The sequence below is a fragment of the Terrapene carolina genome, unplaced genomic scaffold, assembly GCF_002925995.2.
Source record: "Terrapene carolina triunguis isolate 2854851 unplaced genomic scaffold, T_m_triunguis-2.0 Scaffold231, whole genome shotgun sequence".
Taxonomy (NCBI): domain Eukaryota; kingdom Metazoa; phylum Chordata; order Testudines; family Emydidae; genus Terrapene; species Terrapene triunguis.
In genome coordinates, this window is record NW_020664582.1 from 8,089,958 (window position 1) to 8,217,310 (window position 127,353).

A 127,353-nucleotide genomic window follows, 5' to 3' on the forward strand; every position below is an offset into this window, starting at 1 on the left:
GACTGCTTTATGAAAGCTCTTCCTCTTTTTCCCCCCTCCAAAGCAGTTTTCCTGAAAGCTCTAGAATTTTTTTTTAATTACATTATTTAAACACATGTTTTTAGTAAGGCATTTGCAACGTGTGTAGTTGTATAAAGTTGACAAAATTGTTGACAGTCAATTACTGCCATTAATGATCATTGGTTGTCATTTTCTTTAAATGGTAATATTAAATTTATGCTCTTTAATTGGGAGCATGCACTTTACGTTCTGATTGTATGTAACCTTATGGCTACTTCTAAATTGATTTGATTGAAGCTCCTTACAGAAGTATAAAATTTAATTTATTTTTACCCAATGTCAGTTTTCTGCTGATCTTTTCACCTTAATAGTTTTTATTTAACTTGGTCTGTTAAACAAATATAATGCAGTAGTTTCTGTCATTGCTCTGACTGATTACATTCAAATTGCTTTGCTGATAACAGAATCATGTTATGAGCCCATTCCCGCAAGTCTTCTATGCGTGAAGCTCCCATTTATGTCTGAGTTCTCATCTTGGAGGACTTGCAGAATCAGAGTTTTTATTTGAATTACTGAAACATAAAACTTGCTTCATTCCACACAATTTTTACACTTTTGAAAAGAGTAAATGAAACTTTCACATTATTTCCATGGAAGAGGTTTTTGATTACCTTGAGGTATGTTTTAAATCTTTGGCTGATAACAGCTGCTGCGATGCCCTGGCAGCACTCAGGCTTGAGTCCAGTGTGGACCTTCATCCTGTGTGTTGGTTCCCGATCCCCTGTTTGTTGCCTTACGTACAGTAGAACCTCAGAGTTACAAACACCTCGGGAATGGAGGTTGGTCGTAGCTCTGAAATGTCTAACTCTGAACAAAACGTTATGGTTGTTTCAAAAGTTTACAACTGAACATTGACTTAATACAGTTTTGAAACTTTACTCTGACATGCCAAACCCATGAATAAAATGCAGAAATTGGGTTTGTTTTTGGATTAATTGGCTTGTTGCTTGTTGGCTAGTTTTTGGCTTGTTGGCTAGTTTTTGGCTTGTTGCTTGTTGGCTAGTTTTTGGCTTGTAGCTTATTGTTGCGGTTTTTTTTTTTTTATTATTTGCTCTTGGCAAGCAGGGGCAAAGGGCAAGCAGGGGCAAGGGTGGGAGAGAGTCAGGGGTGCACAGCGGGCCCACCACAGTCCCAGACTGCGCACTGGGGGGGGATCTAGTCACATAGTGTGTTGGGGTTCTTAGGGATTGGCTTGATTTGGCCTTGTTTTGAAATGGGATTAGCTTGATTTTTGGCTTATTGTGAAAGTCGGGATGCCTGTTTACCGCATGAAAGTTGGCAACTGTGTTTACTATGCAGAAGAAAAATGCTGCTTTTAACCATCTTAATTTAAATTTAACAAGCACAGAAGCAGTTTCCTTACCATGTCAAATCTTTTTTTAAACTTTCCGTTTATTTTTTTTTTAGTAGTTTACATTTAACACAGTATCGTAATTGCATTTTGTTTTGTTTTTTTTTTGATCTCTGCTGCTGCCTGATTGCGTACTTCCAGTTCCAAATGAGGTCTGTGGTTGACCAGTCAGTTCGTAACTCTGGTGTTTGTAACTCTGAGGTTCTACTGTACCTCAGACCCACTTAACCTCATCTTTTCTGTTTCCAGGGAAACAGCCCCTGTACCCTAAAATCACCAGCCAGATACAAACTGTAGTTGCATTTTAACAAGCCTATTATTAGGCTTAAAGAATATAATGGACTCAATTGTACTGTGTTGTACAGGTGTATCTCCACTGACTTCAGTGGTATTGCACCAATGTATCTGAGAGCAGAATTTATTTCATTTTCCTTTCAATGTATATGCAGTGCAGTGCTCCAGAGATACATGGAAAGACTTCACTCCTATCTGTACTGGGTAAGATGTCTGAGTGAGTGAGTCATATACTGTATCCCATATGGTCATAAATATTATCTATGCAGCACTCTTCTCCCTCCGTCCCCTGCATTGAGAAATGGAGGAAGATTTTTAAAAAAACTCTGTAGGATTCCATGCTTATATCAGTGGCACCATATTGAACTTTTTAACTTTGCAAGTGTAAGAAAATTCTTTCCTGTCAGCCCTCTAAACTCAACATGGAATCTGAAAGTTGCATCTTTACGAGTAATAAAAATGCTGCCTCTGATTTATATCTGTGCAAATCCACTGGAGGCAATGGGGTTTCACAGATATGATAGAAGGCAGAATGTATTTATATATGGAAATGAGATGTGACATTTATCATGTACCTGTGTATCTCATTCCTGTGACCACCTCATGTGCTATTTATCCATCAAGCCAAAATTATTCTAAGATTTCAAATTTTTCAGCAGCTTCCAACAGTCAACTTACATTTCTATTCAGATTTAATTTAAAATATATCCTGCTTTCTCCAAATGTGAAATTGTATCTATTGATTTATTATTTGTTTTTATCTAGACAGTTCTTGCCTCAAGGAGCTCTGTTGCTCTTTTTTTCCTTTTTTGTGAAGTACTAAGCGCACAGTTAAACTTCAGCGAATAATAATGAAATACATATTTTTAACATTTTTCCTTTCAGTTTGCAGACACTTGCATAAGTGACATCTTTGCTTGACCATACCTGTTAGTAATAGATATCCAGTGGTTCAATTTATTCCGAATATTTTCTTGATAATGTAGCTGACTATTTCTTACTAAATGGTAATAATACAGTCATCTGGCTGGCTGTAGACAACAAAGGAATTGAACCAGTCCTCATGGAGTACATCCACTGGAGGAGATGATGGGGACTCACTGATATAGTGGAAGTACATGGTATAACATGGAATACATATTCTGTTTCAAGAATTTGTATATATGTACTACGTTCAGTGGTATTAACATCACACCAGGGAATTTGTAATTTATCTCCAACTGAAATATCTGGCATGGTGATATATGTTAATCTGTAATAGTTCTTAGTGCAGTTGTAATTTTTTCTTTTATTCCCACCAGATCTTGATCATCTTGGACTATAATCTCCATGGCGTGAAAATCTGAAGATATTCCGGAGTAAAAGATTGGTTTATTTAAAGTGACTATTGTATCAAAATGGTTGGAAAACTCAAACAAAACTTGTTATTGGCATGTCTGGTGATCAGCTCAGTGACAGTGTTTTATTTGGGGCAACATGCTATGGAATGTCACCACAGAATAGAAGAACGCAGCCAGCCAGTGAGGATGGAAAGTGGGAGAACCACAATAAGAACTGTCTTTAACTTAAAAGCAAATAAAACCTTTGCTTACAATAAAGACATGCCTTTAATATTTATTGGAGGGGTGCCTCGAAGTGGCACTACACTAATGCGTGCCATGCTAGATGCTCACCCCGATATCCGTTGTGGAGAAGAGACTAGGGTAATCCCTCGAATTCTGGCAGTTAAGCAGATGTGGGCCAGATCAAGTAAAGAGAAAATCAGACTGGATGAAGCTGGGGTGACAGATGAAGTTCTGGACTCAGCCATGCAAGCCTTTTTATTGGAAATCATTGTTAAACACGGGGAACCTGCTCCCTATTTGTGTAATAAAGATCCTTTTGCTCTGAAGTCCTTAACTTATCTTGCCAGAATTTTCCCCAATGCCAAATTTCTTTTAATGGTACGGGATGGTCGTGCATCGGTGCATTCCATGATATCTAGAAAAGTCACCATAGCTGGGTTTGACCTTAACAGCTACAGGGACTGTTTGACCAAATGGAATCGTGCTATAGAGACTATGTATAACCAGTGTATGGAGGTTGGTTTTGAAAGATGCATGCTGGTACACTATGAACAACTTGTATTGCATCCTGAAAGGTGGATGAGAAATCTATTAAAGTTTCTCCACATTCCATGGAACCAAGCAGTGCTACACCATGAGGAAATGATTGGGAAAGCAGGTGGTGTCTCTCTTTCAAAGTGAGTACAAGTGTTTCTTGGTGTCTTGTATCGATCTAAACTTCACTGTTTAGACATGGTTTGCATTTTGATGCCAAGTATAATTACAGGCTATTGTAGAAATACAAGTGTTGACAAGTCTCAGCAGTAGTGTATTTTCTTTAATCACTTTTCACTATGGCCATTTTAATGTTCCTGTAGATAAAGACCAGAATACTCTGCAGCAAGTCGGATTTAAATTCTGCAACAAAGCTCTGTGTCACCAGAGTGGCTGACGTGAAATTTTGCAGCAGCTTCATTTGAATTGAAGGGTTTTATTGGATTATATAGGAAATGAAATAACCAGTACAATAGCCCTTCTAGTCTTCTAATTTTGACATTAAATTCAATTTTTTTCATTCTCCTCACACTTTGTGTGCTGCAGCAGATTTTTATATTGAAAATGCATACTTATCTTGTAGAAGATATCAAGGAAAGTTGTAGGTTTTTGCATCTGGGTAAGGGGCAGTTTGAGCTTTTAACCCCCAATAAGGTGTTGGAAGTAGTTTGGGATTGTGAGATAAGCATGCTGGATGTTTCTTCTAAATATGGTGACCAGATGTCCTGATTTTATAGGGACAGTCCTGATATTTGGGGCTTTTTCTTATATAGGTGCCAGTCACCCCCCACCCCGTCCCGATTTTTCACACTTGCTATCTGGTCACCCTACTTCTAAAGGTCCCATCACCACTACCAGTACAATCATGGTTTTTGTAACCAGTTGGTGACTTGACATGTTAAAACAAACACAGAATAGTTTGCACAGCAGTATCATTGTGTCATAGCTGTAGCTAACTGTATATTTGCACCTGCCATATTGCCTAACCGTGTTTGTATTAATGCATTCTGGGAAAATGTAGGGAGCTACCCTGTTATCCTATACCTCAGTAAGGAATATAGGGTATCTGAACAACAGCACTGAGTGGAACCAGTGCACGTAGGTCAATACACTCTGGAATATCTTCCTTTCAGCTCCCTGTGCACTAAGTAGGACTGGACACTGGATTACTTAAGCACAGTTACGGGGTTCCCATCTCCACTATAAAATGTGCTGAACTGTTCACAAGAAGCAATTGTGACTGTCTAGGCCTCTGGCAGTGGCAAAACACACTACAAGATGCCACATTTGCTAATAGAGTATTTATCATAGTTAATGTGAACACAAACCATGTATAGAGCAAAGAAGGCATTAACTGGTTACAAACTCAGTTAAGAATTAAGTGGACAGGCTAAACTGATCAGCAAGTGGGTCTTAACAGTGGGTTACAGCTAAATTATTTAGATTTCAGAATTCATCTCCTCGGATGACTGAAGCAGTTCACATCTCAGAACTATTGTTAAGGCTATCTTCAGTTTGGGAAGATCATGTATCAGTTTAGATTTCATTTTCATAATTTTAAATATTTGGATAAAACCTGATGATGAGCTATGATTACCTAGGTGTAAAATCCATTTTTGCATAGGATTAAAGATAATGCCTATCTTATTGACAGTATATACATTTTTTAAGAGATTAGTTGTATCTAGGGTTCAATCTTAAATGGTTTAGTAATTCCTCAGGAAGCTGAGTCCTAATGTAGAGTGTCTCAAAGGGTTTGTGTACACTAGAGGTTTTTTTACCTCAGGTTCATGGATTGTAAATCAGCTTGAGTTATAATCTTTCAGGAAATTTGAGGAACTGCTGTTCCAGTGAAGTAGGACCCAGAATTGGCATACTTTTTCTTTTGGCACAGCCTTCTGAGAGGGTTAGTATTTTGAATATAAGAAACCCGTTGTAGACCAATCTTTTACTAATTGTCTTTCATGCACACTGTGCATTTGACTTCCTGAGTAGAGCTGGGTGAAGTATCCGGGTTTTGATATTCTTGAGGGAGCTTAAACGATTTAGTCTTTCCTATGATGTCTAACTTACTCTTCACTGACCAGCTCTTTTGGTGTGTCTACCCATATGTGTAGCTGGAGTTTGAGAGAAGTGGAAACTCATTATTCGTAATACAGAAAAGTCTTTTTCTCTCCTCTCCCTCCTCTTCCTAAGCACAGTTCTTTCAATATGTGAATCATGTCTTTCTTGCTTTCCTGATATTGCAAAGCTTTTACTGTATTATGTCATCTCTATTAGACTGCCAGAGGGACAATAGTTACTTTTTATATTAAAAAGTGATGTCCTAGCTGTGGGATGTGCTCAGTTAAATTTCTTGGCCACAATGTGTGACTGTCTGTCTGTGCTCAAGTACTCTTACAGTAGAAGAAAGAAAGACGAAAGCTCCTCTCACAGTGAGTAGGAACACTACTTTTTTCAGCTGATTCAAATAAACTAGTAAGATTAACTGAACAGTGGAGAGGATAAATGCTAAACCTAAACAATTGGGTAAGCCAACAGGCAAAATCCTCCCATTTACACTGATTAATTCTTCAAAAACCTAAAGCCAAGTGATTTTATATTAAAAATTGGAAACCAGCTATGAATGGCTACTTGTTAGATCCCTAAGGCAGTATTTAGTTCAGAGTGGGTTTTAAAGACTTCATATTGATTTCTGGCATCCCCGGTATATCAGGGTACTGATGCTGCTGTAGTGGAAATGGTTGCCTTTGTGGCAAGTGAAGATTTAATGCAAAGAAACTCACTCTTCTGTGCCACTGTCCATATGTTTGATTGTCCTCATTAATGAACATTTTATATTGTGGTAGTGTCTCAGGTCCAATTTGCTTGTGGTCTTTATTGTGCTAAGTGCTGTACAGACATAATCAATGACAGCCTGTGGCCCAGATTGCTTACAGTCTAAAAGGTTGGATAATACTTTTTTTTTAAATATAAGAGCAGAGATATTTTGACATGAACCCTTTTATTTATTAAAAAGGGTTATCATGTTGATTGGAAAGATGGCTATACAAGTATGCAAAAGCCCTGTTGGTCTGAGGAATAAGCTAGATATGGGAAGTGGCAATGGGATGCTTTGGGGAACAGGCCATAAAAAAATGCAATGGTAAACTTACACTACCATTGAACTAATGGTTTGAGTCACTGGATGATGGAAACCAGTGGTCCAAAAAATGGACGATAATGAACTGGGAAGTCCTCCTCACATAATACACTGGTTCAGAAACAGGGATTGGGAAAGATGAGATTGGTACCTAAGTGCCTCATAAGTATTTAGAAATAGAAAACAGACAGCTTTCTAATGAGTCCCTGCTTATGTTGGAACCGTGGGAAGTAATTGGATTTTTCAGGTCTGCCTCTGTTTATTCTGATACGCTATAATGCCTTTGAGTCAACAGTAAGTTGCCTGAGTCACAAAAACTAACAAACCATCAGAACACTGGCGTCTTCAAGGCTGTTAGTCTCCACAGTGTTAATTTTACTATAAGGTAGTCATTATATTTTCTGATGGAATAATATTTTTTAAATTGGACACTCCTAAAAAACGTGGGAGGATCCAAATCAGTTTTATATGCAATATCACTTCAGTGTGCTGTGCAGGGATTGATTACTACTTATTAATGTAAGAGTTCTGACTTCTCTATCTCCCTTGCACTGATTTATTTAAAAAACAAAAAGGGCTCCGGTGTGGCTTTTATTGCTAGTTTTGTTTTTGGGAGTAGTACTATGCCTCTTCACCCTGTTTCTTATGAAGTATTTATACTTTATCACTTGATGATTACCTGTTCTGTTCATTCCCTCTGGGGTACCTGGCATTGGCCACTGTCGGAAGACAGCATACTGGGCTAGATGGACCTTTGGTCTGACCCAGTTTGGCTGTTCTTGTGTACCAACATTTATTGAGCGTTTGCTCAGAGGGGTGTAGTTAATGCAAACATTTAATGTGTAACTTCAAACATTTGCATGGGTGTTCTCCCTTCTCACACCTCTCCACAAGGGATTGTGAATTATGTACATATTTGTAATAGGTTGAGCTGGTGCAGATGTCAAAATGCTGCCAGAACACACAAGTAGACTGCCACCTGTGACTTTGCCTGAAGTAATAAACCGCACCTAGCCTTTCGGGCAATGGCAGGGTGGGACCAGCTCCCTGTAGCTAATCACTAATTCTTCAGATAACTTCCCTCTCTACTAGATCACTAGTTCAAAATAAAATTATTAAATTATTTTAATGTATAAAATACAATTTAAAAACCCTGGATCCCCAACCAAGCAGTCTACAATATTAAACTCCAAACAGTTTATTGGTCAATGTTTTTCCCCAAAACTAAATTATCAATCTTATCTGATGCGATATTTGATCCCGTTTACTCATGTCATTGGTTGTGCCATTTGAAGGTAGTTGAAACAATAAACACATCATAAAAAGTAAGTTAATCTGAGTCTTGTTCACTTAAATAAAGTAAAACAAGTCAATACAGTTCTGTTGGCCATTTGCAATTGTATTTAGTTTTATGGGCTTTTTTCCTGTACACTGAAATACTGAGTACAATAAATTGTGATCTTTCCCTTGGCATATCTTCCATTATAATTGTTGTAGTATAACTGCTTTCTCAAGTGTTTGATTTCATTCAGTATTAACATTACCTACTATCTCTCATTTTAAAATTTTTTGGTCAGTGCAGTGATGTAAATATCGGGCACGTGTTCTCTGTAGCAGGCTTTTCTGATGTTGGTACCTAGGTAGCGTAACTGAGATTACCCTTCTATTCTGTATAAGGAGGAGTTTCTGATCCTTCACAGAATGAGGCTGTATGCACAAATGGAACCCCACTATTACTTCAGTTCTGCCATATATTTCAAACCGTTGTCTGGTAATGCTCTAGAATATAGTAGTTTCCTTGATTGATTCTGTTGTATCTGTAAATACGTTTGTGCTTTTTCTCCTTTGTCTTATCTTCTAGCTATTATTCAGCAGCCCCGTTATCTTATTCATAAAGCATCACATCCAGTAATGACTAACCATCTGTTCCTAAAAAAATGACCAATGGATTATGTTAGTAGTGAACAAACCGATCAAACTTCAATATCTTTGTGCATTGAGTGGTCTTTTACTGGAATATTTTCTTGGCCAGAACAACACAGATGGAACTGGTAACATGTGGTCTTGATTATTACAAAGGCTTTCGTATGGCCTCTTTAACAGTTGTTTTCCTCATAAGTCAAAGTTAGTATGTCATGGTTTGATATACTTTTTTTATTACAACATTGTGTTATGTACTGTTAAACCTTTTTTGCTTATCAGGATATTTCACAGTATGTACCGCTGCACTAAAATTGAGTGCATGGTGGGGTTGTAAATTGGCAGTAATTAACTTTTGTTCCACTTAAGAACTGGCTCAAAACCAAATTGTTAGTATTAGATAATTGTTCTGGAATTATAACTGAATTGCAAAATCTTGCACACTCTATCTCCTTATCCTAAACCTTCTGATTGAGTTGGAGTAAATCAGTGTATCATAGCTGCCTGTATATCAGCAAATTATGTTTACTGTCGTGGCCTTCGGATTTTAGGTTTCCATTTCATTCTGTTACTTCACTAACATTGCTTCTTAATTGTGGGATCCAAAAAGTCCCATATTTCTGCTGATAAAAAGGAAGCTAACACGAGCTTTAAGTTGGGAGGGAGGCTCCCAATCTGCAGGCAGGAGCATGAGGCGGTACAGAGCACTCATGCACTCTCGATGCCATTATTCAAGACTCCAATTGCACATGCATGAGGCACATGCATATCTGCAGTGCAATGTACACCAACATCGTGTTAAAGAACCAGTTACTGAAGGATAAGTAACAGTTATGTATTGAAGGAGACTATGGCGTTGTCTACATGGTGCGGGAGTGTGCACCAGTGAGGCTCTTCTTGCTAGAGCAGGCTTTCTTCGGGTGCACGGAGAGACTGCTCAGAAGCTGACGTAGCCTCTTCATTGATGTTGTGACTTCCTCTTTCTCAGGTGATCAGTCTTGGAGTTCTGGAGCTTCAGTATTCCCTTAGGGGGGTTTTCAACCCGAAAGCCAAACCTTCTCGCCCATATCCTTGATTCCTATAGCTTGTGAACTTCGCTTACTGAGCCTTGTAGCATCTCTCTCCAAGATCTTTGGAAAAGTCAGGTGCAATGCCTACCACGGAGCCATGTAACCATGTCCAATCAGGTTAGAATTAAGTCCTTTTTAGCTAGTTGTCAATTCCAGAAAAATCCCATTTAAACAAAGTGTTTGGGGTTTTACGTACCACAGAGACTGAAAGTCCAGGATATCCCCATTCTGTGCCTCGTCACCCCCCCAAAAATCAGAAATTGGACACAAAGCCACTTTGAGGAAGAGGGTGCACTTTTGTTTGGGTGAAAAATCTGATGACAGATCATCACTTTACAGAAAGTTCAATTAGCAATTATTCACCCAGCAAAAAAAAATAGGAAATAAATTGGACCTTACGACAAATGTACATTAATCTTCCTGTTTATAGAACTAGGCTACAGTGACATAGGTTATGTCCTGAAACTTCACCATGCTAGAAGGAGCTTACTTTAAAATGTCTGAAGATGAAACTCATGTAAGATTTTCAGTTTTATATAGAGCCTGTATTCTCATGAAGGCTGTTTCTCTCGCACAGATATATTGGTCACTTTCAGATAAGTGCTTTGCAGAATCCTGGGGCAAGGACGTTTTGCCTTCACCTTCTTTTCCCCTCCTAGTTTTTTAGCCGAGTTCAATGCTCCACTCTACTAGTAGTAACTCGGGATAGGAGACACATCTGATTAATATTCTGACTTTTGGTTTTGATTCCACTGTCGCCTTGAGTGGGCAGTGATTATGGGTGTCTTAGTCTTTGTCTGCATTTGCTTAATACTCTTCATTTTCACTCTTCAGTTTCTTATGCTGATACTGCTGGAGCCTCATTATTATTAAGAGAACAGGAATAGCAATTTTATTTCAGTTTGGCTTCTATCTAACTAGTGATAATGTTAAAAGGCCTTTAAAGATGTATATTGCAGGATTTGTAGTAGCACAAAACCTTCTGCGGTTTGAAGTAATAGCCAGCATGGCTGTTTAAGGAATGTATTGTAGTATGTAGTAGTCTAGCCATAAGGAGTATTGTTAATATATCCCTGGCATTTGCCACCTAACTGAAAACAGCTGTGGTGACCACAAATGCAAAGAAATGCCATTCCTTTTTCAATGAGGATTTGGCAAGGTTGTTTTTTTTTTTTTTTTTTTACAAATATTTTTTAGGGTTATTGTGAAAATAGCTAAGTAGGCAGAAATAGTACTGCAATATTCTTTTTTTGCAGATCAATTTTTTTCTTTGTTATTGCCATGCAGAGACAGAAGTGCTTGTGGTTAGCGCTGGATTACATGTCAGCTGTTTCACTGCATTTTTAAAGTAGGACCTGGAACTGCCATCGTGTGTGTGTGTGATCTCCCTCTCTCATTTTCATGACTTCCTGCTCAGATGCTCTAGACTACGGTTCTTTTCCTGGTCTTGTCCTTTTTTTCCTGTGTTAAATATTTTTCTGTGGAGACAGTTTACTTAAGTAAAAACAAATTTGGTACAGTATTTTCTGGGAATTAATGACTGTCTGGGAGGAGCTAGTGTGCTTCTAGCATTAACCCCAGGGTGTTGTTAACTGCCAGGAAATGTTCTATGCTGATGTTGTTGCTGTAAATGATGAAAAAGGCAAGGGGCAGGACATGGATTTTTTTTCTTTTAAGTTTGAAGTGCTGTTTGTTATGTGCAGGGCATTCATTAAGTGCCCTGTATGTTACTTATATTACAATAGCCCTCCGGGGCCTGATCTCTGATTGGGGATCCATCATGGTGTTGAACAAACAATTATTAGCCAATCCGATTTACATAGATCTTATTGCAACGCTTCTTGTTGTTTAGAATCAGAGTTCAAAGACAAATCAATCTTTGCTAATTTTGAGAAGCGCATTTCAGATTTGATCTGTTTTTTTTCCTCAGTCTTTTAAATGTCTGAGAACCTTCAAAAGTGTAATGCTAGTAAAGAGTCAACTTCAGTGGTTGTGCTCATCTTTTGGGTACTGTCCCATCTTTGCAGACTTCTTTTGATGTCATGACGCTTTGTGCTGTATTTGCTTTGCCATCTCAGTCCTCCTAAAATCAATTCTAATGATTCTCTAAGTGGGGAAACTAGTGTACGCTACTCCATTTAAAACTGCAGCAAGGTAGAGGAGGACCAAAACCAACCTGTTTCTCATTGGTATCCCTTTGTGATGGCTTACTTCAAAACTAGAAGGGATTCTCATAGCTTCCACTGAAATCAATAGATACTCATTAGTTTTCACTGTAATCTGTGGGGGTGCTGGGTGTTCAGCATCACTGAAAATCAAACTACTTATTTGGGTGCTTAAGTATGAATTTAGTTTTCTCATTTTTAGGCATGTGCTTTTGAAAACTTTGACCTTGGTCTCCAGAAAATTGGGAATTTTAATAGAATACTTCTCCACACCAGATATCTTCAAAGTCAACTAGCTGCTTATGAATCAGTAATTATAATCATTACCTATGAGGCAAAAACTGTTCGGTCTCTTCTCACAATTATCAGGTTAATTAGATAAGCTCATCATTGTTGTAAAGTGACTGAAGTCAATGAAGTTATGGCACTTTGACCCCCTAGCTTGAAACTACAGGGACTATTCCACCAAATTTCCCTTTATTTTTCTCAGGGGATATCTGCTGTCTTAATTCTGAGTCAGTTACTAATTGCTGAGTCTTACCTGGAATCTCCATGCTTCATTAACTTGCATTGTTTCCTGTTTGTTCTGGTAGAGAGGGGTCTTTTTAATAGAGCAAGAGTTTGGCTACTGTTCTTATGTTTTGGTATTTAAATGTAGACTAGAACTTGGTTTTATGGCTTATGCAGTGATCATGGGCAAATCACTTTGCCGCCTTGTGCCTCAGTTTCCCTGCCTGTAAAGTGGGGAGGATGATAATGATTACTGTCTTTGTAAAGTGCTTTGAGATCTACCGAAAAAAACTTCTGTAACAAGAGCTAGGTATCAGAGCCTAGGTAGAGCCTTTTGTGCTTAAAATGCTTTAAATCAGTAAGTTAGGTACAGGTAGTGCAATGACTGTAGGCAGACATGACAGCTATGTATTTAGCAATAGTTCCCATACATGTTTAGCTATTCAGTTGGAATTGCAGATGTATGATGACATACCATGTGGTATTACTTATGGTACAGGAGTTAAATATCCCCCCAGGGACTTTTTGTGCCAAGGTTTTGATTTTAACCTGTTTTCACAGAAAAAAGATGAATACTAACATCTAAGGAGCTTCAGAGTAGCAGCTGTGTTAGTCTGTATCCGCAAAAAGAACAGGAGTACTTGTGGCACCTTAGAGACCAACAAATTTATTTGAGCATAAGCTTTTGTGTTCCATTCTATGGATCCGATGTAGTGGGCTGTAGCCCACGGAAGCTTATGCTCAAATAAATTTGTTAGTCTCTAAGGTGCCACAAGTACTCCTGTTCTTTTTATCTAAGGAGCTGTGTACTTTTCTAATTGGGGAGAAAGTTTGGAAAATGAATCAAAGTATTTTACTTCATGGTAGAATCTAGAACTATTCAGTCTGTGCTGCAGACCGTATATTAAATAGCTGGGAGTCAGCATTTTATTAGCACATAGTGTGTCAGTTTTCCTAAACCCATAATAAAAAGCTGAGTTGTACATGTTCTTATCCAAGGAAGAAGTGACCATAGAAAAGAGCGGGTAACACCAGATTTAAAAAAAAAAAAAAAAAAATCCTTAGGAGTCCTACTTACAGTCCAGGAGAAAAAATAAACAACAAACCCCGATTTTCCCCGTTTTCTCGCTGTCCTTGTGTATGTATGGAGCAATGCCTTATCTCCTAACAGCTTTATGTAAACATGCAATTATAAAAAGACCTAAAGATCTTAATGCCAGTTACACAGTAAAAACTGGTTGGGTGAAAAACTTTAACTACTCCTTTTTCTTTTTGCAGAGTTGAAAGATCTACAGATCAAGTAATCAAACCAGTCAATGTGGAAGCTTTGTCCAAATGGGTTGGGAAAATACCTTCAGATGTTCTACAAGACATGCCAGTGATTGCACCAATGTTAGCAAAACTTGGCTACGATCCATATGCCAATCCACCAAATTATGGAAAGCCAGATCAAAAAGTTCTTGAAAACACACGACGGGTAAGGTATTTTTGTATATGAAATCTAGTTGGCTAAAAGTGCATCATTCATTATGAAAGAAATGTTGAGGAGATTTTGTTTTAATGTGGACTATAAAACAGTAATTTACTGTTTTCCTATCTGCAACCTTTAAAAGAGCTTTTGGAGGAGATTTTCATAGGCACTATGAATAGTTAGGCCTCCAACTCCCGTTGTCTTTTAATGTGACTTGGGTGCCTAACAGCCCATTATGCCTTTGAAAATGACCCCCTTCATTGCTACCTCCAACATACTGGCATGCAAGGAATTGTTAAAGAGCTTCAGTGCTGAGTATTATAGGAAAGTGTATAAGATTTACCATTGCAGATCAGACCATTGCTTCTGCCTCCCAATGGTTTTAGAGAAGGTGAATCACTCTCCCGCATCCCATGATGCACCTAGCTAACTGAGTATACTTAAGGGAAGGAGGAACATCCTTCCTGAACTCCTTAGGGACTCATCTGCAAAGCAGGAGAATGAAATACTCTTGCTTTAGGTTGCTCAGACACAAATATTCATGGATATAAATATTTCTAGCTCCTCTTTACAGCTCAAACTACAGAGATTTTTTTTTAAACTCTTGTTCTTCGTTAACCATTTGTTTCTGTATCATGGGAATCTATTGCTCTGTCAAGCTTGGAGTTGCTTTGTATCTTGTTTTCTTTTGCATTTTCCATGTCTCAGAGGCAGGAAAAAAGTTTCTTTTCTCCTTTCTCCTATTGGCACTTTATTGTTTTGTGGGATGAAGTGCAAAATGAAGATGCTCCTGAAACTCTCCAAGCTCAGTGGCAGAGATTTCCTTAGGTTGTCTGTCTCTCTCTCTCTCTCTCTCTGAGGGCTGTTTTTCCACAGAACTATTAGCCAACTTTTCCCTTTCGCTCCAGTTTGATCTGACTGGCAAGGAGTGGGGCTTTGGGGAAACACTTAAAGAAACATTAGGGAAGTCCAAAGCCTAACAGTAGATTCCCAGCTAATTCAATGGTTGAGCAGGGTCCTGTTTACAACATTAAGGGACTTGTAGAATCATAGAAATGTATAAGGGACTTATAGAATCAAGAGGTCATCAAGTCCAGGTCAGGGCACTGAAGCAGGACCAAGTAAACCTAGACCATTCCTGACGGGTGTTCATCCAACCTGTTCTTAAAAACCTCCAATGATGGGATTCCACAACCTCCCTTGAAAGCCTCTTCCAGAGTTTAATTACACTTAAGATAGAAAGGTTTTTCCTAGTAGCTATCCTAAATCTCTCTTGCTGCAGATTAAGCCCATTACTTCTTGTCTTATCTTCAGTGCATGTGGAGAACAATTGATTTCAGTCCTCTTTATATCTTCGATTCCTGTGTTTGGTTTCACTTTTTCCTCATGTAATTTCAACTCATCTTCTACATCATCATTTGGGAGTCTTCTCTTCAGCAAAAACGAGTCCTTTTGTGGCACCTTAGAGACTAACAAATTTATTTGGGCATAAGCCTTTGTGGGCTAGAACCCACTTCATCAGATGCATGGAGTGGAAAATACAGGAGCAGGTATAAATACATGAAAAGATGTGAGTTGCCTTACCAAGTGTGAGGTCAGTCTAACGAGACAATCCAATTAACAGCAGGATACCAAGGGAGAAAAAATAACCTCTGAAATGGTAATGAGTAGCCCATTTCAGACAGTTGACAGGAAGTTGTGAGTAACAATAGGGGGAAATTAGTATTGGGGAAACTTAGGTTTAGGTTTTGTAATGACCCAACCACTCCCAGTCTTTATTCAGGCCTAATCTGATGGTGTCCAGTTTGCAAATTAATTCCAGTTCTGCAGTTTCATGTTGGAGTCTGTTTTTGAAGTTTTTGTTGTTGAAGAATTGCCACTTTTAGGTCTGTTAGTGAGTGACCAGGGAGATTGAAGTGTTCTCCTATTGGTTTTTGAATGTTATGATTCCTGATGCCAGATTTGTGTCCATTTATTCTTGTGCGTAGAGACTGTTCAGATTTGGAGACAATTTATACCTTCAAGTCAGCGGGACTGCTATAGATACCCGCATGGCCCCACAGTATGCCACCATTTTTATGGCTGACTTAGAACAATGCTTCCTCAGCTCTCATCCCCGTATGCCCCTACTGTACTTGTGCTACGTTGATGACATCTTCATCATCTGCATCCCTGGGACCCATTTTCAAGAAAGCCAAACCAGCAATCCAGTCTCTCATCTGCCAACCTCCATCACAAAACAGGTGTATCCATCATATGATCCTTCTTGGGAACAGTGGTCCTATGGAAATCAAGAGGTAGAAATAAAACTAAGATGGATTCAATCAAGATGATTAATCTTTTCCCTTATAGTGCCTCTCATGATGTCACCAGATCTCTTTTCTGTAACACTCAGGTCTTTACGTGATGCCTGGGTCTGAGGTTTTGATTCAGACCCTACTTCCAGAGAACTTGGTTCTGGAACCCTTTAGACTGAAACTTTTTTGGCAAGTCCCTAGCAAAGGCCCTAAAGGACTCCTCAAACCTGAACAGAATTTCCAGTTTTGCCAATCCTTTTGATCCACCTGAGCCAGGAAATTCCTCACCAAAACTAACCGGAGAGACTCTTTCAATGAAGAATTTTTATTTATTTATTTATTTATTTATTTATTTTTGCAAGATAATGAAGCTCTTGTAGCTCAGGTGTACTATTTCCCCTTGCAGGTAGGCTCAAGAATTTTTGTCTTAAGTCTGAGTCAGTACCACTGTGAATGAACCTGCTCTCAAGCTTTTTAAAGAAGGAATTTCAAGAGCTATCCCTGCTGTCTCTATCTGTTAAAAAAATGAAGCTTTGTAGACTGTAGCAAAGTCATCTTTCTCTTGGAGCAATATTCCCAATGTCATCAAAAGAAACAGACACTGATTTCTGTTCTAGATTCTTCATGGCAATGAAAAGAACCTAAGGTTTTATCCATTCCATCCTCCATCTCTCAATATGCAAAACATACTTCAGAATGGAGATGTTGGCACTTTTGAACCAAGAAACAGACTCTCCTCCTACTCTCTGTCACTCAAGCTGTCTTATGCTTCACAAATCTCAAGAAGGCTTATCTTCCTGTTCCAGGATTTCCATGCCACCAACATTTACTACACTTCGCAATTGGGAATCACTTCTCAGTCCCACACAATGCCCTTTGACTTATCTCGTGGTCCTCCATTGATCATAAAAGTTGCTGGTCATCCCAGTACAAGCCTGAGATGTGGACTTCCAGGTCTACCACTAGCTGTATGACCTACTGATGAAGATACAATCCTATGTGGTGACAATTTGCCATGCCCTCTGACCCTACCTGTTCCTGGGACATCATGGATTCATAATGAACTATAGAATAGCTGAAGCTGTTGTTTAGGCTTGGAAGGATTAACTTTTTATCAGTAAATGACTGTAAACTTTGATTTCACCATACATATACAAACCAATGAAAAAATTTTCCACTGATGATTATCTAAATTTACAGATATGTGAAGTAAAAATAATGCTGCTTGAGACCTTATTAGAGTTTGATGTAAGGATATTTACTTGTGATGTTGACAATTTGTGTTTTAATGGTTATAAAGCTTTAACTTGTAGAATCCGTGTTTACTGTCATTAAATAATTGTCTGACCCCTCCATAGTTTCCCGCAACTGTGAAAATGTAAATAGGTAATAACAGAACAAACACGTAAAATTAGGGCTGTCAAGCAATTAAAAAGCTTAATCGCGCAATTTATTTAAATATTTTTGGATTTTTTCTACATTTTCAAATATATTGATTTCAGTTACAACACAGAATAAAAAGTGTACAGTGCTCACTTTATATTTATTTTTATTACAAGTATTTGCTCTATACAAAAAAAAGACATAGTATTTTTCAGTTCACCCAGTACAAAACGTGTAGTGCGGTCTCTTTAGCATTAAAGTTGAACTTACAAATGTAGAATTATGTACAAAAAATACATTTAAAAATAAAACAATGTGAAATTTTAGAGCCTGCAAGTCCACGCAGTCCTACTTCTTGTTCAGCCAGTCGCTCAGACATACAATTTGTTTACATTTGCAGGAGATAATGCTGCCCTCTTCTTGTTTACAGTGTCACCTGAAAGTGAGAACAGGTGTTCGCATGGCACTTTTGTAGCCAGCATCACAAGATATTTACCTGCCAGATGCGCTAAAGATTCATACGTCCCTTCATGCTTCAATCACCATTCCAGGGGACATGCATCCGTGCTGATGACAGGTTCTGCTTGATAATGATTCAAAGCAGTGCAGACCGATGCATGTTCTTTTTCATTATCTGAGTCAGATGCCACCAGCAGAAAGTTGATTTTCTTTTTTGGTGGTTTCCGCATCGGAGTGTTGCTCTTTTAAGACTTCTGAAAGCATGCTCCACACCTCAGCCCTCTCAGATTTTTGGAAGGGACTTCAGATGCTTAAACCTTGGGTTGAGTGCGGTAGCTATCTTTGGAAATCTCACATTGGTACCTTCTTTGCGTTTTGTGAAATCTGCGGTGAAAGTGTTCTTAAAATGAACAATATGTACAGGGGCATCATCCGAGACTGCTATAACATGAAATATATGTCAAAATGTGGGTAAAACAGAGCAGGGGACATACAGTTCTCCCCCAAGGAGTTAATTAAATTTTTGACTGATCACATTATTTTTTTAACAAGCGTCATCAGCATGGAAGCATGTCCTCTGAAGCACGAAGGGGCATATGAATATTTAGCATATCTGGTACGTAAATACCTTGCAATACTGATTACAAAAGTGCCATGCAAATGCCTGTTCTCACTTTCTGCTGACATTGTGAATAAGAAGAGGGCAGCATTATTTCCTGCAAATGTAAACAAACTTGTTTGTCTTAGCGATTGGCTGAAAAAGAAGTAGGACTGTAGGCTCTAAAATGTTACATTGTTTTGGTTTTTGAATACAGTTATGTAACAAAAAAAATCTACATTGGTAAATTGCACTTTCACGATAGAGATTGCACTACAGTACTTGTATGAGGTGAATTGAAAAATACTATTTCTTTTATCACTTTTACAGTGCAAATATTTGTCATCAAAAATAATATACACTTTGATTTTAATTATAATACAATATATATGAAAATGTAGAAAAACATCCAACATATTTAATAAATTTCAATTGGTATTCTATTGTTTAGTAGTGCAATTAAAACTGTGATTAATTGCAATTAATTTTTTTAATCATGATTACTTTTTTTGAGTTAATTGCATGAGTTAACAGCTTTTTACCTGCTGCTTCTATAGACTTCCCATTTTTTGAAAGATGCACCACTTCCAAGAAACTCCTTCACACTCTCTCGTTGCCTAAAGAAACAATGTAGTATTTCAAGCTTACACTAAAATTGTATTTTCTGACTCTGAAGTTTGCCCATTTTTATCCATCATGTTGACTGAGAGGATTAATAACCTTTGTGGCCATTTCCATAAAGCAATATTAAATTTGAACTTTCCCAGTTATAGCAGTTCTGAGGTGTGCGATGGACTCTGCTAACACAGCATTTCTCTTGGGTGAAAATAACTTGTCCTCTTTTTTTTGTCTAGATCCCCCTTTCATTTTGAAAAAAATTATGTACTCTTGATCTGGTAAGGACAGTACACATTCTACTTGCATAGAACTAAACTGGAAGAAATCTGCATAGAACTAAACATGGAAGAAATCTGATGCTGTGTTGGTACTACACAGGGAACCTAGAGGATTTTGATGCTTGAGCACTGTTTTCTGCCTTCAGGCTTAAAAGTAGGGCCCTACCAAATTCACGGCCATGAAAAATGCATCACGAACTGTGAAATCTGGTCTCCTCCCATGAAATCTAGTCTTTTGTGTGTTTTTACCCTGTACTGTACAGATTTCACACAGAGACCAGTGTTTCTCAAATAGGGGGTCCTGACCCAAAAGGGAGTTGCAGGGGGTTGCAAGATTATTGTAGGGGAGGGTCACGGTATTGCCACCCTTACTTCTACGCTACCTTCAGAGCTGGGTGGCCAGAGAGCAGTGGCTGTTGGCCGGGTGCCCAACTCTGAAGGTGGCGCCCTTCCAGTAGCAGTGCAGAAGTAAGGGTGGCAATGCCATACCATACCATGCCATCCTTCCTTCTGCACTGCTGCCTTCAGAGCTGGATGGCTGGAGAGTGTTAGCTGCTGACTGAGGGGCCCAGTGCAGAAGTAAGGGTGGCAATACCATACCATGCCATCCTTATTGCTGTGCTGCTGCTGGCGGTGGCTCTGCCTTCAGAGCTGGGCTCCCGGCCAGCAGCAGCCACTCTTCAGCTGCCCAGCGATTTTTCCCCTCCCCCCCCCCCCAATAACCTTGCAACCCCTCCAGAGCTCCTTTTTGGGTCAAGACCCCTGCAATTACTACACTGTGAAATTTCAGATTTAAATAGCTGAAATCATGACATTTATGATTTTTAAAATCCAATGACCATGAAATTGACCAAAATGGACCGTGAATTTGGCAGTGTCCTACTTATAAGGCAACAAATCACAAACTTCCCATAAATATAGTTGTTCACTCCACCAGGAGCACAGCTACCAGTGCTGAGTAGTAGTTGTGGTTTTATTTGCATATTAAATTTAAATGTGTATTGTAAGGAATAATCCCCCCTAAACTGAAGCCTAATAAGGCAGTAAGTAAATTCAATTCCAAGAGCAGAGCTAGAATGGACTGTTCATATTACTAGAACACTGAAATTAAATGACCACCTCTTTAATTTATGTGCATTTTAGCAGAATATTAAATTAGTATAATTAAAAAGACTAATCCCTCATGCTCTGTCATATATATTTGCTATCTCACATTTCCTTCTTTGCCTTTCTGGCCTGCCTCATGGTTTCCCTAAGGCTTGTCACTTTTTATTTTTAAGCAATTTAACTGCAAAGTGTAACTTGTATATATAACTTGTAACTTATCTGTTAGTCTTTAAGGTGCCACCAGACTCCTTGTTGTTTTTGTAGATACAGACTAACACGGCTACCTCCTGATACTTGTATATTAGAATACTGATATACATTCCATATATACAATGTATGTAAGCATGTCTGTCTGTCTAAAAAATGTAAAAATGGCATAAAAGTAAGCCAGTTACAGATTTGCAGATCAGAAGACTATATTCCTCAAATTCGGAGCTTAGTGGAAAGCAGGAAGATGTTTGACTACTGTGAAAATTTGTGAAACAATGTATTTTGTTAAAGATGAAAAGGCATTTACATGTAAATATTTAGGTAATCAGTGTGGATTGTTTGTACAGTCTCCAAATTGATAGGAAGAACCTTTTTCCTTTATAAAATAAGTGACACATAGTCTATAAACCTGGCCATTTACATATCTGAATAAGTGGTATTTTTGAATTTATACATAGATTAGATGGCAATGGTTTCAGTAATATCATATTGAAGGAAAATTTCTCCAGAAGTTTTTTCTGGCTTTCTCAAGAGTAAATCATAAATAACAATAAAATTGTGTAATATTTGGTGATCTAGAAAATATTCCATAAACACACTCTAAATATCTTAATATACACAACTTATTCTGTTGTTTAGTATGAAATTAACATGAAATACTGTTTGCTGTTAGAAATAGTATGCAGTGTGGCCTGTGGGAATTACTTTTAAGACTTGGCTACATTAGCCAAGAAATTCATGATAGTAGCTGTGTAATGAATTATGGTTCTTGCTAGAATGGTGTTAACCCAACTCTATGTCTTATTTAAACAAGGGCTTAGTGATTTAGGTGTGAAAGGCATCCCCGTTCAGTAAAAAGCAATTATTTGGAAGGCTGGTACCCCGTTTTAAGTAAATAGACTTTCTTTATCTTTATCACTTAAGAAAAGTCTATCAAGTACTGATAGGTTGTGACATTATTATAGTTTGTAAATCAATTTTGTTCACAATTGCTTCAAGATTAGATTTTTTTTTTTTTAAAGCCTTTACTGTACTTTGGCAGCTCATTTTTTCTATTCTGTCATGCATAGGGTTTAACTTTCAGGCTTTAGCTCATTTCCTTTGTGTAAGTAACCAGACTTAAACCTAGTTTCCCTAACTTTAAGGACTGTAATCTTTAAAGCTGGCTGGCCTGGTTGCCAAATTTGAGTTTTGAGCTCAGTCTTTTGCCCCTGGTTTGGCAGGAGTAGAGTGCTGCAGATATCCTATGCAAAATACTTGGGGTGGATTTAAAAAGCAAGCTCTGGAAAAAGTCCCGGGATGACTGACATGTCAGGTTATCATATGCTTTGCTGTCTTTTGAAGAATAAACAAAAGATGCAACAGAATCTGATGCTGATTAACCCAAACACTGGGATTTTAAGTTTGCTTTATGATTTTGATTCTGTTGGAATGCAAGTAGTTAAATTAAGTAGTACTGCTTATCCCTGGAGGTACCTGCTGAAAAATAATTACAGCTGCTTGTAATAAGAATAATTACCTCTCTACTTCATGCTTGTGATAACTTATGTTGTTAGAAGAGGGGGGCTTTGCTGCTCCAGTGACTTCTTCTGTTTGATTGGGGTTTTGCATTGGTGACTGAGGGCTTTTGTCTTCATGAATAGTAATACCCACTCACCTTTTAATATCTAAAACCCATTTGTCCATATTGCTAAATGGAACAGATTATAACTTGTGAAAAGTTATTTATTCAGAAGCTAAAGTTAAGAGAAAGCTGAGAGAGGCTTCATTTCAATAGCAAGAACTTTATGTCCTACAGTATCTGGCAGCTTAACATCAATGGCAATCTATTCCAGTTGTTGGGAAAGCATTCAAAGAGTGACATAGGAAATGGATGTTAACATTCCCAGCAAGTGAATAGGATATGGTGAAAACGGAGGATTCAGTTGTAGGTATTGCTGAGCTGGATGTGAATGGTTCATATTTGTATAAGGAGTTTGGAAATGAAGATAAAAAAATTGAGGATGATTATCAGCTCTTCAATAATTTGGGATGCCTTTCTCTCAGATCTACGTCAGTTGAAAGAAATAGATTTTTATTAGCACATGCTAAGGAAAAAAAATTCTGTGAAGGAGCAGTTACTAGGACGGATAAGGCTACAAACACATTACATCTACAGGGAAGAAATAAGAGTAACTTTTACAAATCTTAAAAGCAAGGTAGTTTTTTTTTTTTTTTTTTTTAAAGTTGCCTTTTGAGAAGCAAAAACCTTGCATAGCAGTTTTTCAGTGGTTTATAATTTTGCCATTCCTGGCAACGTACCACTCATTTGAATAGCATTTCACAAGTTATAATCTGTCCCTTAAAATAGCTTTATCTGAAGATACCGTATTTCTGCTAATAATAAACTATTGATCTTGCAAGCAACTGTTTTTCATTATGGACTAATTGCTTCATTAATTTCATTTTGGGCCTTGCATGCTTGTCCTTTACTGTGTGGATGCATATAGACATCCATTCTTATGCAGGGCATTGGGTACGGAGGTGGAAGATGTGTGCCTATAGAATCTGAATAGTGTTGGATATAGATCAGTGCATACGGAGGGACAAATAAATAAAAATACGTCTGTCCCTTGATGCATACATGGCGCCTATTGACTTCATCGCAGCTTTCTGTGCATTTACGCAGAATTTTGTGCTTTATTAGTTTTTTATAATATAAGCAAATCTTTTGGTATTCTTGTTGTGCTCATCCACTTTACTTTAAGGATCACTTAGCAGTGACTCAAGTTTGATATGTTTATAGTTAAAAATACAGTGGCTTTTTCTAGAAATGTAAGAGGTAAACAGATTCCATATCCTCTCACACAAAGGAATCTTTTGTAATTGAGTTCATATGTACACATAAAATATTAATAATTGGTGTTTTCTGAAATGCTACAAACTAGTAGCCCATTTACCAAGTGACGAATATAAGGTATTAGAATCACTTCATTATATTTTAAGAATATCGGATGTGCCTGTAGCTCAGTCAGAATAATGAATTTGCACAGAGGCATCTGTTAAGAGTTGAATAGAGTATAGCAAAAACTGGAGGATTCCTTGTGACTATTAGATTTTGACTTATGCCCAATTGAAATTGGCTTATCCTTGTATTATGACTGGCTGTGCAGTTTCCTCTCACATCTGTAACATATTACTCCAGTTTTTCTTTGGCACACACTCCACATTGACTGAATTTGTGGACACAATATTACATATTCCAGTCATTTCTTTTCACGATTCCTAAAGGTTCCGATGTTCACCATAAAGAGATTGTGAGACGAAAACTTACCTGTGCTTAGTGGAAAAAGCGTGGGGGTTCTGCCTGGCTACTTATTGGTTGGCCTTCTTATAATAACTTCTGCAAGCTATATTTTTCTCTGTCATGTCACAGAAAATTCTGTTGACTAGTCATAATAGCTGGAGAAAGAAATTGAGTCTTATCAACCCTTCAGTTTCAAAGACACCGCTTATCCCCAGCTTGGATCTTGAAGACATTTCCTCAATGTTATGCTAGTGTTATCAACTGAGAGAGACTATATTAGAGATCATGTGTTTGTCCTTATTTTTTTTTTTTAAAGGCAATGTTCTGCAATAACGATCCCAAAGCATTATAAATACTGTAGTGCATCTGACACCAGTGTGGTTGCGCAGCTCTGTCTTGTAAAAGATGTAGTGTATGTTTGTGTGAGGTATGCAGCAATGAGATGTAGCTGTGGAACAGACCAGAATCAAGGCCATGATTGTGTTATAGCTAAGCTGCGAATGGATGGTGTTGGTGACCACAGAAGCATTTCGCTGTGTGTATTTTGGCTTGTGTTCTTTGCTCTAACTTTTAAACTGAAAACAAAAACAAAATTCCATTTTGGTTCTTGTATTCTAAGTCAGTGGTTTTCAAACTTTTTTTCTGGGGACCCAGTTGAACAAAATTGTTGATGTCCGCGACCCAATGGAGCTGGGGATGAGAGGTTTGGGGTGTGGGAGGGGCAGAGGGTTGGGGTGTGGGAGTGAGGGCTGCGGGTGGGGCCGGGAATGAGGGGTTCAGGGTGTGGGAGGGGGCTCTAGGCTGGGGCAGGGGGTTGGAGTGCGGGAGGGGGGCAGGGCTCTGGGCTGGGGGTGCAGGTTCTGTGGTGGGGCTGGGGATGAGGAGTTTGGGGTGCAGGGAGGGGTTCCAGAATTGGGGGGGTCAGGGCTGGGCCAGGAGGTTGGGGTGCAGACTTACCTCTGGCAGCTCCCAGTCAGCGGTGCAACTGGGGTGCAGAGGCAGGCTTCCTGCCTGTCCTGGTACCACAGACCACGCCGCATCCTGGAAGCGGCCAGCAACAGGTCCGGTGTGGAGCCGGTGCTCGGGGTGGGGACAGCGCGTGGAGCCCCGCGGCCCCCTGCCGGACCTGCTGCTGGCCACTTTCAGGGTGCAGCCCGGTGTCAGAAAAGGTAGGCACTAGCCTGCCTTAGTTGGGCAGCACTGCTGACAGGAAAGCGGTGCTGACCAGAGCAAGGTGACCCAGTGCCTTACATGCTGCGACCCAGTATTGGGTCACAACCCACAGTTTGAAAATCACTGTTCTAAGTGGTCACCCATGAGAGAGGGGTTTCCTTGAAGAGAACCAGCAAATCTCCTGTGTGACTCCTTTGGTACAGTCTTTATAGTCCTTTTTTTTTTTGTTAATTTTCTTCTTTGAGCTTTTTAGATGTAGATACTCCACTGCCTCCATTCTCTCCACAGGAATGTCTGTATGGTTTGGAAAAGAGAAATTAACCCTGATTTATAATAGGATATTGAGCTATTCACCACTGAAGTATAAGTTTAATTACTATAAGTCGCCATCTGGTGACTGTTCAGTGACCTATATTAAATGAGTTTGCTCTCTCTTTAGTTCCTACTTGCAGTCTGCAGTGTGGTTTTTTTTGTTTGTTTTTGTTTTTGGTTTTTTTTTGCTTATTTAAAATAGTTTCTTTAAATGTTTGTAAACACCTGATTTTAAAAAAGGTTAAAAGGCTTTGTTATAGGTATGCTTTACGAGACAAATTCTACAATGGAATTTGCAGTAGTTTATAAAATAAAATGAAACAATCGATTTTCTTGTACATGTAAATTGCTGCCATGCTATTTTGTATTGGAACAATTGTTTTCTGAAATTGCTGCAGGTAAAGCCCCAGTTTGTGGATTTTATTATGGAGATTTTTATCCAGAAAACAATCCATCTCAAAGAGGAAGATTCAGTATATTTCTGAAACTTTTATTTCTGAAACTATCAGGTGCCAATTCTCTTTTTAATTTCTTTAATATTCTGCTGAATATTAGTTGCTTGGAAATCTTAACAGTGACTGATCACACAGTTAAAATATTGCAAAGTAACAGATTTAATTTAAGAAAATGAAATGATTCCATTTAAAGTAAAACATGACTCCCTTCTCTGTCTTCTCCTTCTCTAATGACCCAACATGACTGAAGAAGTGGTTTTGATTTGGCATTTGAAGGAGCAGTTCCCAAATCTCCTTGCTTAGTAGATTGCCATTATACAGGGTCTTGATCAAGACACAAGGGGGAATGAACCACAGACACACTGGATGGATTTAGGAGGCAAGCTACAACTTTTACTACTGGGGAAGGGCACTACGTGCCCATATCCTGCTCTCTCACACCAGGCATTTAACTGGTTCCATTGTGGAATTACAGGGCTCCCACCATAACACCAATAGCTGGGGGTAGACCTGCCTAGACCAGTTAGGTTGCTTCTGAATCCTGTCTGCCTCCCCTTGTGTAAAGGGAGGTGCATGGGTAGAGGTTGCCAAGGAGTGAAGGCAGCTCAATCTGCAAAGACTACAGGTTTCCCCCTCTTCTAAGTCTTGTCTTAGCTAAATCCCAGGTCTCATTTACCTTGGGAGCTGACCCTTTTAGGCTTATCTGCACTGGACACTACCACAAATTGTGACAAACTAAGCAGTCTTACCTTTCCTAATATTAAACTTTAAAGTCTTAATGCCTACAACCCAGCTTGTGCCTTCATGAAGCTGAAGGGAAGGAGGAAAAAACCCACCAGAGCTGTCAGATTTGTCCAACAGGAAAAATTCCTTTCTGATCCTAAAACAGGTGATAAATCAGACCTGCAGCGTCCTAAAAACACAGCTCCAATAGTACAACTAAGATGAGAGAGGGTGGAGCAGCTACCAGAAGGAAGAGGCTTTTGAAAAGTCTGAGAGTTTGGCTCCCCCCTTGTTCCCTACACATTTAATTGGCTGTCCCAATCACCCACCCCAGCCAATAGGAAGGTGGCGGAGGGGAGGAGGGAGGTGTTATGAGGTGAACTGAGTTATGATGGCGTTACAATTCTATTGTACACACTAGTGTTAAGTACATCATTTTGGTCATCTCCTGAAAATCCATAAGCTGCAGAAGAGGACTGAAATCTAATGTAATTTAGACTGCTGACAGCATAAAGTAAATGATCTGCTTCTCATCACAACTGTAGAACATAATTCCCACAGTTTTACATTGACAAAGTAAGTGGTGTGTTTTACTTCAGAACATACTTGCTTCCCATAATAAGCAGAGTAGTGGATCCTATGACGAGAACGGGTGAAATTAGTTTTTTGCCTATAATTATAACTTTCTGAAAATGGGATCCACTACTCACGATAGATTTTTCACTTTTCAGGTTTATATTTATAGCTGTCTCAAATTAAATGGAGAGGAGAGATGTTTTTCTATGTCTAATGTAGCTGATGGATAAAAATAAGACCATATTACTCTCTAGTCTTGTTTATTTTCTATCGCTCTCAGATTGTCTACTGCAAACCTGTTGGTAGAGCTGTTGATGTTCCAGCAGGGGAAGTTGACAGTGGCTGGAGAGTTGGCGAAAGGAAATCTTAGGACCTGTCCCTAAGATAATGGAACGGGCAAATACCCAAAAGTAATAGCTAGAGCACTAGTATTAGGTTATAAATAAGTAAGAGTACTAAGTTTGACTGCTTTAATGCCTTCATTTATTGCTACTTGCCCTAAGACCTACTGCAACATACAGACATTTGGCCACATCTTTGTTTTAAGTCCCTATTAGTGGCATAATATTTATTAAATCTGCCACGTGGTCTCGCACATTCTGTGCTTTCTTGTGTAGTGTGCGTTTGTGTGCACACATTCATCCACCCAGTCCACCCCATAAGCTGAATGACCTTTTCCTATAGCATCACAGTAGGGTCAGAGTGAAACTTATGAAGAGTGGGCAGTTTTCTTCTATTTCACATTTTTGTTAATGAACCTTGGAAAATATTACTGTGGACCACATACCTGCTTGTGCTGGGTGCTTCTCTGTGGTTGCAGAGGATAAGAAAAGAGGGATACTGAAAAGAAAGAGAGATTCAAATACAGTGACAGTCTTATAATTCCCAAACCTATGCTCCCATGGCAGGTGCAAAATAGCCTTACTCTTCATACCATTTCTTACCACTATTTCAAGTCTTCATGCTTACAACCCAACTATGTCTCCATGAAGCTGAAAGGAAGGCAGAATACCCCCTCCCCCACCCACCAGCATCTGCCAAGTTGTTCCACCAAGGAAAAATTCCTTCCTAGCTCATTATTTATTGCTCATTAATCAATGGGAACTTTTGCTTTCTCTAAGTCTAGGAGAGAAAGGGTAGCTACCAAACATGGTTTCTGATCTACTTGTGAAAAGGGTTTCCAGTGAATTGTTGCTCCATGTGGCATGTATACAACTCAGAGTAAATGAACTCACTTCAAAAATGGTCCCTACGCTGCTGTCTCTTGTTCTACTTAACAATAAGAGAGTGAGCTCTGATTTCCGTGCATAATAAGTAAGGCTACGATTTAGTCATGGGTATTTTTAGTAAAAGTCATGGGCAGGTCACAGGCAATAAAAATTCATGGCCCGTGACCTGTCCATGATTTATACTATAAATACCTCAGACTAAATCTTGGGCTGTGGGATCACTGCTGGGGAGGCGCCCCAGGAGGGTTGCTGCTGGAGGGGTACTGGTGGCGGGGGGGGCATGTGGCATAAAGTGCCGGGGGCTTCTGACAACAGCTGCTCTGGCTGCCCCAGGGGCCGCCGACAGTGGCTGTTACGGCCGCCCCTGGGATAATTGCTCAGGCAGTCCCCAGGGCCAGCTGCACTGGCTGCTGCTCAGGTGGTCCCTGGGGCCAGCTGCCCGGGGCCACCCTAGCAGCGGCTGGTGCGGTTGGCCCTGGAGCTGCTCCAGCAGTAGCAGCCAGTGTGGCTGGCTGCAGGGCCGCCTGAGCGGTTGGCTGCAGAGCTGCTCCAGCAGCGGCCAGTGTTGCTGGTCCAGAGCGAGCTGCTTGGGCAGCCTGGGGTCAGCCACACTGGTCTCTGCAGAAGTCACAGAGGTTGTGGAAAGTCATGGAATCCATGACTTCCGCGACCTCCGTAACAAACTCAGAGCCCTACTAATAAGTATTATAAATCGGAGTACTGTTTGTTGAAGCAGGTGATCTTCTCAACAGTCATTCATGTCTGTGCAGGAGTAGCTGTTCCGAATTCTCTTTTACCTTGTGCCAGAATACCTTTTGCTTTTGTGTGCTGTTGATAGAGTATATCCAGCTGTTTATAGTATGGGTTAGATTTCTTTTTCACTGCCAAAGAAGCGCACACCCAAATTTGTTGATTTTTTTTTTAATTGACTTAATTAATTGCATAAAAGGTTTTTCTTCCCCACTCCATTTCAAAAAACAAAGACGTCAGTCTTGCCTTGATTCATGTGTTTCAGTCAAAGCTTCAGCCCTTTGCTTACTTTACATATGCTTAACATGTTTTTTCCCATCTGCCTAACTTATGAATAGATATGGCTGAAGAATAGGGGAAATAATGTTTTTATACAAATTATTAAATACATTATTTCGCTACAACTACAGCTCGTTTAATTATAAGTCTGGCTTTCTTAAAAACTGATGGTGCCGTATGCTGACATATAAGAAGCAGAGAAATTATAAAGAAGAAAGATGCTATATGTTGCACATTCTGGCCAAGACTCTTGTAGAACTGTCTGGAGGTGCAGTACACAAGGTGCAGCTGAGGATGAGAGGCAAAGATTGTTTATAGCCCTGATTTTTCTGGGCTTCTCTGGGAGCCAAAATGGCACCTGGTGTAACTTAGCGTCTTGGCAGCCATTCTAAGTTATGGCATCTTCCTCAGGTCTGCATCTGGTTTGCAGCACAAACCAGAATGGCCCTATATTGGGACTTACAGGGGTCAGAGCAGGGCTAACTATGTTTGCACAATCCTGTACCTGTGCTGGGTGAATGTCATCTGGCCCTGTTAGCATCTACTAGGATGGAATGGAGGGAGGAGGGATAGCTCAGTGGTTTGAGCATTGGCCTGCTAAACCCAGGGTTGTGAGTTCAATCCTTGAGAGGGCCATTTAGGGATATGGGGCAAAAATCTGTTGGATGATTTAATTGGGGATTGGTCCTGCTTTGAGCAGGGGGTTGGACTAGATGATCTCCTGAGGTCCCTTCCAACCCTAATATTCTATGATCTCAACCATTTTGATATCTAAGAAAAATTGGTGCATAAATTTGATGCTTCTAGAAAAGCTTAGCCTCACCGCTCCTCACCATGATGAGTAGTTAACTCACAGATCAGCTACCTCAGAAAGCAATATCTCATTTTTCCTTTCAAGTTTTTTTTCAATAAATTTTTTTAAAGAACTTTACAAGGAAACCGTTAATGTTAGAGCTCCATCCTGCTTCCAAATATGTAGTTTACTTCTGGCTATTTTAAAAAAAAATGGCCAAGTTGTATGTGAAATTCAGATATACTGTTGTAAAACCCCACCCAGTAGCCAGTGTGTACTTCTATATTTTGCACACTGTTTAAGTAGAATACTATTCGGGCAACTCTCCAGTTCCATGAGGATTGCATGTTTTCTGCCATCTCCTTGGGAGAGGTTAGAGGAGGTGAGGGGTGATTTGTATGAGAAAATCCAAGAAGTTTATAATAGATGTCCATAGTTTTAAGATCTTTAACAAACCTCTAGGGGGAGAGAAAATGATATCTAGATAGGCTTCCTGACTTAAGAAGGTAACTTTGTTCAGGGCAACAGGTTCTGCATAAACTAACTTTTTTTTTTATTAATACTTACAAGTACTGTTTAGATCTTGAACTGGTAGTGCCTAAAAGGAACTAGAGCTGCAAATGTTGAAATACAGGGTACATCCTGTTTTACTGGCTGCCTCGCTTGTAGAGGGCATGTATTAATATGTAAAAACCCTCCCAAATTCCTAATCTTTCAAAACTCCTAATCAAATCTCCTCTTGCATTATATTTTGGACAATGATGCAGTATTGGTGCTTTTTGTGTAACATCACATGGGCATTTTGGTTTAGATTATCTGTTTTGTGGGTAAGAATTCACATGATAGGAAACTGACTATTCATGACAGATGGGAGCAAATAATCTCCTAGGTTCTGAATATTTAAAATGTCTGTCTGAACCAAAAGTCGTTTTTCTTCAGTATCTACATTACAAAAATGAAGCATGTAGCAAATTACAGTATCTCTTTTATCTGCAGTAATCTGATCTGCTGTGCCCAATTATGCTTATGGAAAATTGATAATGCTGTGTGACTAGAGGCTTTGTTGCATCTTTGACTCTGCCATAATATTAAAATACTATCGGAGAAGGATTTGTCTTTGCTAGTATGTGAATAACTGCACAGCTGTCTTCCAGGTGCCTGTTACTGTATCTCTGTTGCATGAGAATTTTATTTTGTCAAATTTTTAACATCGTACACTGAACTGACCAAATAAAACATTGCAAAATATAACAGGGAGAGAATTATGTCTGCATTAAAATCCTGACCCAACATTATTATTAATCCTGTTTAGATGGGCCCCTTTTCGTTAAACAAATATTGAGTAACATAGAAGTGCTTGGACTATATCGACTTTTTAACCTGCAGGTTGGAATATTTACTACCTTACACAAACTTGGTACACTGAGTTAATAAGTGTTTGAGCATTTTGGAAATAACTGAGCTGATCATTTTGACTTTCGTGGCTATTAGTCTTTTCCTCTTTTTGCTAATTTTGACTGATGTAACAAATCTCTATATTGTTTTCATGAGCTATGTTTTATTCTACTAAAAAATCACGTTAATATGGAACTCCATAGCCTAATGCTTCTGAGGCAATTCAATTTCTTTCATGGATATGAAATTAGCCAAAATGGTTTCATGTTGTGGATAGGTGAATAAATTGTTCATAGTATTAATATGACAACATTGTTGATGCATCACTTTCTTAGCTGCTGTCTAGAGAGATGAGATTCATTTTAACGGCTTAACTAAAAGATCAAAATCTTAAGTAGTCTGCTGAACTCAGATGTTTACAATACATTTGGGATCTCATTGACCGCACACTGAATTTTTGACCAATGAAGCTTTCATTAACATTATTGTGGGAAGCTATGGTTATTGTGGGAATGGCTTCAAGAATGTGAATGAGAGCTGTGCCTATCATTGTGGATTACCATTGTTGTTCTATCTTTGTCCACTCCTTTTGAGATAACAACTTTTAAGGTTTTGCAACTTACATAGATGGTTCCTTGCTCCCTGGTTATATTTGTAGTAAAGTCTGGGTCCTTGCATGTGTTTAACCAGTCTAGTTATAGAAAGAGTAGCGAAAGCTCCCAGCTTGCTTAGTCTATTCAAAATGAATCGTATTGTTTAATGTTGCAATCATATTTGGGGTGAATTATTTTGCAGACAGGAAACTCTGAGCTGACTCAGCTTCAGAGACGAGGCCACTGCAGTGTACTGACATAGTAATTATTTCAGAGACCGTTCTGCTCCTAATCTGAGCTCAAAATCAGTGTAAGATATTGCAGACTTTATCTAGTTTAGACTCCCATTCAGACCAGATAGAGAAACTGTCAATTCTGTAGATGCAAGATCTTTCTATTCAATATTAGCCATGTCAGGATAACCTACTGCAAATTGTACTTAATTCCTCTTATTTTTTAACTCTGTAATTAGTAATTGGTTTTAATTTTGGAGAGATTTTTGCATGACACCACATAGTAAGGAAAGACAGGCTTAAAAAAGACCATTTTATATTAGTATATAGTTAAGTTAATATATGGTGAGTAAGGTATATCGGACTTACATCAAGCATAATTTGTACCCTGAGAAAACTTCAAATGTAGTATAAATTATAAGATTTTGCCATGTATTAACCTAGTGCATGTTTCTTAAATAAAAGTTGTATTAAATGCCATTTACATCTCACTCAAACAGAACAGTCAGTCAATACGTGACGTTATTGTTTGTATTACCATAGTGCCTCTGGGCTCTAGTCATGGACTAGGCTTCCATTGTGCTAGGCACGCTACAAACCGAACACAAAGATGGCCCATGTCCCAAAAAGCTTCCAGGCCAAGTGTAAAGAGAGAAATAACTGATGGGTACAGACAGATTGGGGAGCATAAGAAAATGCTACACTATTGGTCAGCATGATAGGCTGTGGTCTCAGCGCATCAGCAGCTTAACTGTTCTCAGGCTTTTTGTAGGCACCATGGAGTTATAAGCTGGAGAATGTGTGTAAAGGTGTAGAACTGGATCAGACTAACACCTTCTCATTCATGAATTAAAATTAGAATTTCTAAAATAAGTGCCACAACCTGATGGATAAAAATCAATGATTTAAAAGATAAAATACAATCTTTTTTTTTATTTTAAAAATCTGATTTAAAGTTTAAATCATTTTATTTTTTGAAATAAACATATTTAAAATTAAATTTGAACTTGACAATCTATGTTAAGGCTTAAATTTACTATAATCTATTAAAATTATTTAAATATCAAATATAATATTAACAAGTACATGTTTGAACTTCGTGACTAAGCATCTGGAATCAGAGCTTACTGAAGTACTAAGCCAATTATTCAGGAGTAGCCTCTTCTGGAGGTGCAGAGAGAATATTTTCTTCATTTCAGTTTATTCAACTAGTTTGGTTCAATGACTACTACATTCAAAGTTAACAAATCATTTGGGAGTTGAAAAAGCAGGAAAGCTTGTTTTCCTTTTCCAATCTATGAATAAAAACTAATTGTGAGAATGAGATCTACTAGTTCTTAAAAGAAGCCTAAGTTTAGTGTAAAGTCTCTATTTAGTTGCAAATCAACATGTTTTAGTGGTTACCAACCCATGGGACTCAGCTTTTTTTTTTAGGAAAATAGCTAAAAAGTACAAATGCAAAACATGATTACAGTAAATTATTTAAATCAAGGTTTCCTGTTTGCTCATTTAAATCTTGATTAAAATTGTTGATTTAAATCAATCCTCCGTGCTCCAGGCATATCTGATTAGCATGACTAGTTCCAGATGACTCAGACTAACCTATCTTTTATTGAATAGAATTCCTGTTAGCGGTTTGAACATATTATGATAGCATCTGTTTAAAGTTTTACTATTTTTTTTCCCCAGGTCTATAAAGGTGAATTTCAGCTTCCTGATTTTCTTAAAGAAATGCCACAGGTACAGTATTGGATTGTTTTCCTTCTCTGTGGTAAAGTGATATGGAGAAAGTGTGTGAATGTGAGAGAGAGAGGAGACGTGATAGACAACTTTATTAACAATCACTTTATAGAGAACTAATTCTTGCGTTTCAGTGTGATTATATATTGTTGAGTCATAGGTAATATGTCCTCCTATGAATAGGTAGGCCTTCCATGACAGAAGTTGATAGTAAGAATGGTTAGATTTGTGAAGCCACATAGTGCTTCATTTCCCTCTGAAGGAATGCTTAAATATCTGAGTTTACAGGGCATTACATTTTGCTTCTCTTTAGAGAACTTCCTCATCTGGATTAATGAAGTATGTGCCATAAACTGGGCATTGTATATAGTTTGCCCCCCTGTCTAAAGTAATTTGATTTTTCCCCCCCTCTACATGCTGGGGCCTTCTTGTATCCTATTTTTAATATTAATTCCATGCCTACTTTTTCTACTTGATGTCTTGTTTGCTAGTGGGTGATAGAAAACTGTGTGCCTACCAGCTTTCCCACAGAGCTTGAGATCTTCATTGCTCTTCTCCTGCACAGTCCTAGAGAGTCCTAGCGTCCCCACACTATTCCTGAGCCTGTTTGCATCTCTGGTATGGAATGTAGCACGCTACGTCCACACTAGAGAAGAGTCCAAGACAAAGTGCCAGATCCAAACATTCCTGGAACCTTGGGAAACTTCAGATCTGAACTTTGCCATTCAGGCCAAGTTTTATTCTAAATACCTCTAAATGGAATGTTGTGTATTACTGTTGGTAGTAAAGAAACTTAATTTGCTATCTGTTGCCTTGTTCTGAAAAGTTCTAAATCAAGTACAGAGCAGATAGCGAGGCTATCTCCAGAGTGTTTTGCCACACTTCAGTAAAGCTGTTCAGTCCTGGGCAGTAAAGATAAGTTCTCATCAATTACTAAGAACATTGAACTAGTTAATATACTTCACAACTTTAATTATAATTCAAAATTGGGTACGTTAAGATATAATATTCTCATCAGCTAACTAGTTCAGGGAGTTTTGCTGACCTTGTAATGCATTTGCATTTACATTTATTTATTTATAGATAGGGAGGATTATCCTCTTCCCAAAGTAGTCAAGTGTATTCTATAATAATATAATTATGTATTAAGCACTACTAATAATGTGATGCTTATACATGGTACAGTCCTTTCCCAGAGGGTACTGAAGAAATTAGAATAGGGGCTATGTGAGCAGTAATAACTAGAGAAGGTATTTCCTTGTAGTTTCGATAACAGACTTGAGGTCCTTCAGACATAAATTGCCAAGAGAGTGCCTGATCTAGGACTGGTAGCAATATAAACCCAACAAAGGTTTTCCATTTCTATGTACGGCATCTCAAATTCTGGGTTCTGTTGCTGGTATCATTACTGATCTTCTGCTAACAATTTAATGACCTTTACTTTAATCAAAGAGAAAGTAGGACTTAATTCTCAGAATTCCATTAGATTAATATGTAGATGTCTTGTGACTACAAACAAGTTTTAAAGAATTAAGAAATATATAAATAGACTCTCAAACAGATATATTTTTCAACTGATTAATCTACATTGAGGAATTGTTGTACAATAAATGTACATGTTATAAAATTATCAACCACATTTTTTTCATTGCTTTTAATATGGTGAATCTAATGACAAAAAAGAAAAGACTGCATCTAAATGTGCCTTGTTCTATTCTGTTAATCTGGCATTGAAAAAGCATCACGCAGATTGTCGCACCCAGGAGAAAACATGCTCACTCACCTTTACCATGAAGATAGTAAACATATTCATGATATTTTACTTGCCTGTTTTACAAAACTAAACTAAAACCAAAGCAAACCCAAAAGAAAACAAAACACTGTCCCTGATGAGTGAGAATTTTACAAGGTTGGATTGAAAACAAAAATTGATCATGTTGTTGTTTGTAGGAATGCATACAAATTATGGGCTCAGTCCTGACCTAGGGAAAATTCCCAATTACAGTTACATGAGGAAAGGCTATAGCAGGGGTGGCCAACCTGTGGCTCCGGAGCCACATGCAGCTCTTCAGAAGTTAATATGTGGTTCCTTGTATAGGCACTGACTCTGGGGCCAACTTTCCAATGTGCCGGGGGTGCTCACTGCTCAACCCCAGGCTCTGTCACAGGCCCTTCCCCCACTCCACCCCTTCCCGCCCCATCCCCTGAGCCTTCAGTGTCCTCGCTTCTCCCCCCTCCCCTCCCAGAGCCTCCTGCACACCACGAAACAGCTGATCGGGAGGGAGGGGGAGGCGCTGATCAGTGAGGCTGCCGGTGGGTGGGAGGCGCTGGGAGCAGGGTGGAGGGCTGCTGACATATTACGGTGGCTCTTTGGCAATGTACATTGTTAAATTCTGGCTCCTTCTCAGGCTCAGGTTGGCCACCCCTGGGCTATAGGGTAGGATCCCTGTAATTGGTAGCACTTCTGGTGATGTATCTATGTACAAAGTGCTCGAGATACCAAAGGCTGGAAGTGCTTATCATTATTGGTATCTTAGGGCTTGTTCATGCAAAATTAATTAGAATAATACAAAAGTTAAATTGAAAAAGATCTAATGTTAATGTGATTCTGCCCTATAGAAACAGGGAGAGGAATAGCCGTGGAGGAGTGGGAGATGAATTGATGGGGGTTGTGGGGCTGAACTGAGCGGGGTAGAGGCTGATGGAATGGGTGTCTGAACTGAATGAACGGGGCAGAACTGATAGGGTGGGTGCTGGGGGGGGGGCAAACTTGTGGTAGGGCTGGGGGACAGGATTAATTGCTGGGGTGGGGGCAGGCATGTTTGAGGCCGAGAGCTCTTGCAGCAGGGGCAAATACATTTGGCAGAATGAGCGACATTAATTGTCACGCCCCCACGCATTGGGGATGGGTAAGTGGAGTTCAAAAATCAAGACGGACTGAAAAAACACACTATAATTTTTTCTATAAAAATCTCTTGATTTTTAGGAGTGAGAGTCATGATTTTTGATTTCTTGAGGTTAGCATTACTACAAAAATGGTGGTTCTAAGAACCTGGGAGCCATAGAGAATTGCGTATTTGGAGAGGACCAGGTAATTAGGTAACTCACTAAAACACTTCATCTTTTCCCCCTTCCTCACACTGATGCCGTAAAATAATATGTATTAATGTCTGTCAGATACGTGGCAATTTTAAAAAGTTTGAGTGCACACAGGACAATGGTTCAGCCCAATGTGCTTATGAAATTTCATTTTACTTGAACAGTATTTCCCAAGTGGTGAGTTGCAACCCACCATTGGGCCATGCGCAGGTTCTAGATGGGTCGCAGGTCTGGTGCTAGGAGGAGGGGGTTGGAGAGTGAGCTTGCCATGCACTCACCCTGTAGCAGTGGCTCCTGTCTCACATGGCTGGGCCCTGCTCTGGGCGTTGCAATCTGGCGCACAGGGTCACAGCGCCACACGGGGTTGGCCCGACCATGACAGAAGGGCTCATGGGATTGCAGCACCATGGCTATTTGGCCCAGTCATGGTGGAGGGGTGGCTGAGTCAAATCTGAGTGGTGCTGCGACCCTGCGTGCCTGGTCGCAATGCCCAGAACGAGGAGCTGGGCCCAGCCTCGTGTGACAGGAGCTGCCACTGTGGGGTGAGTGTGGAGCAGGCTTGCTCTCCCACCCCCTCCACCCCGGCCTCCCTTCTGCCCTGGGCCAGGATTAAGGTTGTGGTGCCAGGTTGTAGGGAGCTGCTGCAGGCTGTCAGTGTCCCCTTTGCAGTGCGAGGAGGAGGATGCTGGTCTGTGATTTTGGGGATTCCCCCATTTGTACCCTGGGAGGGTCAGAAAAATAGACAAAATGGAATTGGTGGGTGACCTTAGTAAAAAGCTTGGGAGCCAGTGCTCTAGAGGGAGTATTGTCACCCTGTACAGTACCGGGGCGCTGTTTCCCACTCTGCGGCTCCAGTGCACCTGTGTGGTGGCACCCGCCCTCCCGGATGGGCTGGGGCCGCAGCGCCCGCCTTCCCAGCACTCCAGGGCTGCGGCTGCAGCACTGGCACTCCGGGGCTGGAGGTGCTAGCCTGGGGCGGGGGCCGGCGGCTGCAGGGGGGACGGACCCTAGGCTCTTGCAGGGGGGCGCAGAAGCGGCAAGGCCTCGGGCAGAAGGAGCAGGCTAGGGGCTAGTCTCCCCCAGCTGAGGGTTCATGCGCTGGCAATGGCCGGCAGGCTCCTACCTGGCTCTGCGTGGCTCCTCGAAGCAGCGACATGTCCTTGCTGCCTCCTAGGCAGAGGCGTGGCTAGGCGGCTCTGTGCGTTGCCCCTGCCCCGAGCGCTGGCTCTGCAACTCCCATTGGTCAGGAACCATGGGAGCTGCGGGGGTGGCACCTGCGGGCGGAGGCAGCATGCAGAGCTGCCTAGCTGCGCCTCCGCCTAGGAGCTGCAGGGACACGTCAGCGCTTCTAGGGAGCCGCCCGAGGTGAGTGCCGCCCGGATCCAGCATCCCGTACCCTTTCCTGTGCCCCAACCCCAGCTCCTTACCTCTTACGGTCATTGGGAAGGTTAGTGTGATGTTTGTAACCAGTTTTTCAGAAACTTTGCTCATGTTTTCAGTGTCATACTCTCAGGATAAAAGGATAGGCACATTTTGTATTTCAATATCCAAAAATATAGGAACAAACTATTTTTCTTAAGGATAACTTTTAATTATTCTTGATATGTTAAAACTAGAGATTCAGGAAAATACACAGAAGAATTTATCACATGTGAAATTAAACCTTTTGACTTGCCCCATCAGTTCAAATTAAAAATATTTTTTTATTTAAAAACCAAAATTGGTTTCTTTTGTTCCAGCCAAAGAAGACAGTAGAAAGGAAGTCCCGTGGCAAGATAAAATGAACATGGACCAGTAAAGTAGAGTAGCTGTGGTGTCTGTTTCATGTTTTCAGAGCATAAAACTCTTAGCTGTGGGCACCTTGAATCTTTCTGATAAACTTTCTTTATGTGCGATTTCTAACCTGGGCTTTGCTCTGTTACTGGGTGTTTGCCTGTTCTTACATTTTGAACAGTTAGTGTTCATGCTTTGCAAGCTGTGCTTAGCTAATATAAAGCCATTAAGAACCTGACACCACTCAGCTAAATGTGCTGTTGCTCACAGTATTCACAGTATTGCTCAGTTCTCAACTGCTGGCCAAAATGTCTATGCAGCTTAAAGGTGAAAAATTATTTAAATGTCTGATTTTTAGCAGTAGTAGTTCAGCAAACTGATTTGAAGACGTATGCAGTGGTTATTTCATAGAACTAAATGATGACAAAGGCTTGTTAAGCTACAATATTACATGTGTAGTTGCAGTATATATAGTACATGTGCACAGTTGAGTCGAAAGAAAGAAAAAGTTAGTAGTACATACCTGTGTGGTGTTGAATTTCTGAATAGTGTAAGTTAAGCTATTTTTAAAATACTTCATAGAGCACAGTAAATAGACATGGTGCTTTATAAACCCTAAATTGTCATGTTTCCTGAAGCCTACAATATTAGTTATTTAAAATATAAATAATTCCTATTTTTAAAAAATTGACCTGGTGTTAAGTCAGCAGAATTTGGTCCTTAGCTTGCAGCAAATGTCTGTTGTGTTCCAAGTGAGATGGTTAAAATGGAACTCTTCTAATTCTTAGTAGTAGAACTGATAGTTAATTTAAATCTGCTTAATTAAAAAAAAGTAATAGTTTTAGGTTTCTCCAAAAAGAGAGAGACATGTAAACTGAAGTCATAAAAAAAAATCTTTAGAGAGACAAAGTGGATGAGGTAATATCTTAGATTCATAGACTTTAAGGCCAGAAGGGACCATCATGATCATCTAATCTGACCTCCTGCACATTGCAGGCCCCAGAACCTGAGTCACGTATTCCTGCAACAGGCCCATAACCTGTCTGAGTTACTGAAGTCCTCAAATCTTGATTTAAAGATTTCAAGTTTGGAGAATCTACCATTTACTCTAGTTCAAACCAGCCAGTGACCCATTCCCCAAGCTGCAGAAGAAGGCCAAAAAAAAACCAAAAAACCCAGGGTCTCTACCACATGCTTCACCATTACATTAATTACTTCAGGAAAAAAATCAGCTGTGACATCCTTAACAAACATCATGTCCACCACAATCTCTCCACTGTGGAGAGGATAGCTGTACAGTCCCTAAAAGCCAACCACTAAATAGTGATCAAACCAGCAGACAAAGGGGATGTCACTGTAGTTCGCAATTGTGATGACTACATCAGGTAGGCCAACTGATAACTCTCCTACACCACCTACCATAAAGAATTCAAAGAAGACCCCCATATCACAATTCACACAGGAATTTAAGGATATCATCAAATCCTTCCCCAGACCACTCCAAGACAATCTCTAGCACTTAATCTCCCACAAACCTACACCAGGGACCTTCTACATGCTTCCCAAGATACACAAACAAGGGAACCCAGGCACACCCATCATATCTGGCCATAGCACTCTTACTGAAGGAATATCAGGACTCATATAAACTATGCTGAGACCACTCTTTACTCAAAGGACTGACTTCCTCCAGAAACTCCACACCACCACCAACCTCCCTCAGAACACCGTACTTGCCACTATGAATGTTGCTTCCCTATACACCAATATCCCTCACCATGGCTGCTTCACATATCTATAAGACAATGGACAACATTGAGATATCTACCTTAAACACATTGCTAAACTCATCCTTTTCATCTTCATCCTTAACAACTTTACATTCAACAACAAACTCAGAAAAAATAAGACAAAAATACCCTATCATCCGTGGGTTAACACTTTTCACAAAATGATCATTCCAAATCTGACTTCTCAGTCCTCATCCTTAAAGGAAACCTGCATAATACCTTCAAAAGACAGGCCTGGGAGCTTAAATTCATAACTCAGCTAGACACCAAAAATCATGGTCTCAATAGAGACACTGGTTTTATGTCTCAATACAACAGTCTGCAGCCCGGTAACTCTCCTTTGTCCTATGACTGCAGAGGTGTTAATTGCCACTTCAGTTTGAATAGTTTCTTGCAATGTGTGATCTCCTTATGTTTAACAATCTGTTCCACCTTGTGTTTAGCTGTGACACTCTGAGTAAGTTTCCCAGATCTGAAAAAGAGCTCTGTACAGCTCAAAAGCTTCTCTTTCACCAACAAAAATTGATTCAATAAAAGATACTACCTCACCCACCTTGTGTCTCTCATATACAGAGACCAACACAGCTACAACAACACTGCATAAAAAAAAATCTTTGTGATATAGCAGTAGAGTTAGTATGCTTCATGGGCAGTTTTATGCTAAAAGAATTATATATGATTGCTTCCCTTTTGGAAAATCTGAAGCTGGAGTTGAAATTGCTTCTATTAAATTAGTCTTACTACTGTTGATTGAGTCTTGAGTATAATAAAAAGAACCAAACAACTAAATGGCACTATTAGTGATATTTTTATTTTGTAATGGAAAATAACTAATTTTGTTTTAATGGGTAGTAGCAGTTTATATTAATATATGTATATATTTGCTTTAACAGACCGAACCAGTGGAGTAGAATACCTTATGTGCAAGGTAAGTCCATCAGATAATAAAATGGAGTATCACAAGGTTATTTATCTGCTCCAATTGTTTCAGTTAAACTGGTTAATTGTGATTTTTTTTTAAAATCTCAGATCATTAATGGAAGCTTCAGAGTGGAAAATTGCATTCTGCATTAATATATTTGGGGCTTAAGGTGGGAAATAGATGAAGGTATTTAGTCCAGATTCAAAAGTAATATATACAATTTGGTATAATTCAATATGCTGAGGAGCTGAAAAAGTGTAAATTACATCATTTCAGGATTGCTAGACAACCATACATGATATCACCTCTGAATTTAAACTATTTTCTCTATTCTCGGATTTCTCTGCACTGTGGTACGGCTGGAAGTACAAAGGAAAATATAAAATGAACAAACTATTTAGCACTTTTTAGTAGATCTTCATATTTTTAATTTGTTAAAATTAATGTACAGGTGACATTTGTACATCAAATTGAAATGCATTTTTAACAAGACAAAGATTTTTAGAATAAACTTTTTATATTTTTAAAGACAGTTCTTTGGCTAAAGAGCGGGATAAGAAATGACCAAAAAAAAAATGAGCTAACCGTAGTTTTTTGCCTATAGTGTCCCATATATCCTGAAACAGCCACAGGAAAATTGTATTTCTTTGATGAAAAATGGCCAGGGTAAGGAATGCATATTTTAGTGCACTTTGTACTGGGACACTGGTGAATGGTGAAGGCATTACTGCTAATTCTATAATCAATAATGATTTTATTTTTAGAGCACTCCTTGCTTAAAATATTCTGGGTGCTCAACAAAATGCAACATCCATCTTAAATTAAACCAAGGCAACATAGTGTTTATAAATAAACAAATAGCACATGTACACAAAAGGATTATGTTGCATTATAAAGAAAAATTCTGTTTGGAAACATTCTTAATTTAGGTTTCAGAGTAGCAGCCGTGTTAGTCTGTATCCGCAAAAAGAACAGGAGTACTTGTGGCACCTTAGAGACTAACAAATTTATTAGAGCATAAGCTTTCGTGGGCTACAACCCACTTGCTCTAATAAATTTGTTAGTCTCTAAGGTGCCACAAGTACTCCTGTTCTTTATTCTTAATTTAGAAATCTATGTGAAAAGCATTCATTTAGTATTACATAAGAAAAACATTTAAAACTTTTATGTCTCAGATAATTTTACTTTAATAAATAATTGGCATTGGAGTTTGATTTAGTGCTGTTTTTTACGTTCCAAAGCAGCAAAATCTCCTTGAAAGCATCCTCAGAAGCAATTTCACTGTCAATTTGTGATGAAGAGAAAGTTGTTAATAAAAAAATAATTTGCACTATGTAGCTAAAGGGTTTATTGAAAGTATACAGAGATAAAAAGCTTTTCACTGTCTTTGCCTTACAAATGACTTACTTCCGACAAGGTTCCATGCTTTAAAAATATCCATATGGGGTTGAAGGAAAGGTTTATGAGTGGCTGGGCCTAGCTTGGATGGTAATTTTGGACCTGTTGAAATTGTTGCCATTCCAACTGTGAATTATTCTTTGTATTTATGAAAATGTATGGGGCTGCAAAATGAATTTTCACAAATAAAATGAGTGCACAAATTCTAACTTGTTTAATTATTATTTTCTCTTTGACATGACATTATAAGGACTGTCCTACCAAGATCAGTGAGGTGTACCGCTCATGGCCTGCTTTTTTCGAATCTTCTCCCATTTGCCTTCAGACTGTGTTTTTTGTTTTGTTTGGGGCGTTTTGTTTGGTGGTTTGTTTTTGGTTTTTTGTGAGCACACTTAAACCTGTAACAATAAAAGCACTTTTCTGATATGGTGAACACTTTCACTGATGATGATGATGTACTGTGTTACATTTATACAACTGTTTCTACAGTTTGAAAATGAAATTAAAGCAAAATCTGGCCTATGTTGAAACTGCTATTCTGTCTATATCTCTGTTTAATTCCAGAGCTTAATTTTAAAGGGTTTGTAAAAATGGTTTGTGAAACATTTGGAATTTAAATGTATGAAATTTTGTAAAAGTGGCTTGTGCTTGTCCTAATTTGTGTTTGGTTTTTTTTTTTGGTAGAACAGTTGTGCCTGTTTCAATTTTATTGACGTGGAAATTGTCAAATATCTTTCTTTTAATTATTTAAAAAATCACTTCTGAGATGTTGATAAATTACATGTACATTTACAATGCAGTGATCTTTTGTATTTTATTTTTCAAAATAAATGCTTTAAATGTGATTTTTTTGTTTTGAGTTATTAATGCAGCTTTTAACTTGAAGATCGTCATGCAGAAGCAAGGTGTTACTGTACCATTCAGGTGAATAGCTGTAATAATGAAAGATACAAACTGAGGCCCTGAAATGACAGACATTTATGTATGTGCTTAACTCTAATGTGTGACCAGTAGGAGTACTCATGTTCTTAAAGTTAAGCACATGGAGATTTGCAAGATTGGGGCCTAATATATTGGAATTTTGTTTCCGCATATGTAAATCCTGTTTTTCTATGTGTATTTCCTGCATGATCTAGCTTGTTTGTTGATTTAGCGCAGGGATGCTAAGCTAATAAGACACTAGTAGATAATTTATAAAGTAGGTTAAATAAGTATTTTCTTTACCAAGATTCCTCTAATAAACAGCATAAAACCTGTCTTCTATAAAACTATTGTTCTCCACTGATAATAATTCAGAAACCTCTGAAATGTCATTTATACTTTTTTTTCCCCGTACCCAGAGGAAGTCGTCTTGGTGGTTGTGTGACAGCTGAGTGGGAGGATCTTTGTACTACAGTTACAGCTGCTTATTAAAAATTATAAATGTCTCACCAGAATATTTAAAGAACTCTGTCAAGGCATTAGTCATCATTTTAAAAATATTTTCTTTCTTTTATTTAAAGTAACCCACTATTTCCTTGCTAGAAAATGTTTTCCCTGCATTTCACATGCATTTACACCCTGGGTTGTCAATAGAAGGTTGCTGGGGAACACTTAGCTAGGTTTTCCTGTCCCTTTAACATTAGCAGTTTGTCTTGGGGGGGAGATCCAAAAACACGTCGGCTCTTGAACATTTTGAACTTTTTGTTCATAAAGTATTGAAATGTAAATTCTACTGCTAAAAATAGAGAAATGATTTGTCATCAAATCTTGTCTGGCAAAGTATTTTAAGAATGATTATTCAAAGGAATTTTGTCTGTGCACTGGTCAATTGACTGAAGTTTTAAAGTTTGTGGATGTCTTCACTCTTCCCTCAAATATTGTGGGCTCTCATCAGAATTTTTCTCTGTTTAGCCTAACTCTGTCCCTGTATTGTGGATGAGAAGGACAGATGAATAATTTTTTTATTTTTATTGGCAGCTTAGGGAGTTTCCTTTCCTTTTACTGCAAGGCAAGTAATTCAGTTTGAATTGGTTAAAATGGGATCTAGTCTTACTTTTTAAAAATCTATATTAAAAGACATTTTTCTAGATGCAAACAAGGAGTGAGACATGTTTTTCACAATTGTTGAGTTAATTTGCTATGCTAAATGTGCAAGTAAAATTCTTCTGTTCCTGATAGCTTAGTACAGTAGAGCCAAAGAGAAAACAGAGCATCCCCTAGTGACAGAATAGAGAAGTGCTGTTTTTTAATTTCTGGGTCTCAACAATCTGTTAGCAAAGTAGATGATAAAACCAGTTTTGTCTTGAAAATGGTCTTTATTATTTTCAGATTGCTATCAAACTGTTAGTCTTTTCTGGAACAAAAATCCTCTGATGTTAGTCGCAACCTTCTTTTCTTTTCTTTCATGAGCAACAACAGACTTTTTTTTCTTTTTTGCAATGTTCTGGTATTATAATTGCTGCATTACACCCAAATTCATGTACTTTAGAGCAGCGATCCATTACATATGTTTGTTGTCTGTTTAAATAAATGAAATGGTTTAGGATCTTTTAGAATGAAAAGCTATGTAAACATAAGCATTAACAGCTAAAAATGTACAACTATAAACATTGTTATTGTTCCTAAAAGCTTCTTCATTACATGGTGTCCATCAGACAGGTAATGAATACTATTCTATATTATCAGATGTTTGACTTGTATGTTTTTCTTCAATTCCTTTCTCCTTTTAATAGCTTATTCATAGAAATGTAGGGCTGGAACTTTGGAAGGGACCTTGAGAGGTCATCTAGTTCTTGTCCATTACCTTGTGCTGAGGCAAGCCCAAGTATATCTTACACCAGGCCTGACAGGTGGTTGAGTATAGCCTGTTCTTTAAAAATACTCTCCAGTGACCGGGATTCCACAGCCTCCCTTGGAAACCTATTCCAGTGCTTAACTATCCTTGTAATTAGAAAGCTTTTCCTAATATCTAACCTCAATCTCCCTTGCTGCAGATTAAGCTGATTACTACTTGTCATGCTTTCAGTGGACACGGAAAACAATTGATCACCTGCCTCCTTATAACAGCTCTTAATATATTTGAAGACTGTTAGCAGGTCCCACCTCAGTCCTCTTTTCTTAAGACTAAACATGCTCAGGTTTTTTTTACCCTTTCCTCATAGGTCAGTTTTTTTAAACCTTTCATCATTTTGTTGCTATACTCTGGACTCTGTCCAATTTGTCCACATCTTCCTTAAAGTGTAGTGCCCAAAATTGGCCACAGTACTTGAGCTGAGGCCTCACCAGGGCCAAGTAGAGCTGAACAATTACCTCCTGTGTCTTATGTATGACACTCCTGTTCAGGTATCCCAGAATATGTGCCTTTTTCACAACTGCATCACATTGCTGATTCATATTCAATTTGTGATTCACTATAACCACCAGATCCTTTCCAGCAGTACACTGCCTAGCCGGTTATTCCTCATTTTGTATTTGTCCAATCTAAATATTTTGTGGCCTGAAGTATGAATGAAAGAGCTGTCATTAACCATGCAGTGAGTGATGTAGAATATTCATGACTCTACCTGATGTCTATTTGAAAAGGCTCTTACACAAAAGATGTTGTCCCAATTTGACTTGTAAATATTGTACTTATTGCAAGTGATCATTTACATGCCTGCATATAACTGTCATATGTAAAGGTCTTTCACCTTCTCTTACTGGAGATGGGACTGTTAAGTATTGGGGTTGAGACTGGATGGCCATTGTTCCCATCTGCTGCCTTTTTGGTGGCCTGTTTGAAGTGAGTTGGTGGTTTCAGCCTATGCAGGTTCCAAGTGGACAGGTGGTCACAGCACAAAATGCATCACCACCGTTAGTGCTAATGAGCATAAGAACGGCCATACTGGGTCAGACCAAAGGTACATCTAGCCTAGTATCCCGTCTTCTGACAGTGGCCAATGCCAGGTGCCCCAGAGGGAATGAACAGTAATCAAGTTATCCATCCCCTGTCGCCCATTCCCAGCTTCTGGCAAACACCATCCCTGCCCATCCTGGCTAATAGCCATTGATGGACCTATCCTCCATGAACTTATCTAGTTCTTTTTTGAACCCTGTTATCGTCTTGGCCTTCACAACATCCTCTGGCAAGAAGTTCCACAGGTTGACTGTGTGTTGTGTGGAAAAAATACTTCCGTTCATTTGTTTTAAACCAGCTGCATATTAATTTCATTTGGTGACCCCTAGTTCTTGTATTATGAGGAGTAAATAATACTTTCTCCACATCAGTCATGATTGTATAGACCTCTATCATCTCCCCTGTTAGTCATCTCTTTTCCAAGCTGAAAAGTCCCAGTTTTATTAATCTCCTCCTATGGCAGCCGTTCCATACCCCTAATCATTTTTGTGGCCTTTTTCTGAACCTTTTCCAATTCTAATATATCTTTTTTGAGATGGGGTGACCACATCTGCATGCAGTATTCGAGATGTGGGCATACCATGGATTTATATCAAGATAGGAGCGTACCATGGATTTATGGCAGTCTATTAGCAATACCAACTCAGTCTACCCTCTCTCAACCCTACTTTTTAAGGCACATTGGCAGAGAACTACTGAAGAGAAACTGTCACCTATGATTTGTCTGGACTTCAGATTACATTCTTTAAAAAGAAGGGGTAGTTGCAGCCTTTAGCCCAGTGCGCATCATCCGTCAGTGTCAAATTAAAATGTTCAAAGCTGTAAATAAGGATCTTCCGTTTGTTGTCTTAGTTGTGCTGCCATTACTTCATGTTACTTTCAGATGCCTCTTCAAATAGGGTGACTTTTTGAAAAGGACTATATGAAATCATATTTTCACGTCCAGTTTATCATGCAAATGTAATCATGGCTAAGAAAATGTAAGTAGACACTGTGTGTGTGTGTGTTAAACGCTTTATCTAGGCACTAACCACTAGCAAATATGGAAAATAGGGAAGGTGGGTAACAGGTGTAAATAGCCACTGGTCAACACCCTGGCAGGTAAGGCAAAGTAAAGTGCAGGTGCTGCTTTTTAAGATGTATTCTGCAGGTACCTGCCCGGCGGGGGTGCTCCCAGAGCTCTGTTTCTGCAGCACCGTTTTAGGGCTCGCTCCCTCGCTGTGCCCGGGTTTTCTGTTGCTTTATTTCCCTCCTTGGTGCCTGGGGGCGACACCTCCCATCACCGCGCTCTGCAGCACCACCCGTCCCGCCCACACGTGTAAAAAGGCAAGTGAGCGATGGGGCGTGAGCCCCTTCCCGCCACCAGCCCCGCCCATCAGGGGACAGGCCACGCCCCCTCCTCCAGTCCTGCCCTCGCTCGGCCGGTCGGAGGAGCGCGTGACGCGGCACGTAGCGCGAGGGGCAAGAGGCGGGGCCTGTGGCTCATCCAGGGCGGGGCTGCGCATCCCTTCGACGGCCTCCGCAGCTGGGGAGCCGCTACCGCAGGTGAGGGGGAGGGCACGCGGCGGCCCCGTCCGTTGGGGGGCGAGGGCCCCCCCCGGCTCTCGCTGGGCTCTGCCCAGGAGGGGAGAAGAGGCCACAGCCCGGGCCCGTGTGCCCACCCCCCGGCCTCCCCCACAAGGGGCTGTGGCAGACTCAGACGTGAGGGGCTGGGCGGGCGGTTAGCCCGGGACGAGTGGACAGCAAATGCCCAGCACTGGTTATTGCTCCAGCCCTAGGGGGGTGTTTCTAGCTGGGCTCCTGAAATGTGGGAGATCTGTGCGGAGTCTCCCCATCCCATCCCCAAAGCCTGGATAGCTGCAGCCCCACTGCGTAAGGGTCACTATTCACCTGCCTATACTTGGGGGCGGGGGGAGTCCTGTGCTGCAGTGAGTGACTTTCTCCACCTGGATGTAATCCGAGTCATTTACCGGGGATGTTTTCTACCTCGTGATAGTGTGATACCTGCAGCCAGATGGGTAGATCCAGTAGTGCTTTTCTAATTGCTGAAAAAGAAAAAGAAAAGAAAAAGGCAGCCCCTTGGTAGACACCTATGTGTCTACCAGCGTGGTGATGGATGTAGTTTTGGCAGGTAGCTGTTTATTTTGCTTCGTAAAAAGCTGTCACCCCCAAGCATCTCAGTGAGGAAAGTTGCAATAGGGTCTGACCAAATCAAAATTGAAACTCTATTTGAAAGGTCTAATTGAAACACAGACCAAAATTCTTCAGCTGAGACCATTACTCCCAAAACTGCCTTAAAATTGCTGCCTGGCAAGTGGGAAACACTCCCTGGAAAGGCCTGTTAGAGCTGTAACAGGTGTCTTACAAACAAACAAAAAATAGGTTACTTTGGACTATTGCCACCAGGTGGCATAAGCATGGCTGTCACAGTACACTCGCCCATTCCTGACTCTTACGAACAGTGCTGCTCCTAAAGATTGTAAGTGTCAATCTGTAAGGTGAGAAAAATAGTTTTGTAGAGAGAGCTGTGAAAGGGGACAATGTTCAGGCTTCTGGTGTTAGTTATTGTTTCTGTAAGCAAATACAGAATGGGAAATACACACAGGCAGACTTCATCTGTTCTCTGGCATCCTCTGGTTAGTTTGGATAATCTCTACTTCTCAATGCAATTTCCCACTTAGGGAGGTTACTGCTGGTGATGCTGCTTCCAGTCATATCCACTTACACAGTATATCTTTGTTTTAAACTGTTCCGCCTGGTCCAACCAGACAGAATTAATTCATGGTATGTGTGCAGGATACCCTTTTGTCTTTCGCTAAGCATGTCTCATGTACCCCGGCCTTTACATTTACAATCAGTTATATTACTGACATGTTAAACTGATTTGTAGCATTCTCCTTACCACATCTCAGGGATTCCTTGGCTGTTTGAGAATATTCTCACTTATTTGGGGGTAGCTTTGCTTTCTCAGACTATGATAACTCTTCTTCCCCAATTTCTTTTCTCTGCTCAGTACACACAAACCCTTGACTATATGGGACTCATTTCAAAAGTTACTCCTGATCTTCCAGTAGGCTGCTGTTCAGCCATGCACAGAGTTCTGTCCCTGCAAAAACCAAGGTTCCCTTGAAATCTACTAAATCCTCTTAAAATTCAGTGCAGAATACTTTTTTACATTTGAATAGCAGTGCTCTGGCAATAGGGTTGTAAAATGAACAGGCTAACTGCTCCCTTGGGTTAACTTCACAAATGACACTGGATTCTACCCTGTTTGTTATATCATTTTTCATGTACATAACTTCACTGACACCACACCTCAGGAGTGCTCTAACTCAGAAGCAGTTATTTAAACCAATCTGAAAAGAGCTGAGAAAACAGCAGTTGTGATAGCGGTTGCATGAAACACTACACATACTTCTCCTTTAATCTGGGTAATAATAGAAGGTGAGACAGTACTAGGAATGTTGTCTTCCCTAGAGAATGAAACAAAACTAGCAAGACAGGCTCATTCAATAACTCGGAGATTAGAAAAATCACATATCTAGGAGGAAAATGTCAGCTAACAAGTTATGGGGAAGTAATCTTGTCCACTAAGTGGAACAGCAGTTTGTAAATTGGGAGGATGTTCTTTATAATTGGATTAATTAGAAGAGACTAAGGTATCTGATGCCTAATTTAGAACAATGATACATCTTATTAACCAAGTGTCTCCATTAATTTTCTTTACTAGATTTGGCCTTAGTATAATGTACTTGAAAAATTAAAAGGGCACCAGCTACTTAATTTGGGTCCAAAATCTGTTGTTGTTTTTTTATGTTAAAAAAAATGTGATTTACAAACCTAATGTGAACATACTTTTTTGAAATAATGAAAATATTTTTCAGTTAAACAATTTAAAGCAGGATTTTATGAAGGGAGGAGGAGTTTGGGAGCGAATTACGTATTCCCCTGCACGGCTATGAACTCAAACGCGAGAGCATTGGCTTAGTGCCTGAGAATCAGAAAGTGTAACCACCAATTCAGAAAGATTTGCTTATCTTTTTTCTTTTAGGCAGACTTCTTGTTCCAGTGCTGGTCAACAGTGATAGTGATGTCACTAGTCCATTGCATGCAGGGATGTCTGAGGGTGAGCAGGAAATGAAGCAGCTTTAGACAATAACTTCAGCTGCCTATAAATGAACATCAAAACGCAGGTTAAACAAAATAAGAACATAATTTTAATTTTTTTCTTCTGATCATTTATTTGAGTATTCATCTTCTTTCACTAATGACTGAAACATCTTACTAACAAAATCAATCTGTTCACCTATTTAAAAAGACAAAATAAATGTTATTACAAATCCTTGTTCTTGGGCTCTGATGATGTATACTGAGCTTCACTATAGAGGCAATTGTATTGCTGGAAAGTTCGAATGGAAATGCTAGTTTTGTAGCCAAGGTTTTCAAACTTGGGTGCCTAAATGAGAACACCAAATTCCACAACTGAGCAGTCAAACAGGATGCTGTGGAGGCATATTAAATACTCATTTCAGAGACAGAATGGAAATAAACATAGAACTAGACTCCCAAACATAGGTGGCCAAGTTTCAAAATTGGGTTCAAAGTTTGAATGTTATCGCTGTGAGTAATCCTATAAGTGACAAGGACTAAGGTAATATATAGTATTTACCAGATTAGAATCAACTGGGATAGGTTCTGCCAAGTTTTCCTTTGACTGACAACTAGTGAAAATTGATCCTTAAATAATAGATCGATGGACTGTCACTGTTGGATTGCTATTCTATGTCTGGATAGAAGCATACTTTTATCTTTTTCTTTCTAACATTTTTTCTTCTAAAGTTTGAATGATAAAAGTTGATTAAAGGCCTTTGGAGATGCAGTAGGGAAGTAGCAGAGAAACACTTGCAATAATTTTTCCTTCTCAAAGCCTTACTTTATTGGAAAGAGGGGTATTTTTAATGAGCTTTTGTCGCTATTGGTACTTCACAAATTATGATATTCCATGATTATCCAAAATCCATTTTGTCTCCCTGAATCTGACATTCATATAGAATCTGAATTTTGTTAATTCAAAACAGACTCCAGTGATCTGAAAGTTTTGGGGGTCCCCTGAGAAATGTGGATAATTAGCGGTTATCAGTAATAACTGTACCTTATTATCTCAGCTTCTGTGAGATAAGAACTGGGAATATTGCAGCCAAAGCACTGGCTTTCAAATGGCAATGTTATAAATAATACATTACATGTAAATAAGATTGAAAATCCTTGTGTGGCACTGTGCAAAATGTAACCGTGTAGCTGAAGGCTCTTGCAAGCTACTGTGCAGTGTTAGGCATGTGAAGAAATTAACATTGAAGAAGTCGCTACCAAAATTCTTTTTAGCTTGAATACTCTTGTGCATTTGGGGTGTGTGTAGTGCACATAACTTTTGAGTATCGGTTGTATTAGATTAAAAATAGGTCTTTATTTCATAACAAGATTTAAAATAATTGCCAAAGGCAAGTCATTCTACCTTCATATATTTGGCTGTGCATTTTATAGTGTGATGAAAAGAGGGTTATGTAATGAAAACCCATCATCTTTGTAGTTCTAGGATGTTTTCCTAATTACAGTCAGCGCCCATTTCTACCATTTGCAGCGCAGATGTTTCTTATTGTGCATATGAGTAATATGCGGCATGGTCTCTAGGCCGGTCCTGTTTATCAGACCAAGAAAGACGCTAGAATCTGATAAAGTAACAAACCCATTTTCTATTCTCAGAGGCCATATGCTCTGTGTAACTGAGGTTGGATCGTCTTAGTAAAAAAGGTTTAAAAAAAATTGTGTAGTCTGATCAGCTAAACACCACTGCCAAGGAAATGGAGTCTAATTTGTCTTTGCAGGGTCTGTCTGTATAACTCTGCCAGCGATGGAAATAGTCTATTTTAGAGTTTTATTCTGCTGCCCATCTCCTGAGTATCTGAGCACCTTCCATGTAAGATCAATAGCAATAATAATACCACTAGCTCTTATTTATCATTTTTCATCTATACATCTTGGAGCACTGTACAAAACAGGTCAATATCATTATCCTCATTTTGCAGATGGAGCAAACAGAGACAAAACAGAGGCATAGAGCGGTATGATGATGTGCTCAAGGTCACTTAGCTGGCCAATGGCAGAGCCAGGAATAGAACCAGGTCTCCTGACTCCCAGGCTAGTGCTCCATCCATTAGGCAACAGTGCCTTGTAGTGCTCAACAGTGAAGTCCCAAGTGGACTTCATGGATTCATTTCTCCCTTTCAAGGGTCAAAATTCTCTTAGGAGTAAGGGGCTTTTTTGTGGGGGTGGAGGGTTCATCAGAATTTGGGAATCAATGTGGTGTCTGAATTGTGAGTTTCACTTGTGGGGCAAAATCATTTAATAAAAAAAAAAAAAAAGAACATTTTGTAATGTTTCCTCAAGATGGTCAGACTCTGGATTCACTTGATCTCCTCTGGAAGATTGTTGCATAGTTGTATCCCCTCAGTAGAGAATGGCTTGTCCCCAGCTCTCACATTGCAGACCATGAAGTCCAGAACACAATGTTCCAGAGGAGCGCAGTTGTTGCAGTGGTTCCAGGGCCATCCTTACCCATACGCAAAGTATGCAGCTGCGTCCGCCTCTTCTCCAGGGCCTCCGCCCCAGCTTCGCCCCAGCCCCACCTCTTCCCGCCCCCACTCCACCCCTTCCCCAAAGCCCCCGCCCCTGTTCCTCCCCACCCCGCCCCTTCCCACCCCCAACTCCCCTGAGGACTGAAGCAGGGCCAGGCCTGCACTCACCGGTGGCGGGAAGTGCAGCGACCCGGCCCTGGCTGCGCCGCCGGTGAATGCTGGGGGGTGGTTCCCCCCTGTCCTCCAAGCCAGCCACCCGCCCCCTGCGGAGGCCTGGGGCCAGCCCTTCCCCCACACAGAGGCCTGCCCCGCCCCCCCCACAGTGGGGGCTGTGTAGGGCCCCAAAATAGCTAGGACAGCCCAGAATGGTTAATAGATTGAAATTCTGTTTTTGCAGTAACTTGGGCTTAATCTGTTAATTGCTTTGAAAATTATGAGCAAGGCCTTAAACTGGCATTGGAAGCTTTCTGGGAGCCAGAGGAGGAACTTGAGCAAAGGCCTGATGTACTCAGCGTGGCCTGGGCTTTAGGCATTCTGCAGGCTTGTCTACACTACAAAGTTAAGTTGACATACAGCCCCCGCAGTAATTAAAGCGGTGGCTCACGTCCACACTTGGTCCTTCTGTCAGTGGTGTGTGTTCTCATCAAGAGCTCTGCCACCCACTGAAGTGGGGCATTGTGGGACACCGACAGCTGGAGCCCAGCAGCCTTGGGGGGTGGGAGAGGCAACTGTGAGTCTGCGCCCGGCTGGCAGCTTGGGCTGTCGGTGCCGGGGCAGGGGGGGAGAGCTCCAGCTGTCAGCCCCACTTGGGGCCGACAGCCAATGGGCAGTGTAAGTAACACAGCGTCTATACAAACACTGTGTCACCTTCACTACATTGACAAAAGCATTAGGCCTCTTGTGGAGGTGGAGTTACTATGTCAGTGTAATGAGGGACTTACTTTGGCGGAAGCAGCATTCTAGTGTAGACACTGTCATGATTAGGTCATGATTAGTAAGCCACCTTGTATTGACCTAATTCTGTAGTGTAGACCAGGCCTGACAACACTACATAACTAGGCTTGTGAGGTCTTATACTCCACTCCTCAGCATTTCTGTTTTATCTGATCACTTCCAAAATTGAAGGGAATGTTCTAGGCATTGATGGATATAATCCTTTGATTTTGGGTAAATTCAGAAAACTGGAAGGAGAAAATGGGGGACACACGGCGCCTCCGGCATCTGGTTAGTCCATGTATCAGGTTCAACCAGTTCTGTAATTGTCTATAAACAACTGGCTGATGTCAGCCATTACACCTTCAGGCAAAACTATACCCCATCTCAAGTCTGTCCATCCTCCCAATAGAATTTGAAAGTTTGACACCTGGAGAAAAGAGAGGAAGGCGGTAGGGTGAAAATGGGGGAACACATAAGCCCCTGGGATGGGGGAAAAATGAAAGGGGGGGGCTGTACAACTGCTGGCATGGGGAAAATGGGGGATAGTGGTATGGGGGCAGGAGACATGGGGAACAGAACCCTGGCATGGAGGTGGAATGGGGGGCATGTAGCCCCTGCTGTGATGGGGAGAATAGGGGATGGGGGGGGACACAGAGCTCCTGGCAGGGTGTCCCTAAACTAGAGGGAGGTGGTAAGGTGGGGCACAGAGAGCTTGTGGGGGAGAATTGAGGGATGCAGGTGTCCTCTGGCACGTGCCGTGAGCTTAGTTCATAGAACCAACAGAATGTGAGACCCTAGTGTGTTAAGCAGATTTAGTAAAGTTTTCTATATGCATGTATGTCTAATGTAATCTATAAACGCTGTTTTAAATATCACCTCTTCAGCTGCTGTTTTATGACCTTTCTGCTTGTTGCCTTTGATATGAAGCAGCCCTTCAGAGGCATCTGTTTAATCAAGAAATATTGTTGAAGCATCAGATTTGCTTGTGCAAAAGTTCCCTCTGTAATGGTGGTTTTATAGCAGCTTGAAAGACGGAACTTGAAGTGATGCAGAGCTGTATAAAATCTAAAGGAGTACATTTTGTTTGTTGGGATGATATTGTGTAGTCAGACACACCCACAGCCCTGCAAACATAGAGACCTCTCTTTACATCAAAGTGCAGTAGTAAGGGAATAGCAGCATTTCTAGCAGAAATATAGGATCCTTTGCTCGCCATCTCTCACATTCTGCTGATTCCTCTAGTTTGCAGTTTCCCGGCTTGTTATTAACCTATTCTATACCACGATTGATGCTTCCCCTTTGTCCACCTTCACAGCCCAGGCCAACACGTCTTTTTTCCAAGCTCCAGGAGAGGTAACAGGATATTAGATGACTAACTGCCTCTGTTTCTACTAGCCTATGTCCAATTGTCCAGATCACTCTTGGTCCTTGAGTGACTTCATAATACTTTGCCTCTGTGCTGCAGAGCCAATTTGTCCTGTGTTTACTGAGGCAAAATATTTTGAATCCAAGTGAAGATATTGTTAAACTTCAACAAGTAAAATCACAGGTTGTTATGATGCTTTGCTCCATGTGTTGACCGAGTGGAGCAGCCTAGAGGGTCACATGGCACCTCAGTGCTGGAAGCTGAATGTAGTTCTTTAGTCTGGTCACTAGTGCCTCAGAGTAATGTGTTTCTCTCAGGTGGTGTCAAGAATTATCTCTAGCCACTAGATAATAGTGACCGCAATATAGTTCATCATCCTTGGACAAGAAATCATAAAACAGTGACACTAAACTTGAGAAAATATTTTGTTTTAAAGTGGAAACTATTGAAAAAGGCCCTAGCATGGAGGCTACGATATCTTTGCAGAGTTCCAAAAGGAATGCCTAGCCCTAAACAAAAAAGGAAGCTGGAAGGCAAAGATGCCACTTAGCCATTCTAGCTATAAGGTTCAAGAGGTTACTCAAGCCCAACAGTTACCCTTCAGATAATGGAAAGCCAATAGGAAGGAGCATAGACTATCGCAGGTAAAATGTAAAATGGAAATTGGAAGGGATAAGAGAGACTTTGAAGACCAATTTGCCAAAGACATGAAAACCAATAAGAATAAATTGGCTCTGGATAAAAGACTAGAGGCTGAGGATAGTGCCCAATTACAAGTCCTCTGAGGGAGCTGTTCTCCAAGGAAAGGGTTTCTCTTATTACTTTGCCATCTTTTGTTGCAGGACTCTCAGTAGGCACAGGATATAAATCACAGTAATTCCAGCTCCTGAATGTTACAAATCCCAAATCTCCCAATGGAGCCTCTACCATGATTTCTTCTTTTACATTTGCAGTGTTTGAGCTGCAGAGAGCAAACACAATGTTTTAGGGTCCCAAATCTGATCTATGTTTAAAACTGATACGCTCCATTAGGCAAAATCATCTGAATGTTCAATATTGATGTAGGGTATAGGGCTGCTTTTAGCAATCTTCATTACAAAAAGGGCATCTGCTCCATTGCTTTAGCTTTCACAGAACTTTCATTGAGGATGCTACATTTGGTTTGTTCTGAGATCTTCTACTAAATCATCTTGCCCATTTCGTGGCTCCAACGGATGAAACTTTCCCTGGCACTCGTGTGGAGTTAACTCTGTTCCTGTTGTCCCTTTTGATGTAAAACAAATTCCACTAACATAAGACACTTGTTATAAACCTTTCTGCTATACATTTTAAAATAAGTTGTGTATCTTTTTTGTAATATGCAGAGTGATTGTAATCTATCTTCAGTACTGTATATTTCCTGCTTATGGAAAAGAAATACTGACAGTTTTTCCTATAAACATGTTAAAATATGTGTAGTCTTTAGGCAAGTAATGACCTTGTTAATTTCAACATCAGATAAAATACTGGTGGTAAGTATCAAGCAGTGCTTAGGGAAATCTGATGAGGGAAAATATTCTATTTTCAAGAGAAGAGGCTACAAACAGTGGAATATAAAAATATAGTAGCTAAGTGACTTTTTAAGGTATTTTACCCCTCCTTTCATGCTAAAAGTGAATTGGGAGAGTGGTTAATATCCCCAGTGGTGTGCACATGCAAAGTATTCTGTGCCTGTTGCTTTTGGAGTAGTAGAGAAGGGAATTCTTCGTAGTTAATATAGCTGGAGCATTCAAGTAAACAAATCTTTAGCACCAAGTGCTATTCCAAAGCTAAAAGTTGAGAGGTTTATTAATGGAAAATACAGTCTTCCGGTAGGTCTGATTTCCCATCATGAATAATTAAGTATTTTTATTTTGGGGCTGGTTGGGGGGGTCCATTCTGCTTTCAGTACATCAACTCGCAGAAAAATTAAATTGTTTCCTTTTCAGAAGAAAAGTTGCTTGCTTCATGAAACACTTATTTTGATTGTTTGCATCTATTGCAGTTTCTGTCGGAAAGACACTGAGGTGGCTGTTGCTATTATAAGCCATGCTTTCATTTTTGTTCAGTCTTTTTAAAAATACCTTTTTTAGGGGATTGGGGATTAATGGAAGCTGGTGCGAGTGAAAGGTGTTGGACTGACAGCCCATGGAGACTGCGGTTCTCCAGCTGCAGGACAGATACAGCATGGGAGGCAGCAAGGGGAGTTTTTCTACCCTCAGCACCCCTCAAACCTGAGCTGGATGTATAGACTCACCTCTGGAAGGTAGTTCAGTATCTATGTCCATTAAATAATTAGTCGTCAATGTTAACTGCCCACTGTACCTTGAATAGTCTCTTGCAACATGTTAACGCATTATTTGTTCCACCCTTGTATTTAGCTGGGACGCTCTGAATACCTTTCCCAGACCTGAAGAAGAGCTTTGCGTAAGCTCAAAAGCTTGTTTCATTCACTGGCACTAGTTGGCCCAGTAAAAGATATTCCCTCACCCACCTTGTCTCTCTAATATCTTCGGACCAGCACAACTACAACAAGGCTGAGACTGCCAACAAGGTTGCTAGTTTTGGTGAATTTTTTTTTTTAATGTTTAAATTCTATTCTCTGTGGGTTCTTATGCCGTGTCCATCACTATAGTGTCTGATGGGATCCCACTGGGATCAGGAGTCAGACCACCAAACTCACTTCACATAGCCTACTAAGTAACCATTAGATGGTGGTTAAAACGCTCATACAGAAATAATGTTTCAACGGTTAGGATGCTGTGACGATGTGGGAATGTTCTTAATGTTTTCTCTGAATACTTTGTGAGTGCCTCAGTTTCCCCTATGCATGTCTTAAGTATCAAGTATGTAGGTGGTGGGATAAGGGTGTGTGATTGTTGCAGAGCCTTAGAGGGCCAGTGTGATGCTGTCTGCACAGAGAATGGCTGGCACCCAGTCTCCTGGCAACTGATGGCCTGGGCCCCTCCCCTGCAAAGGTGCCAACTGAAGGTGTTGGAGAACAAAGAGATCAGGTGGCCTCCTGGCCTGGGAAAGAGACAAAGGCCAGAGGAGGGGCTGAAGGGGGTTTCAGTTTGGAGCTGGCTGGGGAAAGAGAGGGAAGCCCAGACCCGGGGCCTGGCCTCCCTGCCCCCAAGATGGACCTGACTTAGGGGTCCTGTTTCCTGTACCTACAAGCTCTGTTTTGGACTGTGTTCCTGTCGTCTAATAAACCTTCTGTTTTACTGGCTGGCTGAGAGTCATGTCTGACTGCAGAGTTGGGGTAGAGGGCCCACTGGCTTCCCCAGGACCCCTGCCTGTGCAGACTCGCTGTGGGAAGCGCACGGTGTTGAGAAGGGGATGCTGAATGCTCCGAGGTCAGACCCAGGAAGGTCGAAGCTGTGTAAGCTTCTTGCCCTGGAGACAGTATGCTCACAGAGAGGAGGCTCCCCCAGAGTCCTGACTGGCTTCATATGGAGCAGTTCCAGAGCATTGCCCGTGACAGATGCTAACTTGGGAAACCTAGCTTCAATTATCTGTTCTGCCACAGACTCCCTCTGTGATGTTGGGCAAGTCACTTAGCCTCTCTGAGCCTCAGTTCCCTCTCTGTACAATCGGGACAATAGCACTGCCCTACCTCACAGGGGTGTCATGAGGATACACACAGTAAAGATTGTGAAGTGCTCAGATTCTTTGATAATGGGGGCCATATAGGTACTGTAGTACATAGCTAAGTTGAGAGCGCTGACGTATCTGACGCTGGCGGTGCTAATGATGGCAGTTTTTTTGTTTTTTTGTTTTTTTAAAGGCTACTGTAGACATATGTGGAGACCATCAGAGATAGCTGGTCCAAAATTAGGGTTGTTTTTGGTCAGGCGGGAGAGGGTAAAGTCCATTCTCTCACTCCCCTTCAGATAAATGATTTGGTCATATTTATTATTACTATTTATTTTTTAAAATAACTCCGTGCTGGTATCTGTTACCTGTGAGCAGGCTGGCTTTGATAAATAAGTGACATTGGATAAGGAAGCAGATTACTGTTAATGTAGAAGCTTAAAAACAAGAGACACTTGAAGTGCTAGGTGCTGAAGGACTATTGCAAACGGGATCCGAGAATGGAGAAAAGACTCCAGGAACTCATACTCCCCCAACCAGAAAGGGTAGGAATGTGGGGTGGAAGCAGATGGTAGCTTATTCCGAAGAGCTGAATTGTTGTGGGAGGGGCTACTGGTAGCCTGTCTTCCTCTGAAATGGAAATAAAAACTGTTTAATAATACAGTTCACAGGTTGGTTATACTAAAACCTGCTGCGTTTCTGTACTTTAATTTCTCACAGACTGAGGAGCAGTGGTGGTGGGCTTTGAAGGGAATTCAGTCCCCAGGCTGGAGGGATGACGACACCCTGTGGATGTGTTGGAAATGAGGCTAGAATGCCAACGTGAGAGAAAGATAAGACCTGTAAACAAAGGTCCTAATCTTGGAGTGAAGCTTGCTTCTTTGAGCAGTCCCATTCATGACAAAATACCAGTATCCAGCCCGAGTAATAACAATGTAAAACCAGCTACAAACTTAAGTGAGACCATCACAAATATTAGGATAACGCAGGCGTATGTTTAATGCACTGCTAGAAATCTAAAAGAAGTTGTTTGAGCTGTGGTGTTTTTCCACTTGCAGTATGTACACAAGTCTTTTTATAGGAGCAAAAGACTCAGTGAGAAAACAAAGTGTAGAGAATGGTGGCAGAAGAGGAGGATTCAATGGTGCCTTCTGACTTCCCTGCTCCCTCCCTTACTAATTCCCCCCACGCTGCACAGAAGAGAGCACAGTATTTCCACCGTGTCAGCCTCGCTTTTCTGTTACATAAGATAGGTCTTTATTATTCACATCATGCTGCATTGGTCTAAATCCACAACGGTGTGAGACTCAATTCACAGAAAAACTTAATCAACGTGTTTTTAGCTCGTTTTTGGGGGTTAACATTTTATGTGACTTGGTAGAACTGCACCAGAAGACTTCAGGTGAGGCACAATGTGCAGAAAGCCCTGCTGTAAGCATCTGAAGCTACTGCACTAACACACAGCAGAGCCAAAACTGCTTTGAAAGATGTCAAGTCATTTAATCATCTTGCAACATTATTGTAAACAATAACAGGATTACTACAGCGCAGTCCAACCAATAAGAGAACAGCTTTCAGAACACAACTCTGCAAACAGCCAATTGCAATTTAGCGGCAGGTGAACCAATAGCTAATTGGAATTCAGTTGGGAAATGACAGCTCTGCTGCTGAAACGAACTAAGCCAATCAGACACTGAATTGGGCAGCGAATGAAAATCAGCATTTTATTCAGCCAGTGGTCTGACGAGATTTCCTGGCACTGCTGGACAGACTGCATTCCTCCAGATATATGTGCATCTGTGAGCTTGACTCACAGCACAATAATAATCATCCTTATAATGATTCACTTCCCAATAATAACAGTGTCATAAATTATTTGTACAAAGCAGGACAATTATGTCTCTCTGTCAGCCCTGTGATTGTCTGCAGCTGGTAGGGAAAGTATCCAGATAATTTGGGTCTTGTCTCATTTAGCATTGCCACGGCTGTCTGCCCAGCAGACCTGGTTACAAGAGCCAGAGGGATGGTGGTAGTCACAGGGCAGAACAAAGCCAGTGGAAATCTGGACGATGCCATGTCGAGTTCAGATGCAGAGGATGATTTCCAAGACCCTGCCACTCCTACTGCAACTCAGGCAGGGCACTCGCTGCCTCTGCTGCCTCAGCAGGTAAGGGTGGTGTAAGACTGTTCTCATCTGAGCTGATGAGGTGCTTACATTTGAGCCTGCGTTGTACAGTATCAGGGAATCCATTATTCCTCATGCTGAAGTCTTAAGAGTTTCTAGTTTAGTTTCTGTTGCCAACTAGCTTGGTGAATGAAACTGAACTCCTTTTTTGCATGATAGCCAGGCGTATTACCCTCAAAACCCATCCCCTCCCCTTATCCACGTTAGGATTTATCTGCTGTCTTCTACACTAGAAAAAGAAGTGCTTGCTGCCCTGTTATAAATATCAGTAATTCTTACCCTCTAAACTCAGCACAACTCTTCCTTGACCTATATCTGCCAAAAGTTGTTACCTGCTCATTTCTTTCTCTGAACTGCTTCCTTCATCCCTTGTTTCACTCCTGGGTTACTGCCTTTCATGCAGCGGCTTTATGCTTGGAAAAGTCTCCTCCTTCCTTTGTGCCAGGAGATCGCCCTCTCCCTATTCCTCCGCTCTTTGTGAAACCTTCAGACTTTGATCTCCTCGCAGACCGTGTCTTTGTGCCATCTTCGATCTGTAATCTTATCCTGTGTTTCATAGAGATTCTCCTCTGTGTGGGTCAAGGGATCTTGTCATATACATGTTTGTGAAGCTCCACAGAATAATTTTTAAATAGTGATATGATTGCTTTTCCAGTTCCCAGAAGTTGTTCCGCTTAATGTAGGAGGCATGTATTTCGCTACCAGGCTGTCAACACTAAGACGCTATGAAGATACCATGTTGGCTGCTATGTTTAGTGGAAGACACTACATTCCAACAGATGCCCAAGGCAGATATTTTATTGACAGAGATGGAACTTACTTTGGGTATGTGCATTATCCTTACTACTCTAATTTTGAAACTGTTACTGTGATAGGAAACATTAATTTTAAGAAAGGCAAGAATTTGTTTGCAGTCTTCTAATTCAATCCCATTTGAATTGCATCTTTTATCAAAGACTAGTGTGATTAACATACAACTACAGTTTTTAAAACTTCTTCCAGAAAACTGTCAAACTTCTTGGTACGTTGCAGTGCCAAAACCCCTATTATTTCATAACTAATGATTGTAACTCACTTTACCAAAAAAAACCCTAAACAATGTTTTGGTCCTCGGCAAAAGTAAGCGTGTGTGTGTACATACAAACGCACAAAATAGCTCCATCCAGGGAGCCAAGTTGCTCGTATATTAAAAGTTGAGTATTTGACACCATTTCTTGTAACAACATGATTGTGGCCTTTTTTTGTGTGTGTGATTTTTGTTGGTATTATCTTGTAGTTTTTACCCTAAAAAGGGCATGGCAGTGATGTTCCTAGGATAATTGATAACGTCCTCTTTTGGTTGTCACAATTTTCAAATGTTTAATGGAATATTTGTAGAGATTCGTCCAAGTTTAGAGTATAACATGCTGTTAAGAAAGACAACTAGTATTGTATTTGACATTTACAAGCTTGACTTCAGTATAAAATATTCTACCCTGTTAATCATACTATAATACTTAGAGGGGCCGAATCTCGTCATTTTGGATAAAATTGCAAATGTTTACCTTTTTTTATTTTTCCTCTTTTCTGTTGTCTGCATTTTTATTTGCCTGAATTTCACATATCTGAATTTCAGGTATATATAAATTCAGGTGAACAGATTAACACTACATATTGATGAAATGTGCAGCATTGTTTCAAGCCTGCAGATATTTATCCACATCCAAAATGGCCAGACTTTCTCTGAAAGAGAATTTGTTGTTGGAAATCTGGCCCAGATCTAATTATAATGCACTTCAGAAAGCTGAAGATTAGCGTAAAAGCTATGCCTTTTGGGGATTTTCACTTTCCAACAAATACATTCTGCAAAATGTAGTAGGATAAATCTTTGTTTTGCACGTGGACCATCTACTCCCTGGACCAGTGAGAAAGCAAAGCATAATAATCTTTTATTGTTTTAAAAAGATCTGTTTACATATTATAGGTGGGGGAAAATGCAGGGGTCGAAGAACTTATTTTAAATTGCTGATGCCCGGCAATGTTATATTCAGAGCTCTGTTATCCTTCTAAAGGTCTCAAACAAGATATTAGCTTGCTTTTTATTATTTATTTATTTTGAGCATGATTCTGCTGATGTTTAGTTCCCTTTGTTGGCAGTAATCGCTACTCCAAACAGTAAGTGTTTTCAGAATCAGATCTTTGCTTGTAGAAATATATGTTGGACATTCTAACCTCATTTCCAAAATACTTTTTCCCAGAGGGATGTTCTTCATCTCTCCAGTTGAGGACCTAATTCTCTTCAAAGCCAATCAGTGCTGTTCCTTAATCCACCACAAAGTCCAAAATATATCAAGACAGAATTTCCTAGTATGATTAAGCTGATTTGTTTATTTGAAAACAAGTGTTGGCATTTGTGAGCTTCTTACTGCGGGCAACTCTCTTATTGGAAACTGAGTTAATTGTGATATACACTATCGACCCAAACCAGCACTTTATATATTTCCTGCAGTATTGTAAAGAAGGGCCAAGCAGCAGGTGTGTTCTTTGTTTCACATCATATGTTCGCTAATAGGATGAATTAGTTAATGTTTGTAAAGTGTTTTTTCCATCTTCAAAGCATTCTGATCTAAACCATTGTTGAACACATTCAAATGAAACACTCATTCTGTTGTCAGAATAATTGCAGAAGGCCCTGATCCTGTAAAGACAACTCCACAGCCAGACACTACTCGCCCACCTGGAGCTCTTTGATGTTAGTGAGGTTTTCAGTGGGCCGAAGGATCTGCCCACATAGTTCTTCAGCAAAATCGGGTACTTAATGAATACAATTATAATCACTGTGTTGTCAATGGGAGACTATAATCTGTGTCCTGTTTCAGTTTAAGAGATTAAAGCATCCTGAATGTTTTGTTTGCTGTGTTTTTAAACTGGGGTCCCCACACTGCTAGCTTCACAGACATCACATTTTCCAGCTGGAGGCTCAAAAATGCCTCTCAAATGTGCATTTGAAAATAGAGTTCACAGTTCATATAAGAATGAGAGCTGCTTCTTACCTTCTGAATTTGAAAATTGCTGGACTGAGTAAAACGGTGTCTCCATTTCATGTCAGATTAACAATTACATTCTTTTTTTCCCCCCCAAAAAATTGTAAGACTTGTTATTGAATAATATTCTCCCCCCCCCCCCTTCTGTTTAGAGACGTTCTTAACTTTCTGCGATCTGGTGACCTGCCATCGAGAGAACGGGTGAGGTCAGTTTACAAGGAAGCTCAATATTATTCCATAGGACCATTGCTGGACAATCTAGAGGAAGTCCAGCCTCTTAAAGGAGAAAAAGTTAGACAAGCTTTCCTGGGCTTAATGCCATATTACAAAGGTAAATTAAAGAATAGTGACGATGTATATTGTAGCTTGGTATGTGTAGTAGAAATAATGCTCAAAAGACTGAGTTTACTTTCTAATAGTGTGTAAGTGTCCTGAGGTAAATACACAAAGGGGGTTTTCATGGACAGGAAGAAAGTCCTGCGGCTCTGATGCTATTTCCCATTCACTGGAGTAATTTTGACCAAGATCCTCAAATGTATTTAAGCTCCTAATTTCCATTTCCAAGCTTCAGTTTTTGGCTTTGCTTTTGGGTAGTTTAACACCGTAACTCTTCACCTCTTTGAAGCCCCCACACAGCACTTCCACCTGCATCATTCAAGGTGATGAGTATTTTTCCTTAGACTTGAATGAGAGCAGGATCAAGCCCATAAAGCGCGAGAAGAGATTCTTGAACAAAACTGTTTCTTTGAGTCTGCATTGGTGGTTCTCTTGAGGGCCTGCATCTCTTTCGTTGTGTGTTCAAGGTCTTTAGGAAATGCTTCAACAGCTATTTATTATTAGGTGTATTGTGCCTAAATGGGCTAAATACTTTTTGGACATACAATAAACAGGCCCCTGCCTCAAAGAGCTTACAGGCGACACAATCCATTTTTTTGAGACAATAGCAAAACTACTGTGTTTTGCATTGTTCCTTGTAGGCACATAATAGCATTACCCAAGAGATCTTATCTGAACACGGCTTATATTAAAAATAAGCCAGTATAAGACTGGTCTTGAATTGAAGAGAATAATGCCATACATGTGACTTCACACCTAACTTAACTCAGATTGTTTGGTCTTTTTCTCAGTCTTGTGATCCTTTGGTTATTTCACAACTTGAACTTTGGGCATACTGCTCAAGCAGTCATCATAAACCTTGCAATCATAAGGTGGTTTTTAACTGGAATTTAAGGCATATATAAACTCTCAATATGAATATGGCTAATTTCATTATTGTAGGCTGTATCTAACTGCAAGCAACCCTTGAGTATATCTTTTGTTGCCTCTGGCATTGTTTTAAGAATAATTCATGCCACTTTGATGCAGTAATCAAATTCCACATGAAAACATTGTGTTCTGTTCCTCACATGACATTCACTGTTTATTACTTTTGTTGTTGTTTAGAACACTTGGAGCGGATAATTGAAATAGCTAAGCTTAGAGCCATGCAGAGAAAAGCAAGATTTGCAAAGTTGAAGATCTGTGTTTTCAAGGAAGAAATGCCCATCACCCCATATGAGTGTCCACTTTTCAACTCTCTACGTTTTGAAAGAAGTGAAAGCGAGACAAAACTGTTTGAACATCACTGTGAAGTAGATGTATCTTTTGGCCCCTGGGAGGCTGTAGCTGATGTGTACGATCTTCTGCACTGTATTGTGACAGACCTGTCAGACAAGGGAATTACTGTGGATCATCAGTGCATTGGTGTGTGTGATAAACATCTGATAAACCATTATTACTGCAAGCGCCCCATCTATGAATTCAAGATTACTTGGTGGTGAGTTATTCTTTTCAGAAAGTGCATAAAAAGTCTTTTTTCTAGACAACAATTGCTTTTAATATTACCTTTTGCAATATGTCTCTGGAAATGCATTGCTGCTGAGATGCACTGGAATTGACCTGCTGAAATGTTGGCTAATGCTTAGCTGTTCAGCAAATGGGAACCTGTTACATGATAACGTCTTGAAAAACTAGCCTGAAACAAGATTGTTGGCTCAGGTATCTTAACTTGACACCTTCTGAAAGGTGCCCACCTGCTTGGTGCCTTTTCTGTAACGGCAGGGTCTGAAAAGTGGACAGTGCAACTTTCACTCACTTTCGAGCAAAGTCATGGCTGCTGCTGGTGGTAGCACCATTTGAGAACATCTGTGGCTTCAATTTTACCAGCTGGTGTCATGGTTTTAGTCACTTCTGCTAGATTGATCACTCTATAAAGCCAAATACCACTCCAGTACAAAGATATTGACAGTGCAACTCAGAAATACCTGGTAATTTAAATAAATAAGGGAAGAATGTCCTAATGTTAATGTTGGTTGTGATTATTTCAGTTTTTCAAAAATTAGCTTTATTGAGAATCTGCATTACAAATCTGTATTATAATAATTCAGTTATTTCCATTTTTATGACCAAAAGAACATCTAACAAATTCAGGCTACATTCTTTAATACGTTTAGGACAAATTACAATTCACAAAAAGCCTGTTCTCAGCATTAGAAATTCTAAATATTTACTACACCTACAAAAAAGAAGCGGTATACAAAATGGTCATTTGGAACGGCTTTTGGAAAATGGGAGAAACCTACTGGTATGCCCCAATTAGCAAAGATAAGATGGACACTCAACACATGAATTACTGTAAACGTAACTCTTCCAGATCCAATGATAATTCCACATTATTCTGAAATGGAAGCTGGATGGTGAGACTTTATAAGCCAAGCCCTGAAAAAAAAATTAAGTTACATGATGACTATCCCTGTTGTCCTCCCTGCTTGTAGCAATAAGAAGTGTAATTGTTGACTTTGTAATTAATCTTTAAAGATTTCTCCAATTACCAGCTAATGTGTCTTTGTAGCACATTTTTTTTAGACTGAAAGAGGCTATCCCAGGGTCATCTTTCTTCCCTGAAAGTAATAGCTGAAATACTGAAATTTGTAAATGTCTCTCTTGAAAGCTCAAATACATAATTTTATCCAAAATGTAGGAATATATTTAAATCCTGGAAACATTACTATAATATGGAGTATCTCAGATCATCTCCACTATTTCAAGAAAGTCACTTGGGTTGGCCTCAAAATTTAATCTTGGAAATACTAATGTAAATTGTAGGTCCTCATGTTACATTTCATTTGGTTGATTAATCTAATTTGTTGACCAAAAAGATGTTTGGGAAGGCAACTTGCATTTAACATGTTTATCAATAATTTCAGTAAGAAACTTTGAATAGCATGTTCTGAACAAAAAAATTGATTAGCCGTCACCCATACTGTTTAATTTAGGAGATTACAGTAAATCTTCTTTATAAGGCTGTACTTGGGAGCTCATGACTTTGTGTATCTTTGTAAAGGAACATTGTCAAGTGCTCAGGTTTAGGATTAGAATGTAGGTTTTGGAAAGAAGAGGGGGAAAGGGAGATGATAAAAACATGTCTTTGAATCTTTTTTTAAAGGTTAGGATTCCCCTTCAGTCTGAGGAAAAACAACAACACCCTGCTAGTGCATGAGAATCTAAAACTAAAACAATCTAGAAATGGCAAATGAAACTAACGAAGGTAGTTTCACTAAGGCTTGGTCTGCACTACAGAGGTAGGTCAAAGGAAGCCGCCTTAAGTCGACCTGTTAATGTATGTGCCTACACTACTGAGTCCTTTACGCCGACCAAGTCGTCTCTAATGTTGACTTCTGTAATCCACCTCTGCGAGAGGCGTAGCACTTAATTTGATTTTCATGGGTTGACTGCAAGATAGTGCAGATGCAGCGTTGTGTAATTCGACTTAATTGACCTCCGGGTGGTGTCCCACAATGCTCATCTGTGACTGCTCTGGAGATCATTCTCAACTCTGCTGCACTGCAGTCAGGTACACAGGAAACAGCCCCTCGCCTGCTAAAATCCTGGGAATTTTTGATTTCCCATTTCCTGTTTGATCAGCATTGGGAGCATGCCAGCTTGAGCACAGCTAATCATGGAGACTACATGCCCCCAATGCTCTCCAGCCTGGTCTGCATGGGAGGTGGTGGATCTCATCGCTGTGTGGGGAGAAGTCTGTGCAGGCAGAGCTCCGATCCAGCAGAAGAAATGCTGACATCTATGCAAAGATCGCTCGTGGAATGGGGGAGAAGGGCTACATGAGGGACACACAGCGGTGCCGTGTGAAAATAAAAGAACTTTGCCAAGAGTACCAGAAGGCAAGGGAGGTAACAGTCGTTCTGGTGCTGAGCCCCACACTTGCCGGTTCTACAACGAGCTGTATGGGATTCTCCGGGGTGACCCTACCAGTACCCCCACAAGCAACGTGGACACCCCACAAGCAACGTGGACACCTCACAGGTGTGTGAGTCTAGGGACAACAAGGAGGACGATATGGTGGATGAGGAAGAGGAGGAGAATGGGAGACAGGTGAGCGGTGGATCCATTCTCCCCGAGAGCCAGAAAATACTTTTAACCCTGGAGCCCTGTAGGTCACAGGACATCACAGTGGCCAACTGTGATGCCGGGGAAGGCACCTCTGGTGAGTATACAGTTACAGTCAAAGTTCAGTTAAACTTTAGCAGGTGCACACATTCGGTGGTATTGCATGTTTACTGTGAAGAAAAAACAAGGTGCTGTGGTTCTTTGCTGACAAGAGGCTGCTCCAGCTATGCAGAGGGTGGCCCCCGGAAACTACTTTTTATGTGGACTGGGATAGTTCGGGAATCCTCCATGGATATCTCTAGAAAACTTTCATGGAGGTACTCTGCAATCCTTTGCAGAAGGTTTCTGGGCAGCGCAGTCTTATTTCTTCCACCATGATAGGACACTTTCCCACGCAACTCCTGAATGAATTCTGCTAGCATCATTGTGGTACACAGCATAGCAGCATAAGGACCGGGTCTATACCTAGACACTTGCAGCATCTACTTCCTTTCCGCCTCTGTTACCCTCAGGAGACTGATATCACATAGGGTCGCCTAGGGGAAATGGGGGAAGTTCTCATTAAAAGTGCTCTTACAAGAAAAAAAGAGCATGTAGACCTTCTCCCCCACCCCACATTCCGGATCGCCAAACCACGTGGTTGCTAAGGTGCCTTTACTGTGCTCGGCATGGGTTGGCAAGTAGTTTAAGTGGCTGTTAGGGGACTGGGGCCCCACATGTGAGATTCTGCAATTTGAGAGTGAAAACGCACCCCTCCCTTCCCCCGCCCTGTTTGTAAATGGCTTTCCATGGTGCTATGGGGAAGGGCCATTGTTTGACTAGCTACCTCTGCTCCTGACATGAGCCTGCCATAAACTTCATTAAAAGTGCAGTCACCCATGACTGGGGGGTAGAGGGGGAGCTATTCACCATGGCTGGAACAGCAAAACGGTGCAGTGAATGGTTACGGATTCTGATTGTTATGGCTTGCACCTAGTGTAATAAGGGTGTTCTTTTGTTTTGTTTTGTTTTAATGAAAACGGCCTTGCTATGGAAACATTTTATGCATGTACAGTGGCTCCTTTCTTTTTTCCCATGACTGACCCCCAGCTGAAAATGTGTCCTTTGGCACGTCATCAACACCTGAAAGCAGACTGATTAGAAGAAGGCGAAAGAGAACACGGGAGGACATGTTCACTGAGATAATGAACGCCTCTGGGACAGCTGACACAGAGCTGAGAGGCTGGAGGATTACACTGTCCGAGAAGTTAGACATGGACATGGAGAGCAGGAAAGCTTCCACTGAGCAAGAGTGTGCGGCACAGGATGAGATGCTTCGGATTATGACCAAGCAGGCATGTTGAGGCATCTGGTTGACCTGCAGGAACAGAAGCAGGAGGGTAGAGTCCCTCTGCAGACCCTGGTGGACAGCCAGCCAGCATCGCCTGGCACAGAATCACCCTCCCCAAAGTGTTCCCTGAGGCTTGGGAGAAAAGTCCATTATTCCTTTCAGTTATCTCGGGAGGAGGGTACAAGGAACAGAAGGTGTCCAGTCACAGACCTTTGATGGTCTAGAATGCGGTGTTATGTTACACAGCTAGAAATGTTTCTCCTGTTCCAACTTTACAACCCCTTTTCCCCCAGGCTAATTTTTTTGTCTGTTTTCCCTCTTTACTTATGGTTGTTAAATAATGTACATAAATGGATTCAAGAAACAAATGTTCTTTATTGATTAGAAGCAGTGGGCTTGGGTGCGGGGTTGGCTTTACAGGGACAGTGATACAAGCCAAGTGAAGGTTTGGGAAAGCACAATGCAGACAAGCAGCTCACGTTACTGTGACTCATTATTGAAACAGCTTTTCAAAGCCTCGTGGATACGCAGCGCCCCTGGCTGTGCTCTTCTTATTGCCCTGGTGTCTGGCTGCTCAAAAATGGCTGCCATGCGATCTGCCTCAACTGCCCACCTCTGCAGAAAATTTCCCCCCTTTTTTTCTCCACAGGTATGGAGCACACCGCAGGCAGCTATAACCATGGGGATGTTCTCTTCACTAAGGTCCAACCTTGTTAGTAAACTTCTCCAGCACCCTTTCAAACTACCAAAGGCACATTCAACCACCATTCTGCACTGGCTGAGCCTATAGCTGAACCGTTTCTTATTGCTGTCCAGACGGCCGGTATATGGCTTCATGAGCCATGGAAGCAAGGGGTAGGCTGGGTCCCCCAGGATAACTATAGGCAGCTCAACATCGATTTATGTACTCTTTTTGGCAGGGTGGTCTGGTGCCAAGATGGGGACATGCGTGCCATCTATCGCCCTACCGCAGTTAGGGAACCCCATTGCCGCAAAACCATCCACTATGTCCTGCACATTTCCCAGACTCACTACCTTTTGTAGCAGAAGTCGATTAATGGCCCTGCACACTTGGAGCACAGCAGCTCCCACGGTTGATTTTACCTACTCCAAATTGATTCCCCACTGACTGGTAACTGTCTGGCATTGCAAGCTTCCAAATAGCGATCACCACTTGCTTCTCCACTGTCAGAGCAGCTCTCATTTTTGTGTTGCTGAACTGCAGGGAAGGGGAAAGCTCTGCACAAAGTTCCTGGAAGGTGGCCTTCCACATTCGAAAGTTCTGCAGCCACTGCTCATCATCCCATACCTGCAAAACGATGCAGTCCCCACCAGTCAGTGCTTGTTTCATGGGACCAGAAACGGCTCTCAACAGAGTGCAGCTGCTCTGTGACTGCCAGCAGCAACTGTGAATTGTTTGTTTGCTTTTCCCCCCAATGGCTTGCAGCAGGGCTGCTTGCAGGACATTGCTATGTTCCGTGTGGCGAACTCTACTTCAGCTCTGGAAATACTGCAGGAGAAGGCGTGAGGTGTTTGAGATGCTCACAGCAAGAGTGCACAAATGAGCAGGCTCCATGCTTCTGGGGTTATGGCGTATGTGCGGCAGTTTTAAGGCACGAAAACCACTGGGTGGTTTGCCGTTGATATGAGGGAGGGAGGACGGTGCATCATGGGATGCCGACGCAATGTTCCCATTCTCCCTTGCAACATTTTGCTCCCATGAGGCATTGCACAAACTTCCCAAAACACACTGCGGCAAGTTGCACTTTGGGGTAGCTACCCACAATGCACAGCTTTGTGCATCGATGCAGGCACTGCTAGTGAGGACGCATTCCATTGAGACAATGAGCATGGTGTGGCCACGCACAATCGACTTAATTAATTCGGAGGCTCCAGGTCGAATTAGATAAAGTTGACTTAAATGTTGTCGTGTAGACAAGCCCTAAATTGAGTGAAGACTTGAATGAGTTCTTCACTTATCAGCTGGCTCCTCAACTTTGGTTTCTTTGTAGGGGAAGGGATCCTTAAGCCACAGACTGAACTTTCTACTAAACAGCCTCCTTCAGATCCAAAATCTGAAATTTATGAGCCCAAGATTCTTGTTAGGAGAAACGCTTTATTCAATGACTAAGTTAAAATAAGACTGTTTTTTCTGGGTAGTTCAGTGGTGCGTGCCCAATTCTCATGTCTTTGTATAAATGGGACATTGCTCTGGTCTGACTTTTCAGCATTGTTGACAGAAATGGGAATCTCAGCTGCAGTGATTAAAAGCATACTTTTGGGCTTGACTGTGATATGATCACATTTTAGAAATTTCCCAAGAGAAGCTACAATGGGGACTATGTTCTTTCTGATCATGTTTATCTCGTGGTAATATTCTGGCACTAACATTTGTGCCAGTAGATTATATGGCAACTTATTCTGGTTCGCTTTATTAAAAAGAAATGGACAGGAGGAAGAACATCTTGTTCTTGTATCATTTGTATCTTAATTAAAGCCCTTAATTACCACATGCTCTACCAGATATTGAAAACTTTAAATCCAGTTTAAAGAAAACCCCAGACATAAGAGCCATTGTGCTTTCATTATGAGCATACTTTCTGTGTCTTGTGATTTAATTTGTGAGAGTTAATATTGCTATTGGCTGGACTTGTTCTAAACAAAATATTTTACCGTGATTTAGATATTGTTACTGCCTAATACGTGTTCATTTTTTGACAGAAACTGAGAAGAATTGTGCAGGAGGATGTCAGGGGAGTATACTCCGTAACTGCTTTAAATAACTTTATTGACTTAACTTTTCTTGGCGTATACCATCACATTTTGCAAGTTCTAAATTTGGAAAAAAACAAAACAAAACACTGATCTGTTAACCCTCATATATACTTAATGAATGCTGTATAGTTGTAGAATGACTCCAAACATCTGCATAACATTGGATTTTTTTCAGTGACCTTAGAACCTCTCTTAGGGCTTATATACCCAGGCACATCCAAGAAAATTAATCCAGATAATTAAAGGTGTGACTTTAAAGTGGATTAGTTAAACTTCATTAAATCTCTTTGTGGGTGCTGTTATTCAGAATTAAACTGAATTAAGGCCACTTTATCTTAGGCCAGGTCTACACTAATCCCCTAATTCGAACTAAGGTATGCAACTTTAGCTACGTGAATAACGTAGCTGAAGTTCGAAGTACCTTAGTTCGAACTTACCTCGGTCCACACGCGGCAGGCAGGCTCCCCCGTCGACTCCGCGGTACTCCTCTCGTCTAGCTGGAGTACCGCAGTCGACGGCGAGCACTTCCTGGTTCGACTTATCGCGTCCAGACAAGACGCGATAAGTCGAACCCAGAAGTTCGATCGCTGGCCGCCGAACTACCGGGTAAGTGTAGACATACCCTTAGTTCACTTCCAAACTGAATTAAGGCCATTGCTATTTTGAATGAAGAAGTTCTCGCAGGGTTTTAATTCGGTTTAACTACTCCAGTTCATATTCACACTTTTAGCTAACTCAGATTAATTTTCCTGGATGTCCCTGTGTAGACAAGCCCTTAGTCAAACACCCTATCTCTATTCAGTTATGTCTGTGCAGATCTCTCCTCCTATCTGCCTATTTCTCTATCTCTGCCTAGTCCAAAGGCTGGTCTACACTAGGAACTTATATCTGTATAGCTACATCTCTCGGGGCATGAAAAATCCACACCCCCTGAGAAACATAGCTGAGAAACATACTAACCTAACCCCAGTGTAGACAGCGGTAGAAGAATTCTTCTATTGACCTAGCTACTGCCTCTTGGGGAGGTGGATTACCTACGCCATCGGTGTAGGTAGTAGTGTCTAAACTGAAGTGCTATAGCAGTGCAGCTGCAGCATTAAAGTGTAGACACCCTAAAAGTATTTATACCACTCTGTCACTGTAGTATCTGAGCACTTGTAAGGTATCTTTTCTGTGCAGAATCTGTCGCTTATCTGGATAAACATCAGGGCCTCCGTTCCATTCTGATAAATGGATCATGTGGTTGTTTCATGTCATCAACATAGTTTTGTTATGAAAGTCATGCTGCCCTGCCTGTTGTCGAACGAACAGTAAGTGCAGCCTGTTTAGCCCAAAATGTACGTACCTAAAAGTATGGTGCATCTTTCGCAGCATCTTTGGAGAGGAGGCCTATCATTTTTTGGTTCTCCAGTGATGCCGAAGGGAACCTGCTAATAGTGAGTGGAATATTTTGTATAAAAATTCCAAATGTTTTCATTGTGCAAATTGCAAAACCTAGATTACAGTGAAATCTCTGTTAATTGTGATGATTTGGGGGAGAGAAATTAAGAACCGAGTTCTGTTTAATTATTTTTTAGGTTGCTGCATGCCCAAATATTTGCATTAAAATGATTAGTCTCTTAAAAAACCTCTGTATATGCATTGACCAATGGTTTGAACAGAGCAAAGAGAGACCTGGATCCTATTATCGGTTTTCCAGCTAACTTCTTGTGTGGCCTTGGGCAAGTTGCTTAACCTCTTCGTGCTTCAGTTTCCCATCTGTAAAAAGGGAATAATGATACCTCCTCATCTTTGTGACGCACTTTGAGAGCTTAATATGGAAAAACGCCAAGTGTTAAAATTTAAAATTGTATATCTATAAAAGGCACCCACCGGGAATGGGATGAGGTTTATTTTACTTTAAGGAAGGTACGTTTTAGTATCCCGACAAGTTGACACTTGTTTTTTGATTGGTAACTAGAGATTTGTAGGACCAAAGAATGTAACAGAATGAGGCAGAGCCTTCCTTGTGCTGTGCATAATGGCCCTTTTTGCCTACATACCACAATACTGCATGAGGGTCGCATGGCTGTGATACAGTGCAGAACACGTTACCTGTACAGGCAGCTAAATAGTGGATTAAAATAGGTGGCAATTAATGGTTGGAATTTGTTGGGACAAAAATTATACACTTTATCTCATGGGTGCAGAGATTTTGTTCCCCGGGGAAGGTGCTAGCATCTTTGTTGACTGATGATGCAGACTGGCTAACAGCCACTGGCACAGTTTACTTCTTTCCCTCCGCCCTTCCCTGTTCCTGTTTTTTCATTGAGACCCTTGATTTGTTTTTGCAAACTGTTTTGAAACCTAACCCTTAATTCCTGATCTGTTCTTTACATTCAACATAGCATGTAACTTTTTTTAAAAAGTATTGCCAACGGTAGAAGCAATAAGATTCACATTTGTACAGCAAAAATTTCCTGGAGTCCCCCGACAGACTGTGTAGAGATGTAGGGAATCTATCAAAGAAATACTATACAATCTAGTAACAACAAAGAATTAATTCATTAACCTGAAAGCTGTAGGCATCTTTTCTTACTTTGGCTTTCCCAGCTTCAAGCACTCACTGGAGCGGAGACTAGCGCAGGAGCTTGGGGACGCTCTTGCCAGACACTCAGGGAGGAGGTTTATAATTAATTTTTTCCACACGGGACACCTATGAACCTTAAAGCCCTTCACATAGCCAGCATCAGTGTTGTGTGTGAAAGATATTTGAATGTATCTAAATTGAGCTGCACAAAAATCCACCATAAATGGTGTGTGCATTTGTTTGAGGGCATAAATGAAGAATGGCGCATTGAGCGTAATTTTGTATTTCTAGATTTATTACCTTTCTGAAACATCTTTTATTTAACACAGTTATTATATACTAGGTCTTTTCTATAATTATTTAGATGAATCATTGAAAATGAGAAGAAGTATCAATTTACATTTTCAGTGTAATTCAAAAGGGGATAAATGTGTCTAAAATGGAATTCATGTAGGCCCCAATCCAGCAAACAAGCCATAGATTTTGATGGGATATGTTTGACGTTAAGAATGTGTTTAAGTGCTTTCCTGGATCATAATCAAATGTGCTATGGTGGCTTTTTAAATATGTAGTTCTTAGAGCCCAGGTATGGACATTTCGAGGTCTCTTCTCTCTACACATGCAGTACTCCTGTTACTGTCAGTGGGAATTGTGCATGTAAAATAATTAAAATACATAGCCCTGAGTGGTATGTTTAATCTTCAAAGCAGTTTACAAATATTGACAACTGAATTCTCACAATAGCCGTTTCAAGTCACTAGCTAGCCTTTCTATTTTACAGATAAGGCAACTGAGTCAGACAGATTAAATGACTTGTCCAAGTCCACAGATAGTGTTTGAGCTGGGGTGAGCATGCAGGAGATCCTGGTTCCCCATCCTTGTGCTCAAACCACTAGACTATCCCTAATGTATTTAAAAAGCTTGTGTATGTCAACATTATTTGAAATCTTGATCACTGACTTTATTTCAGTAATAATGTTCCTCTTGAACATAGTTAGCCAAGATACACTTCAGAAACTGAACATTCTGTATCCTAATGTATGTGTGTTCGGCTGGTACAGACACTTAAAGTATTTCCTATTTGGTCAATTGTAAAATATAGTTCAACTAATCATCCATTCTGGAGTCTCGAAAGATTCAGATGAGTGGAACAGACGAGCTTGTGGATATTTGGATCTAATTGGATTAATGCTAACCCATGAAAATGATTGTGAACATTTGCCAGGGGAATGCTTTTTAGAGCATGTCTCTCCTGTGTTAGGGGAGAAACTTATGGGAGAGGGGATTTAATTTCTGGAACCTATACAGAAAGAAGAGTTTGAGATTAAAGGGGTAAAACTTGGAGACACAAACACTCCTGTATAATGACAGGTTTCAGAGTAGCAGCTGTGTTAGTCTGTATCTGCAAAAAGAACAGGAGTACTTGTGGCACCTTAGAGACTAACAAATTTATTTGAGCATAAGCTTTCGTGGGCTACATCCCACTTCTTCGGATGCATAGAATGGAACATATATTGAGGAGATATATATATATATATACACACACACACACACACACACACACATACAGAGAGCATGAACAGGTGGGAGTTGTCTTACCAACTCTGAGAGGCCAATTAAGTAAGAGGGGAAAAAAAACTTTTGAAGTGATAATCAAGATAGCCCTGTATAAAGTAACCATGTCTGTTCAGTTGCTATAGTGCTCCCAAGTGCAGCAATTGTTTAGGAATGTTATGTGTGGAAAACTTCCATTGAAGAATGTAACTCTTTCATGATCATCAGCAATTGGTTTCTGGATTCTTGCAGGGAGGTTTGCTGTAGCTTGTATGATTTTTTTTTCAATTTAGACAAATAGGCATAATCTGAAAGCATTCCAACAAATACAAAGTTCAGTCTGCTATATATACAGGAACTCTTCCTTGATTCTTAATAAGTGAGTCCCTAAAGAGGCTCTAACCATGTCCTTGGCAATCTAATTGAAATGTATTTCAACAAACCTTTGCTTAGAATGACGATTGATTAAACCGCAAGACATAGCAGTCAGCATAGTGGAGCTGGGTAATACAAGTCCTTGAAAATAAGAGCCAAAGCCTCCTGTGTATCCAAGAATGCGTTAATTTGACTGAATACACAGCCTGGCTAGCTTTAGTGCCATTTTAACACAGACTCTTTGCTAAACTCAAAAGGGTTAGTGGTACTTTAAATCTATTTTTTTAAACGGTTACTGTGTTTAAACAGTAATAAATCAAATTTTACTGAAACTTTTGGGGGCAAATTATCCTGATTTATACCTTGCAAAAGTCATGGCAGTAATTGACCAGTTTTCTTGTTTACCATTTCCAATATATTTTTATGCTTCATGACTGAATATCCATGTTCTGCTGTATTTTTCTATAATGCATCCTTCCCAGTGCTTTTAGCATGCACTTTTTATTACAAACCTGGAACTGGGAGGGGTTTTTGATTTCATAACTTATTTCCCCACTCTAGTTATGAATGACGATTTCAGTGAGATCCTGCTCCCCTCCTCCCCCATTCCAGTTTTCCAGCTGTAAGAGGCATAAGGAGATCAAGTGACTAGCCTGAGGACACACATTGAGGTAATGACTGTGACTGGATTCTTCCTTGTTCCCTGCCCTTTGTTCTAACCTCTACATCATACATATATAGTCTACTTAAATGCTCTAGGTTTAGGAAGTTTATCTTGTATGCAGGAGATTCAACATCTATATTGAGAGCCAGAATACACTGCCTTCATTTAAAAAATCCCTGGAAGTTATCGGTTGGCAGCTGGCAGTTGCTATAGAGACACTGAAGAGGTGTCCTTGAGTCAAACAGAGTCGTCTTATTTCTGTTGCTCCCCTCCTCCTTTGCATCTCCCTTTGTTTCACTACTCTCCTTTTACTCCCTATAGAGCATTAGTCTTTTTTTTTAAAGTAACATCAATTTACACAATCAGTTCATAGTTCTTGCAGGTTGTTTTTAGGAATGTAATGAATTTAGGCCAAGGATGCCCGTACTTTGGGATTCTGAGGGGCTTACTGGTGGACTTGCCAGATCCTGAGGACTACATCATATCTGTGTCTCTTCCTGTTCTTCATCTTAAATTAGGACTTGATTCTACAAACCTGGTGGAAGGCCGTGATCTTTTGGCCTCAGCCAGCAATAGTGGCACACTCTTCCCCCAGCTTTATCTTCACAGGTCACCCTGGCTTATGGATGACCTGGGGAAAATGACATGATAAGGAAGACAGATGCGCTGGTGGTAAAAGTCTCATGCCAAAGCTGATAGTTTGCATCATACAGCTTTCTTGAATTCTCATGCTGTGGTAGTGCAGGAGGCAAAGAAATGTTTATCTCCATCATAGCATCTGTAAAGTCTGTTGGTGGATCAGTTCCTGGTGGTGGATAGCTTGGCTAATCTGGGTTGTCTGCACCTGGTTGCCAATATGAGTCCCTTCCATTGTAAGGTAATGCAGGTCATTTTGGGGGTAAAATGGATCAGATTTGGACTAAAGTATGTCTATGGAGGCAGGGTTTCCCCTGCTTGAGTTTCAGCCAAGGTCACTTAGAGTCTGTGGATGTGTTGGAAGAACTTCATGCCATATCCTGTGCTTAGGATCCTTGTGCTTCCTGGGTGGCAAAGCTCAGTGCAGAAGTACTGGGTCATACAACTGCTCACCAGCCAGAAAGGGCAATGATACAAAGCACAGAATATAGCATGAAGTTCTCCCAACACATCCAGAGCCTCTGTGAGCTAGCGCCCGGGACCCTTTGGACACAGCTGGCTTAAGTAATCACTGGCAGTACTGAACCTTGTAGTTATGCTGATCTATATGGTTACTTACAGCTTCAAAAAATAATACATTTTTGTAATGCTTTTTGGATTGTCCCTTGCGCTATAGAGGAGATCAAAGATGGTTTTACATTTTTAATTGTTTAAAATTTTTAAAAACAAACCCTCAAGGTTGTTTCATTTTTTTTTCTGTGGATAAGCTGAGTCTGATCTGGGAATTATATTTATTTATTTTATACAGATCTTCAGATGGATGTTACTTTCCAGGACAAGAATTTTTGGTCATTTTACTTTCACAGGTTTAGTATGAGTTTACAGATAGTGCTTCAGTGGGACTTTTATAAGAGGATTTTTATTTTGTCATGTTTTACATTTTGTCAGCAAGATGTTGTCTCTGTGCATTATAATCCTGAATGCCTTTGAAAAACCAATCCTAGATACTGATTGGAAGTTGGAGATATTCAGTGTCTGCAAATGTGTGGGGTTGTTTTTATATTTTAAATAAGTTTGTGAATAATGTTAATTTAATATTGTGGATACTGTATTACTGTGTCTTATTATGTATTACTTTTCAATTCCATGTAAACTATGTAATCTATGTATTTCATTTAATATGTGTAAAAGAAAAATGATGTATAATCTGTGTTGTGAAATAAAATATATTAACTTGTCTTTTTATAATCTGAACAAATATAGATGAGCACAAAAGCCTCTCAACCAAAATCTGATTTCAGAAAGTTTTGAAGAAAGAATTAATCTATTGGGTTTTATCTACAGTAGAGACAGAAATGGCCTTGCCACACACTAACTAAAACATTAAAGGCATTAATAGGATAAGAAAGGTTTTATTTGACTTAATGGGTCCAATGCTGCTCCTGTTGTCTTCTTTCTGAGTACGTGTTTGGCTTGAGCTCTGGTACCTTAAAAAAAAAAAAATCAGTGGCTGAAGTCATAGCCTGGGAACTCTGCCCCACTTTTCAGTACCTCCTGAAATATTGTTGAGCATGGTGACTCATTGACATCAATGGTCTGCCTTCCTCTCTTTGGTATGTCCATGTTGGGGCTGTTGTGCATGAGAGACGCTTCCCTTGCTCTGTTATTGCAGTGCCTCCTTCCCCATCTTATCGAGTGGGAGTGGATGGACCCTAGGTCTTCTGTGTAACAGATAATTGATTGGGGTGAGAAGTAAGACACCATACTACCCATTCAAACTTACTTAGGTGGTGGAGATTCCCACTAGAAGGATTAATGCAGGGTTTACAGTCTCACTTTGTGGTGGAAAGATTTTGCCCTTGTTTCAATTAGACATTTACAAATCCCTCCCCACACATCATTCAAATGGTCAGTTTGCTAGTTCCTTTCCGATCTAGCCCCTTGTTCAGGCAGCTCTGGCCACAAGCTAGACGATGCTAAAACGAGGAGCAAGAAGCTTAATGGCAGTTGCTGAGCTACATGTGCTCAATAATTCAAATGCAGCTCAATTCATTTCACCAGAATGTACCAAAAAACCCACACCCCAGGCACAACCAACCCAACAACCACCCCTCACGTCTGTGGTGAGAGCTGGAAAGTTTCAGACCCAAAGGTGAAAGTTAGAGCCTATGTCAATGGAAGGCAGTTGGGGAGGGAGGGAGTAAGCTGTGTTTTTGTTTGAATAGAAGTCATCTTAACTATTTTTCTCCCTGAGGCAAGCACCATAAATAAAACATGCCTCCTAAGCATTCATCTGGCTGCCAGATCTGGAAAATGCCGATGTTCTGATTTAAAGGCTAAGCAGCTGTGGGAGTAAGGCCAGTTGTAGACTATAAGAGGAGCAGGGATGCCATTTCTGATGGTTTTGGAAAGAGAAAAATGAGAATTTGACCTCTCTGCAGGAGCGAAGCTCAGAGGAGTGTGGATCTCTTCCCTAGTTCATACCTAACACATGTAGAATAGTGAGAGGTAAGTCTCTTGACATTACCACATTACAAGTCAGACACAAGCCTGGTGTCACCTCAGTGTTGTTATCCCAGCAACAGGCCATTTACCATGCAGCTGCCAGGATCATCCTTTCCCACTTCCCTGACCATGTCTTTTCTTACTTGAATCTGCAGAGGCTTTTCTCTCTCCTCTGCATGAGTCAAGCGTCTCCTCATCTGCATTCATTTTCTCCATCTCTCCTCCCTTTGTCTGTGATACCTACTTCTGCTTTCTTTCATGTGACCCTTGGAGAAATTTCCCCTTAGTTCAGAAATCCTTTTTAAAAAACGAACAAACAAACAAATCTGTTCCCTGAAGCTTCCATGTGTAACAGCTGTTCTCAGAACATGGTCTTCTGGGGTCTTTCATGCTGGCCTGTAGAATGAAACATTTTGAGAATCCTACATTGTGGTACTGGGTTGGTGGGAGAGGAAGGTGGCCCATGATGGGATCTTTCTCTTACAAAATGACCAGCAGTGTGAAAGACAGTAATACCCTTTCAATATCTGTGTGTTCGTTCTGTACTGTATTTCATCCACTTGTGCCTTTAGACTGAAAGCTCTTGGGACAAAGACTGGTTATTTGCCTGGCACAGTCCACCCAAGCTGCAGTGCAGCATACCCTTCTGCAGCTGTTGGAGTAAGTTACTTATGTCAAAAATGAATATTCTTTTAATGAAAGTAATAATTTATATATGTGTGTGTGTGAGAGTGAGAGAATTTGGTACTAGTGAAAAGTGTGACAGCTTTGGAGACTGAAGCACATTTATCCAAAGAACAGGTACCAAACAGGCAGCCTTTACCTGGAGCAATCACTATTAAATGTTGGATGAGGGAAGTAATTCTGGCTCCAGGGTCCATTCATGTCTGTTGAGATGGTCAGCAAGGAGGTTGATTAGCCCCAGCTATGCGCATGGCTTTCATAAGGGGGACACCTTATCCCGTAGGCAAGAGAGAAAACTTAATACATGTTAAAGAAACAAATCTTGCATCAATTGAAGCTACTACTTTCATGATTTTTTTTTCTCATCGCTTACTTGGTTTTGCAGATAGTTGAAAAGTAGAGAGACCAGGAACTCAGCATTGTGGATTATATTGTCAAGATTCTGATATCAGTGTGGGTTTTAATTTTGGCTTCTTTGTGGAGCAACAGAACATATTGTACTTTTAGCATCCATTTCATTCACTTAATATTGTAAAATATTATTTGAGTATTTTTCTTTAATAAGCTCTGCAAGGCTTAAATCTATTAGCAATTGTCACATTTTATGTCCATTTGTCTTGAACATTTTTATACAGTAGAACCTTTGAGTTATGAACACCAGAGTTATGAACTGACCAGTCAACCACACACATCATTTGGAACTGGAAATATGCAATCAGGCAGCAGCAGAGCCAAAAAAAAAAAAAAAAGAAAAACAATAAAGCCCTGTTTTAAACATAAACTACAAAAAAAAAAGAGCGAGCAGCATTTTTCTTCTGCATAGCAAAGTTTCAATGTTGCATTAAGTTAATGTTCAGTTGTAAACATTTGAAAGAACAACCATAATGTTTTGTTCAGAGTTATGAACATTTCAGATAGATGAACAACCTCCATTCCTGAGGTGTTCGTAACTCTGAGGTTCTACTATACCAGTGGTTCTCAAACTTTTTTACTGGTGACCTCTTTCACATAGCAAGCCTCTGAGTGAGACCCCCCGCCCCTTATAAATTAAAAACATGTTTTTATATATTTAACACCATTATAAATGCTGGAGGCAAAGTGAGGCTTGGGGTGGAGGCTATCAGCTCACAACCCCCCATGTAATAGCCTTATGACCCCCTGAGGGGTCCCAACACCCAGTTTGAGAACCCCTGTACTATATACTCCTTAACTGGTGGGCTTATGCTTTTAATACACCTCTACCTTGATACAACGCGACCCGGTATAACATGAATGCGGATATAACGCGGTAAAGCAGTGCTCCAGGGGGGTGGGGCTGCGCACTCCGGTGGATCAAAGCAAGTTCGATATAACGCGGTTTCACCTATAACGCGGTAAGATCTTTTGGCTCCTGAGGACAGCGTTATATCGAGGTAGAGGTGTAGTTTAAATGACTGACTATACTATAGAAAATAATCCTAGGTTCAAATTGCATGCGAACATTCTTCATAATTACAATAACAATCTTACAGACTGTTTCAGCCCTTTATTTCTGTCCTGGTATAGCATGTGCAGCAAAAACTGTAATGACTGACCTCAGACTTTAAAAGCAATGTAATAACGCTCACACTCTGGTAAATCTGATATTTGTAACATGAGTGTTTATGTCGACACGTTGCAGCTTGGAAAGAAGCAGCAACCAACATCCTCTTTTATAGCCTGGATGAGATATTGTGGCAGTCCTCTTCATTAGCGCATTTGCCACCGTTCCTTATTTTAAGGACTATGACATATTTTAGTGAAACTATCTCTATGTCTGGCATGTCAATGAAATGTCTCTGAGGATTGTTGGAGCTCTTAGGAGGGGACAAATGCATCACCCTATGGTGACATTCGGTGTGATACAGCAACTCCTTGGGGCAGCAGGAGACCACCCTGTGCCCCCTGAAGCAGTAAGACCTGAGTAACAGCCTCATCCTTGACAACAACATGCTTATCACAATGGGACTCAAACTGTACTTCAGGACCCCAAAGTGGGTCGCAACCCCATTTTAATGGGGTCACCAGGGTCAGTCTTGAATGGCTGGGACCTGGGGCTGCAGCCTGAGCTCCACCCCCACCTGGGGCAGCGGGTCTCAGGCTCTAGTCCCCTCTACCCCCACACGGGGTCATGTCGTAATGGTGTTGTCAGAAGGGGGGTTGTGGTGCCATGAAGGGCGAGAACCGCTGATCCAGGCAGCCCCAGGCCCTGCTGGCTGCAACAGCCCCCTGCCAATGCCACAGCTCTGCAAGCAGGGCCACTCCTGCAGCTCCAGCCTGGGGACAGGGCCTGCTCCCCCATTGCCCCCCTTCCCTCTCCCTCGGCCCCGCCCACTCGCCTTAGCCCTGCCCCTCTCGCTCAGGCCCCGCCCTGCCGGAGCTAGCCGGAAGTGACGCCGCTGCACTCACGCACGCGCGCTGACGCCGGGGCCGGGGCCCTGCCGAACCGGCCTGAGGGGAGGAGCGGCGCGTTCGCAGGCGGCGCAGCTGGAGTGGGGCTGAGACGCCGCCGCCGCCCGGGAGAGCCGGTGAGCGGGGGGGAGCTGCGTCCCGGAGGGTCCCCAGCTCCTGCCCCCTGCGAGAGGGAGCGGCGGCCCCTGCCCGGCGGGGCGTGGGGCAGGTGGGGCAGCCCCCCGCGGCGGGGCCGGGCTCGGGCTCGGGCTCCCGGCCAGGGCGAGCGTGGCGGCGCGGGGCCTTCCCAGCCCCTGGGGTGGGGGAGCGCGGGGCCGCCCCTGCCCCTTGCTAGGGGGCGCGGGGGGAGCCTGTCCTGACCCAGTTACAGAGCCGGGGGGGGCGGCCCCCTAGACCCCGTAGGGCGGCCCCCTGCCCCTCCCCCTCGCACCTCATCCGCCACGAACACGGGTTTTCCCCCCGGGGCCGTGTCACGAGCTCGCCCTGATCCACCCTGGCGAGCCCCTCCTAGCCCGGCCCGAAGCGGGGTCAGGCAGGCGGGGGGCGGGAACGACCATAGACCTAGGTCGGGGGTGTGCGGCTGTCTGTGTGGGAGTGCCCGGGGTAAAGGGCCCCCAGGGGCTGCACACTCCGGCCGCATCCCACGTACAGAGAGGCTGAGCCTGGTGGAGCGAGTTGGTGTAGAACAGGGGTTCTCAAACTTTTGTACTGGTGACCGCTTTCACATACCAAGCCTCTGAGTGTGACCCCCCCCTCCAATAAATGAATAATGCTTTTTAATATATTTAACACCATTATAAATGCTGAGGGCACAGCGGGGTTTGGGGTGAAGGCTGACAGCTCACGACCCCCCCATATAATAATCTCATGACCCCCTGAGAGGTCCTGACCCCCAGTTTGAGAACCCCTGTGTAAGAGGAGGGGTGGGGTTGTGGTTAAGGCACGGGACTGGGGCTTTGCAGCCCTGGTATCAATTCCCAGCTCTGCTGCAGACTTCCTGTGTGTGACCTTTGGCAGATCTCTGCCCAAATCTTGAGTCTCTGTGCCTTAGTTCCCCATCTGTGAAATGGAAAAACTTCCTTTTTTTTCTATGCTTTATCCATCTTGTCCATTTAGACTGTAATGTCTCTGGGATAGGAACTGTCTCTGACTTTGTATGGTGCCTAGCACACTGGGGCCTCTATCTTAGTTGGGACCTCTAGGTTGTATGATAATATAAATAACAATTTGTGACAATACTGGTGAAACATTGTTTGATCTTTCTGGTTGACTGCTGTTCAGTTCAAAAATATTTTATTGGTGCAGCTGGCTATACAAGTGCTGTCAAAACATCAACGAAACCAAGGTTTGTGAGTCATGGGTGTATATCAAGCTTCTGCCTAGAGCAGACTTCACAGCCATTTGGAGACATTGTGGCAGTTGGGAAAGGCTCCTGCAGCTCCCTGTTGTGGGAAAGGCTGTGGCAGAGAAGCAGCAGTGGGGAAAAAGCTCCAGCGTTCCTCTGCTGCTGAGTGTTTCCCCATTGCCTCCCCCCTTGCCAGAGCTTTTCACCGACACTTGTAGCTCCACACCACAGCGTGGACGCAACTTCTCACTGCTGCGTGTAGCTACGCGTACCCTACATGTTGCTGCAAGTGGCATGCAGTGTAGCCATAGCCTTTGTCATTGCTGTCCATTTCTGGTTTTTTGACTGGCTGCTCTATAATGAGGTGCTGTGCCTTTTCTTTTTTAGAGTATCTTGAACTTATGAACAGGCTGGTTTATAGGGAAACATAGAAACCGCATGGAATAAACGTCTGATTTTTTTTTTCTCTTGCGTTAACTCTGGGGAGGGGGGAGTAAATTTGTTTCACATATTGCACACACCACGCTATTTCTTCATTCTGACTTCCCAAGAGCATCCTAAAAATTTTTTCTACTGTCTCTTCTACTTTTGGTGAACAAATAATGCAACTTAATCATTCAAATAACAGTTGGTCCAGCCTTGAAAATTTATTATGAACACTTACTAGCCCAAACAATCTACTCACCTGTCCATTTCTATGATAGCCATTTTAATACAGTTCCCTGTATATCAAAGGTTTATTCTTTTTTTGTAACTTACACATGCACTAGTGTTCATGGAAACTATAGAATGACAGCTCTGGAAACTGAAGTTATCTGTTTAACCACAGGACAAGTACAATCTGGGGCAGCTCCAGTACAAGTTTCTACAAACAGCACTGCAAGTACTTCAATCCTGACCTTCAGAGGAGCACTTCTAGGGTTGAAAGAGTAGGGCAGTCTTAATGGCTAGTTCACTCTATTGCCAAATACTTAGTGCTTCTACTGATTCTTCCAGTCAAGTTGCTAATAGTTGTCGTGGCTTTTACAATGTAAACATGTGTGACCATTGGAAGCAAGACTGGAACCATTACTGCAGTCTACACCAGGGGTGAGGTCGGCATAGCTACATCACTCAGGGGTGTGGATTTTTCACATCTCTAAGAGATCTGGCTATGGCAACCAACGTAAGTTCCCAGTGTAAACCAGCCATCAGGGTTTTGTAGACCAACACTTTAAACTTCACCTGAAAGCCAACGGGAAGCCAGCACAGACCCCAAAGCTCCGATGTAATGTGCTTCCAGCGAGAAGCACCTCTCAGAGATGGTCTTATGGCTAAGGTATTGGACTAGGACTCAGTCTTTTTGTGTTACTTTGGTCAAGTCACTTAATCTCTGTGCCTCTGTTCTTCTCTGTAAAATGGGACTATTACTACTCCTTATTTCACAGAAGTGTTCTGAGGATTAAGTAGTTATGTGAAATGCTTAGATACAATAGTGACGAGAGCCATAGAAAAACTAAATTAATATGGGAGCCATGCTATACACTAAACTGGATAGTCTTAAGGGAAAGCTCCCTATGTGGACTGCAATACAGTTTTTCCATAGACCTAGCTACTGCCTCTCGGAGAGGTGGATTACCTATGCTGATGGGAGAACACCTGCCGTCAGTGTTGCTAGTGTCTACACTGAAGTGCTACAGTGGTACTTCTGCAACATTTTAAGCTTAGACCTACTTTAAGTGGTCTGGGTGCCTCACCCCCTGAGACATCACTTCTGTCCATGTGATACCACATAGGTTCCAGTAAGAGGGAATCCAAGCTTGTGGCCCCATGGCTTAAAAGGAAATGGTGGTCTCAAGGAAGGTTACTTGACTCTAGGAAGAAAGCCCTCCAACTAATATCTGTAAAAACTTGAAACTGTTGACCACCTGGGCATGCTGCAAGTCCCATCATTAGTATTTTGGGGAGTGGAAGTGGGGAAAGAGGGATTGGGAAGAGATGTGATGGCTAGATCAGGAAGGTTTTTTTATAGGATGATCTAATGGATTGATATGATGGGGCAGATATTTCTATTTAGGATTTTTATCGTGTGTGTTTGTTTTACATTGTGCAAAAGAAAACTTGAAGTTATGGATGGGTGCTTATTTTAAATTTATTTCAATGTATAATACAATCTAGTCTGTAAGTCTTCCTCAGCTTCCCCTTTCTCTTGCTGCAATTTGTCATAAACTCCTGTTATGCTTAGTCTCTCTGTATATCACTGATGTACTTCTTGTGACCTAAACTAGTCCTCAGACTGTAACATATAATCATGCTTGTGATACTGACAACACTTCAGTCAGGTGCAAGTATACACTAAGAATTGGATATCAGATGTCAACTCCTTAAAACTGCTTCTCTCTGCCTTCAAGCAAGCAACATAATGATCTAGCATTTTGATAATATATATGTGGAATAAAATAACTGACACTTCAAAAAGCTTATCTTCCATCTGGATTTTTGGATCAAAATTTATTTAAAAATGCATATTTAATGTGATACTGAATTACTTGTTTCCTTTCTTCTCAGTCATAGCAGGAAGCAATTTTTAGGTATCTATTGTGTGTGATTCCATTTGCCTCCTTTTCTGTATGATGCACACAGGTTCAAGATGTAGACGCTTGGGGGTGATCTGTTGGTTCACTATGTTTATTGCCTCCATGATGGATAAAATATTCATCATTAAAGATGGTAGCTGAGAAAGATCTGAGATCCCATAATAAGATATGCAGACAGTTGGCATGTGGACAAATTAAATTGTGGTTTTAGTTTGCACTGTCAGCACTGCTGGGGGTGGTGCTTTATTTACATATAACTTTTTAAATGACTGTTTTAGAGTTGGAACAAATAATGAATTATGTTCACTAAGATTTATAAAACTTGTGAAGCCTGGTGACCAGCACATTGGATTCCAGAAATGCTAGACAGTGGATGTAACTTCCTTTGGCAAATATTGTTATGAAATCTTATTGTGATACTTCATTTCCATGTTACCAATATTCTGACCTGGCATTGTTGCTTTAAAGTAGTGTTTGAGCAGTCGTTTGAATTCTGAATAAAAGATAAAACAATTTTACTAAAATCTTTTGGCTCTCTTCCTAATGAACATATATATAATAGGCTATAGTAAATATGCAAGAAAATAAACTTGGTTGTTGTGTATCTAATTTCTTAATATTTTTAGTGTGAATTGGGTTGCTGATTAAGTTTTGGTGATTGGTTAAGTGCTGGTTCTGAACAAAGTGGTTACTGTATGATTGGGTTGATGTTAGCTTGTTTTGAAGTTACTTGTTAGTTTTCGTAGAACCATGGATGGAAAATATTTGTTAAGTCATCTGTCCCTCCCTTCTCTATGGAGGAAACTGGTTCCTAGTTTATTACAAGTACATACTAATTACATGCCTAAATGATTATTGTAGAGTAGTGTGTGAATCATGAATACTTAAGCACTTACATGACTTATAAGAAATTTATGTGCCATGCAATCCAGTGATTGCTGTTCTGAATTGAATAAATATTTGAATAGTGATTGAAAATAGAATGGCTAGTTACTTCAATCTCATAAAGACTTGCGGCATTTAATTAAAAGAAAATTACTTGAGGTTCATAATCATTCTTCTGAAGACACTACTGGTAATAATGACATTACGGTTTTCACATAGGCTTAGCCAAAGAAATTCTTGTTTTCTAATGGATACCTTTCTCCTTTTTGAAAATTTCTGTTTTCATTGCCTTTGGTCTGTTTGGGGATGGGTTCATTTGGGAATGTGTCATTGTAGCCTTGTATACAATGTTTTTTCCCCCGCTGAAATTATCCACCATCACAGTAGTACTGGTACAGCTTTACCACTGCTAGCTCTCACGTGACTGTTAGTGTGGACCTGCTGCTGGCAGATACCACTGTGTCATTTAAATCTGCTCTGGGCAGGGTTGGACAACTTGATGGCTAAAATCCAGAGATGCCACTCTATATTAGACTAGACTTTAGTAGAAGATGTTGCTTTGCAGTAAAGACACTATGGTAGTCTATCTTGTAGATTTGTACATGGATTCAAAGGCGTGGTCTATGCTAGAAAATTAGGTCTGCTTAACTAAGTTGCTCAGGGGTGTGAAAATCTATACCTGTGAGCAGCCTAGATAAACCAACCTAAATTCCAGTGTAGCCAATGCTAGGTCCACAGAAGAATTCTTCCATTATTGCCTCTCATACGCTGATGAAGATTCCTTCCCAGCCGTAGATAGTGGCTACACTGAAGCGCTACAGCTGAAACACTAGCATTTGAAAGTGTTGGAAGTATGCTGTGAACTAGTGGTGAACCCGACCTGAAACCTTTCTAATCTGATGTGGAATCAATCTGTCATTCCTCCACTAATAAAATGTAAAGCATCAGCTGATATCTTGGCAAAATGTATGCAGTCTTCCTCACCTTCCCCTTTCTCATCCTGCTCTGAGGTTTAATGCTTAGCACCCAGAACAGTCAGGCAGTCTTGATGTGTTTTGCACCAAGTGTTCAAAAAACTTCCTTTTAAACATTTTTTGACCAGTTCTAATTAAAATAATAATGTCCATAGTAAGAAGAACAGGAATACTTGTGGCACCTTAGAGACTAACAAATTTATTTGAGCATAAGCTTTCGTGGGCTACAGCCCACTGAAATTCATTCCAAAGATAGTGCCATAGAGGGTAAGACTTTTAAAAAATAAAATAAAAAAAATCCGGAACTTGGGCAGATCAGTCTAATGGAAAGAGCAATCTGGATTGTCTCTAAGGAATGTGATAGAATTCAGGAATACTTCTGAGTCTCTGCTTGTTTCTGGAGATAGAGGATAAAAGCTGGAAGGGAGGGATTCAGGAGTCAAATGATAAACCTGTTGGGCCACATGGTATTTTACTGCTGTTGGTCATAAATTTTAAATGCTGGCATACACTTAGTGTTCCTAATTTAATATGAAAGTGGATGGCTTACCTTTTCCTACTAGTCTGTTTGGTTTTTTTTGGACTTTCATACATATTTAAAAAAGGAAACATTTGTTTGAACCTGTGTAACTGAAATACCATTGTTGACATCTACTGCACTCCTACAAAGTCACTTCTTTGACCTTCAGAAAGTGCAGAGTTATTGCTTATGTTAAGGAACCATTTTTCATGTGTTGTAGTAATTACATAATTGACTTGTACAGATGCTATCCCAGAAGTCCAGGAGCTCACAATACATGTTCATTTCTGCTTAACTCTGCCTGATTTCTGGGTTAGTTTTTGTTCTGCTATGCAAAGATGACCCTAAACAGAACTTAAATACTGTCTGAATAATAAACTGTTATATATTTTAGGAATGTCATCAGTTTCATTGACTGTGAGGGTGAATTTATTTGCCTATTCTGCTCCTTGGAAGGAAAAGATATGAGGAGAGATTAAAGAGGCTAGGAGTTTTTAGCTTGGAAAAGAGGCGACTAAGGGGGGATATGATAGAGGTGTATATAAAATGATTAGTGGTGTAGAGAAAGTGAATATGGAAAAGTTATATACTTGTTTCCACAATATAAGAACTAGGGGCCACCAAATGAAATTAATGGGCAGCAGGTTTAAAACAAATAAAAGGAAGTTCTTCTTCACACAGCGCACAGTCAACCTGTGGAACTCCTTGCCTGAGGAGCTTGTGAGGGCTAGGACTATAACAGGGTTTAAAGAGAACTGGATAAATTCACGGAGGTTAAGTCCATTAATGGCTATTAGCCCGGATGGGTAAGGAATGGTGTCCCTAGCCTCTGTTTGTCAGAGGGTGGAGATGGATGGCAGGAGAGAGATCACTTGATCATTACCTGTTAGGTTCATTCCCTCTGGTGCACCTGGCATTGGTCACTGTTGGTAGACAGGATACTGGGCTAGATGGACCTTTCGTCTGACCCAGTATGGCCATTCTTATGTTCTTATGTAAAAGGCTTGTAAAGGTTACTTGAAGGAAAGGTGGCAGAAAATAATGTGATTGAAATATGACTTATCCATACTAGTTTAAGAATCTATCATGTAAGTGTTAATTAACAAATAACAGTGCTTCCCCTGAAGTCACAATTCTGCCTTCAGTCCTTGTAAACACTGATGTATCCTGCAATGTATTTTGATTATATAGCTGAAAAGGACGCCATTACATAATTTTAGTCTTTTATGTGCACACTAAATAAATTATGCGTGAGAAGTTCTATTTTGATGATGAAGGTGCCATTTCTTTACATTCTATTAAGGCTGAGGCCACAGCATGATTTTTCGTAATAGTTCTGGTAATTTTAGTGGATCTATCATAGGTTTGGTGCTGTGTGTTTGTAGATATTTTGCAATCTGTGTTCCATATGAAAACTGATAAAATATAGCCTCTTGTTCCTCTTGAGAGAGCTTTATTCTTAGCACAAAAGTACAATTTCCCAGAAGAAATAGCAAATTCTATGCTATTTCAGTGCCTGTTGTACAGTACTGACAAATATGGCCTTGGGGATTTATGCAAGTATGATTGGGGGAGGGGCCCTTTATGGATTTAAGGCTGGCCTTGTATGTTATGTAACTGACTTAGAAATAAAGCTGTTTGCTGTGGTGTTGTAGCTTTGTTGGTCCCAGGATATTAGAGAGACAAGCTGGGTGAGGTAGTATTTTTTTATTAGACCAACTTCTGTTGGTGAAAGAGACAAGTTTTTGAGCTTAGGCAGAGTTCTTCAGGTCTGGGAAAGGTTTTTAGTGTCACAGCTAGATACAAAGGTGGACGAGATAAGGAGTTAACACGTTGCAGGAAACAATTCAAGATGAAGTGGGCAGTTAACACTTCCTACAGTCATAGAACAAGGAGGGTTAGTGGATTACACGTTGTAATGAGCCATAAATCCAGTGTGTTATTAAATCCATAATTTTTAGTATCTAGTAGAGTTATGAATTTAAGCTCCCAGGTTCATCTTTTGAAGGTATTGTGTAGGTTTCTGTTGAGGGTGAGGACTAAGAGGTCAGATGTAGAATGATCCTTTTATGAAAAGTGCTTGCCTGCGGGTGATATGATGGGGTTTTTTTTTGTCTTTTATAATTTTTCTGTGTGAGTTCTCCCACTTTCTCTCTAGAAATAAAGATAGTGTATAAATTCATATGAAGTTTCTTTTACAAGGTGCATTCTTATTATTATCCTAGCGATTGTATTGTGAAGCAGTGTTCATCTGAGGGTTGCATGTTCCGTTTCATTAGGATTTTAATGGAAGATGTTTGTGGAGATAGGTTTAAGATGCGTAAACTGATCACTGTAGACTTTCTTTAAAGGAAAGTAAGACAAGAAAATCATGATGTCCTTCTGGTTGCACTTCCTATTTTACTGTGAGCTAGCTAGCCTTGTATCTGTGTTGCTGATCAGTTCGGTTTGATATGCAAATAACACAACTGTCCAAAAGTTGGCTAACTTCTAAAACCAACATTTTCAAGAGCCCACTAAGTTTGGACATCCAACCTGAGACAGCCCCCTCCCCCCGCCCTCTTCTCTCACCCCCACCCCAAGGAGATGAACCAGTGAAATTCTGGCTGAAGCCAATGGAAGCTGAAAGTGATCAACACTTCTGAAAATCAGGCCCTAGGTTTCAGGTTGGGCACCCAAAGTCAGTCTGACACTGTTTTATCTTGGCTAAAGGGGGAGTTTTAGAAAGTTGAAACAAGCTTTTTTGCACAAATGGAATCAAAACCTTTACACTTTTGAACATTTTCTTTTGTAAATTAGGGGAAAAATGAGTCTGGGTACAATATTAGCTTTTTCATGTGCTACAGAAAATCCTCAAAGATATTAGTTTATTAAAATAGGTGATTCACAGAAAATAATCGAGCTGCAGGCAAGCAGTCTCCTGCAAAACACAGTTTTGCTGGCATTGGCTTGGATTGTCTCTCCTTCTCATTATGACTGCAGTAATTGAAACCCTGCACTTTTTCCATTACATGTTAACTTCAGCTATAAGTTTGGGAAAGAGTCAAAGAAGAGGAGCTTTCACTGCTTAGTAAGAGGAACTGTCAGGCAGAGATGCAGCTGACTTTCTCTCCTGAAAAATAACATGCATTTCAGTATCCTCTTAATGTTCCCATTGAATGATATTACTTTGTTTTATGAAAGAGCAGTGGCTTGCTGTACACTGTACTGTCATGCAAGGATAAATGTGATAGTGAAAGAATTTGGGGTGGCAGGGAAGAGTAAACCCAATTTAGATTTGTACCCATAAAAAATTAAAGCAAATATTTTAATAAGTAAATCCGTCTTTACTTCTCAACAGCATAAATAGGTGCCTGTAATCCCACAAAGTAAAATATTGGGAGTTGCTTCAGATTTCCCTAATTTTTTTCCCCTCATACTATATTTTAAAACTAGACTGTAGAAAACATTAGAAAATGCACATTGAGGAAACAATCCTGCATTGGCAGGAAGGTGGATTAGATAACATAAGTCTTTTCCATCTCCACTTTGAATCTATCATCCTCCATTTGTATATTGGAGACTATACCACTGTTCCTCTTTCTTTTGCTTTCTAATAAAAAATAACTTAAACAGATCAGTATCAGTATAGCAAGTAAAAGGCCATTTCACAATTAAACCACAAATTCTTGATGCACTTATTCAGACATTTTGCCAAATCTGTAAATATTCTAAGATACTTATGGGGAAAAAAGCAGCACAACTTGGCTCTTCTTTCATTACATAATTTTGATGTTGCAATCCCCCAATATGCTTGTAACACAGCACATCTTCATACACTATTTAACAGTGGTCCACAAGCATTCACATTACTTATGATATTGCACTAATCTGAGAGAGGCTAATTACTGTCATTGTAACAGCAGAGTGACAGAACCATTGGTAACTGACTGTTGCATGTTAGATTGACTGGATGCAGGCCTGAGTGCACTCATGGCAGTCAGTGCTCAGTTAATCTCTGTGCTGTCCTATTCCTTAATTGCCAAAGTCGCAAAGGGGTGGGCACAGAAATATGCTATAATGCACCACAACACTGCCCCTTTCCTCATCCTTATACTCCCAAGTAAGTCCACTCACCTCCCCCTGGTGCTCTGTCACCTGTTTGTTGCAACTCTCAACTGTATCGTGTATGGAAGTTTGGAGGGGAGTGGATCCAGATTGACTGGGTCACAGAGGGGGCCTCCTTTCTGGAGTATGCCTGAACTACTCCTATCTTCCTCCTAGAGGGAAATGCAAGAGAAAGAGACCATACGTTTATCTACAAAAGAGGAACAAAATAATGCAATGAAGTCAAATCAACAAACTAATGAAGTCAAGTTTCTCCAGAAGTCGGCTCCAGACAACTATTGCTTGTGTGTAATGCATTCATTTAAATACAAAGAAAAGACCCTATGATAGAAGCACATTGAAGGATTGGTACTAGAATTTTGAAATGGAAAGCTTCAAAAACAAAACAAAGGGATTTGACTATCCAGTCATGTAGTCCCAATAATGACCTTTTCTCAGGACGATAGTAATTTGTACAGGTTTATGTACTACAGACAATATTGATAGCTCAGTTATGCAGTTTATATTTGTACCATATATAGCTGACTTTTTTATATGGAAAATTAAATGAATGTAAGGGTTTGAATGAAATATAAACATTGAGCTGCAGATTCAGAAACTGACCAGGCAACAGATTGTTTAAAAATGAGAAAAATGTTCCTAAAAAAAAATCCCTTTAAGAAAGTTGCCTAACTTGAGAAATATGACATGTGATACCATCTTGTTGATTCAGGGTGACCGCTTCAATCCGTAGACATTTAGAAGAGAGGGAAAGGGACAGTTTGGTGTCTTTTAGTGGCTTGGCTCTGCAGAGTTCTTCTGTAAGTCTTTCCAGAAAGAGAGAGCACAAGAAACAGAATTGTTTTGGCCCTTCCCCCTGTCTAGAACTTCTTCCTCAAATAAGGATTCATTTAGCTTCTTCAAATCCAAGTTTCTGAGTTTTTACATTGAAAAGAATCTGGTTTTTTGTTCTGCTGTACATCAGAGCATTTGCAGCACACCAAACAAATCTTCTTGGCCCTAGTATCTGGCTTTTCTCTTCTTTTTAAAGCAATTAAAGGTCTGTTTAGATATAGGGAGCCAGATTTGTCCGTATCTCTGAACTTAGTTGCAGAAAGCTGAGGTAGGGTCTGCACCACTTGGATGTAAAGGCAAGCCCTTTCATAAAGCAAGAAATGATGCAAGCTCACAAGTGGTTGGAGGGTTTTGTGTGTGGGCACCTTCACTTTGCGTCCCTCATTTCCCCAAATTCCTCCTTCATTGAGTCTCTCAAGCACCATCCTGCTCTTGTTAGCCAAAGAAATTTAAATTTCTAGATGTGGTTCATGGACAATACTGAAATATTATTCTTGTTACAGTATGGAATGTAGGTGCGTGTGTGTGTATGCGTGCGTGCATGCCGGGGGGTAATCATTTGAGATGACAGTTGCAAAATATATGGCTTATTTCCTAGAATAGTTAAGGCAATCTTATAGAATGGATAAAGAATTCATGTTAGAATATTCTATGTAAAATCTCTTCCTTAAACCTCCCAATAACTTACAAAATTAGCATGTTTTTCTTCAAGGTGATCCTTCCATTGACAGTCAGCTCAGCATTGATGGAAGCAACTGGAGTGTACATTGTCACTTTCAAATAAAACTATTGCTGATGTAGTGTGAAAAGCCAAGCTTGGTTAAAGCAAGCACCTGCAGTATAATAGTCTAAGACAAAAAATAATTATGCAATTGTTTCAAGCTTTTGCTTGAAATTTTGCTGATTTAATCATTATTGTTTTAGAAAGAAGACTTAATGCTAAGTGGGAATAGTTGCAGAATAGTTTCAGGGTTTCATTTCCCCATTCTCTAGAGCTGTGATTCTAAGGGTATGTCTACACTACAGGATTAATCCGAATTTAGATAATTCGAATTTGTGAAACAGGTTGTATAAATTCGATTGTGCGCGGCCACACTAAGCACCTTAATTCGGTTTTTAACCACATTAATTCGGTGGTGTGCGGCCACACTACCCCATTAACTTAAACACAGTAATTCGGTGGTGTGCGGCCACACTAACCCTAATTCGAATTAACAAAATCGATTTAGGCGTTACTCCGCTCGTCGAGGTGGAGTACAGAAATCAATTTTAAGTGCCCTTTAATTCGAATTAACTGGCTCTGTAGTGTGGACGGGTGAAGGGTTAATTCGGATTAACGCAGCTAAATCCGAATTAAAGTCCTAGTGTAGACCAGGCCTGAGATTCATTAATCAATTATACGTGTGATAAGGAGGAGAAATTTCCTTTTGAAGAATTCATTGAGCTCCAGTTTGCGGCGCTTACACGCATCTAACACTTGGGTTTTGGCCCACTAGATAGCAAGGCACCTCAGTCAGCTGCTCTGTGTGCCATCAGGAATTAAACATAGTGACTTAATCTGTAGGAACGAGGGAAGAGATGATTTTCATACTTAAATCTTTATTTTTGTCTAATGACTTTTCCCCATCACTTGTTTGTTTTATAATTATATTTTTCCATTATGAATAATGTAAGGTACAGGTGAAGCAAAAGCAATCACTACTATTTAAACTTAAAATATTTCCCCCCCCTACACTATCAAATAAAAGGATTAACATCTAAAAGGTCAAACTGCCCTGCAACTTTTGTTGTTTGTATCATGTTTTTGGCCCCTCACAATGTCAAGTCCATATAAACCGGGAGAAAAAGCTTGGCATATATAGCTGTTATATGCAACTAGTAGCCATTCAAAATGAAAACTATTCCTACCAGATATAGGCCCATGTTAGGAAATCCTCTTAAGGAATCAAGATCGTTGCTCCTTTCTCAAAGACTGGAGAAAAAAGGGGGAAAAGAGAGAGAGGGGGAAAAAAACCACAAGCGTTCCCCCACATAAAAACTTGAGTAGAATCCTGAATTGGTTCCTCCTTGAAGTAGTTTGGTTTCTCTTCTGTATCAATTCTCTTAAAATCTCTTTCCTAAGTCATTGGGAAATGTCGAACATTGTCATAGTTTTAAAAAAAATAGTCTATTATATTCAGTTTAACCTGGTACAAAATGTGTATGTCACTTTCCATACTAGAACACTGGGTTCATGGATGGCAATGTGGGGGAACAAATTGGTTTCTTCTTTCTTCTGAAGTGAAATAATGCCATGTCGATATTTTAGTTGCTGAGCAAAATCAAACACGCGTAAAACACGTTTTATTATCCACAACCCTTGTATGTGTGCACTTCAGAGGAATTGGAAAGACTTTGGTCATGTTCTTTTCCCCTGAAGAATCCTTTCCAATTAAGGGCTACTATTGGATTAAAAATTGATTCAAGAAAAAACATCTAACTTAACACCTTAAATTAAAACAATTTTTAAATAAAAATTATTTTTCACTATGCTAGTTTTCATTTTTGCATTTAACTCAGTCTAGTCCATATCAGCTGTGTGTGGTCCAGTTCCTTTTTCATGTTCCCTTGCAGTAGTCAAACATCATATTTTAGGGTGGAGGTGTGTGTATGTAAGAGGATGTTCAAATCCAAGCTCTAACGTTAATATATGCGTAGTGCTTTAATATTGAGTTGCTTATGTTTAGAGTCATGCGTGAATGTATGTTGGTTTTGTCATAAATGGAGCCAAGCAGTTGAAATTAGAATGAAGCTATCTAACCGTTAACTGCTCCATCACTGAAACTGTCCTTGGGACAAGCTGTCCTAACAAAGTAAAGAAATCTACACAATTTATTTCCAATCTGTGTATTTGAGCCAAATTTAATTATTTTCAAATAATTCAGAGACTTGGGTCAGTAAATGTAGTTTCATTTGTCTTGTTCAGTATTTCATCAAACATTTTAAAATTCTGAAAGTTGAGACCTACTGCTAGGTAATGATACTTTAATACTATGAGACATTGGTGCAAATACTGATTCTGACTCACTTGTATAGTCTCATTGAAGAGAAAAATGAGCAGGAAGCTAGGGATCTGGTTGCTTATTAAACTCTTGGATCAGTGTTAGATGGTTGTAAATCTGTTCAACAGAAATATTGCCTTACTCCATGCTAAAATGGTTGAGAATATTGGATCTGTGATATGTCTTATTAGTAGGGCCCTACCAAATTCAGGGTCCATTTTGGTCAATTTCATGGTCATAGGATTTTAAAAATCATAAATTTCATTATTTCAGCTATTTAAATCTGAAATTTCACAGTGTTGTAATTGTAGGGGTCAAAAAGGAGTTGGCGGGGGGGTTACAAGGTTATAGTTGGGGAGGTTGCGGTACTGCTTCCCTTACTTCTGTGCTGCTGCTGGCGGTGGTACTGCCTTCAGAGCTGGGAATCTGGAGAGCAGCGGCTGCTGGTCAGGGGCCCAGCTCTGAAGGCAGAGCCACCACCAGCAGCACCCCGCAGAAGGATGGCACGGTATGGTATTGCCACCCTTACTTCTGTGTTGCTGCCTGCAGAGCTGGCCCTGAGTCAGCAGCCACTCAGCTCTGAAGGCAGCAGGTCAGAAGTAAGGGTGGCAATACCAAGGCTCCTCTGCAATAATCTTGCAGCCAACCAACTCTCTTTTGGTTCAGGAACCCCAATTTGAGAAATGCTGGTCTCCCCGTGAAATCTGTACAGTATAGGGTAAAAGCACATAAAAGACCAGATTTTACGGTCCGTGATGCATTTTTTGTGGCTGTGAATTTGGTAGGGCCCTACTTATTAGTTTGACTTCTTCAGAGACGGTTAGATCCTAAATAGAAATCTAGTAAATACAAATACATCTTGTATCTGTTCATTAAGGACCCATGTATTTTACTGTGTTTGACATTCTACTGCCTTGCACATTGTGTAATCACTCATACCCTGGTGAGAGTGGACTGTTCTGCTTTCGTAGCCTTTTACGTTTTTTTCAGAGTTGTATGACTACACAAGGTGCAAGACAGTGAAGAATCAGATCTCCTGTATTAATAGTTGACCTGTACGTAGCACTTTACATAGACAAAAGCTGTACACATTTACATTCATCCTGTGACTGTTCTGGTACTGTATGATTGTATAACCATCAGATGTGGGTGTTCTCACTAGTGAAAATTGCCCTGGCTTCTCTAGCCTTTGTGTTTTTACTACTTGAATTATTCAATATTTAGAGAGAGGGTAGCTTCTCTCTATAAGACAAATGTACTCTTCAAAATATTTATACTTCTTTATCAAAGTATTTTCACTGGATTTCTTTAACATCTGTCAACAAGTTTCTCTTCTGTTCTTTAACCCTTTTCTCTTTAAACAGGAAGAAATGAGCCTAAAGTCTGAACGCAGAGGAATTCACGTTGATCAGTCAGAGCTACTGTGCAAGAAAGGATGTGGTTACTATGGAAACCCTGCTTGGCAGGGCTTCTGCTCCAAGTGCTGGAGAGAAGAGTACCATAAGGCAAGGCAGAAGCAGATTCAGGATGACTGGGAGCTGGCCGAGCGGTAACGATGCCTCTTTATTCCTTCATCGCTTGCAGTCAGATGGCTTTGCCAAACAGTATGGCCATCTTTTATTTATAGTCCTTTTTACCCTTGTTGCCTTCAGTTGCCAGCTATGGGCTTTGCAGGAGGAGACAGAATCAAATTTCTGATGCCAAGGAAGAAATTTGTAATTTGTGACATTTTTGCATAAAAAACACTTCAAAAGAGCATTGCTATGTGGTGACTAAGGACAGCAAAACAAAAGCCCAATAAATATCTTGCATAATCTACATGGTAAAGTCTGGAATTCCATGACTAATACTTGGCAGTGTACAAACTCTTGTTAGGACCATTTTATTTCAGCCTTTTTTCTCAGATGCTGATTAAATACATTATAGCTGATTATACTTCTCAGCTAATATGTTTGTCCTGGCAGTAGCAAGAATTAAAAATGCCACCATTTTCAGCATTACCTGAAATTCATAGTTCCTCTACTGTGAAACATGGTCATCAGCATCTTGGTTTTAGCCAATAATTAATACGAAGTTTCAGTTTTAAGTACTTTTGTTACTTTATAAGCAAAGTTGGCAAAAGTAAGTCTTGTTTCTTTAATATAGGCTTGTCTACCCTGGGGAGCTATTCCTGATTAGCTATTTCTGTTGAACTCCATATTGGGCACTCTTAAGTCTGGTCTACACTAGGGGGAGGATCGATCTAAGATACGCAACTTCAGCTATGAAAATAGCGTAGCTGAAGTCAACGTATCTTAGATCGACTTACCTCCTGTCCTCACGGCGCGGGATCAACGGCCGCGGCTCCCCCGTCGACTCCGCTTCCGCCTCTCACTCTGGTGGAGTTCCGGAGTCGACGGGGACCGCGTTCGGGGATTGATTTATCGTGTCTAGATGAGACGCGATAAATCGATCCCCGATGGATAGATCGCTACCCGCCGATCTGGCGGGTAGTGTGGATGTACCCTTATTCTGGAATAAGAGCGTCCACACGTGGAGATAAACAGAAATAGTTAATCTGTTTTAAATGCACATCCTACCTTATTCCAGATCAAATTTCATGTGTAGTCAAGCCTAGCAACAAAGATTTGTTTTTTTACATTACGGGTGAGAAGATGTTTTTGCTTTATGCCCATTCAATAAATGGCATTTTGGTAACTTCTGCTATCTTCAGCTGGCCTGGAAATGTCCAACTGTGATTTCCAATGCATGTTGCACCACAATTATCCATGCCTCCGTTACTTGCAGGCTGCAGTACTATAATGCTAAAGTTTTTACCCTTGAAGTTTGCGTGCATGATTCAGCTAGTGGAGAATGTAGCCACACCTGTCATTAAGGGTTTGTCTACACTAAAGTTTTTTTTTTTCTTTAAACTTTAGTTGATTGCCAGTTAACTTGCATTTGCTACTCCACAAACATTGGTTCCAGCATATGAACGTTTATGGAAGATCCTAGAACTCAATCTGGAATAAATCTCAAACATCTTTGGAATGTCCAAGCTAGAATGTAGACACTGATTAGCTAACTCAAGTTAACTGACAATCAGTTAATTCAAGTTTTAAAAAAAACTCAGAAAACCTCATGTAGACATACCCTAACTCAGTGGTGTGCAACCTGAGGCCTGTCAGGGTAATCCACTGGCGGGCCGCGAGACAGTTTGTTTACATCGACAGTCCACAGGCACGGCTACCCGCAGCTCCCAGTGGCTGCGGTTCACTGTCTGTCACCAAGACTGGCATAGACCAAAACAAATTTATAACCTCTAGAGGGGGCAGGTAATAAGGGTGGTGGTATTTTTGTAATTGTCTAAGTACCATGGTGTTGGGCCTGTAAGAAATCCTTTTACGAAGTGATAACTTTTCACTGGGGATGTGGAAGCAGCAGATAAGCTCTTTATGATTATGATTAAAATGTTTAGAATAGTAAATACAATATGCTTTAAGACACGGATAAAACACAATCCCTGCCTTGAAGAGCTACAATGAAGGTGAAAGGACAAAGGTTTTTACTGTGTTGACCGTGAGGAAAGGAGAGATTTATATAATAACAAGGAAGTGATGCTTGGAAGAAGAGTTGATATGGGGGTGAGGGAGGAGAACAGGCCTGGGGCGACAGAAAGAGTAGTGGATTTGTCAGTGCACGCTAATTTTTGTTGTTGCTAACTAACTAAACAGTCCCAAATTCTTTTAATTTTAGACTTCAGCGTGAGGAGGAAGAAGCCTATGCTAGTAGTCAGAGTACACAAGGGGCACAGTCGCTCACCTTTTCCAAGTTTGAGGAAAAGAAAACCAATGAAAAGACACGCAAGGTGACAACTGTGAAGAAATTCTTCAGTGCGTCTTCCAGGACAGGAGCTAAGAAGGGTAATTCTTATATTTCTTTAACCATTACTGTATAATATATCCCTTTATGGATTTGTAGAAGGCTGTGTATAATGGTTTACCAAATATAAGCCAATAACTACTTTGTATATGGACCTCCATCCTATACTTATATAGTTACAAGGTCATAGTCATCTCCAGTCTTAGAAATAATACTGATAAAACTACTGTTTTGAATCTACTCCACTGTTTTCCAGAACTCCCATGCTGTTTTCTTTGAGGTGCTTTACAAACTGTATGCACAAATAAAGCCTCTAAAACCTGAATTCCCACTGAGTTGTTAGTAGTTCCTCTGATCAGCATACAGGGGACATCATAATACCATCAGATGTGATGGCTGACTCTGTATTGATGGAACTCCTGGATCACTTTACACTATTGACAAGAGTTATGTGTGAATAGTTTTCAGTCTTCCCAAACTATTTGCCACTAAAAAAAGGTGTGAAAGGGACTTGAAATTATAGGGTCTGTAGACAGTGCATACCTGTGATAACTCAATTAAAACAAGTTTTGCTGGTCTTGGGTTAGTCTAAATTAGTGGTTTTCAACCTTTTTTCATTTGTGGACCCCTAAAAATTTTTGAATGAAGGTATGGAAATCGCAGGTTGAAAACCACTGAGTCTAAATGAGCGGTGGTTCTCTTTACAATATACTCCATGTAATTTGGCCACGTTGGGTGTCCCATCCCAAGAAGCTTAGACTAGTTAACAGAAAATGAGTTACCTGCCTTCCTAAAGGTGTTGGGTGAGGGTGCCACACGCTTGCATCCGAGATACTCATGTTTATTAATTCAAACCTTTATTTGAAGCTTTTCTTGCAATGATAATTACTATTGAAGCAAGATACGACAGACATACAGAAAAAGATAATGGCCAGTTACCTTCTCCTGGGGTATAAGTCACTCATGGTGGGTTTCCCCAATGAAGCTCCAACTATCCTCTCACGTTTTAAGACACTTATACACATCCAAATTACATATTTGTTAGTTCTTTCCCAATCACCATTAAGTATCATAATATTATGTATCTTATGCAACTCATACAGTATGCATGTGTAAGCTTCAATTTGCAGGACTTTTGCTGCCCGTGCTATTTTCATGTTATTTCTCTTTTCTAATTGGGTTATTACCACTGACCATGCCTACTTTGACCAGGTCACTTTACCTGATATTAGGGACTGTTTCTCTAATTGCCTCTTAGCAGCACATTTTGTGTATCTGTTGTCCTCCAATTTAAGCCCATCCTGTGCTCAAAACATTCCCTTTGTCCTGTACAGCAGCAGCTGTAAGCAAGTTCACTTAACAAATTAAGAGCAACACTCCACTCATTCAAACAAAGCTGAGGCCAGCCAAGTCATCACAAGTGTCAGCTTGATATGTAACCCGTTCTTATGACAATTCCCAATAAAGGCCAGGGGGCTGACATTAGAAACTGTTCAGAAGACCTTTGTTCCCTTCACCGCTTCTTGCGTTAATATATCCCTGAAACAAAGCAAATGGAATTTTCTCCTGGTGTCACTGTTTGTAAAAGATCCTATGAATACAAAGCTGTGCTAAGGAAGTTTGCAGCTAAACCTCTTGTGTTTTTTATATTGAGTATGAGGAACCTTAGTATTCTTTCTGGGTTGCTTTGTCAGTTAGTCACTATGAATAATCCTATAAAAATTGAGGCTTCTTTACATATGTTTTATGTAACAAACTATACTGAGGAGCATCTGAAGTCTTATAAATATTAATTAGGGCTTCTGATTTTCAGTTTCAGTTGATAAACACAAATAAAACACTCCTGACGCACACAAAAAAGATACTTTTATCTAAGGGCTTGTCTACACAGAGCAGTAATGCGGAAAACAGGGATGTGATTTCTAAAACGCACTAACCATGTAGACGCTGCTGGTGCACAATAAAGATTCCCTACTGCACCTTAAGGTAGCTCTGCTGGAAGAAGAACTATGTTAAAACACATTAGGAAACATTACAGACTACAGTAGTCTATACTGTAATGGGTAATGTCTGATTTACATTACACCTCTACCCCGCTATAATGCCACCCGATATAACACAAATTTGGATATAACGCGGTAAAGCAGTGCTGGGGGGGGGGGGGCTGCGTGCTCCGCATTATATCAAACTTGCTTTGATCCGCCGGTTTCACCTATAACACGGTAAGATTTCTTGACTCCCGAGGACAGCGTTATATCGGGATAGAGGTGTACTCATTACAGTATGTGCAAGAGAGCTCTGAAAAACCCTGATTTTTGGATATGTATGTACAATTCAAAAATTGCTAAAAAATGAAACAAACCTTAAAAAAACCCAGAAGCCCTAATATTACTAATGTTGTAATGATGTAAATAAAGTTACTAGTTAACTGCCAGGAGTCATAAAAGGTAACCTTAGATGGTACCATGTTACACTTCTAACAAAGTGATTTACTTTATCAGAGCAAAAGCAAACAATGACCAGCACTTGCAGGGAACAGCTATGATAAACTTTAATGCAAGCACCTTGACAAATGTAGGCTCCAGTAGAGGTGTAACGAGCAAATGTACATATTGGTAAACCAGTGTAATAAATTCCTTCTTGCACAGGACAACAGCCTCTTCACCCAAACATTCATTTTAAGAATTAGCCTTACTAAAAGTGACTTTCAAATCATTTAACAAAACTACCTTTATGTTAGCAGTATGTGCTTAATGTCCACAATAGCCAGACTAATAGAAAATTCAATTTAAAACTAAACTTTAAAAAATGGAGTAAATGCAGGGACTGAATGAAGCACATATTTGAAATGGCTGGAGTAACGATGATTTCTGGCAAGCATTCACTCTCCTCAAAATCTTTTCAATAAAGATGCGTATGGACATGGGTATCCTTTTGACTATGTATAGGCTTGGGTTTTTTTCAGAAACATGAGTTTTTAAATTAGTGGACAATTTACTGTTTAGAAGTAATGTTGAAAGTGGGATGACCCCAACTCATGTTAAAGGAGAAAGTTTACAGGAACCTTATTCTTCAAAAATGCTTCCAGCCTGAAGTTCTATCACAACCTTATTGGAAATAGCTGTGTGGAAGGGTCCTGTGGCTCCTGTGACACGGGTTTTTGTTGGAACCAAGGGTCAGCTACATTTTCAATGTGATAATGGCATGGTTTAGGAATTGTAGGGGAATACTCTATGAATAATAATAGATTATAAGATCCTGAGTTTTAGTAATATTCAATAAACAGATGTCTAAATGTTGTGGAAATGCACTTTTGAAGCAGTAAGCAACACCACATGTTCTGAAAACTTCAGATAATTTTGTAAGGAAAATTAAGATGGTGTAACCCATTTAAGAAAAATAACATGAATAAACATTGTTTTAAAAAAACAAAAAGGGAGTTTCTGGAGCAATACGAAGTTTGTTCTTCACTAAATATTTGTTATCCATTGTAGAGTCTGTTGAAAGAGAAGAAAAATTGCATCATTGTCTTTGCATAGCAATAACTTAAAAAAAGAAACTAACTAATTATGTGATTGTGTGCTTTGGCTTGGACAAATGGCTGATAGACAACTTGACTCTCGAGGAGGAACTCCAAAAGGCATGGAGTATATTTTCCTATAAAGGAAAGGTGACATTGCTGGGTCTCAGTTTTGTAGACACACTGCATATTTCCTTGGGATAAGAAATGAAATATACTTTGCTTTCACTTTGGAGTGTCCGCCTCTCAGTGCATGAATGCCACCTGGTTAAACACAAAAGCATCTCCAATCCCCGTTGTCTTAACTCCTTGTCCCTGATCCAGAATAGTAACATTCATTCTTCTCATTCCCATGTTCTTCCCTTTTTTTTTTTTTTTTTTTTTTGGGGTCCTGTTCTCCTTACCACTTGATACTCTTGCTCTTGGTGTCTTGCTTGCTTTTGCATTTATTCCAGCTGCTCAAGAGAGAAACCTTAAGCAAGGACAGCTTGGGAGGGAGCGAAATGCTGATAACATTCTCAGGGACTTGAAGGAGATTTTTACTCCCTCCTGGGAGCTGGCTTCCCCTACTGAAGGTAACACAGCACAGCTTGGAGAGCTGTCTGCTTGTTCTAGTAAGTTTATTTAGTTGGGCTTTGCAAAATCCAAACTAGGGTTGTGCCAGCTATAACTTAGGCCATTGAATATGATGATGATGACAAGAAAGGCAATGCTTGAAATCATTATGTACATTCTAAAGCTAGTTTATGATAAGTGAACTTTGAACCAACAAGTTGCCTTTAGGAAGGAAAAAATGAAACTCAAATTTCTTAGAAGAGATTTGTTTCCTTGCACAATACTTCAGGAATCAAACTATAAAAGAAAACAAATTTCCGTTTTTTAAAAATAGTGAATGAGTCTGTATGCTTGTTCATCTTTATTTAAAAAAAGCCTCTAAAGTGCTGCACTAAAAATAACCATGCTAGAAATAGGACTTTAGTTTGTGTAAATTTGTTTGAATTATACCCAGTAAATTCTCAAAATATGTCTTCAGGCCATAGTTCCATAAATTAGGGAGAAGCAATTTTATGTTGTGAGAGAAGCCACTTTTTTATCATCTGAGTTGAATAATAACAAAATTGACAAAGTAACTGCTCTAGGATCTTGTCCAAAATCTTAGCCATAGCATGTTGTTTGGCATTCTGATGTTCTGGTCTCTAAAGAAATGCGAAATTGCAAAGTCTTTATTTTACAGAATATATCGGGTATATACACGTTTGGGGATTTTTTTGGGGGAGTACTAGAAAATACTTTTTTTTCATATTCTTATTCATTGACTTTAGTCCAAGTAATGGCACAACCGTAGTGTGAAGCAGCTGTAATGCTAATGTTCTGCTGTGGCACCCAATTGCCACATAGAAATGAATGAAAAAGGAGATCTTCATGTAAATGATGTTTATCCTCCTTGTAAAAATGATCCTTAAATCCCCACACTTCTGTTTTTTGTATTGCTGATACATCTCCTCTTGCAGGCTCTTCCTAACCTGCTCAAATGGGCTTTATTCCTTTTCTGTGATTAAATTATCAGTAAATATGCATGCTCACTTACTATGGAATAAGTGTAGTAAAGTGTATCACTGAAATCACATATCTTACAGAATGTAATGAGCAATACACAGTATGCTGCTTTACATGTCTTAAGCCAAAATTTCTGTGTAGAGAGTAGTATCAAATAAAATTGCAACTTCCCTGATTCATATTAAATTATTACAAATTTGGGTGCTGTGACTATTAAAGAGTAAAGTTATTTGAAATTAGAGAGCAAATGAAAACTGCTCTCAAATTTTGTAGCCACGTCTGTAGTAACTGTATCGAGATGGAGGCTATTAATATTTTACTTTTACTAAGCTGAAAGTGTCTCTCATGAAGCTTTCTAAACAGAGCTTTTGTAGTCCTTAAACAAAAACTAGAAACAGCAGAATGAGGCTGCCATTTTTAGGGATATCTAATCAGCCAAATGTCATAGGAATAGATGGATGATAAAACTTCATGCTGATAAATTGAATACTGAAGGAAACCAATTAGTTAAAATTCCACATTGATTTAATGGTGAATTAAAATACATTATTATAAAATTTGATATAATTGAGTGAATACTCTTTCAAAATTAGAGCTTTTTTTCTTTTTAATTGTATTTTATAAAGTGCATATTCTTAACCAACTAGTTATGTGATACTAAATTTAGTAAATTATTTACTCTGTCATGGTAATCTACTAGATTGCATTTAAGTAGTATTCAAATTACTATGTAGACTCCATTCTTGCATACCGCACAAAAATCTCTGCTTTGAATCTTCAGAATTTTTTTAAATTCCTCTTTATACTTAAAGAACAACCTTTGGGTATAAATAGAAATGAATGGATTTGCTTTAGCAATATTGATCTTAACTGATAGAATTCAAATACTTCCATTTATATGGCTTATAAGGAGTAGAATTTTAACACATACTGGTACAGTAACTCCTCGCTTAATGTTGAAGTTATGTTCCTGAAAAATGCTACTTTAAGCGAAACGATGTTAAGCGAATCCAATTTCCCCATAAGAATTAATGTAAATAGGGCGGGGGTTAGGTTCCAGGGAAACTTTACATATGCACAGTATAGGTTTTAAACAAACAATTTAATACTGTACACAGCAGTGATGATTGTGAAGCTTGGTTGAGGTGGTGAAGTTAGAGGGTGGAAGAGGGAGGGATATTTCCCAGGGAATGCCTTACTGCTAAATGATGAACTAGCACCCAGCTGAGCCCTCAAGGGTTAACATGTTGTTAATGTAGCCTCACACTCTACAAGGCAGCACGAATGAAAGGAGGGGAGACAGCATGGCAGAGAGACAGACACACTGTGTGTGTGTGTGTGTGTGTGTGTGTGTGTGCGCGCGATGCACATTCCCCATTAAGTACGCTGACCCCACTCTAAGTACACTGCCTTTTTAAGTAGATCAGCAAGCTGAGACAGCAGCTGCTGCCAGCAAGCTCCCTCCGTCCTGAGCCCTGTGGTGTTCCCCCCCGTACCCTCCCCCCCACTCTGTGGAGATGGAGTAAAGGAGCGGGGAGGGGGACACCCTGACGTTAGCACCCCTCTTCCCTTCCCCCGCACAGCAAGCAGGAGGCTCCCCAGAGCAGCTCCAAGGCAGAGGGCAGGAGCAGCACACGGCAGTGGGAGGAGGGACAGCTGGCAATTGATAGCTTGCTGGGTGGCTGCCGCACAGGGAACTTAGGGGAACGGGGAGCTGATAGGGGGGCTGCTGGTCCACCTTGGTTCCAAGCCCCCACCAGCTAGCTCCAACGGGCTGCTCTTTCTGCAAGTAGTGGACAAAGCAGGCGGCTGCCAAACAATGTTATAAGGGAGCATTGCACAACTTTAAACGAGCGTGTTCTCTAACTGATCAGCAACATAACGAAACAACATTAGCTGGGACGACGTTAAGTGTGGAGTTACTGTAACTGCGTTACTGCTAATAGTGTCTATACTAATTTCCATCAAGAGAAGACTATATTGCTAATTGAGACGCCCTTGAAGAGTCTCTCTCTTAAACATTGCTGGTCAAATTGATCCCTGGTGTACAACTCCATTGAAATATGTGAAGTTAAACATGAGAGATGAATCTGACATAGTGTTGAGCCTATAAAAATCCTATTGAGTAAGAAACAAAATTAAATATATTAACTTAATGGACAAATTATTTTCCTCTTATTTAAAGGAAATCTTTGATTTTTTTGAAGTCCTGCACGTATGGCTACTGACACAGTGCATTCTCTTGTTCTGCATGTCATAAATGGGCTTGTTTGCGTTGAAGATCTGCTTATTAAGAATATTTTCATGTTTTTTCTGTCTCTTTGCTTCTCGCTTTTCATCATGTTCATTTACATCATCTTACATTCAATCATTCATTTTGACAGTGTTGGCTGGCAGACTGAGAGGTGGGTGTGCTAAACTTGGGTAGAGAAGATCCTATCAAGTTTGTATGTCTGTCTTGTAAAGTGCAACCAATATTTTCTGAAGTACGTGTTTCCAGAAGAGAAATGTGTGGAAACCCCATGTTAATGTATACATTTCCAGCTTTGTAAACTTGCATCCACTACAGAAACAAATTCCACTAAACAAAGGGTAGGGGATTTCCCATCTGTTGTTGAGCTCCGTGTAGAAAACTGGAGCATATTTGGTGTTTCTGCTCTGAGTCAAACATTAAAGCCAGATTTTCACTTACACTAACACTGCTCTGGCAATATAAAGGGGTTTTCAAGTGAGCATGTAACTGTAACTTGCACCGACGTTGTCTCCTTTATACTGTCAAAATTAATGTGAAGGGTCATTAATGTAAATGAGAATCTGGCTTTAAATATTTGTGAATGTTAGCTTAATAAGCAGTTGCCTTTAGTGGTGGTTCAACATGTCACTATTTAATCCTGCTTTCTTCAGAAAAGAAAAATTCATCTTTATGTATAAAAGTTTAAATTAGGTTTGTCTTGCTATAATTTTTTTAATCTGATACATTAACTGATTACTACAATTAATCTCTAATTGTTTCTAATTTTCCCAGCAGAGATTCATGAAGCTAAGGCTCCTAGCCCTTCAATAAACAGGCAGGTCAGCATTGAGACAGATCGAGCATCCAAGGAGTTTATAGAGTTTCTCAAGACCTGTCATAAATCTGGCCAAGACATTTATAAGCAGTGCAAAATGTTTGTGGAAGCAATGCATCACAAAAGGGTAGGTATATCACATGCATTATATAAGTGACACACATTAAAAATGAGTGACTTAGGCAGAAACAAAAGATTTTAATCCTTTATACAAGGGGTCCGCAATCTTTCAGAAGTGGGGTGCTGAGTCTTCATTTATTCACTCTAATTTAAGGTTTCGCGTGCCAGTAATACATTTTAATGTTTTTAGAAGGTCTCTTTCTAGAAGTCTATAATATATAACTAAACTATTGTTGTATGTAAAGTAAATAAGGCTTTTAAAATATTTAAGAAGCTTCATTTAAAATTAAATTAAAATGCAGAGCCCGCTGGACCGGTGGCCAGGACCCCGGCATTGTGAGTGCCACTGAAAATCAGCTCACGTGCCGCCTTCGGCACGTGTGCCATAGGTTGCCTACCCCGGCTTTATACAAAAAGCTGTATCGTCAGTTCTCCATTGAAGTATTGATGTGGCTGTAGTGCCACCTAGGGTTGAAATGATACAGCATTCATAAGGCCCTTCAGTTTTGGTTTTTATTTTGTTTGAAATTTCTCAAGATTGTATTGGTGCTTACTATAAAATTTGAAAGCTTAAAAAAAGGTGCAAAAAATAACTTAACAGTTTTCTGGGTAAATATTGGGGGACAGGAGGACAGAAAAAGCAACAAATAGAGAAAAGTAAGAGTACTGAATGTAAACACAGTTTAATGCTGTGGTTTATTTCATGGACTATATATTAGCAGTACATACACTTACACAAGCATGTGTATGCATATATTCCATGACACTGGACTAATTTATTAACATAAATGCAGTATTGGATTTTCTCAAGATAATCAGTATTTTTGTGTACTCTAAAATTTGGGGGAAATGGATAAGAAAAACAATAGTTTTTATAAAACCTGGGAATTTGGGGGGGTTTTTTGTTTTTGTTTTTTTTAAATGAAGGGCATTAAACATTGAGTATCTACTGTTAATACTATTTTCTTCTGTTTCAACTATAGCAATACAAATGGCAACCTGAAAATTAACTGGAATTTCAGATTGTCACCATTTTCATTAGTCCCCCTCCCTTTCTCTCATTTATAAGTCATAGAAAAATCAGAAGATTTGTGAACCTGTCTCTTACTTTAATAGAAAATAAAGTTGAGTATAAAATGCTTTTAAGGCTCGTGGAACTTTAAAATGTTAAAATTATTCCTTTTGTCGTTCCAAAATATACGTCATTGCTTTTGCTCCTTTGAAAACTGAGGCCACCCTCAGCTTTCTGTTGCCAGTTTGCTTGTGTGCTTGTACAAACACCACTGAAGCTCTAGGAATTGGTCATCAGCTGAGGAAGACTGCTTCTCTGTCACTACCTGTGTAAATGGTTCTGTCATGAAGTTTTCCCTCCAAGTAATACTTATTACCTTCTTACAGCACAGGTTGCTCTTTGTGCACACACAACGTGTGAGCGCATGCTTAAGTTCCATTGACTTTAATGAGACGTAAGGACATGCTTAAAAGCTAAACAAGTGCTTAAATGCTTTGCTGAATAGAAATGGCTTGCTGAATTATGGTCCAATAGAAATTAATCTTTGTGTTCCAATGGTTACTGCCATTGTCAGTAGTAACAGCACTTTGCACTTTTATAGTGCCTCCATTTCAAATTGCTTTAAAAATGTTAACAAGTTAAGTGTCACAACTTCTCTCTTAGGTTAACAAACTCTGTTTCCATTTTACAAATGGGAAAATTGAAGCATGAAAAGATTAAGTGACTTTTTCCGGGTCACACAGGAAGCCTGTTGCAGTGCCCAGCCCCATACTTTAAATACAGCTCCATCATTCCACCCGTTCGTGTTTGTGGCATTGAGCAGAACAAATAAACGTGGTCTTCAAATCACAATACCGAGAAGATAATTTGTCCTGTTTTATGGTTCAAATAAATCTGTGTTCTGTAGAACTCTTGCTGCTGTTAGATATTTTCCATGAAAGCATAGGTACATGACTACTTCTATGCCATTTACCGTTTGTGTGGCACCATTTCACTTAATATCAGTGTTCTGTCCTAGGAATTAAGTATTGAGGAACAATCTGAATGTGCCCAGGACTTCTATCAAAACGTAGCAGAGAAATTACAGACCCGTTCAAAAGGTATCAAACTCTTCTTTCTCTCACACCTTATCATTGAAACAGTATAATGTTTAGGCCACTTGCATCTCCTGAATCTCTCATGTTCTCTCTCTCTGTCCCTATGTGACATTGTTACTTTTTAATAGTAAACACTCTAATTAGAGCTATTCCAAGTAACATCACTGTATTTAAGATTCTGTAAAGTTCTGCCATCTAAATTAATTGTCAGAGGGTATTTAAATATTTTAAAGAAACCCTGCCAAGTAACAGTTCAGTTCACAAAACATTTGTTGGGCCATAACTTAAAAAAAACAAAAACCACTAAATTGTTGCTGTTTTAAAACTGGTATATTCAGTCCTTTTTAATTTTCTATTTTTTCATATCTATGCTTTCATCTTTCTTTAAACTGTTCTGCAATTTAACTTGTATTATTTGTATGTAATCTGTCTATTTATCCAGTATTTGGTATATTCCCTAAACTTGGAATGGGAAGTAGCACAGTGAGTGTATTTTGAGTGGCACGTACCTTACTGTAATTATTCTCAAAAACTTTAAGCCTTCTTGCCTCTGGGGTAGTTACGTGTGCATGGAAGTGCGTAGTAAGTTCAAAAGGCCTCTAGCTCAGATATTTCATACTATAAAATGCATAGCAGCAGAACCAAAATTAAAATTCATAGTGCAGAGTAATATTTCTCAGTCCACTTCTGTGTCTCTCGAGCTTGTCCACAGTGAGTATAGATCTGACTGTACAAGCATGACTATTCTGACCCTTGAAACAAGCCCACTTTCCTTTTGGTTCCTGAGAGGCAGAAACTCCAAAGTTGAAAGCAAAGTATATTAAATGTCTCCACATTGTAAACTGTGCCAAGGAGCATATCCGTTCAGGGGTTTAAGTAATTTTTTTAACCTAGATATTAAACCTCTTTGGAGCTAGGAACCTGTTTGATCTTCAGCTTCATGCCTTGCGTGGCCCTAGACATATGGTTATCTCAGAGCATCCACACTCGCTCCTTATTGTTGTATTATTCTTTACTTCTGAAAAGCACTAGATTTGGTACATCAGTACCTATTGTTTAACTCACATTTGACTTGAGCAGTAGAAGGGAATAACTCAGACCTGTGCTGACTCAGTGGTTATTGTGGCCAACTGGCATTAAGTCCTCACAAACAATCCTATGGTTCCATAAACCATCTAATTTACTACCTTTGGGGGATGGGTTTGTATCTTTCAGTTTCCCCAGAAAAAGTTGAGAAAACAATGGACCAGATTGAAAAATATATCATGACTCGATTGTACAAATATGTGTTCTGCCCCGAAACAACTGATGATGAGAAGAAGGATCTGGTTGTCCAAAAGAGAATCAGGTAAGGATTTCTGAAGAGAAATCATCTAGAAGTCCAAAATCGCATGAGTGGTGTCTATGCCACTCATGCCGAAACTAGTATGCAGAAATCTGTGCCCAAGAGTGGCATTAATCTATTAACTGAAGACAAGGTTTTGGATTAATTCTTTTATAGCTTTTTGTTAAAGTAATGGAAATGACTACGCTGGCTTATTTCATTTAAAATAATCATGCACTCACTTGTAGCATATTAATTATAATATAAATGTTTTTCTGGGCAGTAATCTAGTTTCCTTAGTGGGTTGAAGTGCTTGCCTTGTCAAACAGAAGGCTCCTCATATGATCGCTTAATTAAAGAAGCTGTTAGCATACTGTTAACCTTTGCAGCTGACCTCAGACGACTTCACCGCTATGGGTGATGTGTGTTTTCATTTGTTTCTCTTGATAGGGCTTTACACTGGGTTACTCCACAAATGCTGTGTGTTCCTGTTAATGAAGAAATTTCAGAAGTCTCCGATATGGTTGTGAAAGCAATTACAGGTTTGTGAACTATAAACTAGCTTATCTTCTCTAAACTAACTATTTGAAGAAGTAAAAAGTACAAACACCTACTTTTTCATAGAGACTATATTTTCTGCTTTAAACAAGTGTCTACAATCCTGAATATTATATACATAAATTCATTCCTCTGCAGAAACGCTTTGGAAAAATCTTGCTTCTGTAACTCACATTTGTTTCACTGGTATCTTTAGGGGTAGATATGCCTCACTTAGGCCCCAATTCAGCAAAGCACTTAAACCCATGCTTAACTTTAAGCATGAGAGTAGTCTCATTGATAAGGTTGTGATTGGTAAGATTGAGGTGCTTAGCTACCATGCTGAATCAGGACCTTGGAGCATATCTGTCATCATTCTTATGTGAATCCTAATATTTGTACTGTTTACTTTGTCAACTATTGAGATCAAACAAAACTCTTAGTTCTGCTTTTCGAGAAATGGGTTCAGTTTTTGGATCTGCCACAGACTAATTGTGTGATGTTGGGCAAGTTTCCCATCTATAAAATGGGAATAATATTTCCTTACCTCATGGAAGTGTTGTGAGAATAAATCCAACCATGTTTACTCAGGAACTAGGTTGAAGTGGGAGGCATATTAATACTTAGTTTTCATACAGCATCAAGTAGAGTAAATTAAACACAAATAGTGCAATCTGATAGCAATCCAGTGGGTCACCCTTTACATATGGATTCACTAGTGTGGGCTTCTGATGACTGGAGATCTAACTATATAGGGTTTTTATCTTACAGATATTATCGAAATGGATTCAAAACGTGTCCCTCGTGATAAATTAGCATGCATCACCCAATGCAGCAAACATATCTTCAATGCTATAAAAATCACAAAAAACGAACCAGCTTCTGCTGATGACTTCTTACCAACACTCATCTATATTGTTTTGAAGGGAAACCCGCCCCGTCTGCAGTCCAACATCCAGTATATAACCCGCTTCTGTAATCCAAGCAGGTTAATGACTGGAGAGGATGGCTACTATTTTACCAATCTGGTAAGTTCAAGAACAGTGTTGCTGCTCTATACAATACGATCATCTGCTGTTTGATCAAGGCATTCCCAGCAAAGGTGAATGTCTTAATGCTGAAGGAAGCAGAAAATGTAGTCACAAGATAATGTGAAAGTATTCTTATGAAACAGTGTATTGCTGTTCAGGCTGGAGTGCACTCCCTTTCACTTTTCATTTCTTCTTCTTTCCCCTCCCTTCTAAGTTAGATGAACCAAACAATGCTCTGGTTTCATAGCCACTTCTTTAACCAGTTCAGGCCTTTGATTCTGACCAGTGGTCTGCCCGTTCAGACCTGGGCAAGCTTTTATTTTGTAAGAAAAGTGAAAGTTCAGCTACCACTTGATTTATGTTAACCTCAAGGTTCAGGCATTAAAGATATAACAAGATGAAGAACCATTAACTTGTAACAGTTTTGAGAAGGTTGACTGACTACCAGCTATTCAAAATCTATTGAGGCTCAATTATGCAGCGCTTGTGCATGCACAGTTGCCATTTGAGTCGGTGGGAGTTCATCATGTGAAAGGCCTGCAGGATCAAGTCATTGATAGAGAGGGACAGTCCTGTGGAAGTATCCCTAGAACAGGGCAGGCATGTGTGTTTTTGGCTGAACAAAACTATGAACTTGGATACCCTGGAATTTGCATATGTAACACTTCTACGAGAAAAATGATTTTTTTTTCTTAATATGAAATACTTCAGTGTTTATTCTAAATAATGCTTTCAGAAGGAGAACACTTCAAGCTGAGATACATTCCTCCCATTTACTTTTTTAGAAACAGATTAGATAGCGTAGCATGAAATTATGCTCAGTACATAACTAAAACAAATGCACATAGTATAAAGGCTAAATTAAACATGCTGCTGTCAACTTTGTCTTTTCATTCTTTCACTTACTGTTCTTTTTCAAAATGCAGTGACCCCATAGTTTGCAATGGAGCTTCCTCATTCAGTCAGCACACAATTGCTTTGTACAGCCAAGATGACCTGATCTGAGTGGTGTTCTGCAGTTTCTTAAAATGTTAGTTATTTTTATTTTTTGTGAACTGCCTTTTTTTAACCAGGCTACGCTGAGAGGCTTTTCAGGAGAGCAGCAATTTGCTGTCAGGTGATCTATTGAACCATTAAAGCAACCACCATATTGTTTATATAACAGCACGATTAAAATGCAGAACACATGTTGTTATGGGCTATGACTTGCATCATGTACCCTGCAATGACGCACTCTCTCTGTTCTATGTGTAGTGCTGTGCTGTGGCCTTCATTGAAAAGCTGGACGCTCAATCTTTAAATCTAAGCCAGGAGGATTTTGATCGCTACATGTCGGGCCAAACGTCTCCAAAGAAACAAGAATCTGAAAACTGGTCATCTGATGTGTGCCTAGGTGTTAAACAGATGTATAAAAACTTAGACCTCCTCTCTCAATTGAATGAGAGACAGGAAAGAATTGTCAGTGAAGCCAAGAAGCTTGAGAAAGACCTTATAGATTGGACTGACGGAATTACTAAGGAAGTCCAAGATATTGTTGAAAAATATCCATTGGAAATAAATCCAAAAAATCAACCCTTAGCAGCTATTGACTCTGAAAACGTAGAGAATGACAAATTGCCCCCACCACTGCAGCCTCAGGTTTATGCTGGATGATAATTTACCAGGAAAGTATTAACTTCAAAAGGAATTCTTACACACCTATTACTGTTTGCTGCTTGGAAAGGGGAATAAGTTTGAGGCTAAAAAATCAAATGAGTTTAAATCAGTACATTTTTAAAGGTACAATTATTTTGTTTAGAGTGTAATAAATTGTATTTATTTTAGTCAAAGTAGGTTTCTATTAGGCTTTTGTGGTTTTTTGAACTGAATTTAAATTTTCTACACAAAGCCAATGTAATTTTTAAGCAACACTAGTCCATTGACAACTTTTTCCTGAAAGTTTCCTTCTAGGCATGCACTTGTGTTTTTAAATAATGAGTTTAATTTAAATTTAAGAAGAAAAAGATTAGCAGTACTTCTTGAATAATGCAAGGCTGGGCGTTCTAGCAGAAACTCAAAGGTACCAGTGTTCCAGAGTCTGAATTTATTCTATAGTTGTAATGATGAAAGATATAGTGTAAAATAACTATGTAGAATTGTAAATAGGTTTAAAAAAGTAATGTTTCAACTGTGCATGGCACCGTGTGTATTAGTACAAAATGATATATAAAAATGTCCATTTTTAGCACCTTTTATTTAGTTCAATATTAACTTCACAGTATATAAGGAAGTACGCCATTAATGTATTTTAGCAAGCTGGGTGATGCAACAGAATGAACTGCAGATTTGAAAGCTTGACAGAACTATGTCATAGTATTCATAGCTTTTAAGCTCCTTCTTTATAATAACTCTTGGGATCTGAAATGGAAATATTTTTTCATCTTAACATTTTCCGCCATTTTTGTCAGTACACTGGTGGTCTGTTGGGTTGCAGGTAGGTGCTGGTGTTGCTTATTTCTAAGAAGAGAAAGCATTGAAGCAGGTTTTGGAAGGAGAGGAAAATGGCAGACTTGGAACATGTGGTGATAGTTGTGGGGGAAATGGCTCAAATGCTCGGCTAACAGTGACTTACTCCCTTTCCTAATAAAGTGAGTTTGTATTGTTTAGCCATTTCCCAATAATGGGCCTTGACCACTTCCCCCGCCCCTTTCCCCCCTCCACAATCCAGGCATGCATCATATGAACATGTTTTAGAGGCTGCTTTATTAAGAGCATGACTCTGCTATGAGCAAGAAAGAGTATATTTATTTTTTACAAAATTGCACTATTCCAGGCTTTAGTGATTTTTTTTTTTTGAGTACTGAAAGTGAACAAGTTAATCAAGGTTAATACAGTTCACTTCACAAAAGCTTTACATCACTGTGTACTGTATTTCATGTGAAAAATAACCCGGTAGTCCACTCCACAAAACATGTAACCATTTGCAGATTTTTTTTTTATACTCCAGTGAAACATTTTATATATCATTTTAAATATCTTCCAGTTAATTTAGTCTGCCATGGCTTGTATGTGTACCTGTGATATTTAATGCTTTTCAGAGAGACTTTCCTTAGCTTGGCTAAGGGCTGTTTTTAAGCAACATTAAATTTTTTTCCATCAAGGGGAGGGTACCTATCTCTTCATTGTATTCCATTGCTTTAAAAATACTGATACTTCAAAATTTGCACTGCAATAATTTCAGACCAAAACTGTGACTTGTCCTATTTTTAATTCTCAAATTGCTGTGTTTAACGGTTTGAACTATGCATTCCTAGTGTTTTAAAGGTAACTAATTACCCACATTTCCCTGCAGAGATGCAGCAGTGAGTCAGTTGATCACAAGAAATTACTCTGAGTAGTTACTGTACATTGATGAGACTCTGCTCCTAGACTGTTTAAGACCTGATCAATGCTTGTAGTGAGTGTTTATTTTCTCTACATACATTAGGTGCTAATTCTGATATCCAGGTACACATTTGTCTCTTTCCTAAAACTAAATAAATAAAAAAAATGTACACACCTTTTAGCTACTGCATACTAAATTGCTGTTAAATAAAAATATGTGCATTAGTCCTTTGTTAATGAGTTCTTCAAAAATCCTGCTTTTATTGTAATGCCGCTGTTTAAATATTTGTTTACTTATGTCAGGCACCTGCTTTTTTCCATATTTGTGGAGGGGAAGAAACATTGGGTGTTCGTGTGCTCTAGATTTTGGATACGAACCTCTGACTTTAAATACATCAAAGGGTCTCAGTAGCAGAACTGTTTTTGACCTTGGAAAAAGATCACTGAAACAGAGAGCAGTGGAGTAGTCAAATGACATGATTCTTCTACAGTGCTTTTCTAGCTACGGTATTTCAAATTCATTTATCAAACCACCAATGTTCTGCCACAGGCATAAATTAAGTCTCAATTACTTCTCTGAGGTGGGTGAATTTGGCTAAGTCTACACTACCCGCCTGAATCGGCGGGTAGAAATCAATCTCTCGGGGATCGAATTATCGCGTCTCGTCAGGACGCGACAATCGATCCCCGAATCGACGCTCTTACTCCACCAGCGGAGGTGGGAGTAAGCGCCGTCGACGGGGAGCCGCGGAGGTCAATTTTGCCGCCGTCCTCACAGCGGGGTAAGTCGGCTCCGATACGTCGAATTCAGCTACGCTATTCGCGTAGCTGAATTTGCGTATCTTAAATCGACCCCCACCCTGTAGTGAAGATACACCCCACCCTTTGTTTCATACTCATTTTACAAATGGGAAGACCGGTGGAGAGGTTGTGTGACTTACCCACGGCTCTAGAAGAAGCTGGTGTCAGAGCTGTAAGTAGAACTCAAATCTCTGCATACTTCCTGTGGTAATTTGGGTTCCAGTCTAGCACTTAGATAACTGGACTGTGTCTGCTATGGAAAATAAAATGGTGACAGGTTTTTAAAGCAAATGGCTTAAGATATTTAGCCTTGCCCACGGGCAGACAGTAAACAGACAAACCTATCCACAATGTAAGCTATGTAGATGGCATATTTAAGCAATAATGTACTTTGCACTGTTTAAGATATAAAAGGAAGTTTTTCCCGGTCCCAAAGAGATAAGGAAGACAGACACAAAAAGACAGGATACATTGGGAAATCCAGAGCAGGAAATAACTTGAAGGATTTTTATATTTGTATTGGCCCACTTTTGAGGAATCAGAGAATAGTGAGTCTTTATTACTGCTGGAATAGCAGCAGTGGCCATGAACATTTTTCATAGTAAACAGGAGCAAGTACTTGCCAATCAAAATATTTGGCTACCAGATAAGGTCAATATAGGTCACTGAAATGGAGAAGACAGGCTGCTAACAGTTTGTCACAATAACTATATGTTGTTAGTGATTGCTTCTCATTTTCATAAGTGTAGAAAATCCGAACCATAGTTGGTTAATGCTACTGAAAATAGTGCGTTAGGGAATCTCTGATCAATGAGCTGAACGAAGTTGTCTTTGAACATGAACCAACTACTTACTATGCCTAGATCAGAGAAGCTACTTTGCAGTAAGAACTGTTACCAAACTATGCATTCTTCTTTTAGTAGTGTCCCTATGGGTACTCCATGTGAGCATGTGTGTGCGCCTGTGCACTCTTAACTGGAGTTTGTGATCAGCAGTGTCTGCGTCTGCACCCTAGACACTCCCGTGCTCCTGCATGAGGGTACACGGGGAGGGGCTGATCAGCCAGCACTCCAGTTCCTTCTCAATCACCTGCAGCTTGAGACAGAGCACTGTGGTGTCTGTTTAGCTAGCCACTTGGCTTGCTACATCTCTTGCTCATATTTTCTTTATTTCATAGTATTTTCCTTTGATTCTATTTTTTCTGTTTAGCACAGTTTGTACTTTTGGGTTTTCCCCTTCCCCCCTTTTTTTTCTTTGCCTGATCTAGACCTGTTTGATTTTTCTCAGGCCTCAATCTGCAGCCTCGAGTTTGGGTTATGCCCGAGACCCAGAGCTTCAAAAACCTGTCAGACCTGCAACAGGTCTTTCCCCTGCAGTGATGGACATTCAAGCTGTCTCCCTTGACTTGGGGAGTCTCACATCCCCTCTAAATGAAACGTCTGTGCAGGTTTCAAAAGTAGATGTAAGAAATTGAGGGAGGACAGGCTAAAACTCCTGTTAATCAAGCAGTCTGAGACCCACGGGGCCTAGGTCACCCCCCTTTTCCATCGAATATGCCAACCAGCTTTGCTCTGGCAATAAGTGAAGACGCTGGGGGCCCTGTGCCACCACTCAGACCTCAAAAGTCACCCCTTTGGTATTGGTCTTAGGAGACCTTGTATCTTGTTATGGGCTCCCATCACCTCCAGTCCCAATACTAAGCTGCTGGCAAAGAAGCAGTGTACCAAGAAACCTCCCAGAGTGGCACCAGACTCAGTGCCTTCAAGGCGTGAGGCCTCCAGAGTCCAGGCGAAATGCTTGTCACGCACAGTTTTTCAGTATCATCTCCATTACCACCTGACATACTGACTCCTGAGGATCCCTATCCAGAGTCCCGATTGCTCTCCTGACCCCTGTTCCATGGGGACCATCGCAGCCTGAATGATCCTGAATCACCTCTTCTAAGCAGGTTTGAGAGAGACTCTGCCGGTACCGACTCTTTCTAGAACCTACCTACCCTCCATCCCTGCCATCCTTGATGGTAACTCATCCTCCCGTGCTGCACCATCCCCCACACAGACTCAGAGGGTATTGAGAGATTTCCAGATGGTACCAACTTAACATCTCCAGGTACCTCCTCACTAGGCAACCTGCACCTCAGTACCATTACAAGTTCAGGGCCTTCCCCAGGCCCGGTACTGGCCCCCTTTGCCCCTGTGATGGACATGGGATGATACCTCATCTGACTTTCAGGTGTCCATACGAAGGCCCTCTGACTTCCTGCCTCCCTCCCTCCCTCAAGGTTCAAACTGAGGAGGAAACATTCAGCAGGGGAAATATCCAGAGACACTGGCAAGGACAACCTTGGGGCCCACCCTTATGCTCCACTTCAGTGGGCACAGTGGAACCCAGTTCTACAGCATCTCATCTTGTAGAAGGCACATCAGGGCAACAACCAGTGCCCTTGACCCTTGCTTCTCAGGCATATCTCATGGAGGAGTAAGAACCAGCTGAGAAGGAAGAAATACCTCCTTCCCACAAGTCTTCCTCTTCAGCAGATGAGGCTGTCATACCTCCACCACCATCTTATACTGATGATTTCAAGGCCTTTCAAAACCTGATGAAACATGTAGTGGACAATTTACAACTTCCCTTGGAGGAGATACAGGAACTCCAGCATTCCTTGTTGAACATCCATCATGCATCCTAGGCAAGTTCTCCCCAAGGCTGTGCCCATTAACAACACTCTCTTGGCCCCAGCAAGCAGAGTGTGGCAAAATCCAGCTCCCATCCCACCTGTGTCGACCACAAGTGGGCACTGAACGACGAGGTATTCCGAGAGAGATGTCTTATGTGGGGTCATCCACAGATAGGTCTCTTTGCAACTCTATCCACTGCAAAGGGCAGATGATTCTGCCTGAGGGGAAGGCACTGCTGCAACTCGATGGGAGATGCCCCAGTCATTCCCTTAGCCTCACATACTGCTTTACACTTACCCTCCACCTCCCTTACTGATCAAGGTCCTAAACAAATTTAAACAAGAAAAATTAGTAGCCATCTTCATAGCACCATCTTGGCCAAGACCTGTGGTTCCCAGAGCTGATCTGCCTGTCCTTGCAACCACCTCTCTGTCTTCTGCCAGTGAATCTCCTGACCCAGAAGTCAGGATCCATTGCTCAACCAAATCTTTTGACACCTCACCTCATTGAGTCCTCCTGGGAGCCAATACAGAGGACTTTAACATGGGAGACAGGTTATATATGCATCTAGACTAGCCCAGTGCTGAGGTTTGCTGCTGAATTCCAAATGTGTTGGTGTCCGGTACCCCACTTGCTAGACCAGCATACAAAATTAATCATCTGACTCCTCCATGTTCTAAAGATAGAATTAAAATTTTCATATCATTTAAGTCCAACACCACACAGTGCAGGGGTTGAACTGAAGGGTTTACTAGAGAATAAATGATTTGCTTCTGATGATGGTTTATCTTACTGTGGGACAACAGGTGTTGCAGAACCACCTTATAGTCTTCAACTAAAACAATTATTGGAGCTTTTTGGAATTAAATACTTTGAGACTGTCAAAATACACTGTACTTAAAATGTCACTTATTCCCCTTCTGGAAACTGACAGTGAGCTGACTTCAGATCTATCCTAATAGGCTACAGCTCCCTCTTCAGTGAGTGTATGTACCCTTTTGCACCAGACATTGATCCGTTAAACATTGGTCCAAAATCTGATAAAGCAATAATACTTTTCAGCTGTAGATCTCAAAGTGCTTTACTATGGGAGAGGAAGAGGAGGAAATAATATCCGGGTCTGGCCCGATAATTGTAGGGCACCTTAAATGCCTCTTTACTTGTACATTTGCAAGGTTGGGCCTTATGCTATGGTGTGTAACTCACAACAGTAGATTATGTATGGCTAATGGGTGAGTCATGCATTTGGGAAAGTTTCGCTGCAAACACTTTGGAGCATCTACTAAATAGAACAGGTGAGCTGCTGAAGAACATACTGTAGATCTTTCAAAAGAGTTACTGAATAACTTTCTTTTATAGAGTTTCTGTTGAACTGGGCTCTTACTCATGATGCTTTATTGGGTCCTTGTAATTTAGATTTCCAAGTTGTAATACTGCTGCAAATTAATATCTCACCAATGATAAAAGCAACCTGAAACTAGTGTGACTTCCGGAGGATGGAATTGTGTTGTTGAAGGTCTGGACAACTCAGTGAATTTGTGGCCAACAAAACATGGGTTTTCCAGAATCTAAACTTTCTTTTCAAAAAGGAAAGTTCCTACTCCTCCTGGATGCAGAGATAATCTTCCAAATGTGAACTAAATATAAACCAATACAGTGTTTTCATGTCAGTAAACAGACATAATGGCTCACAGATTAACTAACCTCTCATTCAACTTGATGAAATATTAACTTCAAAGCATTTTGATGATACTTCATGTCACCTATAATTATTTAATGGCTGGTCATTTTAGCACCTGTGATGGGGTTGAGAGCAAAGCCCGTGTAAAAGGGAGTTGAAAATGGGAGAGACCAGACCAAGGGCAGAAACAGCAGTGCTTGTAAAGATGAGTATTTGCCCAGTGAGAGAGAATGAATACAGCTAGAAGGTACTGAATAGAGTTTAGTGACTACATAATGGCAATATTCTATCCTTGATCTTTGTGTAAACCACCACATTGCTCTCAGGAGGAGACCCATTGTGGACTGAGGGAATATGGAGTTCTAACTTTATACCCCAGTCTGTGGACAGAAGTAAAAATTTAAGTTGGTCCTCTCTACAGAATGAGCTTGCCACTTCATTACAGGTCATAGGTAAGGCTGGGAGCGCTAGCTGTCACATAACTAATATCATATTGTATGGTAAATCCAAACATTGCCCTCTATGTAGGGTCACTACATGTCCCATTTTCTCTGGTCCCTTTTTTAAGTCCTGTCCCGGCCGGCCCAACTTTTTTGGCAAAAATGGGCATTTATCTAAAAAATGGGGTGTGGTGTGGAGGAACATGCAGAGGGGCAAGTGGCAACCCCAGCCCCACATGGTGGTGGGGGGGGGAGGCAGTTCTCGGATGAGCAACGACCCCCAGCCCCGCATTGGGAGGGGGGTGGGAGGGCTCGAGTGAGCAATGACCCCAGCCCGGTGAGGGCTTGGGCTAGCCCCCATCAGTGTCTAGTTTTCCCTTTGGGAAATATGGTCGTCATATCTCTATGGCTCACCTTTAAAAGAATATTAAATATTACAAAGGCATAAAGCTGTTCAGGTCAATTTTTTGCACATTTATTATGACCTGAAATTTTTACTTTATTTTTTTCATTCTTTAAGATTATAAATTCATCTTCCTCCTTTCCCTCCTTCCCCCCTCCCGAATTGTTTCATGGAATACTGTGTGTGAATGGTGGACTGGTCCATATGACCTCATAAATGCTAAGGAAATGACACCTGATTGAGAGGGGAAGGGTTTTTATACAGATGGTTTAAAATTCAATGTCTTCTGTTCTTTTTATTTAACTCAAATGTCTGACAAACAGCTGAAAGAAAAGTTTTTGTCAGTTTTAGCAAAATACGTGCTGAGAGCACAAATCCACATCTGAATCCTTTCACAGACCTCCAGCAAAACCAGGATAGACAATATTTGATATGCCTGGTAAATCTGCTGTTTGGGGAAAAAATGTTAAAGATCTTGGGTCTTTATACAGCAGAAAAAAGCAATTGTACAAGATCAACTTCTATGCATCCCTTTAATGGTAGCATTAAAGGATCCTTTTAGGTTATCCAGGTACCAGTAGCTGGTTTGTCATAGCAGAACAGTATATGTAAATTAAAATTAACCCTAACTCAAGATTCTTAGAATCATACACTTTAGTGAAAATTTCTCTTCTTTTAATTTTAAACTAGTTATATATGACCTGCTGTGAGTCAGTAAAGGGAACTAAAGACAACTTTTGTAAAGGAGAAAAATTGTTTGAATCCAGAATAATAAATAAAAGGGAATTTGAATGTCCAGCTGCTCAGTGCACTCAAAAGTAAGAGTGGACAAGAAGGCTGGACTGGCCAGGGGCAGGTGCAAACAAAGTATGTACAGATTTTAAAAGCCTGGCTCTACCCGCTTTGCTCTCTTAGCCCCTAGCCTGCCCCAGACTACCTCTTATCCCAAAAGGCCATGAGGACAATTATGAAAGTTATGTTGCTTCTTGCCACACTGGCAGATATAAAAGAAAGTTTCTGAAAAATTGCTCATGTTGCTGAAGTTGTGATAGAGGAACCTAAAACCCAGAAAACAAATGTGTTGCATGTTATGCAGTGTAACCACGGTGCCTGTACTCTCCTTGGAAATGGGCAGAGCTTAGGTGGGAATTCTTAGCAGGGACTCTCAGTAAGGGACATAGATCCGTGCACGGGAAATGACTCGTCCTTGTGAACTTCTGTTACTGCCTCTCCAGGGGGCTTGGGCTAGCCCAGACTGAGGGAGTTTATCCCCTTGCAGCACCCCTAGTTGCCAAAGGGCATTCGGGGGCCAGTTTTGACCAAGTCTCCCCATTTGCCTCCATGAGGGAGCCTATGGGTATAGGGCTCTCTTCCCTTTCTTCCCCACTAGCCCCTGGGGAGCCTGATACGCCTCCCTGGCTCAGCCCC

The 127,353-nt window shown here is 40.3% G+C and overlaps 3 protein-coding genes across 16 annotated transcripts in view; all 3 read left to right on the forward strand.

Annotated features, from left to right (window-relative positions):
- Positions 1–44,396, forward strand: part of TPST1 (tyrosylprotein sulfotransferase 1) — a 72,491-nt gene extending 28,095 nt beyond the window's left edge. For 2 of the 7 annotated variants that reach the window (XM_029912508.1, XM_026656494.1), the window contains exons 2-5: positions 3,007–3,947; positions 13,890–14,088; positions 34,519–34,569; positions 39,408–40,328. In XM_029912508.1, the coding sequence (XP_029768368.1) occupies positions 3,103–3,947; positions 13,890–14,088; positions 34,519–34,569; positions 39,408–39,452 (1,140 nt within the window). In that variant the 5' untranslated portion in view covers positions 3,007–3,102 and the 3' untranslated portion in view covers positions 39,453–40,328. Of the gene's footprint in view, positions 1–3,006; positions 3,948–13,889; positions 14,089–34,518; positions 34,570–39,407; positions 40,329–42,124; positions 42,160–43,801 lie in introns of those variants that run through there. The other 5 variants (XR_003899879.1, XR_003899881.1, XR_003899880.1 and 2 more) reach the window with 5 other exon arrangements.
- A 4,516-nt stretch (positions 44,397–48,912) lies between these two features.
- KCTD7 (potassium channel tetramerization domain containing 7) lies at positions 48,913–100,878 on the forward strand. Of its 3 annotated transcripts, XM_024204985.2 has the most exons (7): positions 48,913–48,973; positions 51,480–51,554; positions 61,949–62,141; positions 62,815–62,984; positions 65,335–65,513; positions 66,626–66,998; positions 73,680–74,101. In XM_024204985.2, coding segments are annotated over exons 3-7 (867 nt in total). In that variant the 5' UTR covers positions 48,913–48,973; positions 51,480–51,554; positions 61,949–61,997; the 3' UTR covers positions 73,681–74,101. The 3 variants fall into 3 exon arrangements, with proteins under 3 accessions (XP_024060753.2, XP_024060755.2, XP_029768425.1); XM_024204987.2 differs by lacking the exons at positions 51,480–51,554; positions 73,680–74,101 and adding an exon at positions 100,797–100,878 and having other exon boundaries at positions 48,924–48,973; XM_029912565.1 differs by lacking the exons at positions 48,913–48,973; positions 51,480–51,554; positions 73,680–74,101 and adding exons at positions 51,560–51,621; positions 100,797–100,878.
- RABGEF1 (RAB guanine nucleotide exchange factor 1) lies at positions 66,971–120,162 on the forward strand. 6 transcript variants are annotated; one of them, XM_029912559.1, is made up of 10 exons: positions 66,971–66,998; positions 100,797–100,981; positions 103,168–103,334; positions 107,269–107,427; positions 111,396–111,565; positions 113,589–113,670; positions 114,883–115,015; positions 115,442–115,533; positions 116,300–116,556; positions 117,814–120,162. In XM_029912559.1, the coding sequence occupies exons 2-10, from the start codon at positions 100,803–100,805 to the stop codon at positions 118,210–118,212; spliced, it is 1,638 nt and encodes a 545-aa protein (XP_029768419.1). In that variant the 5' UTR covers positions 66,971–66,998; positions 100,797–100,802; the 3' UTR covers positions 118,213–120,162. The 6 variants fall into 6 exon arrangements, with proteins under 6 accessions (XP_029768419.1, XP_029768420.1, XP_029768421.1 ...); XM_029912560.1 differs by having other exon boundaries at positions 111,399–111,565; XM_029912561.1 differs by having other exon boundaries at positions 107,269–107,388.
- Positions 120,163–127,353: the final 7,191 nt, after the last annotated feature.

Coding starts and splice junctions, on each gene's coding strand:
- KCTD7 (XM_024204987.2), top strand. CDS start 61,998: ATGGTGGTAGTCACAGGGCAGAACAAAGCCAGTGGAAATCTGGACGAT. Junction 62,985..65,334: donor AGAGATGGAACTTACTTTGG/GTATGTGCATTA, acceptor CCTTCTGTTTAG/AGACGTTCTTAACTTTCTGC. Junction 65,514..66,625: donor CTTAATGCCATATTACAAAG/GTAAATTAAAGA, acceptor GTTGTTGTTTAG/AACACTTGGAGCGGATAATT.
- RABGEF1 (XM_029912559.1), top strand. CDS start 100,803: ATGAGCCTAAAGTCTGAACGCAGAGGAATTCACGTTGATCAGTCAGAG. Junction 103,335..107,268: donor CAGGACAGGAGCTAAGAAGG/GTAATTCTTATA, acceptor CATTTATTCCAG/CTGCTCAAGAGAGAAACCTT. Junction 113,671..114,882: donor ATTACAGACCCGTTCAAAAG/GTATCAAACTCT, acceptor TGTATCTTTCAG/TTTCCCCAGAAAAAGTTGAG.